The following is a 144179-nucleotide window of genomic DNA, read 5'->3' on the forward strand; positions in this document are numbered from 1 at the left end:
AATGCAAGTTTGTGAATTCTTCTATATATATATAGTAGGTATATAGGTAGTGATAGCCTAGTGGTTAGGACGTCCGTCTTCTAATTGGAGGTCGGGGGTTCGGTCTCGGGCCCGCACCTCTAACTTTCCAGAGTTATTTGCGTTTTAAGTAATTAAATATCACTTGCTTTAACGGTGAAGGAAAATATCGTGAAGAAACAGCATGCCTGAGAGTTCTCCATAATGTTCTCAAAGGTGTGTGAAGTCTACCAATCCGCATGTGGCCAGCGTGATAGACTATGGTCAAAACCCTTCTCACTCTGAGAGGAGACCCGTGCTCTGTAGTGAGCCGGTGATGGGTTGATCATGATGATGATGATGATGATGATGACATAGGTAGTAGTAGGTACCTACATAAAATTATATTTTCCTTGATTTTGTCTGCGGCTATAAGTAGTATTTGTATTGAATATATTTATGTTCATTTATATACACGGAACCCAAGTTATCGTTTAGACTCAAACTTGCAATTCTACGTAAATGCTTGCAGTTTTTGCATAGGGTTCCGTTGTAAAATAATTTATAAAACACTATCTTAGTATTACTTTTAAAAAACTTTAAAATGCAAGTTTGTGAATTCTTCTATATATATAGTAGGTATATAGGTAGTGATAGCCTAGTGGTTAGGACGTCCGCCTTCTAATTGGAGGTCGAGGGTTCGGTCTCGGGCACGCACCTCTAACTTTCCAGAGTTATTTGCGTTTTAAGTAATTAAATATCACTTGCTTTAACGGTGAAGGAAAATATCGTGAAGAAACAGCATGCCTGAGAGTTCTCCATAATGTTCTCAAAGGTGTGTGAAGTCTACCAATCCGCATGTGGCCAGCGTGATAGACTATGGTCAAAACCCTTCTCACTCTGAGAGGAGACCCGTGCTCTGTAGTGAGCCGGTGATGGGTTGATCGTGATGATGATGATGATGATGACATAGGTAGTAGTAGGTACCTACATAAAATTATATTTTCCTTGATTTTGTCTGCGGCTATAAGTAGTATTTGTATTGAATATATTTATGTTCATTTATATACACGGAACCCAAGTTATCGTTTAGACTCAAACTTGCAATTCTACGTAAATGCTTGCAGTTTTTGCTTAGGGTTCCGTTGTAAAATAATTTATAAAACACTATCTTAGTATTACTTTTAAAAAACTTTAAAATGCAAGTTTGTGAATTCTTCTATATATATATAGTAGGTATATAGGTAGTGATAGCCTAGTGGTTTGGACGTCCGCCTTCTAATTGGAGGTTTGGGGTTTGATCCCGAGCACGCACCTCTAACTTTTCGGAGTTATGAGGATTTTAAGTAATTAAATATCACTTGCTTTAACGGTGAAGGAAAATATCGTGAAGAAACCTGCATGCCTGAGAGTTCTCCATAATATTCTCAAAGGTGTGTGAAGTCTACCAATCCGCATGTGGCCAGCGTGATAGACTATGGTCAAAACCCTTCTCACTCTGAGAGGAGACCCGTGCTCTGTAGTGAGCCGGTGATGGGTTGATCATGATGATGATGATGATGACTTAGGTAGTAGTAGGTACCTACATAAAATTATATTTTCCTTGATTATGTCTGCGGCTATAAGTAGTATTTGTATTGAATATATTTATGTTCATTTATATACACGGAACCCAAGTTATCGTTTAGACTCAAACTTACAATTCAACGAAATGCTTGTCTTGCACTTCACAAAGGTACAGGATGTAATCTAATAGCTTTCAGTTATAAAATTACTAATAGGTACCTATATCTGATTATACTAGATGATGCCTACGACTTCGTCCGCGTTGATTAAGTTTTTTCATTCCCGCAGGAACCCTTTAATTTTCCGAAATAAAATGTAGTCTATGTGTTAATCCAGGGTATAATCTATCTTCATTTAAAATTTCATCCAAATCCGTTTAGCTGTTTTTGCGTGATTGAGTAACAAACATCCAAACATCCACACTTTCACATTTATAATATTATAAGTAGGATCTTATTCAATTCGTCTATACCTATACTATGCGGAAATGCATGGGGTTCTAGTTCCGATTCCTATTCGAGTAACTACGGTAACTTACTATTATTATAATCAGCTTGGGTTAAAAACAAACTTTCTGTATTACTATTTGGAGAATAAAAGCGTAATACCAAAATAATAAATAAACTATACAATAAACGTCTATCTATTAATTTACTGTTAATTTAGTATCAAAAGAAGTAATGAGGAACCAACTAAATTACACCCTGTATTGATTACTATTTGCAGAAAACACTTGGTAGACATTAGGTACAAAAATGAAGTAAACATGATGCATCGTATTTCAGTCAGCAATATACCGATTAGCAAGAAATATTTCGCAATTTAACTTGGATATGTTACTTTACCTATATAAAATAGGTGTTTCAATGTTAATGTTTTTCAGAAGAACGCCTTTTCCTTCCCAGAGATGAGCTCGCTACCACGGTAAGTAACAGCCTTTTAAACTCCCTTCGCTGGAAAATGACCTCCTCTCAGATAGCGATAGGGATTTGAGCCTGAATCCACCGCGCTGGCTCAGTGTGGTTGGTGGGTAAACACATGTCAGATAATAATCATCCAAGCATGCGGGTTTCCTCACGATGTTTTCCTCATCGTAAGTTGTGATAAAAGCGTGCATAACATAACACTTTATTTGTTGATGGAGAGCTCGCTTTCTGCCAATGATAATGTATTCACGTATCGTGGATTCGATTAATGGATTCACGAGCGCCGCGTCGCCTAGTGCTCAAACTGCTTGCTGGCGTACGCGAGTCGCTTCGATCGTAACGTGAACATACAAATATTGTTTATGAATATGTTTATTCACTTTCTGAAACAGATCGAAATCGACTCAAGACAAAACCAGATAGCAACCGAACTGAAAATCACTAAATCATGTTTCGAATGAACGAAATGCAAAAGCTATAATTGGGCATTGCTAGATCACTAAAGCATGTTTCGTGAACGAAGTGGAACGAAGTGAAACGAAGTGAAACGAAACATGCTTTAATGATCTAGAATGCCCAATTATACACTACTCTAAGGCGTCGGGCTACTGTGTCTATTGTGGTACTAGCTTACCACATTGCTTGCGACTTCATCCGCGTGGTCTACAACAAATTTCAAACCTCTATTTTACCCCATTAGGGGTTGAATTTTCCAAAATCCTTTCTTAGCGGATGCCTACGTCATAATTTTTGGTTTACAACTACGCGAATTTGTGGCTTATAGGACCAAAGACATTTAATATTTTTCAAATTGTTTTGATGAACATCTAAAAAAACGAATAAAACCGATTTAATGAAATCCTAGTGAAATTAAGTTTTACTTCGAAGTGTACAAAACTTCGAATTGTGTCCGGGAATCGGGATTGAGCATCTAAATTCACTTCAATTGCTCTAAAGTAATTAAGTAGGACCCTTCCGTCCATTTGATAAGTAGCTTTGACAAAGTCTAGGGTTGTTCGTACCTTAAGTGTATTTTGCAACAGGTAGGTACGCGACGCGCGGCGGGTCGACATGGCAATCGGGGAGGGAACGCCCCGCACACCCCCACAGCCCCCGGGTTAACCCGATGCGGGCGAGTGAGGATGACATGCGGGTGTGAGGGGCGTCCTCCTGCCTCATACCCGATTGGCATCAAAACCTGTCGCGGTATACCTACCTACTTAATTTTAAATAACGAACGTAGGTACTTGGGTTTAACAAACGAAAGTAGTCAAAAAACCGGCCAAGTGCGAATCAGACTCGCGCACTGAGGGTTCCGTAGTACAATCGTATTTTATCGACATTTTGCACAATAAATCAAAAACTACTTACTAGATCTTGTTCAAACCAATTTTCGGTTGAAGTTTGCATGGTAATGTACATCACATATTTTTTTAGTTTTATCATTCTGTTATTTTAGAAGTTACAGGGGGGGGGGGGGGGCACATTTTACAACTTTGGAAGTGTCTTTCGCGCAAACTATTCAGTTTAGAAAAAAATTATATAAGAAACCTCAATATAATTTTTTTGAAGACCTATCCATAGATACGAATACATCTACTTACCAAGTTTTAACAGTAGGTACTATAGCTCTAATAGTTTCGGAAAAAAGTGTCTGTGACATACGGACGGACGGACAGACAGATAGACGGACAGATAGACATGACGAATCTATAAGGGTTCCGTTTTTTGCCATTCGGCTACGGAACCCTAAAAAGGACGTTTTAATTTACGTTCATTGTAGAGGTCATCTTTTATAAATTCTCTTTCTAACCTAACCTACAACCCTAAATTGCCTGGGAAATTTCCAAAGGCACGAAGTGTATCCTTGGATATCGAAAGTTAAATTGCGTTTCAACAAATAAATAAAGCTTTGGAATGTTATAATTTACCTAATCGTATTTATTGGAATCGTTGTTGGACTTTTAACTTCTTTGAATTTCAGTTGGCCTTTCATTTTTAAATCCGATCTGAACAAATTATAAGTTTACAATAAGTATTTAACTATCTGATGCCCGCAGCTTCATCCGCGTTTCGTTCTCACTCTTTAATTTTCCAGTATAAAAGTCTATGTCACTTTCCAAGTCTGTATCTAATTAGTAATTATATTAATGAAAAAAAATCACCTAGATCCGTTGCGGCGTGATTGAAGGACAAACCAAAAAACAAACACACTTTTTCATTAAATGGCCAACTAGAGGATGCCCGCGACTTCGTCCGCGTGGATTTAGGTTTTTAAAAATCCCGTGGGAATCCTCCCTCTTTGATTTTCCAGTATAAAAGTAGCCTATGTCCTTCCCCGGGATGCAAGCTATCGCTGTACCAAGTTTCGTCAAAATCGGTTGAACGGATGGGCTGTGAAAGGATAGCAGACAGACAGACAGACGGACAGACAGATAGACACACTTTCGTATTATAATATTAGTATGGATTTATTGGACGGCGTGGCGGACTATGGCCTAAACTCTTTTCATTTTGAGAGGAGACCGGTGCCCAACAATGGGTCGGCTATTTGTTGACGTCGTCAACCGAATAGATATAATGTGGACGTCGTCGGCGGCTATTGGCACTTAGATATAATATGACAATAGTAAATATTAATTATTATAGTGTGGGCAGGTTTATGGAACAACGAGCAGATTACAATTACTACTACTACAGGCTACAATTACTTTTTTATAAAATAAGTAGATGTAAGTGAAGTGCAACGTGTAACATTAATGCTGACGCCATCATTAAGCCGTGTTTACGGGCGCCTTCCATCCGACACAATTGATGACAACAGGGAGTCCTGGGGCTGTCGCGTGGCGGAATTCATAAGCGGCCGCGACTCCAGTCACATTCTACTTTGTTCTAGAACGTAGATTAGCATGAGTGGATGCAGCTGGAGAGTAGAGGTACATTCTACTGAGCTAGGCTCTAGCAGGCTGGGCGCCAATTGAGCTTGGTCACGAGACCCGAGGAGTATACAATATGCGGCAGAATTTAATGTACATCGGCCTTCAGAATGATATTTCGGCTTTGTAGAGCGTTGTCTCTGTCACTCATACTTATATAACGTTTTGGCGGTCTCAACGACTGAGACAATGCTCTACAAATCTGCCATCTCCTTCCAAAGGTACTTTTACTTTCTGCTGCGTACTGTGCCTACAGAGCGGCACGAACATTTGACAGCTCTTGTGTAACTCTATGTGAGAGAGTTAGGAGTGTACTCGATAACATAAAAGAAATTGAGAAAAAAGGATTTTGAACTTCGAACGTTATTCGAAATTTTTGTAGGCACTTGCTACGGATGCTACGAAAGCCTACGCCTAACATTAAGAAGTAAAAAAGTCTTTAGAATTTTGGACTATGATGCAATATTATTTTTGGAGCCAAGCATAGACTACACCATTGAACTTCGGATCTCAACTCCTCAATCTTAAGACTTTTTTTACTACAGGACCGGCTTAATGGAAATGGGCCATCGATTTACAATGTTTAACACTCTTGCTCTTTCACTCACTATAAGAGGAGATTTTGTGTCTAGAAAAGTCCTTGTAAGTTTTCCTTTTTTTGTTACAGAGTTAGCTCTAATAATAATTATAAGAAGATAGATTTTTTTTCGTGGCTACGTCGTAGCTGCTTTAGCTACAACTTTTCGGTACATCCATTAAAAAATATACTTTAGGAGTTTTGTGCACAAAAATCAATAAATTGTGGAAACTTCAAGGAAAACTGGACAAAAAGCAGTGCTCTGGAACCGAATTCTGAGAAAACCTATAATTTACTAAGTAGGTATCTAAGTAGTTATAATAACAGGAATGAAATGTAAAAACACTCAAAGTGCTTTATCTTATACCCAATAAACTGAGATTTATCGCAAGCAGACCGCCAATTAGTCCACATATTATGAGAGATAAAACCCTATTCGCTGACCGCTAGTAAATTAACACTTGCCCTCTGATAACAGCAGGGCGGGCGGCCCGTTAACATCCAGTAGCGAATCACCGCGCACACTTGGTTAACGCTTGAGCTCTTGACTCTTCAGAACTTCGTGGTGACTGAGTTATAGTGAAGTGCGAGTGAAAAGTGCGAACTTTTAAACGGATGTTTTAATAATACGTACACGTATGGTAGGTAAGTAGATACTTTTGGTTTCTGCAATTAAAAGTAAAAAGTTTATTTACTTAATGTTTATTTTTTGAATATAAATGAAAAGATTTTGTATGAATTTTCCTGAAAATACGAATAAGTAGATGATTTTTTTAAATCATTAAACAGTCACACGCTTGAATCATGGTTATTATTTAATAGCTTTTTCCCGAGACTTCGTCCGCGATAAATATATAAATTTATAACCTTTAGCACTGGGGGATATCTCTCAGTGAAATAATTTTTGAAATCGGATAAGTAGTTTCGGAGATTACCTCCTAGTTCCTAAATCAAAACACGAAGTATATTTTCCTCTTTATAATATTAATTTAGACTATAAATTATCCCCTAAGTCAATTTTATAATTAAACTAGCTTATGCTCGCGACTTCGTCCGCGTGGGCCACATAAATTTCAAACCCCCATTTAACCCACTTAGGGATGGAATTTCGAAAAATCCTTTCTTAGTGGGTAGTTTGAAAAGTCAAAGAACACACGCTCCAAATTTCATGTCTCTAAGACCAGCGGTTTAGGCTGTGCCTTGATATATAAGTCAGTCAGTCAGGACTTTGAATTTTATATACTTAGATATTAAGGAATGTTATACTTTTTTTTGGAAAATAAGAAAAGCTTAGTACATTTTTTTGGTGTTTCTTTTAGTTTGTGTTTATAATACAATATGACGGTAAAGTACCAAAGTTGAAATTACAAATATTTATAAAACCGGGCATATTATTTATACGAATAACATGTCGTTATGATATTAAAATGGATAAGTTCCCAGGTCAAGGAAGATTACAGCTCAATACGCAATAAGTTTACGTCAATGTTGGATATTACTTAGTTATTTATTGAGAAATATGCATAAACATAATAATATACCTACCTACTAGCTTATTCCCGCGACTTCGTCCGCGTGGACTACACAAATTTCAACCCCCTATTTTACCCCCTGAGGGGTTGTATTTTCTTAGTGGATGTCTACGTCATAATAGCTATCTGCATGCCAAATTTCATCCCGATCCGTCCAGTAGTTTTAGCTGTGCGTTGATAGATCAGTCAGTACAGTCAGCTTTTCCTTTTATATATGGGTAATCATTAATTTTTTGTATACGTAAATATTAGTTACTTTAACGGTGAAGGAAAACATCGTGAGAAAATCTGCATGCCTGTGAGTTCTAAATAATGTACAAAGGTGTGTGAAGTCTGCCAAACTGCACTTGGATGGTGGCGTAAACTATGACCTTAAACCTTTTCTCATTCTGAGGGGAGACCCGTGCTCTGCCCCCCTAGCATGGGCAGGAGACAAAAATTGTATCCCCCAATTATATCCACTGACGAGGGATAAAATTTACTTGTCCACCTCTCAAAGCACGGCAACAGGGGAGAGGAGAAGTTTATCCCTAATTCGGGGACAATTTTATCCTCGACATTAGACGTGGGTTTAAGTTTATTCTCATAGAACTTAAAAATCAAAACATGTCTCGCGGTACCTGTTGGGTTTAGGTTAAGTTTGGGTTGTGTTTGGGTTATGTTTGGGTTGTGTTTGTGTTGTGTTTGGGTTATGTTTGGAATATGGTTGGGAACCCCAACATAAACCCAACATAGGTCCCAAATACCAATTACCATTAACCCAATAAAGGTAAACGAAAAGATCCAAAAACCGAAAAGTCCCCCGTTTTATTCACTGTGGATAATTATATCCACCCGTGAGCCCATGCTCGGAGAGTGGATAAAGCTGTCGGAGGGGATAAAGATTTTATCCTTTCCCCGGGGAGAAAATTATATCCCCGCCCATGCTAACCCTGCAGGAGTGGGTCGATTACGAGTTGATGATGATGATGATGATGATAATATTTATCGTCCTGTAATTAGTTAGTAGTTACTTACATCGAGTTATAAATACAGATTGTACAAATTTTTAACTCAATCAGATGAACGATGTGCGATTTTTTTTTATTCAGATACAAGTTCGCTCTTGACTGCAATCTCAGCTGGTGGTAAGTGATGATGCAGTCTAAGGTGGGAGCGGGTTAACCTGAAAGGGCAGTTTTTGTTAAACCCATGCCCCTTTGGTTTCTACGCGGCAACGTACCGGAACGCTAAATCACATGGCAGCACGGCTTTGCCGGTAGGGTAGCCGTGGCTAGTTAACAGTGGTAACTAGCCACGGCTGAAGCCTCCCACCAGACCAGACCAGAAATTTAGAAATTATAAAATTCCTTACCCCTGCCAGGAATCGAACCCGGGACCTCCCACTAATAAGACCACTGTGCCAGGGAGGTCGTCAACAGAAGATATAGAATAGACACAATTTTTTATACAAAAAGATAATTCATCATCATCATCATTATCAACCGACTTCCACTGCTAGCCAGAGGGGGCGACAGGCTCAACCTTTATCGGTTTTTCGAACTAAACAGATAATTAAGAACAAAATAACAATTTACGTATAGTATACGACAGGTCGAGATGGCAATCGGGGTATGAGGCGGCGGGACGCCCCGTACACCCGCACGTTACCCGCGCTCGCATGCACCGGGTTAGCGCGGGGGCTGTGCGTGTATGCAGGACTTTCCCTCCCTGATTGCCATCTCGACCTGTTGCGTACAATAAGTATCTACACTAATATTATAAAGAGGAAAACTTTGTTTGTTTGTTTGTTTGTTTGTTTGTTTGTTTGTTTGTTTGTACTGAATAGGCTCAAAAACTACTGGACCGATTTTAAAAATTCTTTCACCATTCGAAAGCTACATTATCCACGAGTAACATAGGCTATATTTTATTTTGGAAAAAAATAGGGTTCCGTAAGATATTTGGGTTTTTCGGACACAAGGTGTAAAAAATCAACCAGAAAAGTTACTTATTTTGCGTACGCTGCCTAAACTATAAAAGATAGAACCATAAAATGTTCTAATTAATTGTAGATCTTATAAATATCTACAAAAAAGTCCGCGACACACTATACCTATCTATGTCGAGTGAGGCACAGCAACCATTTTTTTATTTAAAAATCTTGAATTTTTTTTTGGACTACATTTAAACGCGTTTATTTTACTCATGCTATTAATCCTTATCAAAATAAATGATTTCATCACTAAGAACAGTTTATGGAGATAATATTTGGTCTTTGAATGATTAAAATTGGACGTTTGGTTTTGAAGTTATGGCGAAATTAAAATATTACGATTTCTGCTGCACGGCCCGTTGTATTATCTACACTAATATTATAAAGAGGAAAACTTTGTTTGTTTGTTTGTTTGTTTGTTTGTTTGTACTGAATAGGCTCAAAAACTACTGGACCGATTTTAAAAATTCTTTCACCAGTAGAAAGCTACATTATTCCTGAGTGACATAGGCTATACGGGATCTTTATCTTTATATTATATAAAGAGGTAATGTCGTTAAGTTTGTTTGTAGGGGGTAATCTTTAGAACTACTGAACCGATTTTAAAAATTCTTTCACCAGTAGAAAGCTACATTATTCCTGAGTGACATAGGCTATACGGGATCTTTAAAAACCTAAATCTACGCGGGCGAAGCCGCGGGGATCAGCTAGTTTATTATAATTTGAAAATAGAACTGCCATTCAAAGTTGTTTTAATGGAAGATCAAAAGCAGAATGTACTTACTATCAAAAGGTTTCAACCCTTTTACTTTATTTAGGACAGCAATATGAAGAAACTTTATCATCAGTGATGCTTACCACAATAATATAATCCCTTAAATAGGTATCTAACGCTCAAAAGGAATAATTGCGGTTCCTTCTAAAGTTTATAATTTTTGCGCTTGCAAGCTGTTTGCAGTTTTTAACTAAAATATTGTATGAACTTTTATTTAAACTTCGAAGTGTCTTTTAATTTAAAAATAGCTCTTTAATTTATGGAAAATTTCAAAAGCGGTAAAATAAGAATATCAGGTGGCACGGCAGTGCCCTCGCCAAGACGAGCCAAACTAAAGGACGGGTTTGATTTAGGTACAGGTAACTTTACTTTCATGGAATCATAATTTTAAGTTTAAATAAATTAATTGAAAGCAATTGACCAGTAGGTTAGTACCAGGTAATTATTCTATGAAATCATAATACGCCATACGGCAATATCAAGAACAGCGCAATAATTTTAAGCAATTTTATAAATATTAATAGATACGAATCTGCAAAATGAATAAGTATATTTCATATGAATACAGCCTAATATGTTAGCTCCAAAAATAATAGATATAGTCCGCGACAGATTGAGATGACAATCGGGGAGGAAACGCTCCGCACACCCGGACAGCCTCCGTGCTAACCCCGTGCGGGCGATAATAATATCAGCCCCATTATCTCCTCAACTCTCAATGAGTAAGTTTTTGAGTTTACAAACAGAATCATTTCTTTGTAGTTGTCAACCGGTGGCACTTGGCATACGTCTCTACGCGTGAAACACAAGAGCAAACACAAGGCAACAACACCTCAATAATAGGTATCATATTCGCTGATAAATAGATATAAAGTAAACATTTGCTGAACTTTCAGAATAAGTAGGTACATTAAAGCCTCAAGTGTATTTAAGTTTTTGCGTAAACAAAACTTCTACATTCAAATCAGCGTATGTAGTTATGTATGTAAATGGCAAAAAAAAGCTTATAAAATGAACCGCTATGGGACTTTTTATAAAACATAATATTGAATTTTCTAGCAAAATTTAACTCTAGAGTGTGCTCCATTTGAAGTAACATTTGACACTCGATTTTTACAATCCCATGGAAAGAAAAGGCAATTTCGCTCGGCTTGAGCCGAATCTTGAGACGAAAATCGTTAAAAATTGTGAAAATCGAGAAAGGCTCGAGTCGATTTTCACTATTTTTAACGATCCCATGGAAAGGCAAGGCAATAATTTCAACCTACTAGAAGTCTCTAACCTTAGACAGGCTAGGTTCACTTTGTCTCGAAGACCCGAGAAACATACCTACGAGCACTCCTCTCGTAGTAGTCACGAGTAGCAATAGAAATACTGTGAAAATTCGTAAGATACAGCTCGCTGACAGACAGACAGACAGATGGACGGATAGCGGAGGCTTGGTAATACGGGTACAGAACCTCAAAAATACGTGACTAACGATTCATTCCGTAATGTGCTATCAGTTTTAAGCCTATTTTGGATTTATTTAAAGCGATTTTGTAATACTTTGCTACGATGCTACGTAGAAGTAACTGCCATGTTTCCGCATGCTGAATTTATAATATTATAGAGAAACTAACTTATTCCCCCGACTCTGTCCGCGTGGACTGCACAAATTTCAAACCCCTTTTTTAACGCCTTAAAAATCCTTTCTTAGCAGATGCCTACGTCATAATAGCAATCTGCGTGCCAAGTTTCAGCCTAATCCGTCCAATAGTTCGAGCTGTGCGTTGATAGATCAGTCAGTCAGCTTTTTTTTTCATATATATAGGTAGGTGGATTCAGATTTTTAAAAATCCCGTGGGAACTCTTTGATTTTCCGGAATAAAAAGTACTTAGCCAATGTCCTTCCCCGGGATGCAAGCTGCCTACCTCTGTACCAAATTTTGTTAAAATCACTTGAACGGATGGGCTCTGAAAAGCTAGCAGACAGACAGACAGACACACTTTCGCATTTATTATATTAGTATGGATGGAATAATCTCTATTAATTAAATTTTTAAATAGATTCCTCATTCCAGACAAGCCATTAAACGTTTTAATAAATAACCGTAAAAAGTTATAGCTTTTAGCAACTTCCTGAAAAATATGCCTGTGGTAAACAACATATACCAAGTAACGTGCTATTTGCAACTGTTTTGAGACCCAAATATTATAAATCAGTACCCTTATTATAAATTTATTGTTTATACCCTTATTATAAATTTATTTGTTGGTTTATTGGTTTGTTGGCTTGTCCTTCAATCAAGTCGAAACGGTGCAACGGATTGACGTGACTTTTTGCATGGATACAGATAAAGACCTGGGAGAGTGATATAGGCTACTTTTTATCCCGGAAAATAAAAGAGTTCCCTCGGGATTTTTAAAAACCTAATTCCACGCGGACGAAGTCGCGGGCATCAGCTAGTAAAAGCCATAAAAACGTATTAGGACTGTTTTAGGATGTTCTTTTACGACCTTACCTGTATGTCTTCTGTATTGCACACGTACTTAGCTACATACCAAATTGTTGGAGCAAGTAAGAATGTTTCCTCAGCACGCAACCTTTGATAGGTCTACGATTAATGACAAAACAGAATATAAACGGTCTCGGGAAATATAGGAGTTTCACGGGATTTTTAAAAATCGAAATCTGTATCTATATAAATAAAAATGAATCGCCGAAATGTATGTATAAGTCCGCGACAGGTTGAGATGCCAATCGGAGTATGAGGTGTTAGGATGCCCCGCACGTCAGCCGCGTTTGCCCGCACTGTGTTATCGCGGGGGCTGTGTGGATGTGCGGGGAATTCCCTCGCTGAATGCCATTTCAACCTGTCACGTACTTATAACTTCCGACGACTGCACCAAATTGGATAAAATATACCTATTTTCTTTTTTTGTAGGAGGTTCAAGTATGAAAGATTTTTTTGGAAAATCCACGGAAAAAGACAGTTTCCGCGGGACGCGGACGAAGACTGCTTCTCTTGAAACCTACTATTGTAGACTGAAACTCATAATTTCACGATTTATAAGTACTTAAAGTTTAAATTTTCCCTGTGTGCTGTGAATCTGAATTATATTTATTTCATTAACTAGGTACTTCGCAATAAGTTATCCCTATTTATATACGTACGAATTACGATATACCTACCTAATTGGATTAATTTTAGGGGCGTGTCTAGTACCTATAGCTATAGATTTAAGTTAATTAAAATGTCTTTCACAGCTGCACGTAGGATTAAAGGGTGAGGTCAGGAGTTCAGGACTCAGGCGTATCAGTATAAAATAAAACAGACTACAGAAAAATAATTGATAATATAGCCTTAGGGACTTAGGGAGGTTACTACATTAAACCAATCGACAGAGATCGATAGTAGAACAAGATTCGTCAACGTAGATCCGTAGGAAATCTTATTTTACAATAGGTAGGTACATATTATTTGCAACTGCACAAAGTTGGCCCACTCATTGCAAAACACTTATGCTTATATAATAATAGCCAACAATAACACGAGTACGCAATACTGGAATGTAAGAATAGGTAGGTACCTACGCCTATTCAATCGTGATATCTAAGCCGTTTCGTAAATACCTAAAGAAAATTAGGATTTTAGATAGGATTTCGTTTCGTTTACGATATTTACTCCAAGCAAGCTACAAATTAGTAATTTTTTAATACATTTTTTTCGATATTCATCTTTTAGTTTTATCCTCTTATTACCGATGTCAGTTATTTAGCTGAACATACTGTCATCTGAATGATCGATTCGATATTGATCGATTCCTTCGGATTTTATTACCGACAGATATGGTACGATTACACCTACCGAGTAGTGAAGCGAGACAGTAAAATGTCACTCGGCCGAGACAGTGCTGTGGCTGAGAAATTGCGGCGAAATTGCACTCGTTAAAGTGTTTATACCAACCAAGTACTCGGCCGAGGACACTGACTCGCCACTGTACTCGTTAGGTGTAATCGTACCAATAGATTTTGTTGATTAAAAAGAGCTTGATAACAATAAGTCTGGCGTAGTAATGAGAGCTATAGGCAGTGGGAGGTCTGGGACTCAATTTCCAGCAGGCCCTAATTGAAAATTAATAATTTCTAAATTAAAATAAGGTTAGGCTAAGCTACCACCCTACCGTCAAAGCCATGTGCCACCAAGCGATTTATAAGCGCGTTCCATTACGAATTACGATGCCGCGTAGAAACCGATAGAGTAAATTGGTTTACCTACCAAACTGACATACTATTTTCAGATTAGCCCGTTTCCATCTTAGACTCTTGATCACTTTCCACAACATGACATCTTTCATGACAGCATATCATAAAACTGAATGACGTATCCAATACCCTTACGGGACGTTTCAGCATGGCGTCGAGCTATAAAAAACTGTGACGTCACAATTAATTGATGGTTTTAGCTGCACATGCTGCACATTTAACTGCAAAATTATTATTTTTAGGGTTCCGTACCTCAAAAGGAAAAACGGAACCCTTATAGGATCACTTTGTTGTCTGTCTGTCTGTCGGTCTGTCAAGAAACCTACAGGGTACTTCCCGTTGATCTAGAATCATGAAATTTGGCAGGTAGGTAGGTCTTATAGCAGATATTCGGGGAAAAATCTGAAAACTGTAAATTTGTGGTTACATCACAAAAAAAAAATTAAATTGTGGTCATGAACTAATAATTAGTGTTTTCAATTATCGAAGTAAGATAACTATCAAGTGTACCTATTATATGAAAGGTACCGCGAAAGTCTGTCTGTCTGTCTGCTAGCTTTTCATGGCCCATCCGTTCAACCAATTTTAACGAAATTTAGCACACAGATAGCTTGCACCCTGGCGAAGGATATAGGATATACTTTTTATGCCGGAAAATCGAAGAACTCCCACAGGATTTTTAAAAACCTAAATCCATGTGGACGAAGTCGCGGGCATCATCTAGTATTAGATAGTGAAGCACTGTGTGATGCTGATGTGTCAATATCACTTGATGATAAGCAACCTTCAACCAATAGACGATCAATTATTAGCCCCTCATTATGATCTTTAGGCACCAATATGGCGGTTCAACTCGCGTGACGGTGCCATCTAGAATCCATCATATAATTAAAACTTTAATTACATCACCATCTCAATCCATCGCCAGCCCACTACTGATTACGGCTTTACTCTCAGACGAAGAGCTTAGACCTTGGGTTTCTTCCACGCTGGCCAAGTGCGGTTTGGCAGATTTCACACACCTTTGAGAACATCATGGACAACTCTCAGGTATGTAAGTTTTCTCACGATGTTTTCCTTTGATTTTGATGACAAGTGACATCAATTGCTTGAAAACATAAATGAAGAAAACAAAAGGTTAGAATCAGAAGGTAATGTACAAGATGTTATGGAAATTCAGTAACTGTTACTGAGCAAGAGCATGGTTATTAATTAATGTTAAACGAAATAGAACATAAAATAAACTAAAATGATTTATTACGAGCAAAAAAATATACCCAAATCACCAAAATTTGAGGTCACATGAACTGACAGAAAAATATTGGATGGCTGCTCGCTTTACGCTACGCAGTAACGTACATAGAATATTTTAACAACACATCAGCAATGCACACATAGGTACATTGAATAATTTGGTACACTTCAAAATTGATCACTTGATCAATATGCCTGACAGAATCTGCTGTTGCGATAAGGGTGATCTCTTTCCAAAGAACGATCGTGTAGATCGATAGATCTAGATGGAGGTCTTAGAATGGAATAAATAAATTTTATCAATCTCTCACCAATTACGCCTATAAGGTTCGATATTAGGGAAGCTTTTAAGTTTTTTTTACCTACGTTGTTATATTATTATACCCAAGAGTTTTAAAATGTGTTTTGCAATGTATTTATGAATACCCAGACTTGTAAAAAATTGTCATTTTGCATCTCTCTGTTGCAGTATCTAGAGTGTAGATAAGAATCAGAGTTAGGTACAGGCGGCAGAAAATAATGTAGGTACATCGACCTTTAGAAGGAGATAGCGGATTTGTAGAGCATTGCAATGCAATGGAGCCATGCATTTCTTCCGACCCGAAAAGGACACAACTTTTTCCATCCTAACATTATCCAGCCAAAGTTGGGTCGACCTAGGTGAGTATGGGTAAATTCCGAATTAAAATTTATTTTACTTATTATTCGAACTTTACTCAAAACGTTTGGGCAATACTAAATATACCCGTGTAAACCTAGGTTTACTACATCTTCTAGCATTATCCGTAACATATACATGCATTTATGAAACCGTTACAGGCCACAGCTTTGTAGAGTTCCTTTATGCTATATTTTTCTAATATTCGTACAACGCACACAATCTTAGCTTACAAGGCTACAAGGTTAATGTACAGACAATAATATACGCTTTCACTTATATGAGTCTGTCTTTTATTTTGTGTAGGTACGTACATTTGTACAGATATGTGGCGTAATACAATTTGGAAGGCATACCTTCAGAAATAGCTCGACATTACGGTTCCATGTGGTTTGATAATATTAGGCATATTGCGTTAGGAGATAGCCTTTGTGTCGTTTACTACACATAAAATAACATTAAAGATATAATATGTCTCCATAAAATTGTAAATACCTATTATAATCTAACGATTACAATCTAAATGTATCTATCTCGCGAGATTGTAAAAAAATTGTAAGCCGTAACATGCCTACTGCTTACAATTTCACGACTGTAATGTGACCGTCCATTTTGTAGGTACGTAAGTATGCCCCAGTTTTAGTCTCTTACCTAATTACCTATTCAAATGCATTATATTATACCTATCTAGTTATAGTATCTACTTATTAAAATGAGTAATACACGTTCTACTATTCAAATAGGACCACAAAACTTTCTGTTTAATTTGATTTTAGATTTTAGATTACGATATCCCCAAAATTCATTCCGAAGTTATGATCGAACTCCAGTAGGTATACTTACCTAAAATAAAGCCTCAATAATTATTTTATTTTAGTGGAAAGGTTTACTTACTTTCTTATACGATTAATTTATGTTGTGGGAATTCGTATGCAGAGGCGTCTCTAGCCCTTGTGGCGCCCGTGTGCAAGCAGTACCCTTGCGCCCTCTAGAGTAGGAGCAGGGTCAAAATGGAATACTAACATATATTTTCAAACGGAAATTCGGATGCAAATGGTGCAATTTTAAATGATGACGGCGTCGGCCATAACACGAGCGCAGGGTCTTTGAGAGCGCTGGCATCGACGCATCTTTGGAGGTGTCGCATTAGAGGGCGCTCGGCGCCCCCTTAGACCCGGCGCCCGTGTGCGCCGCACACCCTGCACCATAGGTAAAGACGCCTCTGTTCGTATGAAACCCGTATTCTACTTAATATCTAAAACCGAATTAACAATGTTAAACAAACGAGCAGGCAGGTCACCTGATGTTAAGTGATTACCGCCACCCATGAGCATTTGCAGTACCAGAGGAAACCACTAATGCGTTGCCGCTACCATACTACCATAGCTACCATAATTTACCATCCCATACCCTAACTTTCCTCTCGTATTCCCATACAATTTTGGTACAAAACAGGAACGAGGTCGAGTGTCCATTATACTAATAAAAAAAATCATTTGCTTATTCAACCACTGAATTACGTAAAGTAAACAGATCTATATCATTTTATGATCGAATGACCACGATATCCGGCCGGCCACGTAGCCGGCACACAATATTATTGGCAATTATTATGAGAAGGCAATTTTTATCTTCGGCCCATGCTAGCCGTGCTGAGCTTAGAAGAACGTTAGCAATAGGAGCCCGATACAAACTGGCAGTCTTTGGATTATTTATTAGTCCACGAGTTATTTGTGTTTTAAGCAATTAAATATCACTGGCTTTAACGGTGAAGGAAAGCTGCATGCCTGAGACTTCTCCATAATATTCTCAGAGGTGTGTGAAGTCTGTCAATCCACACTTGGCCAGCGTGGTGGAGTATGGTTTAAACCCTTCTCATTTCGAGAGGAATCTGTGCTCAGTAATTATTGCAAGTTTCTAGGTTATTTTTCCAAATAATAAAAAAATCAATTAAGACATAATATTTTTAGATTATGCGCTTAGTTGTTTTTCAAGTTTCATAGTTATGTGACTATCATCTACATACCTACCTAACATATAAACGATACAAAAGAAGGTCGGTTGATTAGTCGCTAATTAATTTCTCAAAACAACAGATAAGCGGGTCAGAGGGTGCGTAAGCGGACTCTGGAGTGTGACTAAGTGCTATTTATTTTCCTATAGGTATGCGTGTGCATTGACTATTTATGTGCCGTGATTGAAGAGTGTTCGCAACGGGAACACGGAAGATAAACGTCGCTTAGAAAGAAAGAAAGAAACTTGTATAGAAGCAGAATTTTGCAGAAGTCCATGATAGAATTTGTCTCCGAGAGAATCGCGTGGTTTTAAATTATAAATTGCGCGTATTTCCCTTTTTTGTAAAAAAATTTTTTTGGACATCGGCCTTTAGAATCACATTTTGACTTTGTAGAGCGTTGTCTCTGTCACTCATACCTATATATGACGTTATGTCGGTCTCAACGACAGAGACAATGCTCTACAAATCCGCTATCTCCTTCTAAAGGTCGATGTACATTATTTTCTGACACGTACTGTAGGTACTATTAACACTCGTAGCGGTCTACAATCATTACTAAGTATGCAAATATAATTATAATTTTGGAACTGCTTGAAAACTTATTCAACTATCTATTAGTAGGTACCGAGTAGAATAGATACCCTTTGTTTATCTTCGCAATACAGATCCACGTGTTTGTTCAGTACCTAACCCTCCTCCAAAACGAACACAAAAGGCTTATTAATAGTTTAATCCATTGCTGGCTTGCAACCTAAGCCTTGTTTCAGAATCCTTACGATAATTATTATAGAACTAAAATTTAGATTTATTAAAAACCGGTCAAGTAAATAAGTACCACCTGTCGTAAATATCTGCGTACCTCGCTGGAATGTGCTTCCCCTCGCGCTTTCCCGCAGCTCGCTATTTTCGCCTATACAGTATCCAAAGAGTATAATATAAACTCTACGTTCTACCAGTACCGCTGCCGATACTAGTGCCAGTACCTTTGCCAACGCAAGCAAGCCAGGTTCTCAGATATTTCCGCCGGGTTGTACGTATGAGACATTACAATAATCTTGGCAAATTCTTCATAGTTAACAACCATTTCCAAAGCCATAACAAAGCCTCAATAGCTCAACGGGTAATGGAGTAGACTGAAAACTGAAAAGGTGGGCGATTCAAACCCCGCCCGTTGCACTATTGTCGTACCTACTCCTAGCACAAGCTTGACGCTTAGTTGGAGAGGAGAGGGAAATATTATTCATTTAACATGGCTTATATTCATTAAAAAAATTAGCTGACAGGGGGAACACTTGACATAAGAATTTTGAGTGTTCCTTGTTGACTACGGAAACATAAAAATGCAGCATGAATTGATTTTCTCGCAATGAAACGTATCCTAAGTATACCATATCTCGTCTAGGTAGGATGTAGCCAATGAGTAGGGAAAAAAAGATTGTAGCCTCAGGTTGTAGCTGTCGGTTGTGGCCCATTGCTGCACCGGCCTATTACTGGACAGGGGTTTCCTCTCAGAATGAGAAGGGGTTAGGCCATAGTCCGCCACGCTGCCCCAGTGCGAATCGGCAGACTTTACACACCTTTGAGAATATTATGGAGAACTCTCAGGCATGAAGGTTTTCTCAGAACGAAATTTTCCTTCACCGTTAAGTAAGTGTTAATTAATTGCTTATTTACACAACTCTCAAAAGTTAGATTTGTGTGCCCGAGATCGAACCACCGACCTCCTAAATAAGGCCGACGTATCAAGCACTAGGCTATCAACGCTCTGCTATCACGACTATTTTTATTACCTAATAGTTTTGACCATGTAGATAGGTAAGTTGATAAATATAAAACCTTGCAACATTGAAATATTCACGGATCTGTTATCATAGGTTCATAGGTCAGTGTTAAATCATATTTTTCCATCAAATATTATTACTTATTTAAGGTCACCCTGTGCTTAGTACCTAATGCTTGGTGTTTTAAAGTTCGCGCAACTTTGAGCATTTTCTGTGTGTTTATCTCTTCTTTTCTCCGACCTAGCGATTGGAAATTGTTCTAGCATCGATATGTTCTAAGTCGGTACCTACGTTCACTACTACAATTGACTTTTTTACCTTTATAATTTTACTCTGATTTGTTGTTACTTACTGCAAGTCTAGGATTAACAAGGTAAAGTATTTTAAATACAATAGGATATTTAACCCTTTTCTGAAAACTGTCTTAATTTGATCCTAAAGTAATAATAAACTAGGTACCACAAAATTTACAAAAAAAATATTAGACCGATAAGTGTAATAAAAATGCATTCAAATTTTTCATTTAAAATTTCTTCCAGAAATTTTGTTGATTTCCAAAAAAAAAGATCTTGATACTCACCTACTTGATTTTTTCTTGTTCGCGTAATGTAATGTATCAAAATCGAAAGAGATATAATATACCAAGTACATAGATTTATTATTATGATAATATCCACTTGAAGCAAGAGAGGACCGCGGACCCAATTCTTTTTATCCGATATTCCAATCTTATTGACAAAAAATTTAATCGAATTCCAAGAGGGATGCGAATTCATCTTTTTTTACATCCACACAATAATCTACACATCTGGGAGTAGACGCAGCAATCTCATTCAAAAAAATCTCGTCATTTAAGTTAATTTAGTCTTCCTACTAGCCGATGACCGCGACTTTCCGTCTGGATTAAGGTTTTTAAAAATCACGTGGGAAGCCTTTGATTTTCCGGTATAAAAAGTGGCCCTTATCACTTTCCAGATCTTTAACTATACCCATGCAAAAAATCACGTCGGTCCGTTACTCTGTTGCGACTTGATTGAAGGACAAACCAACACACCAATAAAACAATATACATACATACTTTCGCATTCATATATTTAGTTATAGTCTAACGGTCAGATACTGAAAACCGTACTCAACCTTGTTTACTATTATCATAGCATCATCATACGTCATCACTCCTAGCAGTAATTACGATTATACTAAGTCGTAACGACACAACGTTAGCTTTACGCTTAGCTGAAGGGAAAAGGGGAATATCATGTTAACTTAATAACTAATATTCTTTGAAAAGTTGTTATTTTCATGCGTAGGAAAATTGCAACTTACAATTATACTCTCTACATCCATCCTAATATAAGTGCGAAAGTGTGTCTGTCTCTTACGTTTTCAAGGCATAATCACTTAATCGATCTTGCATCCCGGAGACGGACAAAGGTTACTTTTTATCCAGAAAAATTAGATAGAACACACAAAAAATACGATTTCTTCCAGACAACTTTTAACGAAAGATTTTGAATGGAGAATGGAGATCGTTGCGCTGCTCCTGACACTTCCATAACAGTACTGTGTGCATGCATCCATATTTCTATTGTGTATTTTATTTGACCCAATGGTCCTATACTTTGACAGAATGGACGTTGTCTGTAGAATTTCATTTCTAAGAAAGGAGCTGCATTCCTTTTTTATCTTTACATCGAGCTGATATTCAGATACGATAACCCTCTTTCTATAAGTGGCTAGGGTAGTTCAAACTTTTAGTACAACGGTTTTAGACATCTTTGATGTTAAGTAGGTACCTACCATCATTTTTATTAAAATAAACTCTTACAGACAGAAAGAGCGTTTATTTTAAGATAGGTGTATTTATCTACTTACCATTACGCCAATATATTATGTAGTTTTATTCAACAACTGACAGTAAAAAAGTGTACTGTGGTTTCCTTTTTTAATGAATGATTTTTGTTTGTTTGTTTCTTTGACTTTACTTTTTAAACTGACATCCAAAAAGAAGGTGGTTATCAATGCAGCCCGTTTTTAGGGTCCCGTACCTTTGAGTAAAAACGGAACCCTTATAGGATCACTTTGTTGTCTGTCCGTCTGTCCGTCCGTCCGTCCGTCTGTCTCTCTGTCAGTCTGTCTGTCTGAATTATCGTGCAAAATGTCGAAAAAATACGACTGTAGCACGGACCCTTGGGTGCGCGAGCCTGACTCGCATATACCTATTATGGGGTAGGCAACTTTTTGAAAGTATAACCCCTAAGGGGGTGAAATAGGGGTTTTTAATTTGTGTAATCCACGCGGATGAAGTCGCGAGCATAAGCTAGTATTACTATACAGGCTACTTTTTATCCCAGGAAATTAAAAGAGTTCCAATGAAATATTTAAAAATGTAAATCTACGCGGACGAGTTACTAGTCTTCTAAATATATAAAATCAAAAGGTGACTGACTGACTGACTGACTGATCTATCAACGAACAGCTCTTACTACTGGACGGATTGGGCTGAAATTACAGCTACACATAGCTACAGATAAAAATACAGCTAGCTATAAATACAGATAGCTAATATGACATAGGCAACCGCTAAGAAAGGATTTTTGAAAATTCAACCTCTAAGGGGGTGAAATAGGGGTTTGAAATTTGTGTAGGCCAAGTGGACGATGTCGCGAGCATAAGTTAGTGTACAATAAATCTTTCTTCAAACTCGTAGACATAACTAGGTACCTTATGGCGACTCAGTCCATCAGACCACGCTCGTCGGTCTACGCTGTAGAAGGCGTAGGCGTGATGACCGGCCTCCATTGGTAAATATAAAGGTCAAAGCAGATGCGTAGTAAATGATTTTACCTATCAAAACAAACGACAGTCCAATGTCAGCGAACCAACAACGCAAAATCAAGATTGGAGATTGACGAAATGCCTACGTAACAGCACCGCCTATTGTGACGCACCAATCCTTTTATAAAGACTTGGATAATCCGATCGCGAGTTGGTGACTCCAGAAGCGAGACTGTTTCGCCCGCCACGAGCCCAATGGGCGGCATCTGATTTTAGGTTTAAAAAAACCTGCGAAAACTCTTTAATTTTTGGGGTAAAAAGTCGCATATGTTACTCACCAGATTTTTAACTATATCTATGCAAAAAAACCCGTAAATCTGTTGGTCTGTTGCGGCGATTGGAGGACAAATCAACACAATTTTGCATGGGAATGGGTAGTAATGCATAAGTACTTAACCCCAGAGCCAAGAGTCTCCCAATACACTGGGTGGTTTAGTGAGTAAAAACTGAAATTCCCACATAACCCGATTTCCTAACAAAAAGCGACGTGTAAACGCTTTCATTCCCTGCACAGTTGGCGTCACAAGAGCGTGACTCTAAACTTGCGCAGTAGGTAATTTATAAAACTATTTGGTGGTATGTAATCAGCCCTCAACTGTGTAAGAAAAACGTATTCATCGTTATCGTAATTGTCAACAAATTCTGCTTTGATTGGCTGTGAAAAAATGTAAACAGTGAATCAACCAATCAAAGGGCAGAATTTTTTGACGATTACGATAAAGATGAATACATTTTTCTTACACAATCGGGGGGCTGATGTGCCTATAATATATCGTCAAGCGCGTGTAAGAAAAAACTGCACCTATGCGCAGTCATCCGACCCCACTTTCTAAAAGAGCACTTTTTTTCTAAAACCTTGTTACAACACAAGTCATTTCCTTCGCGCGATTCGTCTTTCCAAACCCTTATATGTATACTACCCACGCTATCAGCAGATCAGTCATACATCTTCGACAGTCTGCTGAAATAGCCTACAATGTTATCAGTAGGTACCTAAGCTAAGTAATTTAATGAAGTGACGAATGATTAACTGTTAACAAACCAACTTATCAATATTATCATATTAATTAACTAAGCTAATCATTGTTCATGTTTAATCAAATGCTAATTTCCCAAACAAGATTTGAAAGTTCATTGAAGTGTAAAATACAATAAGGAGTAAGGACTAGACTCTAGAGGGACTGTTATGAATAATAGTTTAATATCATTATTTTAGGCGCGGTACGGCAAAGTTAATTAAAAACTTATCTAAGTCTGTGCTGTGCCTATACCTACCTACATTTTAAGGTCTACCTGGCTCTAGTGTTTCAATTATAAGATGTGCTTAAAAAAGTTCTCTTCTATAGTCTATACATACACACTTTGCAATTGGGTATTTGACTCCAATTTTTTTATTACTTTATTATAAACTAGGATAAAAATAATGACGCATACTGAAAAAACTAATTAAATCGATCAAGTAATAAAAAAGTTAAAAGCATTTAAATATTTCTGATTAGACGGAGATAGCAATATAGAATTATGACGTCATTTTGACAAATGCCATAGTAGCTTCGTGCGGTTTCATACAAATTTTCGTTTTGCGAGTAAGGGATAGAACACCCTCCCACTACAAAATTAAAATGTCTGTAACTTTGTAAATCTTTGTTGGATTTTAATATTTTTTTCAGCGTAATAATATTTATCAAATTCAAAAGTAGGAAAATACCCAAATGCAATAGGTTTTAATAAATGTGTTAATTTCTATTAATAATTTTATTGATTTCTTCTCAATGAATTAACATGGGAGCAATGGGATTATCAAAAATTTATTAAAATCTTGCAATTAAGATTTTTAAATAATGCTCGTATTTAAAAAAAAAATCTTTTCCGTTTCTTATTTCTGGCATAATTCAAACTTGATGAGAGTTGGAACTCAAAGTAAAGTTTCTCAATTAGGTAAATGTTTTGAGTATACGTTCGAAGTTTATAAATTGAACGGAAGATTTTCACCCTTGCAACCCATTCAAGGGTCCTTCTTGATTAACTTTACCTACCTTTAGTTCTTCGATGAAAATTTATTAAACCCTGTCCATCGAGACGAGCTAATAGAGAAGGAAGAAAACGCACACTCTCGCGCGGTGAGGACGTTGTCGCGTCTATTGGTGTTCCTCACTTTTGTACTAGATTTTAGGGTTCCGTACCCGAATAGTGCCAACCTTCCACTGTCCGTGTGTCCGTCCTCGTGAACCGTAACAGGTAGAGAGTTGATCACAGAATGTGTATTTCTATTGGTGCCTGTACTCAACAATAGAAATAATATAAATACACAAGGCGTGCTAGACTTCTTATGAATTCTGTTTATATTATTGACCTAGTTACTTAAAACGCACATAACTCAGAAAAGTCAGAGGATCGAACCCCCGACCTCCGATTAGAAGGCGGACGTCCTAACCACTAGGCTATCACAGATCACAACTTATTAGGTTCCTACTGTGAATATCTCATTTTCTGCCTTTTGTACTTTCTTTTGGTAAATTAAAAAATGTTGGAACTAAAATATACCTACATATTATTCGAGAAAAAGCTTCGAATGTTTTTTGAGACGAATGTTATTGTATTTATTATAAACCTTTCCGCAGGGGTAGTAATCAAGATTCCAAAAAGCACTTAGTAAAACATAATAGCGAATCATGTTATTAGCGATAAAATACTTATTAAATGTCTTCCTAATTATTACATTCTTGTTATTAATTTTTGTTACGGGGCAATTAATTAATCAGGCATTCCGGCATCCGGGCAATGTAAACTTTGAACGCGAATTGAGCTCTCTGTAGAGTGTAGACAGATTTCCCTGCCAGCTCTACAGTTCTTGCAATTCACGAAGGCGAGTAAACTTTACTTGTGGTTACGTCGTATACACGGACATTTCGTAAGTGTGCGTGTATGTTGGGCCAATCAGTCGCGAGCAAGCGCTCGCAAACGCACACATTTACTGTACCTTATACTTACCTATACCGATTCGATTTACACACAAGCATGAGCCACTCGCCTTCGTGAAATGCAAGAACTATTATCTTAAATTACAGTATTTTTTTAAAATACTTATTTAGATAAGAGTAAAATATTTTTATAACCATTTTTAGAGTTAAAACTTGGTCACACGACAAAAAATTAAAATGACTGTCATGGTGCTATGTGAATTTGTTGGTTGCTCCAACCTACCGTTATAGTAGCCGGCAAGAAATATTGTACTTACTTCGACCTTTATTGCCTTTACAATGCGATTTCGGCTTCATCGAACGTTGTTTCTGTCACTCATACCTAGGTGACATTTTGTCGGTCTCAACAACAGAGATAATGCTCTACGAAACCGCTATCTCTTACTAAACGTCGATGTACAATATTTTCTGCCGGGTATAGTAAAACCGATAAACATTGAGGTCTCATTAAGTGCTGGCGACCTCGCACCGGAAGACGCAGCGTTGGAAGACGGACGACATCAGACGAGTCGCAACTCGCAGGGAGTCGCTGGATTCAGGCGGCGCAAGACCGTGGCGTGTGGAAGTCCCTACAAGAGACCTATGTCCAGCAGTGGACGTCTATCAGTTGATGATGATGATTATGACTGGTGTATTACAAAGTCCACAAACTTCGAACGGCCCTCACATTTCCCAGGCTTTATGAATAACGCCATTATAATTGTCTACTTTTCTAGCAACTTTTCAAAAAAATACCCCAAGTCTAATCACATTCGAAAATTCGTAGACAAAACTAACGTTACGATACCTAATTAGTTACCTACGACGTCTTTCTCAGAATTCACTGAAAGTATAATTTACCAAGATACATGAATATAGACTTTACTTAAGTAATCAGTTAAACAGATACAGTCTATCATTTTCTTGGCGGGAACTTCTATACTTCCATGCTTACTTAATATTATATAGAAGCGAAAGTGTGTCTGTCTCTCTGCTCCCTTTTTACGGCACACCAAGAATTTTGTTTGTTGTTTGTTTGTTCAAGAATTTTGAAGAAATTTGGTACAACTGTAGCTTGCATCTCAGGAAAGGACATAGGCAATATTTTATCCCGGAAAATCAAACAGTTCTTAAGTGATTTTTAAAAAACGGAGATGAAGATGGCTACTTTTTATTTTGGAAAATCCCACGAGATTTCCAAAAACCGAAATCTACGGATGAAGTCGCAGGCATACCAGGAAAGGACATAGGGTATATTTTATCCCGAAAAATCTAATAGTTTGCACGGGATTTCAAAAAACGGAGATGAAGATAGACTACTTTTTATTTCGGAAAAATCCCACGGGATTTAAAAAAAACCGAAATCTACGCGGGGACGAAGTCGCGGGCATCATCTAATAATATGATATGACTTATACCCGCGTCTTCGTCCGCGTGGACTACACAAATTTTAAACCCCCCTAGAGTAGATTATGGCCAAAACCCTTCTCAGTCTGAGAGGAGACCCGTGCTCTGTAGTGAGCCGGCGATGGGTTGATCATGATGATGATGATGAGAGTAGATTTTTCAAAAAGTCTTTCTTAGCGGATGTCTACGTCATAATAGCTATCTGCATGCCTTTCAGCCCGATCCGTCCAGAAGTTTGAGCTATACGTTGATAGAACAGTCAGCCAATCAGTCATTCAATCAGTCAGTCAGTCAGTCAGCTTTTCTTTTTATATTTAGACTTTCCGAAGGTCCGAATAGGTCATAAATATTGCTGCCGAGAGGCCCAACCTGAATTGGAAAATCTAGAACTCTATACTGAGTGTTTTCCAGTAATCGAAGAGCGAAGTTCTTACATAATATAGAAGAGGTACCTAATTGGTAACTAGAACAGTCGTTAGGTAGATTTTCTTAGGTAATAGGTACCTAAATGATCGTGGTTTCTAAAATAGTCCCAATGGAGAAGTACCTATAATCGAAACTGTAATAGCTTTACTCAAATTGAAGAGGAATTACCCCTGAGACTAACTAGGAATGTTAAACTATCTTAATGATAACCTACTGGTAGAGTTATCTGCCTGCCTCCCGACCGAAGTTATTCCAAATTGATTCAATACGAATTTGTATTCTATTCAGTACTACTTATTTACTTTTCGTATTATTATTCTTTTGATGTCACCGTAACTTTTTTCAACTTTGATGTTGACCTACTACATTTGTATTTTGTGGTTATATCTACTGTGTGAAGCGTACCTAATAATAGATAAATAATTAATTAGAGACAGAAAAGTCTGGGTCTACTCCTAATATAGTTGAGAAAACTATGACTGTTTTCGTGAATTTCCATTTAAATATATATATTTTTTTTTTTTTGCAATCAACAGCGATATAGGTATACAATATAATTTTACATAATAATAGACTGAAAATAAGGCCAAATAGGATTTCAATTTTTTACAGAATATTTTAATAGGTATTTATACAGTCAAATAAAACAGGTATATAGGTATTTTATACAGTCAAATAAAACAAGATCTATGTCGTACATTTTGTACCACTACCTAACTGTATATTTCATGCAGACTGTGCATGACATGCACTTTATATATCTATATATATAAAAGGAAAAGGTGACTGACTGACTGACTGACTGATCTATCAACGCACAGCTCAAACTACTGGACGGATTTTTGGAAATTTGGCATGCAGACAGCTATTATGACGTAGCCATCCGCTAAGAAAGGATTTTTGAAAATTCAACTCTTGAGGGGGTGAAATAGGCGTTCGAAATTAAGTATGTGTAGTCCACGTGGAAGAAGTCGCGAGCATAAGCTAGTTTTGTAATAATTGTCGATTTCATTATTATACATTTCAAAAATTCTATGTACTAACATAATATAATAGGAGGTTCTCAACTCGGCACATTTTTAGGGTAACGTTGGCACCAAAAACTCTCTAAAAACGCGCCGAATTCCTCCTCCTTTTGGGTAGTTGGTTAAAATATCTAGGAACAGATTCCTAACGTAATTAAGACGACAAGTACGGTTAGTGTCCTAATTAACAAGCAGTGTTTTATCAAAGCAATAAATTGGCTGAAAAACAAGTAGGTAGCATAAAAACAAAATATTATAATTATCTCGTATTCGGAAGGTCGGGGTCTGACCCCTGATATCACATCTCTTGTATGCAGCGTGATTTGTAGGGTTCCGTATCCGAAGACCCGTAACCCTACTAAACTTACTAAACTAAGACTCCGCTGTCCGTTGGTCTGTCCGTCTGTCTGTCAATAGGCTGTATTGTATCTCGTGAACCGTAATAGGTAGAGAGTTGAAATTTTCACAGAATGTGTGACTCCATTGCCGCTGTAACAACAAATAGGTAATAAAAATTTCAAAATGGCTGCCATGAAAATTAAAAAAATTAAAAAGTAGGTATTTCTTGTACGATGGTACGGGAACCCTTCGTGTGCGAGTCCGACTCGCACTTGACCGATTTTTTAAAACCACTTCGGTTTCAATGTTTATCGCATTGTATTGTAGATTGTAACTGTAGTAATATTCAAACTTAGATAAAGTATGCCACCTTTGTGAAGAGATAGTATAGTACGCGACAGGTCGAGATGGCAATCGGGGAGGGAACGCCTCGCTCACCCGCACATCTTCCGCGCTAACCCGGTGCGGGTACCTAATCGGGGCGTCCCCCCTCTCCATACCCCGATTGCCATCTCAACCTGTCACGGACTAATCTGTCAGAAAAAGTGACGCTTCGATGTTATTTCGTTTAGTAGGTACACTAGAACCTACGAATATAATTTGTATTAGGAGAACCAAAAAATTAAAACACTATGTAAATATTGCATTGTTAAATTCACCTTATTCAGAAACATTAAAGTATAAATCGCCTAAATTACAAATAATACCTACCTACTAACGCAATCGTGGTCAGATGAAAACCACAGAACAAAATAATTAATAAGCTAAGCTGATAATATTATTTTCACGTCCGTAAGTTCATCATGATACATCATCATGAACTACCTAGCCTACAGGCTATCTGCATGCCAAAGGAGATGTTTCAAATTGTGCCACAAACCTACTTACATATTGTATGTACCTACGCTTCCTAAAAAAATTGAGAAAAAATTTGGGATTTCGATCATCAGATTATAAGGCAAGGTAAGTTAATTAGACGCAGAAAAGTCTCTGGGGACAGATTTCAATAATCTGACAATTTGAGCATGACATAATCACTTTTAGTTGCATCTAAATCATCAGTCTTCAAAAGACATACCTACTTCAAAGGAGCTACTTGAGGGTTTACTTAACATACTTTCTCAATATCTGACGCGCTCGATAAATATTTTTGTTTCTATTTTCTATATTTTTTTTAATTTATAGACTGGCACTTGACTGCAATTGGACCTGGTGGCAAGTGATGATGCAGTCTAAGATGGAGTTCCCCTTTCTGGCCCTTCGTACGGCCACCCCCATCATACAAACCGGCAGATTAATATTTTTCCGATAACAGAAATACGTGGGGCGCATACAATATCTAAAGAGCTCGAGTATTTCTTTGTGACTACTTTTTTACATTTTTGAAAACCTGTACACGCTCTCCTTACCAGTGAAAGGGGATACATCATAATAATATAACCTTTTTTCTTTTTTTTTTACACCTAATCTTCACAGTCCAATATTTCTTTTATTCCCCACGACTAAAAAAAATACATAATACGGCTCACGAAAGAGGCGGAAGTCTTACTCCTAGCCAGTTTAGCTTCCATTGTTGTTGTTCGATAACATTACTGCAATATAAACAAAACTGACTTATAATTTAAACCAATGTTGGTTTTGAGTTTATTAGGTATGATCGATCGTAACTAGGTAAAACTCCGCTGCAAATAAACAAAAACAAAACATGATTGATGGGACTCGTAGTATCAAGTTTCAAAGATTTGCTGTTTAAGATTGTGAAGTTTCTGATAATAATAAATCTACTCTGATAAACTTAAACTTTATTGGAATTACTAACTTATGTCCGTGACTTGACTAGCCTTATGCCTACGAGGATAATACAAGCAACCCCTAGGGCTTCAAGAAATCTTTTTTATAGATGCCTGGAAAAAATACCTCAAACATAGCCGCATGCCAAATATCTAGATTCTTAATGGACATTGGACACGGATGATTTCTAGACGCTCTTTTAACTTTAGGGTTAAACCCCGTTGGACCCGAAGGGTCCAACTCGCACTAGACCTTTAAGATAGTAGTTCACGCCAAGTTTTTTCTCTTTTATTTAATTAGAAACGGAAGCGTGAGCGTGAATTTGAAGCGTGAGATAAACAATTATATTCCAACTGGAAAATATAAATAATTCATAATATCTACCCTCGTCAAGGCGTATATTGCTCCCGAGTCATAGGTACTTAATACCATTTTATCACGAAACATCCGAACCCAGCCCGATAGGAAACCCTCGGGGAGTTATCATGTGGGAATATCATATCAGAATTTCCAAGACGTTCACTTGATTAATAAAATGAGTGTGACATAATGTTCGACGGATGGACAGGCGGACTGAACTATAAATATTTTATTACGAGTTTATGGAACATTTAAAACAATACAGAATCGGTGTAATGTTTTAGCGGATAAGATGGTAGTAAGTAGGAAGAAAATAAGCCATTTCGGTTTTAGTCTATCTATATTCTAAATATATAAAAGTAAAAGGTGACTGGACTGATTAATTGACTGACTGAACTATCAACGCACAGCTCAAACTACTGGACGGGTCGGGCTGAAATTTGGCATGTAGATAGCTATTAATTATGACGTAGACATCCGCTAAGAAAGGCTTTTAAAATTCAACCCCGGAGGTAAAACATAGGTTTGTTTGTATAGTCCACGTGGATGCATAAGCGATTTACCTACGTACTAAGCTAAGCATGTTTCTTTTTTTATTACCTCGTTCGCTCTGTCTACGCTCTGTTCCTACCAACCTACCTATGTTTTCAAACATACATAGACTACCAAAATCATAACCCTTTCTTTTGGCTTTGCCGTAGTAGGGTAAAAAACATTCGAAATTAAATTCAAAAACATAGGTTTCGTTATTGCTTGGTTGGTCACTCAAAATGGTTAACGCCCACCGAGTTTTTTGTCTTTGTCAGTTATATGGGATTACGTAACAGAAAGAGCTCTGTACTAACTTCTCTCCGTGGATAGAGTATAAGTAGAAGACTGCAGTTATCTTTTAATAAAACGCAAAAGTTATGGTGTTTGTACGTCGACGCTCGACATCGTTAGGTTAGCGTAAACGCTATCTGAAATCAGCGCTGTCAAAACAACTGTCTACTGTCATGACAACACGTTTCGTTGTTGTTTTTTCTTTGTCTGCAACTAATGAGCGCGGTTTGTTTTGTTTTTCAATGATAAACGATTCACGAGTAATATTTGCAGTAATTGGTAGAAACTTAGAAAGGTTAAAGGTGTGAAATGTGTTTTCATACAATGTACAGTACCTACGCGGTAGAAAATAATGTAAATCGACCTTTAGAAAGAAATAGCGGTTTGCAGAGCATTGTCTCTGTCGTTGAGACTGACAAAACGCTGACTAAGCTCTACAAAGCTGAAATTTCATTCTATAAAGGTCGATGTACTTACATTATATTCTGCTGCGTACTGTATTATGATTTCTGAAGTGAAGCTTCTTATTGGACGCTTGGGAAGGGGTGAGACCGTGAGCGAGACAGAGCACAAGAGAGAAATATGTAGATGCAAAGATAGCGCTTGACTCAGACTGTAATCTCTGACACGCTGACAAGTAATGATGCAGCCTAAGATGAAATGCGCTTGCCTACGACACCTCTAAACCATTTCCAAAATCTAAAACCGATCGATAAAATTTCCTTTTTATTTATACCTGTACAGTGTACCTACATGAAAAATAGATTAATATAGCGTAAGTTTTCCAGGGATATTCGCAAATGTTTAAGAGGGCCTTTGATGTGAAATCTCGACAGGCTTCGGGATAGACGAAATGTTGTGAAGAGTACCTATGCCTTGCCCTTTGAAAATACGGTTTGGTACCGAAATCCGACCTGATAATACTTATTACATCCGTTACACAAAAATGTATAAAATATGTTCATGGTCCGATTACTGAAAATAGGAAAACACTTTTCATATGATGATTTTAAGAGACATCTATTTACCTAATACACACTAGATGACTATAATATCACTGACATTATTGCAGCGCAGTACAAAATTGAAAATAACAGTATTTATTTTAATAAAACATAGTGGTAAATGTACCTACCAATTTCTATGGTCTATTTATGAATGGGAGCCAAATGGCAGCTAAGTTTTTACTATCGTCTACTGACAAAACGTGACGCGAGTGGGTATTTTCAAAAGTGCTCTCTGTTTCACGCCGCTTCGCTGCCTTCTCCTTATGAAAGATAGCGAGAGTTGCAAGTTCAGTAGGAGTACCTACATTTTATTCTTGAAATATTGTTTCGTATATTGATCGGCTTTTCGGGCGGGTGGACAGGCAGACAACAAAATGATCCTACTTATAAGGAGTCCGTTTTTTCTTTTAAGGTACGGAACCCTAATAAGAATATAAAATAATATATAATATATATAATATATAATATACCTATATATATATATATATAATAATATTATAAAGAGGTAATGTCGTTAAGTTTGTTTGTAGGGGGTAATCTCTGGAACTACTGAACCGATTTTAAAAATTCTTTCACCAATAGAAAGCTACATTATTCCTGGGTGACATATTATATACACGCGGGTGAAGCCGCGGGGATCTGCTAGTAAGAATATAAAATGAGAGGTGATAAAAACTTTTCCGTCATATTACTGTACTTAGAATTGCAAATTGTTGCCTATTGATACGCATCAGAAAATATCACGACCTTTCCCTTTCACGCTTGTGATAAAAGGGATTTTTATCACGCAGTATTGCTCCAAGGGTTCTTTTATTTATTTATTCGTATCTACTAAAATCCATCATCATCACCATCATTATCAACCGATAGACATCCACTGCTGGACGCAGGTCTCTTGTAGGGACTTCTACACACCACGGTCTTGCGCCGCCTGAATCCAGCGACTCGTTTGATGTCGTCTGTCCACCTAGTGGAGTCTTCCAACGCTGCGCTTTCTGGACTCTGGTGCGAGGTCGTCATTGCAGCACTTTGAGACCCCAACGTCTATCGGTTTTTCGAACTATGTGCCCCGCCCACTGCCACTTCAGCTTCGCAACCCGTTGAGCTATGTCGGTTACTCTAATTAGTAAGAGTAAAAACCGGTCAAGTGCGAATCGGACTCGCACACGAAGGGTTTTTTTTATCGTACAGACAGACAGACAGACAACGAAGTGATCCTACAAGGGTTTCTTTTTTTCTCTGGAGACACGGAACCCTAAAAATGATTCGTAAATCTTAAAAAAAAACATCAGGTAAAGTAAGGTAACGCGATAAAGGTATAGTAAAAAAAAGTTATTTACTCTTGCAAGAACCTATAGTCCGCGACAGGTCGAGATAGCAATCGGGGTATGAGGCGGGAGGACGCCCCATCATACACCCGCACGTCACTCGCGGCTGTGCGGGTGTGCAGGGCGTCCCCACCCCGATTGCCTTCTCGACCTGTCGCGTACTATACCTACCCGTGTCAATCATTGGGTTTTTTCAAGTATTGTTCTTAACAAGTCGGTAAGTAACATCAAAGTAAGCTGTGACCCATGTTACTTTTCCAGTTTCTATCTGTACCATTAGTTTGTTTTTTCTAGTTTGTGAAAACGAAATCCAATGTCGAGTTCTCACTTTATGAAATAGAAATTAATAGTGTCATTATATTTAAGTATTAAAATTTAAAAATATTATTTTAAGTGGAGCACACTAAAATATAAATATGCAGAAATTTAGAGCGGGTTTTAGAAAGTTACAGGCGAAGTTAAGATAAGTGGCTTCGTTCCATTTCACTCTCAAATTAAACAGATCGTAAAACTGCGGCTAAGCTATCGAAAATCTCGAAACTTTAACATTTTTTGGAGTTGTGTTAACTCATACTAGAGTTACTGTCAGTCAGATGCCTGTTGCGAACAGCGGTCCCGAATCGCAGTAAGTTAGTGATGTAACGTATATTCGTATTCGTATTTGCATTTGTGGATATTCGCATATTTTTGCATATTCGCATTTGCATTCGCATTCGTGAAATTACTGCGAATGTTTTGCGATTTTTTTTTTTTGATGTAATAAAATCCATTAATTTCTTATGTTTTTAATGTAATAAAAAAAACCTTAACCTCGTCAGTCTTAACGTTATCAGTCTTCTCTTTATCATTTGGTAACGGGACTGTCACCAAGGTCACCAAGCCATAGACAAATGGCGCCAAATTAAACAAAAACTGAATTTTCACATTCGCATTCACGTTCGCGAATGTTGGCAGTAGATATTCACATTCGCATTCGCATCCGCGAATGTCCAAAATATGACATTCGTTACATCACTAGAGTAAGTCATGACCGGTCTCCAATTTGGTTCTGCAAGATTGAGTCCGATAAGTTTTGATAGATTAGATATCGATAAATGGCGACAGGGAATCACTAGTGTTTTTAGCGACGACCTTTGTGAAGGATACGAGAAAAATTTCAATACAAATGTTTCCATAGTCTTCAATGGAAGTTTTTGTGATTTTGAACTCTCTATTAGGTTAAGGTAACTACCAGGAGTTGGATTTTGGATAGGTAGATAATGTGCCACCACCGAAGCGCAATGGGAATCGCACCATGGAACCAAGTTAAAGAAAAATCATTTAAAATAGAAAGCTTTTATAAAAGAGACTTATTTTTTAGTTTTTGATGTCGCCCGAGCGACATATTACTCTTGTGGCTATTTGAACGCATTTTCGATGAAAACACCCGCGAGAAAGCGCTGTCACAGTGGTTATGCTTGGACTACTACAACACAAAAATACCAATTCAAAAAGTGAAATTACGATTACTTTGAATAAGTTTTACTTAGAAGAGGTTGGTACTTATAAGTTATTGAAGTTGTAAATAATTTCATTCGTTGATACAAGAAAAATCTATATTTCTAAAAAGCTTCATCTATTTGGTAATGGAATGAAATGGAATTATAGAAGCCTAGAAGAACCTATCCATTATATTACTTAATGTAGTCCGCAAAAGATAACAAACCTACTTAGCGAAAAAGGGCCTAAAAAAGTTAAGCTCGTCGGACAAAGGTCCCTGTAGGCTCTATCCTAATATTTAACAAGGAAATATCGTAAAGGTTTTGAGATTATTCTGTACTTTTATCTTTGCCAATGTACCTACCTACCTATACTTAGGTCATTACTATCGAAAGTTGTGTTATGAGCACGGAGTAGAAAACCGCACCGCACCGCACAGCACCCTCGCTAACCCGGTGCGTGCGAGTGCGGGTTACGTGCGGGTGTGAGGGGCGTCCCCTCGCCTCATACCCTGATTTCCATCTCAACCTGTCGCATACTATAGTACTTAGGTAAGTATATCGCGTGGTACCTACACTGTCGTACCTACTCCTAGCACAAGCCTGACGCTTAGTTGGAGAGGAAAGCGGAATATTAGTCATTTAACATGGCTAATATTCTTTAAAAAAAAAACTGTCGAAGTAAATCCCGAATTAGGTACCGTTGTAGAAATGTAGAAAATAGATACTTGTGACTAGCGACTAAAGTGCTCTATTAAGAAGTATAGGTACCTACTTTTTATGCTATTTTTAGTGTTTTCCAGTTCTTACAAAAATCCTTCCTTTGTATGTACTACCTAAGTAGGTAACTTAGTACACAAGTTTTCATAAGGTCACATCATAACGTGACTATATGACTAGCGACAAGTTGGTACACTTGTATCTCACGATGGTATATACGTTGTTGCCACGTGTAGAATATCGCGTGGTGATACACGTGTCGTGTCGAAGTCTATCCCGATTTATATTACCGTTGTAGAAATGTAGAACATGGACACTTGTGTCTAGCGACGTAACTTTAAGGCGAGTCACCGAGGCGGGCAGCGCGGCTTTGAAGTAAACCACTTGGCAACGTTCAAATTCTGTGTTTCAAACGTTAAATTTGAATTTAATAAATTATAGAAGTCCTGTTGAAAACCAAAATTTAGCAGGTTCTCTATAGTACTTAAAGACAAATATTTCCATATGAAAATTATTTGCCAAGTCAGAAATTTTAGTATTAAATAATTTGTTTTAGACTTTTATTTCGGCTTATTTCAAGATTTTATTTGATCGAGTGAAGTACTTCCTATTGTGTATCAAAGTAGCACATTCTTTAGACAATGTCTTTAGGTATATTGTACATTTTTAGCAAGGCCATTATTTAATGGTGTAATACCTAAAACATTTGATCTAGCAAACCAGTTTTTTCCGCTTAGCCTCGGTGACTCGCCTTAAAGGGCACTTCTGATCTATTATAAGAATATCCTTGTCATGTTATTTTTAGTATTTCAATTCTTACAGAAGTTCACCTACTACCACTTAAGTACGTATTATCAAAACATACCTATAAGTAAGTTTCATAACTTTTGGATGAGTTCTGATCATACTCACTTTACTGTTTTTAGCACTAAACAATTCGAAGTCCTGAGTGCATTTTTACAAGCTAACTGTGTGTTATTTAGTAGCTAAATATTATAATAGCTTAATCTTTGTCTTTTTATTAAATAGCTGTGCCTCTTCCGAAACCATGTCAAATTCAGAGTAAAAGTGGCGAGGAAAATAAAAACACATTATCATAGTGGTAGGGGAGCCCAAGCGGGGATTTTGGGATTTACTCGAGCGCGGAAGATCAAGGCAGGGTAAGTTAATTAGATGCAGAAATGTGTGCATTTCAATAATCTGATAATTTGGGCGTGACTTAAGGAAATAGGAGAGTCACAAAGTTTCAAACATCGGCCATGACTTTTAATTTCGTCCAAATCGTCAGTCTTTTAAATAGGATCTACTCGAGGATTCCCTTAACACCTCTTCTCAATATCTGATTGATCTGATTAGCTTCTTGGGCTCCCCTACTATAGTGCTCATTGTATTCTAACTGACAATAACTAGCTTAGGTTTAAAAGTAAAGTTTATTTTACTTGTACGAAAATAAACTTTTTGTTTATCAGTTTTACAGTTACCTACTTTAACTAAGTATATATGTACTTTTAAGTTTCAATCAGCCGAATTGGAATTAAAAAAAACATTTTTGTAATAAAATACTATCCGACCGGATTCGGCCTAACTAGGTAGGTACAACCTTTTCACTTAGGAACAAAAGGGTCTCATCTTCAAAACATTTAATATAAGAATTTCGGCAAATTCCTAAGAAGGCCCATACCAGAAACTATAGGTTAGGGACTTTATAATTCCATTAGCGCTCCCATTATGTAAAGAGGTTTAAAAAAATGTCTCTGAACTTTCGGCAGATTCATTAAAATTTTGAAGAATTATTTAAGAGGTATGATAATAATATTATCTGCATAAAACGTCAGTGTATTAATTGATGTTCATAAAGTTAATTAACTTTGAACAATAATTAGGTTCAAAATGTTGTTTGTCTCACTTATTTATTAAGTGATGGTGAAGGAAATTTATCTATGAATATCGCCTACTTAGTGTATTGTCGCACTTAAATTCGAGATATTTTATACACACACTGGCTTTTGCCCGTGACTAGACTAGATTAGTATACCACGTAATATAGGTAATTTATAGCCTAAGTGTATTATTCGGAGACAATGTGACTACCTATGCTATTTACTCTAACATTTTAAAGAAAAGATTCACAAAAAGAGCTTTCGCTATAAGTATAGCCTTTTAGTCGACCCTCTAATGAAGCGGACGAGGCGCGCCCTGCAATTTTCTTTTTGAATTTGCGGTACCTTACGACATTTTTTTAAATTTCATGAGTTCATCGATCGATCCCTCAGATAAAGGTCTTCAGTTCAAAGATCGAATGTTTGAGTTCAAAGCTCACTGAAATCCATGCAATGGCTTGGATTTCACCACAAACAAAATAATCAGACTGCAACGTACGTAAGCAGAAACAATATAATTGTGAAAGGGGAACGCAGAACTCTGAACTCTTGACCGTTGACAATAGGAACAATCCGCGCCAGGTGCAAGATATAAGACGAGGTCCGGTGTGCTACGAACATGCTACGCACGTGCTACGAAAACTATTTATTACATTTTGTCAAAAATACAAAATTATTTGAAAAATTTGTGGCTTCGTCAACAGAAGTATTTAAAAAGTAGTTTGGTTTTTTAACCAAAAATATTATATAACCGACCAATCGCGAGTCGGACTCACGCGCCGAGGGTTCCGTACTCGGGTATTTTTTTCGTCATTTTGCACGATAAATCAAAAACTATTATGCATAAAAATAAATAAAATTCGTTTTAGAATATACAGATTAAGCCCTTTCATAATTATGATACCCCACTTCGTATAGTTATCCTACTTTGAAAATTGAAAATACTAATTATTTTTCATTAACACATTTTAATTTTTTTTGTACAATGTAACCACAAATCCACGGTTTTCGGCATTTATTCCTTTACTTGTGCTATAAGACCTACCTACCTGCCAAATTTGATGATTCTAGGTTAACGGGAAGTACCCTATAGGCTTTCTTGACAGACACGACAGACAGACAAGCAATGAAGTGATCCTATAAGGGTTCCGTTTTTCCTTTGGAGGTATGGAACCCTAAAACTGAAAAGCTGATTGACTGACTGACTGACTGACTGATCTATCAACGCACAGCTCTTACGGATCGGGCTGAAATTCGGCATGCAGATAGGTATTATGACGTGGACATCCGGTTAGAAAGTATTTTTGAAAGTACATCCTTTAAGGGGGTAAAATAGAGGTTTGAAATTTGTGTAGTCCACGCGGATGAAGTCGCGAACACAAGCTAGTGAAAAATAAGTAGTCTTCTCATAGTCTAAGGTTCACCCCTTTTCGCTATTAATAAGTTTTGTGTCTTATGAGACTCATGAGAATAATGAGGCCCCAAATAAAACCCCTCGAGTCATAAGTAAGTACTTGATCTCAAAGTTAATAGTCTCTTATTTGTCTTTTTGTATTTGTTTTCCATTTTCATGACGCTTCAAGCGATACAAGGACATCACAAAGTTGCTAATTCTTGTAAGGCTCTATAAAATGCAAATATACTGAAAACTAATTAGGAAATGCTCATACGAGCTTTACCGTTCATAGCCTAGGGTTTTTAATAACAGTTATTTCTTTATGATTAATGTATAGATTAGTACCTACGTGACACGTCGAGATGGCAACTGGGGTATCCGCGTTAGCGCGGGGGTTGTGCAGGTGCTCGGGGCGTCCCCACCCCGATTGCCATCTCGACCTGTCGCGTACTATACGTTTATGTGCGTTAACGTACGGTTCTTTCTTCTCTAAAATTGATACTAATCGGTGGTCCATTAGATTTTTTTCTATTTAAAAAATTGAACTTCGGCCTCACTGACCGATGGAGAAAGCTTTTTGTGTGCGTACACCGAGTTTATGTTTACACCATAATCGTAATAAACCTTGTAAGCATCCTTTTGTAAACAAATAAGTAAAAAATAAAAATAAAAAATACGACGTCATCATCACCATCATGATCAACCCGTTGCCGGCTCACTACTGAGGACGGGTCTCCTCTCAGAATGAAATCAGGCCATAGTCTGCCACGCTGGCCCAGTGCGGACTATATCCATCCAAAAAGTCTATCGATCCTTTGCTTCGATGCGAGGTGATTGAAATAAAACCAACAAACCAACATGCGAATACAGTTTAGCAATTATAATAATACTAGCAGATGCCCTTGACTTCGTACGCATGGATTTAGGTTTTTAAAAATCCCGTGGGAACTCTTCGATTTTAAAGGATAAAAAGTGGCCTTTGTCACTCTCCAGGTTTCAAAACAAACCCATCACGTCGATCCGTTGCTCCGTTGCAACGTGATTGAAGGACAAACCAACAAATCTACAAACCAATAAACCAACAAACAAACACACTTTCGCATTTATAATATGGGTGGTGATGGATACCTATTACAGTATCTTGTCATGCATGTTCATAAAAATAAAAGTTTCATTTGCCAGTAAGTATTCATTTAGCACTCCATAACATCAATAGCTCAGACCGATACGTTAAGTGGGTAATTTTACATCGCAGTAGTTGTTTTGATAATAAATCATACTAGTTTCTAGATATAAACCGCTTTTAACGAACATAATATATTAATCATCTTAATTCATCATCATGATCGAGTGATATTTAATTTCTTAAAACGCACATAGCTCCGAAAAGTTAGAGCTGCCCGGGATCGAACCGCCGATCTCCGACTAGAAGGCAGACGCCCTAGCCACTAGGCTATCACAGCTTAGCTGATCATCTTAATTGGTAGAAGCATATAATATTAGGATTTGAATTAACGTCATTAATTTTTGCTCTAAATCATGAATTTTAACCAGAAGTCCCATTGTAACTTTAAAAGCTAACTCGTCAATAGCGTTGACACATCTAAACTAATGAAAAATTGACACTTTTACTTTTCTGTTCTGTACCCGTAGTACAAGATTTTACGTCTCAAGAAACGAAACCAAATTCGAGAGTCGAAATACTTCCGCGTTACAGTAAAATGGACCTAAACAGCCTTGAATTGAAGTCAAATATTCAATGCCACTGATTTTAATTTCGCAATGTTTCCGCTTGGAGCGCTGGCTGTAGAAGTGTAGACAAACTTGAGCTTTAAAACAAGGCAGTTAAGATCCAGTTTACTGTAACGCGGAAGTATTTCGACTCTCGAATTTGGTTTGGTTTGGTGAGACGAAAAATCTTGTACTACGGTTACTGTAGTATTTATTGCTTTCCAACTGCGTCGAACAAAGGAATAAAAAACATCGATGTTAATTTAAACTACAATTAGTATGTATCTACTATATCAGGGATTAGTCGGGATGAATGATAATCGCAAGAGACCTGATGGATTGACGCTGGTTCCCTGGGAACAGGGACGGGTGCTCATGTGGGACACAACTTGCGTTGTCACATTGATCCCGTGTCATATCAGGGAGACAGCATCAAGACCGGGAGCCGCAGCAGAAACAGCTGTAAACGGCAAGCGGCGCAAGTTGCCTCTCTTATCGAGAGTTACATTTTTGTTCCGTTTGCCGTGGAGACCCTGGCCTGGGGCCATGGAGTCTTAGTGCTAAAAAATTTTTACGAGACATTTCACCGCGATTAATAGCTTCATCTGGTGACAGAAGGGCTGGCTCATTTTTTGCGCAACGGATCAGCCTAGCTGTCCAGCGCGGAAATGCAGCCAGTATTCTTGGACCATTCCACGCGGGCATGATTTGTACATAGTAATATTAGATAAGGCTAGCCTTAAGCTTTATTGTAATATTAAAAAAAAAGTGTATCTACTTTATTTTTAACACCAAAAATATAACTTTCTTAATCTTTGTTTCAGACAATACAATCAACCTAAGAAAATGTATACTCAAAATAGATATCAAACAACTTATAAAAGCAAGAGAATAATATTACAGTAAATTATAACAAATAACATAGATCTATAAAACATGGATATAGACGAGAAATTATCCGGGACCGGTGGGGCCTCCCAGAAGAACTGGACCCATTTAAACGCTACAGATGAAATGCCAAAAGATATGCAATTCAACCATGGTCACATGGTGTCCATAGCGGTGTACAGTGTGTTGATCGTGATATCGGCGACGGGGAACTTAACAGTGCTGTCTCAACTAGTGAAAAGAAGAAGAATGGGAAGAGCTAGTAGGTTGGATGTGCTACTCATGCATTTGGCAGTAGCAGATCTTATGGTAAGTTTTTTAATTGATATTTATTAGTCATTTTCTTTATACCTTTTCTTTTTAAATTAAGTAGTTCAATGTATTTATGTAAGTTGTAATATTTAGGCTATCTCTAGTCTGTCGATACTATACTTAGAAACGTCAAAAATACCATATTTTTTTAATAACAACGTTGCCACGAGTAAGTAAGTCATCGATAGATTATACTGATAAGTATCTCTTTTTATCTATCAGAGATTTACTTACTCCCTCTAAACTAAACTAAGCCCCCTCGGTGGGCACCTTCAGCGCATATTGGAAGGCTCCCATACCTCGTACTCGTACGAACACAATACGCACTAAGTACATGGGTCAATCCGAACAAAAATAGTGATCTATGAAGCCAGAAAGCAGTCAACATTTTGGCCGGAATGATCTTCTAGAGTGCGTAGTACAAAAAGGTTATTGGCATAACCATAACAAGTATAATAAATTGTGTAGGTACTCATACATGCTTGTCTCTCACATTGGTACTTGCAAGTATTAGGCGCTAGATTAAGACAACATTAAGATCTATACTTTTTGATTAAACTGCAACAGTGCGCGTGTCCAGGTGACATTCCTGATGATGCCGCTGGAGATAGCGTGGGCGGGCACCGTGCAGTGGCTGGCGGGCGACCTTATGTGCCGCCTGATGATGTTCACGCGTACCTTCGGCCTCTACCTGTCCAGCTTCGTGCTCATATGCATAGCGATCGACAGGTAATTACACTTCTCATGATGTTGGAGATAGCGTGGGCAGGCACTGTGCAGTGGCTGGCGGGCGATCTCATGTGCCGCCTGATGATGTTAACGCGCACCTTCAGCCTCTACCTGTCTACTAGTTGAATGGACGATATCAAACGAATCTCAGGTATAGCCGCCGCATTCAGGCAGCGCAAGACCGTAGAGTATGGAAGTCCTTACAAGAGATCTAGGTCCAGTAGGATGTCTATTAGTTAACGACGGATATATGCCACAAAACCTTACAAAAAATATTTTGTGAAATAATTGACTTGAAAAATTATTCTCCTTTTCAGATATTATGCTATTCTCAAGCCACTGAACGTGATGTGGGAGGCTAGGGTGCGACGAGCCCTCGCGATAGCCTGGATCTGCGCCGGGCTCGCTAGTCTGCCTCAGAGCTTCATATTCCACTTGGAAGAGCACCCAGACGTCAAAGGGTAAGCCTTTGCGTCTCCCTCTATATCATCTTCATCATTGCTGGGGGCCATCTTCTTTTCCAAGTCCATTCCATCAAGTGTTCAAGTACGATATTCTTCGATTTTTTTTCCGATGTTGTTGTTTTGTACTTTTTTATTTGATTTGATAATATTATGTTGGTCTTGATTGCGATCTCACCGGTTTTAGCGCAATTTTTTTACTAAACATAGTTTGATGCATATTGGATCAGCGTCATAAGGACTGTTGTAAATCTATGAAATTCAGTATTTAGGCAGGTGTGGATCCTAAAAAATAACTTATTTTTAAAACACTCAAGAAAAGTTTTCTTTAGTGTTTCTTAACTTCTATAAGTATTTACAAAAATGTTCTAATTTATGATGATCCTAAGGAAATATTGATAGGGAATGGTTGCTTAAGGCTATGTGTGTATATTCTAACGCAGATATGGGCGGGCGCGTTGCCAAGTCTAATAAATCGCCAATATCTTAAGTGATACTCAAATAGAATCAATCCCTATTTCAATACGATTTGAACATGACTCATTCAATCACTTTCTATACCGTGATATGCTAGAGCTGGGCGAGCGCAGGGCGTCCCCCCACCTCATACCCCGATCGCCATCTCGACCTGTCGCGGACTATAGAAGTTTCGAGATATCACCATCGGCCCAGTTAGCGCCCCGAGCACAACACCACTCGGTGAAAGATCTTCCTATTGTTACGGACGACCACACACACACAACTCCCGTACAAGGCTATGAGATGAGAGCCTCAATAGCTCAACGGGTAAAGGAGTGGACTGAAAGCCGAAAGGTCAACGGTTCAAACCCTGCCCGTTGCACTATTGTCGTACCTACTCCTAGCACAAGCTTGACGCTTAGTTGAAGAGGAAAGGGGATTATTAACTATTGTCGTACCTACTCCTAGCAAAAGCTTGACGCTTAGTTGAAGAGGAAAGGGGATTATTAGTCATTTTGACGCTTAGTTGAAGAGGAAAGGGGATTATTAGTCATTTAAACATGGCTAATATTCTTTTTAAAAAAAAAAGTCCCGTACAAGCCTATATAATATTCTGTATACCTACTACATTTTGTCCTTAGGTACTTCCAATGCGTGTCATATGGTTCGCTGCCGACGCGACGGCACGAGCTGGCCTATTTCCTGATGAACATGACCCTGATGTACATTGCGCCCCTCATCTCCACGCTGTACTGCTCCTCTGCCGCGTTACTCGAGATCATTCGGCGGGCGAATACCACTAATGGTATGTACAATCATCGTCAAACGATTGACGTCCACTGCTATATATAGGTCCCTTGTACGACTTCCACATGCTACGGTCTTGTGCCATATAAACCTCCAGTTTGTCAATATATCTATAAAAAGTTTGCTCGAATTCTATGTCATACAAACCAAGCTTTGGACACGTTATATAAAAGAACATTTTTTCGAAGAAAATATCAGACAAATGTTAAAAATTGACGGGAGAAAGATACCATTTGCAGTTTTTTTGATGTTTTGTTGCCATTTAGAATAGAATAGAATAGAATTTATTTTATTCAAGTAGACTTATTACAAGTTCTTATGAATCGTTAACTAGTTTAATTTACCACTGGTTCGGAGTGCCGTTCCTACCGAAAAGAACCAGCAAGAAACTCGGCGGTTGCTCTTTTCAAGTCATCCAGTTACAATATTATTATACCATACTGCAACAACATGTACATGTACAATTGCATGCACATGTACAAGCAATTGCAGCCCCGTGCATTGTTGCTCTTTCTGATGTAATGGACTTTGCTTTTTAAATTGATAGAACCGTAACGTAGCTTTTACCACCTGTTATGCACAGGGACCGAATCACCAGTATTTTTTCGTATAACCTTACCACAGTACCGTTATGGTACTGTGATAAGGTTAAAAGTAACAATAAAAATAACGATACTAACTAACGAAATACATAAAGCTCGTTGCTTTCCCAGATAAGATGCGTCGAAGTGGAGTGGGAATCCTCGGCCGGGCGAGGGCTAGAACGCTCAAGATGACAGTCACCATTGTACTAGTCTTCTTTGCCTGCTGGACTCCTTACTACTTCTATTGTATCTGGTAAGTTGTAGTATATCACAACATTTACGTAGGTAAAGATACATACCCACAAATTTCTCAGTACTTGAAGACCAAAGTCTTCGAACAGCGCGTGTTGCCACTTGCCAGTGATGACATACGGATCCGAGACATGGTCGCTAACTATGGGCCTCATAAGAAAGCTCAGAGTCACTCAGCGGGCGATGGAGAGAGCTATGCTTGGAGTTTCTCTACGTGATCAAATCAGAAATAAGGAGATCCGTAGGAGAACTAGGGTAACCGACATAGTTCAACGGGTTGCGAAGCTGAAGTGGCAATGGGCAGGGCACATAGTTGGTACAACCGATAGACGTTGGAGTCGTGTGGAAGTCCCTACCAGAGACCTATGTGCAGCAGTGGACGTCTATTGGTTGATGATGACATACCAGCAAAGTGCCGCCAAATGCTGTTCAAAATCAAATTTATTTAATGTTCCTACATCTAGCGTCTCTTATAGCTGCGCCTATGACTCTATCACCGTTCGGAATGTAGATTCTACTGAGAAGAGCTGGCAAGGAACTCAGCAGTTGCTCTTTTCAAATCATAAAAGGTTACAATATGTGACATGCCAAGTGCGGAGATTGGCAGACGTCACACATATTTGTGAACAATATGGAGAACTCAGCATGCAGGTTTCCCAACAAGTGATATTTTAATTTAACGCACATAGCTCCAAAAAGCTAGAGGTGTGTACCTACGTACCGTTCGAGTACGATTTCTATGAGCAATATTTTTAACATAATATAGGTATGCGTCAAGTACAAATAAATACTCGACAAAAATACCAGAATATTTTTCATACCGATATTTTAACGATACTTTATAATTTTTAAACTATTAGATCGATACTCATTAAAAATATTTGTAACAGGTTTTGGATAGACAACGATATCGTACACCAACTAGATCCAGCGTTTCAGAAGGCAATGTGGCTGTTTTCGTGTACGAATTCGTGCGCGAACCCCGTCGTCTATGGCGTGTTTAACAGGAACCGCTGGACATGGCGTTCAAACGTAAGCTTTAAGCTGGAAGCATACTTACAATATTTCATCCGACACCACGCTACGTGAAGCATGTTGAGGCCAATCAAATCCTATTTTCAAGGCCAAGTAATAATAATTTAATAGGTGAACTCAGTAAAAAGTATCAGTAAAGTATTCAATGTCACTGTTATTGCTTTAATGTTACCTGTAAGCGGTATAATTTAAAAGTTAACATTATTTTTTATTACAGAATGCTCGGTGTCGAAACGGCTGGAGAAGAGGTTCTCGATTCCCACACGGCGATTCGATGGAGATATCGGCTGCGACATTAGCTCGTGCAAGAAATTCACTTCACGATCGACAAAGCAGAAGAGATTCTGCTTTCATTTATAACGGTTCACAAAAACAAATTTTAAATAATAACAATAATGTACATGGAATAGTCTAACAGTCTACAGACTTTAGTATAACAAATTACGGAACAGTGAAAAAATTTATTTTACCAGTTACAGTAACGGTGTGTTAAAAATACCGAAATATTAACGTTGTAGTGCAGGGTAACAATAACGTTACCGGTTTAAGTTATAATAGTTAACGCGTTATAAAATGATAACATTGCATGTTGGTTATTAGACATTTATAAGCCCCATACGTAGTTAAATAGCCAGAGTTAATTAAGTTCTTCTCTATGAAAATATAGTTTCAATCTATTTTCATAATACTGAATAAAATAAGGCGTATTATTTAATTTGCAATTTCTCAAATTCTCTTTAAAGAATGTTACATTGTTAAATGTTTAAAAGAGAGCTTTAAAGATCTTTATACATATCTATAATGTAGTAAATAATGTAGGTAGGCATTAGATTTTTATTTTTGTATATATAGTCTTTTTTTTATAATTCGTGATACGATACCAAATAACGTAAATGAGGCAAATTAAATGAAATAAAATTAAAATTAGAAATATAACAGATTACAAATTATTTTGATATTTTATAGTTTCAAATTGTTTATATATTGATGTAGATACTCAAATAATAATAATAACTTGTGTTTTAGTCAAAAAATGTTTGTGACATTCCTTAATATTAGTTACTTATTACACATTCCTTATTTTATTTCTCGTATTTTTTAAATGTTTTATTATTGAACACGGTGTACCATAAACTAAGGTAAGATAGGGACTTCTTATGTGAATAACACGATATTTTTACTTCTCTAGAATGTACTTATTAATTAATATGGTCAAGAATTTGAACAGCGAATAATAAATGAATAATTAATGACTGTTAAAAAATAGTTGCAAAATAGTCAATTACTGCAATTACTACAATAATTATATATTTTTATATTTATTTGGTCAATCCATACACAGCGTATAAAACTGTCAGAGACGCGTGTGCTTTGCAAATATGTAACGATTTTTATTTTAGCTAAGTATTTTGTTTTAGTGTAATTTGTTCGTTGGCTGTGAAGTAATAGGAAAGTCGTTAAAAAATTGAGAAATGAATCAAACTTTTATACCAACTTAAGCCTTAAGTAAAAGTTCTAGAGGTAGTTCGAATAATAAAATCTCAGATTTTCATAAATTCTATTTCATTTAAAAACCTTTCCTTTAAATACTCCATTTACCATCAAATTAAACCGTATCCAGGTGAAACCTGTCGCTGATAAAAAAGGAAAATTAAAGAAAAAATGCTACAATTAGTAAGTATTTATTAAAATAACATTTCCAAAAAGAATTGAACATTGGGACGAGCTACAATAAAATTATAAACTACTATAACCGGCTGAAACTCACGCGTATTTTATTAGAATAGTATGCTGAACTACTAGAGTTCTAGGTTATAGTTGTTTATAATTATATCACTCACAACAGTTTATACGCTAAAAAGTGAAATTATAATCGATATAAAATCTATTATATAAGATTTTTACCAAAAATAAAACAGAAAGTGTAATCCTAATTTGAGGAAGTTCGAACAAAAAAATAGAAGAGTAGGTATAATAATTAATTAATTATAATGGATAAGATATCCATACAGAAATAGATATTGGAAAAGTATTAATCGAAAAGTTGTCTTTATAATAAATAATAAGCTTTACACTTACTACTAATTACTTTACATTATAATTAATAATAAACATCATATAATAAAGTCTCGACAATAGAGCTCCATTCTCTTTTTTACTTTAAACATTTATCTTAAAACTAATTTTTGGCCATTTTGAAAAGTTTATTTTACGAAAAATAAAGAATTTATGATGTATCCTATCTCCTTCCCTTCTCCTTTTTAATAAAGTTAAAAATTAATAATATATTCTATACAATTTTTTAAATCGTTCATAACGATTGATAACTTATAAATTTTCAAATGGATACTAAGAAAGTGTTATTAGTATGTAAAGAAAAATAAATATATAGATAAATAATTACTTGGAATGCAATGGCAATATGGCTCAACATTAAAAACTATTTAACACACTTAATTTATGGCACAATAATTTTTTTTTGGGGCCACACCAACCTGACAATTTTTTCTCTAATAGAGTGCGCGTCCGCCGATTTATTTTTATAGATATACAAATCGTTTTGCCCCAACTTACTTAGCTAGTGTTCAGACTGATCATTTAACGTGTTAATTATGTTAATATCATGTTATGTATATTATTTTTACAATGTGAAGATAGTGTGGCCCGCCCCATACATTATAATAACATATTATAGTTTCTAGAATAACAATGAACTACATACAATTCACAGTTGTAGAGGATCGCAAATCGCAATACATTCATACAAAAATAGCTGATTGGTTTCTTTATCAGATTTTATACACGTTTCAAATCAATATAATATTTTTAGAAGGCTCTTAGAATATTACTTTGTAAGATAGTATGACTAATATTGTCTACTAAATACTTACTGATTTATATTTTTAATGTAAGTATATAAATTTATGAGATTTTAACACAATAGTATTTATTTACTCATAAATGCTCCAAAAAACGTATTTTTTTTAATTTGGTGGTCCGATTGTGTGAAGTAGTTTACTTCAAAACCCGTTTCACAACATCTCAAAATATTTATAAATAAAACAAATAAACCATTTTGAGAAATCGTGAAAAAGTTTAAAGTTCGATGTTACAAATTTGGGTCAAAAATATATAAAAGGAAAAGCTGACTGAGTGACTGACTTACTGACTAACTGATCTATCAACGCACAGCTCAAACCACAAGACGGATCGGGCTGAAATTTTGCATGCCAATAGTTATTATGACGTAAGCATCCGTTAGAAAGGATTTTTAAAAATTCAACCTCTAAGGTGCTAAAATAGGGGTTTTTAAATTTGTGTAGTCCAAGCGGACCAAGTCGTGGGAATAAGCTAGTTTTATTATATAAATGGCACATTGCGAACACACTGAAGCTTAACTTTTAACTATTACATCGGTACGTAAATATCGTTAACACTTAATTAATATTTAAACACATACTTATGCACTTGTTAACACGCACTTACACAATTCTTCAATTTATTTCAATATGTATAATCTGATATGGTAACACATATTGAAATTGATATCATACTATTGGTACGCATAAAATATTGTTTAATTACTTTATAAAATTGAACAATTTAAATAACAAGATAACAATTCTGTTAAATGAGTAGTTAACAAATAACGTCATAATCCAAACAATAGGCCCAAGCTATCAATAAAGAAACCTTGAAATTCTGATATAATTGGGTTTCACTTCAAACGTCGCAAGTCACTTCGAACAAAAATATTTCGAACAAAAAATTGCAGCATTATTAGTAATAAAAAAAATTAAAAAGTGACTGTACTTAAACGATTACAAGAATCAGTTTAAACGTACCTTAAACTATTTTTCTTGAAAACTGTGCTTAAGTGTAGTTCTTCACTTTAAATTTGGCAAGCCCTCAGAAACTAAGAAAGATGTAACAAGAACAACGCAATAAATTAATCACAACAAAATTTTCTCTATTTATAGTCCTGACACGGAGTAACGTTATTGAACACAGAACGTAACCGTTACAAACAGCTGGTATAAATACCGTTATAAATTCGTTCAACGCTCTCCCTTCTCTAATTCGGTGAGTTCGTGGGTAGTGGCGATTTCCCGGTCGTTTTGTAGCGCGCGTGACTTCTCTATGTCATCTTGAGAGAGCGACGCTACAATGATGGCGCCCAGAGCGTCACAGACCACGTTGATGGTGGTGCGAAATCGATCACTATAATGAAAAAAATATTTCAAGAAATTGGCTTTGTATGGGTCATACTGAAACGTTAAATTTCTTCGCAAAAGCGAATAATTCGAACATGGCAAGTAGGTAAGGTCTTCGATGAGTGCGTCCTACCTGTGATGACGTATGGAGCGAACGTGGACACTGACAGTTGGCGTCGTCCACAAACTAAAAGTCGCTCAGATGACCTGAAGAAGGTGGTGAGGAGCGCATGGATGAGGAAGGCGAAGGACCGTGTTTGGTGGCGCGCTCTTGGAAAGGCCTATGTACAGCAGTGGACGTAAACAGGCTGATGGATTGGTTTGGATTGGAAGAAGGTAAAGTACGCGACAGATCGAAATGGCAATCGGAGAGTGAACGCCCCGCACACCTGCACAGCCTCCGTGCTAACCCGGTGTGGGTGGGCGAGGATGACGTCGTGTGGGTGTGCAGCCCCCCCCCCCTCCCCATCTTTTAATATAGGTCCTTTCCTAGGTATCCATGCAACAGTCACGTCGATTCGATTGCTCCGTTGCGGCGTGATTGAAGGACAAACAAACACTTTCGTATTTATAAAATGGGTAGTGGTACTCACAGCAACCAGTCGACCGCAAGGATAATGGAGACGTCCTCGGCGGGCAGGTTGACGGTGTCCAGCACCATCACCATGGTGACCAGCCCCGCCTGCGGGATACCCGCCGCGCCTATACTGGCTGCCGTCGCCGTCACACTGTGGACACAGACATTGGTAGGTAGTACCTAGGTACCGGTTCTGATTGCAACTAAATATTTTGCACCTTTTTCTTAACATTGTATTTAAGAAAAGGAGTGACAAACTGAATTTCATTTAGAACTTTAGTTCCCAATCAAGAGCATAGTGTTTAATTTTGTAGCGTAGTAGGCACTAAAATTCATAAATTGCAATATTTGAGAGGATGCATTTTCCGTCCTTTTTTAGCAATATTAAAAAGATTAAGATGAAGATACTCTAAATTCAGTTATAAGAATCAACGCCACTTAGTACTTTGTCATCATCGTCTCAACCTTGTTGATAGGGTCTTCTCTCAGAACGAGAAAGGGCTAGGCTTTAGATCACCACGTTGGTTAAGTGCGGATTGACAGACTTGACGCACCTTGAAAAAATTATGGGGAACTCTCAGGCATGCAGGTTTGCCCACGATATTTTCCTGCACCATTAAAAGTAGTGCTTAAAACGCACAGTAACTAACTCGAAGTAAGTCGGAGATTGAATCCCGGACCCCCCAAATAGAAAGCCAAAGTCTTTACCACTTAATCATCACCATTCTTCCAAAAAAGAAGAAACAGTGAGAAAATTTGAAAGAAAAAGAGCTTACCTCACTGCAACAATTTTTCCAAACGACATATCAACCTTCCTCAACTGAGCAATAAAGATGGCCGCTACGGCTTCATACAGCGCTGTTCCGTCCATGTTGATGGTTGCTCCGATGGGGATCACAAATCTTGTGATACGAGGGTCCAAACCCATGTCGTCGCAGCAACCGATCGTGATTGGCATTGTTGCTGAACTGAAAAAAGGAAATATTAAGAACTTAAAGATTTTTTATTGCGTGATAGACTCAATCTTGACAACAATCATGCTTAAAAAAGCAATGATGGGATCTAGGTTGGAGCGCGCTTGCCTAGAAGATGTCTAGAACTGCACCAATCCTTTTTTCTGGTTCCTGCTAACCCATGATCGAACTATAGTATCCTGCTCCTGCATTGCTCGGGGTTTCTGAAAATCATTATGCTAGAGTCGGAGTTTGTGGAAGGAAACCAGGACGGTAATCTTAAGATTTTTGAATTTTTGTATACCATTGCCTACACATTATTACTAAGCCCCAGTCCAACATTTTCAGACTACGCTACCCAAATTTTATAGTGAACCGCACAAAAAAATCAACATTTATAGCATTTACGTAAAGATTTATACGCGTCTTGCTCAAGCATACTCTCCATTGTTCGACCATTCTCTTAGCTTAGCGCACATAATCTCAGGATGCGTTTTCGCTAAGCGGAGTGAAGCGGAGACGTACCTATTCAATGGACCAATCAGATTGTTTCAGATGACGTGAAATTACGTGACCACTAAGTAATCTGATTGGTTGAAACACACATATCTGCTCAGCTTTTCAGTGAAAATGCATCCTTCATTATGCTCCACGACCGACGAAATATGCTCGGGCATGGTCGCTTAGCTTTCAATTCCATCTGTACTGGCCCAATGTATGGAAAGACCTTTCCATCCACAGGAGGAAGGGGAATTTAAATTAGCCCTTAATATTTAATGAGGATTCTTATTACTGGTATAGGTATTGTACGGGAGCGGTGTGCGGGCTCGACCGTACCAAAGGGAGATCTCCCACCGAGTGGTTGGTTTGCTCGGTAGCGCCAGCTGGGCCAACGGTTGTGTCTAGAAACTTCTATATATAGTCCAGATTGCAGAAAACTCCGTCAGTGCGAGTACTGTCGGCGGTACATTTGTTCGGGACTACGTCATGTAATGTTATCGATTGAACAGCGCCATCTAGTTTTTACTGTGGCAACCGCCACAGTATAATCAAAAGGCAACTTACCTGGACGCAGTACCAAAAGCAGTTGCCATAACCTGTCCCATCTTGGCGATATATCTGCACGGCAACTTCTTAGTGGCCAATACGAAGAGGACGCTCAATGTACCGAAGCCGTGGAGGAATAGCCCCAGTAGAACCGTCATAAAGTACAATCCTAGTCGACCGACCAGCTCCGCAAATGATTCGATCTCCATAATCTTCGCTGTCACTAAGAAGAACACTCCAAGTGGTGATAACCTGGACAAACAACGTTTCTGATTAAAAGCATGAAGTAGGTACTGATTAATGATCGTTTGAATTTGTAAATCTATATCCTAGATCGATAATTCCTACTTCTTCGTCGTTTTAGGTTCCCGTACCTCAAAAGAAAAAAGGAACCCTTATAGGATCACTTCGATGTCCTGTCTGTCTATCATTCTGTCCATCTGTCCGTCTATCTGTCGTATCTGACAAGGAAACCTATAAGGTACTTCCCGTTGACCTAGAATCATGAAATTTGGCAGGTAGGTAGGTGTTATAGCACAAGTAAAGGAATAAATCAGGATACCGTGGATTTGTGGTTACATCACACAAAAAAATGTGATAATGGACAAATAATTAGTATTTTCAATTTTCAAAGTAACATAACTACTTATACCTACCAAGTGAGGTATCATATGAAAGAGCTTTACCTGTACATTCTAAAACAGATACTTATTTATTTTTATAATTAATAGTTTTGATTTATCGTGCAAAATGTCGAAAAAAATACCCGTACGTCACTCGGTGCGCGAGTATAACTCACACTTGGCTGGTTTTTTTGAAACAATTTAACAGAAAAACAAAAGCGAAATAATTTTGACTCATCATCTATCACCAGCATACTACTGATAGCAGGGCAATGATAATAATAATAATTATTGTAAAAATCATGCCCGTGGAATGATGCCAAGTGTTGGTAGGTACCTACTGGTTGCATTTCCGCGGATAGCCAAGCCTATGCGTAAAAATAAGCCAGCCTTTGACTGTCATAAAATGAGACTATTAACCGCGGTGAAACGTTTGTTTTTGAATGGTTCTAAAAAAGTTATCCTACCAAATAACCCATCCAGTTATAATCATCATGGCTTCGGAGAGTGAGTGGAAGAAGTTCTGCAGCGGCCGACTCTGCTCCCCCATTTTGCCGAGGGTGATTCCAAGCACCACACTAAAAGCCACCAGCCCCAACACATTGCTGCCGCTCTGGTAACCGCCTTCGATTTTGTACGTCTCCAGGTGACCTGAAATTAGGATACATGATAATTTTAAGCTAGAGGTTTTTAATTTCTAGAGGTTTTAAGTAAAAAGGACGAAAATACTCGTAGCCTACTAATTTTCGAACGGAAGGTTTTAAGAAGGAAATTATAAGCTTTTGGTAAAACTTATATAATAAAGAACGCTCATGAGATGGACAGCCCAAGTGAGGGCTGCGATGGACATCCCCTTACATGAGTGCACGAAGAAGGCAGCCATCAGAGAAGAGTGGAGAGTGGAGACGCATAGTAAGCGTGCCACAGCACTGTGACGACCACGATCGCTCTGCCAAGAGCGTAACTACAGAGAAGATTGTCATTCATATCTCTAAATCAGAACGTAGATATACCTACAACACAGATATCTCGACCTCAAGAGTACGCATATACAAAGTTTTGCATGAAAACAAAATCGTAAAATGTTGGCGGGGGACAACCCACCACCTCCCATGGCCCCACCAACCTCGCGGTTATATGGGCCGAAACGCGGGAGGGCGCCCGTTCGGTACTTGCTCGGTGGCTCTTTCCAGGGGCGCCTTCTTGACTCCCTACAAATTCTTTCTTTCCTGTCCTTGTCCCTAATTGGTTGGCGGGGGACAGGGGAGGATGCTTTGTTGTGATTGGTGGACTCAAAAGTCACGTAATCAAGACAACGTGCGGAATGAGGGTACCGAGCGGGCGTGGGCCGACTTTTATGCTAAGCAACTGCCTAAGCCTAAGGCTATTAGGCAATATATTAGGTGGTGGTATGTGACCTACAAGCAAATAAGGACGAATATATTAATTTGAGTTTATTTCACAACGCTATCCGGAGTTTTCTCTAAGATAGAACCATAAAGTTACCATAAATTCTTCAACAAGAAGGTAGTCTCTGAGGAGTAATCTGTGCATTCTATAGTGTGAGCTTTAACGGGTCACTGTGGCCTAAAAAGGCACATGTACAACGTTAAACTCTAAACTAGGGAAACACATCGTATACCCTGAGGATGTTACTTCAATTCCAGTCAAAAAGTTCTGCTATATTTGGCAGCCACAGGATTTGACAAGGAAGTGTGAAGTGGCGGCAAACACAATAGATCGGAGACCGCCGCAGTGATACAGGGATTCAAGAACCTGCATAGCCCCAAAGTATAAGAAGATGTGTGACGTTGTAAATTTTGAACTACTAACTAGCGTTTCGCTTTTAATAAAAATCAATTTTGTTCAAAGTATGTTGGTGCCACCTAGCATCAAGGTGCAGAACTACGCGTGGGTCGATGTTCAGAGTTCATTCGAGCCACAATAGATGGCGTTTGCTTCGTTGTCAATTGTCGTAAAAATAAAACAAAATAATTAAATAAAACCATAATATCATTTGTTTATTGTTAAGTCATTAACAAAACGGTTCTTATAATATATCCTTAGGTTCCGCAAATATTCAAAAATGAATTGGCTTCATGATCAAACTAAATGAGAGCGGCCACACTCGGGTTGCGTCTGGCAACACCGATTGGTGAGATTTAGAATTTTTCTGGAGTCAACATGTGAAGACGAATTTTTTCGTTCCAGGAAAATCTCACTCCTTTTCGCCCATGGCTTCGCCTGGGAAAATACAATAGTTATAAATTTAGTCATCCTAACGTATTTCAATGTTTCATCAATTATGGTGAGTGAAAAATCAAGTAATGTGGATTCGACAAAATGGCGGTTTGGTTAGAGAAAATCCTAATTTCATGATTTCCCTTTCAGTTCCAGTTATTTTACCTTCCCAAATAAATGAGGATAATGGGTTGTGGGTGGACTCCTGAAAACCATTGGTGGCCAGGAGTTCAATAGGTGAGTTGTGTTTGATTGGGAAAATTCCACGTGTCGAAATTTTCACACAGCACAAATTATAATCTTGTTTTTCTTTGTTGCAGGGTTTCCGTTTGCGTTTCCGTTTTTAGTTTTCGGTTTTCCGTTTTTTTGCTTTCGTTTTCCGTATTTATTTCTTTTGCACATTCACGTTGGCAACTTAATTTCTATGGATAAGACTTGGTGAAAATCTTTGTAAGGAAACATTTCGGTTGTGAAGAATCAAGTTAAATTGAGTTTTGGATCTTGGCCGATGCCGTCCAGCTACATTGCAGTCTTCGCACCTACAAGTAAGCAAATGTTTGTATCCTGGAACAGTTTAGTGAACCTTCTTAGTGTATGTGTACAGTAAGAACCCTGTCTTTACTACTGAGCTTTTATTTTGAAACAATTTTATGAATTTTACTGTGTCATTGTCTATTCCATGCCAATGGCATCTTAAATTTAAAACATAGATTTTATGTACTATCTACCTAAGGCATTCTAATGTATCTAAATTAAGTCTTGGCATTAAGCTAGAATAACTAAGCATTATTAGCCATCACTATGTATTAAGCGACCCCGGTAAAAGTTACATTAAAAACAATTTTGCCTAACATCTAGCAAATTTCATTTATAACACCTCATATACATTACAAGGGAGTCGACGGCTAGCTTCTATTCTTTACTAGGTAGATAGATCAAGTAAGTAAAATTATTTTTTTTTCCTCTAATCTTTGTAAGGTGGTAGATTATTCCGTATCCGGGTATATTTCTATTCCGCCCAATTTACCACCCTTACAGATGAAAAAGAAGAACATAAAGTTGTTAAGTATCGGACAGTTACATTATAAAATAATAACCAGCATCACCTTTAACAGTTTTGTTGTCTTCCGGATCGTAGGCCAGCCGCGTCCTGTACGAAGCTATCGTAGCTTGCACTATATTCTCCGGGAACACGTTCCTGGAAAAAGTTTATTTAGCTAATCAGGTATAATAAAAACCGGCCAAGTGCGAGTCAGGCTCGCGCTATGAGGGTTTCGTACTACAGTCGTATTTTTTCGACATTTTGCACGATAATTCAAAAACTTTGATGCATAAAAATAAATAAAAATCTGTTTTAGAATGTACAGTTGAAGACCTTTCATATGATACCCCACTTGATATTATAGTCACTCACTTATAAAAGTTGTGACAGACAGACAGACAGACAGACAACAAAGTGATCCTATAAGGGTTCCGTTTTTCCTTTTGAGGTACGGAACTCTAAAAATAAGCAGGTACCTATATATGAGAAAGCTGTGACAGCCTGTGGTTAGGACGTCCGCCTCACGGTAAATTACCGTGTCCGTCTCCTCTAACTTTTCGGAGTTATGTGCGTACTGAAAACATCGCGCGTGAGAAAACCTGCATGCCTGAGAGTTCTACATGATGTTCTCAAAAATGTGGGAAATCTACCAATCCGCACTTGGCCCGCGTGGTGGACTATGGTCAAACCCTTCTCATACTCAGACAGTACTCACCACAGACCACGGGTCTCCGTGGTCTGTAGTGAGCCAGCGATGGGTTGATAATGAATGATCAGCCAATCGGAAATCAACAAAGTAGAACACTGTCAAACTTTGATGCAAGGTCTGTAAATCGCGAAATCTAATTATATAAAAAGAAAAAGTGACTGACTGACTGACTGACTGATCTATTAACGCACAGCTCAAACCACTGGACGAATCGGGCTGAAATTTGGTATGCAGATAGCTATTATAACGCAGGCATCCGCTAAAAAAGGATTTTTGAAAATTTAACCACTAAGGGGGTGAAATAGGGGTTTGAAATTTGTGTAGTCCACGCGGACGAAGTCGCGAGCATAAGCTAGTCTTTTCTAAAACAATACATAAAGATAGTCATATGTATAATGCTATCAATAGCTCAATAGATCTAATAGGCACAAGGAAGGACGAATCTCTTAAACGGATTAGGTAGAAGTGCGACCCCGAGGCCACGGGCTTCCGGTGTTCATTGTAATTTGTACTTACAGTGTAAACCATACGAATTACTTTAACTGACTTTAACAATATACGCTTGACGCTATTTCGTATCGCTAATGATGCTAAAGTTTGATGACTCTAAACACAAAAATGTTTGAGATTGAATATTGTTTCAATAAAATAAAATAAAAATATTTTTTATTCATTTAAACTTTTACAAACTTGTAACTTGTACTTTTGAATCGTCAAATGCATCTACCACTGTCAGCAGAATGCGACGTTTGAAAAGTTAGTTCAATTAATTAAGTAAGTATTTAGGTAATTTGAAAAATGGCAGTCAGTGAAGCCTGCCGACATAACAGAAGTGAAAATTAGTTTTGCAGTTTTTACATCTATCTGCCAGAGTGAACAATATCGGCACTCCAAGCAATATTTTAAACTTTTTGGTGACGCTACCTTGAAGTTTGTACCCATCCCAAAATCGCTCAACGCGCCAAAAGAAGTTTTTACTTCAAAATATATTTTACATTCTAAAATCACATTTTACAATTTACATAATCACATTTTACATAAATTCAGCCTACTGATTCGCTAAGTTACATAAGTTTTTATATAAATTATAGATTTAGATTTGCTTGATGTCACGAATATCGTGCGCTAGGCTATCTGACTGACTTAGGTAAATATTCGTTTGTGTAATCTATGGATACATTCCGCATACAAGTCGACTAAGTGAACAAGATTTTGAACTCTTAGATTTTACAGTTATTTTCAGATGTTAGTAATAATAACCGGGACCGATAGCCGTGCTCGCTGAGGCACGAAGAAAATAAAAAGGCAAAGTTTGGGCCTCAATAATCCAGGCGACTTGGGTCAACGTTGCTTAAGAATCACAATCGATTGATAAGTCACTCGTCACACAAGTCCATCGAATATCGATTGATAGGCCACGTGGTCTCTCCTGAATGTTAAAAGTTAAAACTTCAGTCATAAACAAGCCACTGTACAGTACGCGGCAGAAAGTAATGTACATCGGCCATGAGAATGATATTTTAGTTTTGTAGAGCGTTGTCTCGGTCACTCATACCTATATGACATTTTGTCGGTCTCAACGACAGAGACAATGCTCTACAAATCTGCTATCTCCTTCTAAAGGTCGATGTGTACATCCGCCTTACATCATACGATCATACGGACCGTATGGTACGGAAAACATACGATGTCTTTCTGCCACGTAGGTACTGTATGTACAAATATTTTCAACGGTAACAGTGCCAAAAACAAATTAGCATACAGTAGTCGCGATCAAATGATCTATGTCACCTGACAATCTCTGCGTCGATCCGTCGCGTTGTTTTGCTTTATTGATAACGTGAATAGGGTTTGCGAATACGAGAATTATTTTTTGGCGGCGAGACATTGATCCAACTTTTTTTGGTTTGCGCCATGAGCGGCCTTACTTTGGTGGTATAGAATACAGACTACAGCTAGGAGAGACTCTACGTCCGTTACTTGGTAAGCAGGTTCCCGGTTAATAGCTAATTATTTATTATTCTTCACAGTTAGGCATGACACGGTTAAATAAGGCTATAAGCAGCTCAAAAATTAATTATGATGCTTCTCTCTTGATGTTAAATAAATAAAATATTTTGACTTTGTAAATTTTAGCGGGGGACAGGGGAGAACGCTTTGTTGTGATTGATGGACTCTAAAGTCACGTAATCAAGACAATGTGCGGAATGAGGGTACCGAACGGGCGTGGGTTGACTTTTATGCTAAGCAACTGCTTAAACTTGGCGATCGGGGGTGTGCGGCCATTAGGCGTCTATAGGTGGTGGTCTGTGTATGAAGCATACAGCAGTGGTTAGATATACTGACAATCTAAGCTGTCAGCAAATGCCCTCAGGACATATTCAGGATTAGATAGGGAATTGTTTAGCAGCTGACCCAGACTCTGTGCAACAGGGATCTGGTAATTATCTGGAGGGCTACCGCTATCGTTGACTCTATTAATACCCACATAAGCATTTCAATGACCGACTGTGACAAATGTGTAGTTTAACAGCTACAGAGCGCGATGACCAAAATCACTTCTGATTGTACCTACAACATTTTTTTAAAGAATATAAGCCATGTCAAATGACTAATATTCCCCTTTCCTCTCCAACTAAGCGTCAAGCTCGTGCTAGGAGTAGGTACGACAATAGTGCAACGGGCGGTGTTTGAATCGTCGATCTTTCGGTTTTCAGTCCACTCCTTTACCCGTTGAGCTATTGAGGCTCTTTTTTGACATTATCTGACTATTGACTAAACTGCACAGTTGCAGCAAGAATACCATAATTCGATCAAGGCAAGCTAAAAATAAAACAGGTGTATGCTCAGATTTTTTTATTCATGCTGTCGCAATAAGCGCTTGGAAAGACTGAAAAAATGCAGTAATCCCGAGATTTCGACCTTTTTTTTAAATTTATTTATAGAATAAAGCTTGACCACAATCACACCTGATGGACAGTTCTGATGAGGCCTAAGATGGGACGCGTTTGCCTAGAAGATGCGTATTCACTCTTGCTTTAATGTTGTTTGACCCGGATTGTAATTGGAAGGAAACACAGACCGTGGAAGAGTATTCCAAACCTAGCCATACGTATGAGGAATGATGACGCAAAACGTTTCGTGCGTGTAGATGGAATGTCATTTTAAAATTTCATTACCAAGGTGTGGACATTTGGACAGCCCTAATTTTGCGGTAATATCTAGGGCGCTACATAAATAGGCTGATGAAGACTGACTAGCAGGGAACCGACGCGACGCTCGCGCCGCTTCTCTTCACAATTGACAATTACTTACCTACTACTATTCTACACGTGAGCGAATATTGACACCACTAGGTTAGAACCGTTTTTTTAAATTGAAAATTCGTGACCTTATTCATCAGCCAAGGCTTCATTAACTAGTGACACAGCCGTACTCAGAGTCGCTAATCGTTAATTAAGATTGAGTTAAAACGAGACAGATTTATGTGAGATATATAGCTCTGTCTCGTTGTAACTAAACTTAAGTAACGATTAAGCGACTCTGAGTACGGCTGTTAAAACTCAACAATAATTATATAAATACTACTATAGCTGATGCCAGCTACTTCGTTCACGTGGATTTAGGTTTCCTGGAAATCCTGAAGGAAGTCATTGATTTTCCGCAGTAAAAAGTAGCCTATGTAAATATGTTATTTGCATACCCATGCAAATAATTACTTCAATCAGTTGTTCCGTTGCGATGAAGGATAAACCAACGAGCAAACACACTTTCGCATTTATAATGTGGGTAGTTATAATATAGTAGTGATGCTCATGGAACTAGGAATTAGCTTAGCTTATTAGGTAAGTACTAGCTAATAGAGCATAACGAGATGGCTAGCCTGAGCAAAATGCCAATTATGCAAATTAAAATGCAGTTAACCTGTCAGGTGTACAACAAAAGACCAATCAGGGACTTAAGATAACAAACGGACTTAAGTGCACTGTGAACCAACCGGACACGTCCGTAAATGTCTTGATTCATCAACCTCAATTTACTTATACATTCAGTTGAAATGGATAAATAACCCACTTGGTTAATCCCAAGATCCCAAGCAATGGGTAAACAGAAATAGAAAGATTATGATGCTAAAGAATAAACGTTGACAGAGGAGACTGGAAAATTGTTGAGACCTTAATAAAGGCTGCCAATCCGCACTTGACCAGCGTAATGGACTAGGATTCTTTTTCAAACGATCCATTTTTAGGGTTCCGTACCTCTAAGGAAAAAAAGAACTAAAGAACAGGTCTTATAGCACAAGTAAAGGAATAAATCCGAAAACCATGAATCTGCGGTTACATAACAAAAAAAAATGTATTTTCAATTTTCAAAGTAAGATAACTGTACCAAGTGGTATATGTATCATATGAAAGGGCTTAACCTGCACATTCTTAAACGGATTTTTATTAATTTTTATGCATAATAGTTTTTGATTTATCGTGCAAAATGTCGAAAAAATACCTAAGTATGGAACCCTCGGTGTGCGAGTCTGACTCGCACTTGGCCGGTTTTTGTAAGTAGGTATAATTTACACCACAACCCATCACCAGCTCATTACTGAGCACGGGTCTCCTATCAAAATGCAGAGAAGGGTTTAGCCATAGTTCACCATGCTAGCCAAGTGCGGATTGGCAGATTTTATACACCTTTTGAGAACATTACAAAGAATTCTCAGGCATGCAGGTTTCCTCACGATGTTTTCCTTCACCGTTAAAGCAAGTGATATTTAATTATTATTTTTTAATTAACACACATATAACTCGGAAAAGTTACAGGTGCGTACCCGGGATCGAACCCCCGACCTCCGATTAGAAGGCAGACGTCCTAACCACTAGGCTATCACCACTATATCTTCTATTTACTTACCATAAAACAAAAAATATTCTTATTTTTGGCTAACAGTTTCTATAAATTAATTAATCTTTTTAATGGGAAATTTTCGCGAATTTTCCCGGATGGTGGAATTAGGTCCATTAAGCCAATCGTTCTGCGAGTAGGTAAATACGCAAATTAGGTACGTGTGATAATGGTGTGATATTACATACAGCCAATTGTGACAATTCATTAGCGGGATATAGAACAATGTTATCAATGATTCATCTGGTTACTTGATACCTATTCTTAGGTAGGTATGGATGTTTAAGAGCCCTCGCCCATGGCGACTTTTTGTAGCGATGCTGTCGCGCGTTTATTAAACACACGCCAGCATCACTACTAACGCGTGTTAGTCGGATTAGCAACGCGCTACTGCATCGCGACTGTATCGATGCAAACGCGCGACCGTGTTGGACGACATCGGGGAAAGAACGGAGGGAGGGTGGCGCATGAATGGAGAACAAAGCATCAGTGCAACATTTTTTTCTCGTTTGCATCGAGACAGAAGCGCGACAGTATCGCGTTTGCATCGCGACTGAATCTAAGACCGTGGGCGAGGGCACACAGCTAGCGACCGCTTCGCGACTGTATCGATGCGGAAGCGCGACAGCATCGCTACTGTATCGCTACAAAAAGTCGCCGTGGGCGAGGGCTCTAAGGGTCTAGGGAATTAGACTTTGAATCATCATCATAATATCATCTTTCAGTTTTTACGGAACGATACCAACTAAGTAGTACTCATAGAATTGTAATGTGCTAAAGATAGTAATATATTACTATAGAATAGAATCATCATCATCATGGTCAACCCATCGCCGGCTCACTACAGAGCACGGGTCTCCTCTCAGAGTGAGAAGGGTTTTGGCCATAGTCTACCACGCTGGCCAAGTGCGGATTGGCAGACTTCACATACCTTTGAGAACATTATGGAGAACTCTCAGGCATGCAGGTTTCCTTACGATGTTTTCCTTCACCGTTAAAGCAAGTGATATTTTAATTACTTAAAAACATAACTCCGAAAAGTTAGAGGTGCGTGCCCGGGATCGAACCCCCGACCTCCGATTGGAAAGCGGACGTCCTAACCACAGCTTTTTACTAGGCTACCACAGCTTTTTTATATATAATAGAATAGAATCTAAATAATTATAAAAGGAAAAGGTGACTGACTGACAGCCTCATAGCACAGGAGGCGCCCTTAGGAGGACGTTGCCCCCCGACTTAGAGGGGAAAGGGAAATATACCTATGAGTATGACTCATGATTAATATTTATAGAGCTACTTAATATTGTTATTCACAAATAAAATTGTCACCTTATTAAATCGAGTATGGTATCCGATGTTAGGGTGTCTTTTGAGATCTTCATTTTGGTTGTATTGGTGGCGAAGGAATCGGAGGAGAGGTTTCCGGGCTTGATCGTGGTGACCAGAGCGATTCCCAGCATGACTGCGCAAATCGTCGTCGTCATGTAGTAAATAATGGCACGGAGACCGACCCTGCGGGAAAGAAAGCAATTGATTAATAAAATGTTGATAATTTATGGTGGTTCGACTATATATTTTTCAATCATTTTCGTTTGGGGAAATTTTCATCACAGTGATTTCACATGTAATTTTTCATGGAAAGTGATGTTTCAATTTTCGCACTTACATAACAATTATTGTTTGCTACATTAATTAGGTAATTAGGAATTATGATCCGGTTCAATAGCGTTAGTATATCGCAGGTGGTTTAAACACGTATTCTTATCTATACTAATATTATAAAGAGGTAATGTCGTTAAGTTTGTTTGTAGGGGGTAATCTCTGGAACTACTGAACAGATTTTAAAAATTCTTTTATCAGTACAAAGCTACATTATTCCTGAGTGACATAGGCTATATTATTTTTTTTTAATTAGATCCTTACGAAAATTGTAATATGCTACCCATGCGAAGCCGGGACGCGTCGCTAGTGAGTTTATAAGACATATTTTGATGGCATTAAATAAGAGCATAAACAATAACAAGAAGTACAATAAACTATACTTAAGTAGTTCCAATTTGAAAAACTTAATAAGTACCTAATAACCTTGCGGAAAATCACTTTTTCATTTGCTACGTTCATTTAACTAATGTTTTCATCTTTCTAACAAGAAGTAAAGCCAGTACCTATTCTCGGTCGCACATTCAAGGGCCGGAGTTAGACACTAAAACGCTTGTCGCGAAGCGAAACAGTCCGGGTGGTATACCTACTCGAGATTTTCGTCCGCTATGGGATATAATATAGCATAGCGTAGCCAGAACTTTTTTCTTCTTCCGACAACTTTTCCCAACATTATGAGTTGTAGGTGTTCGTAGCTCTTGTACCCTACCACGTGCTTTGGATATGCGAATATTATGACGTCACACCGTTACCACGTAGACCGGGGGGGTGATTACGTAAAACGTTGCAGTAACGACAGCAACGCGACAGCAGTAGCAATGTGACAGTTGTTCATTTGCTGTCTCTCTTCTTCTTCTTATTTTGCTTTGTGGCTATTGCTGTCTCTCTCTAGCCGCTGTTACGTGTGAAGTTTGACAGCAATGATCGCGAGATTTACGATTTACCTAATCACCCCGCGGGTTGCTCTTAAACCACTTACGTATGGATAGTACTAGTAGTAATATACGTGGGTGCAATAAAATAGAAAAAAAATAAAAACTTACTTGCCAGATAGGCTGAGATCCAGAGACCCAATCGCAGATACGATTGAGGAGACCAAGAGTGGCACTATTAAACACTTTAACATCCTAAGGAACAGCTCTCCAGGGTATTGAAAGTACATGACGTCCCGCCGGGTCCACTCATAGCCGGATGCTCTTAGGGTCCAGCCCAGTAATGTGCCAGACAGGACACCGATGACAGTGAGCAGGGTCAGGAGGTTTTCGCGAAGGAATGAGGTGAAGCGGTTCCCTCGTATTTGAAGCGGCATCTTGGTTAGAGGCCGTCGTTTCTGTAAAGAAAGAGATCATGTAGGTACTTATACTGTTCATGTGTAACATTATCATTTAAATTTGTATTTTTTTGTGACTAAGTATTTAATGTGTCTAATTTTATTAAAACTATGTACACGTTGTTAGGTATATCATAAGTCATAACATATTGCATGCTAATAGGCAGAATTTGGCTGTACCTTTTTGTTTTGTAATATCTGCACTGTTTACCCATATTCGCAATAAAGAAATTTGAATTTGAATTTGAATTTATAATTTTTACGATAGTTTTTTTACCTATACCTACTTCAAAGACATTTTAATATAACATTTACCTCAATAGCTCAAGGGTTAAGGCGCGGACTGAAATCCGAAAGGTCGTCAGTTCAAACCCCATACCCGTTGCACTATTGTCGTACCTACTCCTAGCACAAGCTTTACGCTTAGTTGGAGGGGAAACGGGAATATTACTCATGATAAGCATGGCTAATATTCTTAAAAAAATTCTGCATTATTTTAAAAACTTACCTACGTAGGTATTTTTATATTTTCATATACATTTTAATTCAAAATATGGCAAATTTCGGCACCGACAGCAAGTGAAATGTGACCTAGCGGTATAGATCACTAACGTCCGATGTCGCTTAAAGCAAAATCGGAATAATATCTGTCCCGGCTGTACTCACGTGTCTAGTCGACGTTAGCCCGACTAGTTTCGAACCCATCCGGGATCCTTTTTCAAGGGAGTCAAAACTAGTCGGGCTAACGTCGACAAGACACGTGAGTACAGCCGGGACAGATATTATTTATAATGGAAATCACTCACGGTAGTTTAAACGCCAAAATCGGAATGTGAATTTTGCCAACATTTGCATAATATATTTGTTGGTGAATGAACCTAATTACATGGGCCTCACACACTCATTGGTAGTTTTTAAGCCTACGTTTTGAGCGGAAATTTGTCGGAAACTTCGGTTCTAAGCGTAATACTTAATCATAATTCGATGCTTCATAAGTAATTCGTCCTACCTACTCTCGATAAAATATAAAGTAGATAGGCGGTACTAACAGTACCGTAGTACTTAGTAGTATTCAAAACAAAACATGCACGATCTTTGCCAAGAGCCAACCAAAGAAAGCAGTATGCCAATTGGCGATAGTCATAGAGTGTGGGAGTTTATTTCACAGAATTATGAATAAGTTTATTTACCGATAACTCATTTTACCTACAAATGATGTATAGTGTATCTTACATTTCCTATTCGAGAGATCGGGGCTAGATCCCGGGCCTCTAACTTTTTAGAGAGTTTAGCATAAACATCGTGAATCTGCATGCCTCTCAAAGACGTGACAAATCTTGGGCCAGTGTGGTGGTCCTTCTCGCTCTGAGGCGTAGACCCGTGTTCAGTAGTGGGCTGGCAATGGGTTGATGACGATGAAGTGGTTTTGTTGCTAATGTCAATGGTGTGCGGGCATCCCCCCGCCTCATACCCCGATTGGCATCTCGACGTGACGTACTATAAGTGCTACGACTACGACAACTTTACGCTCGTAGCACCTACGTTTAATACCTACTCAGCTAGCAGACAGTTTCAACATCAACGGTCCGCAAATGTCAAGGCCTTCGTTTCAATATTATGTAGGTATTTCCACTGTAGGTCATGGATATAGAACAAGCTGTAGGCTGTATCGTTTGACTGAGATGGCTCGTAGGGTAACTTGCAGGGTTGCGGGAGGGTAACAGTGGCGTTGAACAGCTTGATTTTTACGGCAACTGCCATCCCGCAACCCGCACCCATACACATCAGTACTTCTTATTATAAATGCGAGTGTGTTTTTTTTTTTCGTTTGTCCTTCAATCACGTCGCCACGGAGTAACGGATTGACGTGATTTTTTGCATGGGTATAATCAAAGACCTGGAGAGTAATATAAGCTACTTTTTATCCCGGAAAACCAAAGAGTTCCAACGGGATTGTTAAAAACCTGAATCCACGCGGACGAAGTCGCGAGCGTCAGCGTCTCTAGTAGTCGGTATATAATTCTCATAAATCCAACATCTAGGCCCTCGCTCCACCTCACGAGTCGTCTCAGTGAAATAGTATAAGTATTAAGTACCTAAAGCTAGTTTTTGTGAAGAATAAAGTCCAAAAGTTGCCAGGTATCCATTACGAATATAGCGGGCTCACACGCGCATGAGTCCCGCGCGGATGTCGCCGCGGAAATCTTTATTTAGTATCGCATGATCTCCCCTCGCTCACACGCAGCGCGATCCGCGTAACGACCATACCTACCTGCCGAGTGCCGAGCCTGGCTGGAAGTGTACACTCGTGCTACTAAACTTTAGCCACTTCAACCGCTAATCGCTTTCATCAACAGAATCGTATGCCCACAACTGTGTGCGATAGCCTATGGAATCGCGTCCTGAGGGGCGTCGTACCTTGAAGGTCCCATTCGAGGCGCCTTTCCTACACTCGTGCTACTAAACTTTAGCCACTTCAACCGCTAATCGTAATCGTATGCACACAATTATATTATGCGATCACCTATGGAATCGCGTCCTGAGGGGCGTCATACCTCGAAGGTTGCTTCGAGGCGCCTTACCTAATCTTCTTCTCGAATAATGAGGATAATTGACCACATACCGACTGACTCCTCAAACTCAAAGTATTTAATCAAAATGGGTACCATTGTACGTAAACTTAAAACTAAAGCTACGAGGGTCCCAAACGCGCTCTGGTCTGAGAAGAAGCTCACAACAAACTCAGCCGAATTATAAATCGTAGCTACCCCAATATGCAAATACCTACTTTAAATAGTGAAAAAGAACGGTGATAGCTAAGTGTTAGATGCCGGCATCCTATTCGGAGTCGGGGATTCGATTCCGGGCAGGCACTTCTTACTTTTAAGAATTATGTGTATTTTAAGCATTTAAATATCACTAAACATCGTGGGAAACCTGCATGCTTCAGATTTCCCCAAAACGTGTACTACGTGACTATAGCCTTGCTATAGCCTAAACCGCTCTTATACATAAAATTCCGTCTTTGTTAATGACTCTACCAACTTGCTTGAAATTAATTGGCTTGTAGATGTGAAGAACTGATAAATTCAAATTTATATAACCTAAGTTACTATGTCAGTAGGGTCAGTAACGGATGGATATCCAATCAGCAATGTCTTGAACTCTTGACGTTAGATGCGTTAGATGAATCGACAATTACATTATGTCCCACTTCAACAATTGGCCATGTTGTTGCGTGAAAAAATTTATCCTCGTCGTATGATCTAAGAGTCCGTTAACAATTATTTTGAGGACATGTTTAATAAAGGTGAATCTCTACATAGTATAAAATAAAGTCGCTTCCCGCCATCTGTATGTATGTATGTATGAACGCGTAGATCTTTTAAACTACGGAACGTATTTTAATGCGGTTTTCAACAATAGATAGAGTGATTCAAGGGGAAGGTTTGTAGCTATAGTTTAATTCTCAAAAAATTAGAGATCCCTAGAGAAATTAAAATTAAATGGACTTCCACGCACATAATATTTTCTTTAGCTCTTTAGCTTAGTTAGTATGTTAGTTAGTATGTAGTTAGCTTTGTACTCACCGAGCTGGAGGCCCTGTTTTCCGAGACACAGTTTCTACTAGTTCGGAAAACAGGTGCACAGTATTGTTTTAGTAAGAATTTTATAATAATTAGTTTTAAGGTACATACGTGTCAATACTAACAAAAATATGATTTTGTATCTGGTGAAATAAATGATTTTAATTTTATTTTTATTATTTATGTGAATTAGGTCGGAAAAAAATCCTCTCATTTGTGAGCTTCCGAGGCAATGACACCTCAATGACATCACATTAGTATCTACATTGCACCCATGCGATGCCTGGGTGGGTCGCTAGTATCTTTATAAGTTGATCATCATGATCATCCTATTCCTAAGGTTGCCTGGTAGAGATCGCTAATAAGCGACAAGGCCTGTCTGTGTTTATACACGGACCAATAAATCACTGAAAGGCTGGCAACGGCCAACGCATTGGCGGTTCCTCTGGTGCTACAATTAATGTTCATGGGCGGCGGTAATCACTTAACGTAAGGTGAGGCGCCTGCTCGTTAGCTCGCTGATTTATTAAAAAAATCAAGGGTTAACTTGTATCGGAAAGAAAAAAGCGGATGTACCACCGCTGTTAGGTATATTATCAAACAGCTCGTAAAAATATCCTACGGACTCTCGAGATAGCATAAAGATAGATGTAAGTGGTCAGAGTCAAGTGGTTAACGACACGAATGGATTTAAGATAGCGCCCTGATCCAGTATTCTATGTCCTAGAATTTTATCAGGGTTATCCATATTTGATACTCCGTGAGAGCCGTGATAGCCTAGTGGTTAAGACTTCCGCATGCTATTCGGGAGGTCAGGGTTCAATCCTGGGTACGCACCTCTAAATTTCAGAGTTTTGTGCAGCGATTATAGGTAGTCCAGAATCTCATGAAATGAAATTCCAGATTTAGCAACACTGTACTCCGCGAACACCCCATGCACTTTACTTTGTGGTGAATATTAATAATTCACCACAATATTCATCACAGTGCAATAATATGTACACAGGATATACTTACAGAGTACAGCGCTGCCAACTCCGGACTCCCACTTCAGTATTTTTCATTAGATTCTGGTCCACCTATACCTATATTCAAATCAGGTATTTAGTGTAGTGATATATAGTACTACTAGCTTATGCCCGCGACTTCGTCCGCGTGGACTACTTTCAAATTTCAAACCCACCACCATTTCACCACCTTAGGGGTTGAATTTTCAAAAATCCTTTCTAAGCGGATGCCTACGTCATAATAACTATCTGCATGCCAAATTTCAGCCCGATCCGTCCAGTAGTTTGAGCTGTGCGTTCATAGATCAGTCAGTCAGTCAGTCAGTCACCTTTTCCTTTTATATATTTAGATAATGTGGAATTTATACAAAAGTTCGCAGTCAGGGCGCACCGCTCATTAGAAGTAATCCCCCTGGGCATATATGGATCAACTACTTAGTATGTAGATAGCTTTATACCCTGAATAAACAAATAGCCAAACGCCAGCTACTTTTATCCCGGAAAATCAAAGAGTTGCCTCGGGATATTTACAACACCCTATATCCACACGGATGAAGCCGCGGGTATTTTAATATTATTGGTAAGACCGTAGTAAATAAAGCTCAAGCTTGTTATCATCTCTTCCCCCGAAAAGTTATATATATATATATCACGCTTTGCAGGAACGTTACTTAAATGCTAACAATGCCTAATGGCCTGCTTCTTTCTTTTTTTCAAATAATTGTTCATTTGAAGAACTATAATTAACTGAAAAGTATAAAGAATAAAGCACAGAAACCAGAGACAAAAGCACCTAGGGCTTCTTTGAAAAGCAACAAAGACTAGGTCTGTAGACTGTAGGTACTGAATTTCAATCTCACAGCTCTGATAGTTTGTTTTGTAAAGTACCTGTGACACACAGACAGACAGATAGACGGACTGGATGAAACCTTATTTTAATAAGGAATTCTAAAAAGGACTATTATTCGTTTTCGAGCAATTGTTGAGCGACACGTCGGTCGTTAGATGTGAGCTTATTCTTTCAAGAACATTTACAATACACCCATATCTCGGTAGAGAGTAGAGACTACTTCGGAAGCTCTTATTGAACTTAGCACTGCTGACGAGTATAATCCCTGATGTAGGCCGATATTTCTTTTTAACGACGAAACGGGACGAGTGGGGATGATCAGCATAATCGTGCACTTACACCTTTGGAGTGACATTGAAACTGTATTCAATGCCGAATGACAAATACATTTTTTGTTCATTTTCTCTTATCCATGTTTTTTTCATTTTCTTTTATCCATAGTATTTTCTACATTTTTTATCATTTTAGGAATCCGTATTCCGTACCGCAAAAGGAAAAACGCAACCCTTATAGTATGTATCACTTTGTTGTCTGTCTGTCAAGAAACCTACAGGGATCGATATAAATGACAAGATATGTCCAAGCGAACAAAATTTTTCACGGTTTTGGAACCAAATAAATCAAAGATCGGTCGCTTCGTGATGACCACGACCGCTCTGCAAATAAGTAGTATTTATTACGACGAAGAAAAATAAATAAGTACTTAAATAATTTTAAATGGGTAATCTATTTTCGAGGATTTTGCAATGTACCTATCTATTTATTTAGTGAGATGAATCGTTGGCATTGCATTACTGTAGGCGTCTAAAGTATGCAGTCTGTGATCTTGATCTTAGCCTATATAACGTGCGGCCAAACTAACCACGGTCAACCAACTTTGTGTTTTGATCTTAATCGATATAATCATCATCATCATCAACCCCTCGCTGGCTCACTACCGAGCACGGTGTCCTCTCATAATGAGAAGGGTTTGGCCATAGTCTTACCATGCTGGCCAAGTGCAGATTGGCAGATTTCATACACCTTTGAGAACACTATGGAGAACTTTCAAGCATGCAGATTTCCTTACGATGTTTTGCAATGTAACATCATCATCATCAACCGATAGACGTCCACTGCTGGACATAGGTCTCTTGTAGGGACTTTCACACGCCACGGTCTTGCGCCTCCTGAATCCAGCGGCGCCCTGCGACTCGTCTGATGTCGTCCGTCTACCTAGTGGGGGTCTTCCAACGCTGCGTCTTCCGGTGCGAGGTCGTCATTCCAGCACCTTGGTACCCAAACATCTATCGGTTTTACGAGCTATGTGCCCTGTCCATTGCCACCTCAGCTTCGCAATCCGTTGAGCTATGTCGGTCACTCTAGTTCTAATACGGATCTCCTCATTTCTGATTTGATCATGTAGAGAAACTCCGAGCATAGCTCTCTTTATTGCCCGCTGAGTGTCTCTGCGCTTTCTTATGAGGCCCATAGTTAGCGACCAGGTACACTACAATCAAAACCTTGATTACATATACTTAGATATAATATTGAAGCACGATTGTTGACCGGCCTTAAAAAAAATTAATTCTATAAGCAACATCGCATAGCCGAAAAGGTAACGAGTATACTGGTACTTAAATATGGCAACAATATCGCCTTGAGAATCCAGTCTCCGGAAGAACTACTTGGTTGCATAAATTGCATTCTGCACGCTTGTTTATAAACTTGACGCCTGTACACGAAGTTTGCTCCTCGTGATCTATTGAACTCAATGACAAGCTAGTGTAGTGACAACGCATCACAAAATATTGCGATTGCAATGAAATGAATTGGCAATGGACAGATCACAGAGCTATACTTGGAGTTTCTACGAGATGTAATCAGAATGATCAGATATGAAGTGATAAGTTTCAATTTCAATTTTATTACTTTGTACATATTGTTATGTACAAAGTAGGATTATGGATACCCAGTTTGGGTGTCGCAATTTGGTCCTCAGACCTTAGTAGGGAGACCCATATTATTATTTCTTTTTATGTGCGTCGTTAAGGAAATCATTTACGGCATAGTAGCCCTTTTCTAATAAAAAGTTTTTTTAATATTTTGTTAAATTTATTTTCATTGTTTACGTTACGGATTTTGTCTAGCGAATTATTATATATCTTTATAGACATTACGATAGGGACTCGAGGTATGCAGTACTAATTTAGATTGCGGGAGGTTTAATTTATTTGTATGTCTTTCGGGAAAACGACGGGATTTGTTTTCTTTTTTTGTGTAAAAGTGTATATTCCTTTTCACAAATTTGCATATTTCGAAGATATATATGGATGGTAGGGTCAGAATTTTTAATTTTTTGAAATGAGGTAGACATGAGTCTAGTTTTTATATTGACCAGTATCCGTATGCACTTTTTCTGTAGTATAAAGAGATCATGGGCATCATGAAGTGATAGAATAGTCGACATATAGCTCAACGAGTTGCGAAGCTGAACTGGCAAAAGGCAGGGCATATAGTTTGAAGCACTGATAGGCGTTGGGGTCTCAAGGTGCTTGAATGGCGACCTTGCAATGGCGATAGCGCAGCATTGGCACACCCCGCACTAGGTGGACAGATGAGATCAAAAGAGTCGCAGGGAGATGCTGGATTCAGGCGGCGCAAGATTGTGGTGTGTGGAAGTCCCTATATACAAGAGACTCTCAGTTGAGGACGTCTATTGGTTGATCGTGTAGATGATGATGTTCACTTATCTTTGTTTCATATAGATGGATCAAGGATCACATACTTTTAACAGAAATAAAATCCAAGCGAATCTTAGAAACAAGTCTGGTAACGGGCCGGACTTTTTTTTAAGCACGCTCGTAGATGCCAAAAGGTGCGTATCGTATACTAAACCCCACGCTATGTAGGTACGCACCGCACGCGTCGCGTACATAGTGCGGCAGTAAGTAATCTACATCGGCCTTTAGAATGACATTTCGGCTTTGTAGAGCGTTGTCAGCACTCCATGTAGGTATGTACCTATGTATGTTTTTAAAATAGGTACAATTGAATGGACTTTGCCTCTCTGGAATTTTTATAATACTTAAATATCTTTGATGTTCATTTATTTTCCTTATACCTATGTGTAGAGAATAGTATAATTATTTATTCATATGAATAAATGATTCGCAATACATTTGATTTATATACTTTATCATCGATTAGGTACTTTATAACAATTGACTATAAATCTATATTCAAGGTTACAATGTTTAGAGATTAGCAAATCGGACCATGTAATTTCGTCATTTTGAAAAAAAATTCTTTCGCTGATATTTTTACGCTCTTTGCGCAGTGGTAAGCGCCGTTGTCTTATTAGTGGGAGCTCGCGGGTTCGAATCTTGGCAGGGGTTTGGAATTTTATTATTTCTAAATTTCCGGTCTGGTCTGGTGGGAGACTTCGGCCGTGGCTAGTTACCACCCTACCGGCAAAACCGTGTCGCCAAGCGATTTAGCGTTCCGGTACGATGCCGCGTAGAAACCAAAGTGGTGTGGGTGTAATAAAAACAGCCATACCCCTTCCAGGTTAGCCCACTTCCATTTTAGACTGCATCATCACTTACCACCAGGTGAGATTGCAGTCAAGGCCTAACCTATATCTGAATAATAATAAAAAAAGCTAACCATGCGAAGCCGGAGCGGGTCACCAGCAAACAAACTTCAAACTTGCAACCATTCAATAAAGAACCACGTGTTCTCTAGTAAGCTTAATAACGATTATAGGCATATATTTGGGAAACGCGCTTTTTATGTTGGAGCTCGGAAAAGTTATACCTACTTACTGTCTTAACAAAAGATGCGCCCACGCGTAGGTAGGTGCATAAACTCGTAGTACATAGATAGATGTATGTGAATGTAAGAAGCTATTAAGAACCAATCAGATTTGTTAGTCTTCGATCGGAATTAAGTCGCTTAAAATTGGAAAACCTCTTCGCGCAACAAGTGGCATTCAACAACTGCGCATTATAACTGAAAATATATATGCAAATGTACATACCGAACTCACCGTTATAAATAAAAAGCGTGTATTTAATACGTATCACTGAATCGTGTGTAAAATTCACTGCATAACTGATACCGGGGATTTATTTTTGGAGTGCGGGACGCGCGCGTCTGTCGGCCGCTGGGATACGACTGAAATTGTTTTGTGATTCGCGAGCCAGTCTGGCTGGTACTCTGGCTCTGGACATCCTCGGATCCTGGAGGCTGGGCGGGGAGATGAGGCGTGCGCGGGGAGAGGCGCGATTGATCGCGACTCGGTATCCGGCGTCCCATGTCCTGAATGAAAGCCCGCGTTGCATACTTACGCTCACGTCCTACGCGTTAGCTAGGGTATTCCTATTTCATACCTATGTTATGGTACCAATCTATATTGGAGTTCGGACAGTGGCCGCGGTGACAGCCCCTAGTTGGGTTGAATCCCGGTCACGCATCTCTAACTTTTCGGAAATATCACTTGCTTTAACATTGAAGGAAAACATCGTGAGGAAACCTGCGCGTGCTTAAAAGTACTCCATAATGTTCTCAAAGGTGTGTTAAATCGGCCAATCCGCACTTGAGCGGCGTGGTAGACTATGACCAAGCCCTTCTCATTCTGAGAGGAGACCCGTGCACAGTAGTGAGCCGTAGAGAGTATGCAATTAAGACTTAGTAGCATAGTTTTATGGATCTTAAAGGTTCTGGTAAGCATTTTATTTCTGTACCTACTTACCTACTACGTAAAATACCAGTACTCATACAAAACTTCTATAGGTAGGTAAGTATATAATAATAATTATAATGGGTTCGACATAATCATCTTTAATATTGTATGTATCTCAGTGATCGTTAAGTACCTATAACATGAAACCAAAGGAAACGAAGATGGAAAGTTCTCACGATCTGAGATAAGTTCGGCGGCTACGCCGTAGAGCTTTGGGAGCTACGCGACAGAAATATTCGTATAACGCGTAAAATTTAACTCCTCACGCGCTATTTTAAGTTTTTGTGCCGAATTTCATGTCAAAAGTACGATTTTGACGAAATTTGGTACAGAAATGGCTTGCATCCCGGGGAAGGACATAGGCTACTTTGTATCCTGGAAAATCAAAGAGTTTTCACAGGATTTTTAAAAATCTTTATCCACGCGGACGAAGTCGCGGGCATCATCTAGTATTAAACATATGTCGCCAAGGTAATGTTCTCCTTTTTAAGATTGCTGGCGAGGATTTGAAATTCATTTCCGTACTTCCATACTTACTAATAATATTATACTTACGAGTTTTATATATGCGATAATGTGTCTCTGTCTGTCTGCTACATTTTCACGGCCCATCCGTTAACCGATTTTGACGTTTAGTACAGAGTTAGCACTTAGCTTGCATCCCGGAAACGGACATGGCTATATTTTGTCCCGGAAAATCAAAGAGTTCCTTAGGTAGGTACAACACGACAAAGAGTATCTTTATGGTCTTTGGAGTCAGGGGCTTACGACCGGATATAGCGTCTCCGGCAAGCGGTTGACTCTAGTGGTTAAAATTTCGGCCTCCTATTCTTGGAGTCCGAGGTTTGATGTCGAGCATGCATCTTTGACTTTTCGAAGACTTTCGGGAGTTAACTATGTGCGTTTTAAACAATTAATATCAATTGCTATAAGTGAAGGAAAACACCGTGAGGAAACCTGTTTATCTGAGAGTTTTCCATAATGTTCTCAAAGGTATGTGAAGTCTGCCAATCTATACTTGGCTACCTTGGTGAACTGGGGCCTATACCCTCTTCATTCTGAAAGAAACCCGTTTTCAGTAGTAGACCGGCAATTGGTTGAGATTATTATATTGTGTGCGTGGAGTCGTCACTCCGCTCACCTCTGGCACTATATAGTTTCAACAGCTACCTACCTACTTCTATGAAGGAATGAACGAAAACTTTTGAATTAGATTAACTAAATTATATTGTTATCCTCTAAGTACAACTAAGTATATTCAACTGGCTTCCCGTAGCTCAGGGAATCCTAGTTCGGGGGCCAGGAATATCGACTATTAATGTTTTTTTTTTGTTTCTCTTTTATATCTACCTACATCTAATAATAAAACTACTTATTTGTTTTAATGTTTAGTTGTCAACTGTAATTTGTTTATGTATTTATAAGTAAGTTATTTACATTAATTGTACCTACCTATTTATATTCGGGCGAAAGACTGGCTTCCCATAGCACAGGGAATCCTAGTTTGGGGCCAGGAACTTTGCATTGCTACTACCAGGGTTATGTACTTATATATACCTTGTAAATTTTTATCAAATAAAGATTATAGATTATAGATTATTATACCCCCGGTGAAACTGGGACACTGGGTGGTATGCCCATGTCGATAGTAAATCAATTCAAATATCTACTAGGGGATGTGTTGACCCCTTTTATTCTTTTCTTGTGGAAATCCTCATGAATACTAGCGCTCCCGGACAGGCAAGGAGGTTATGTCTGACTTTTACTGACTAAAGGTCCACACATCGGTGAGCTTCGCATCAGTGGCTGGGCTACGGGATTCAATCCTTTCGCGCAATGCAGCCAGCCTGAGTTGACCCCTGCCCTCAGACATGATGAAACATCGATAGGGAGTGGACGACCCTGTCTGTAAAAGCGAACACGATTGCTGAATGCTGGCATGTTAAATAACTTAGACAGTAGAGTACCTACTGAAGCCTAGCCCTTTAAATTTTTGTAGTTAGGTTAAAACAATAACGTCATCTGAAGCAATTAAATGAATATTATATAACAGCCTCGCGCCATATACCCACAAATGATCACTAGCCATGGATTAGTGTAATTAACGTGTTTTATGATTCCGACCTTTAACAATTGCCACATCCGACGCCATTCATTAAATTTGCGAATTGCGGATACAGTTTATTTATAAATTGTGCGTAAAACACACAAATTTTCGAGTTAGTTTTGGAGTTTCCTTAAATTGGAAAAAATGTTTCATCAATACACCATAAGAGAGATTATTCTGGCTTATTACCCGACTGCGGCGAAGCCTAAAGGGTTATGTGTTCGTTTTTAATTGTCTTTGAGTGAGTGTCATCAAGTGCGGCGCGAGACGTTGTTCCTAAATCCTGTTATAGAGCAGGATCATATATATGTATTGGCTCTTACGGGCTACGGCCTACTTACCAAGTTATAATAACTAAATAGGTACCTACGTTCAATACCAGACATTACTGTATTTAACTTCTAAATTCACTTTGCTTTTTAATGATGGTCAAAAGACGGTATGTGTCTACAGGTATCTATTGTAAGTACAGTTCTTGCAAATTGCAATTCACGAAGGCTATTCTGTTCCGTGGCTAGGCTAGTGAAATTTACTTGTGGTAACGTCGTTTGTACATGGTCATTGCGTAAGTGTGCATGCATGTCGGACCAATCAGTCGCGAGCAAGCGCTGTCAAACATTTAAGTGTACCTAACGTATACCGATACGACTTAAACACAAGCATGAGTCAGTGGCCTTTGTGAAATCCAAGAACTATAACTAACTAGGTTTTCTTTAACCGACTGTCAAGCGACTGGACCTTAATGTATTAAGTAAAAAACATTCCTAGTTATTTCCATTTTTCATGTCGCTTTTTTGTGCTCATAGTTCCAATCTAAAGCTTTTTTGTGTTATTGTTTCTGAGCTTCTATTCTTTCGATAGTAAAGAGGGCGCTGACCTAACATTTTTATTTTAACTGCGAAGATTTTGTTTCTAAACGAAAATCAACTGTCAAACGTCATTTTAGAATTTTTTAAGACGTTTTTGATTGATTTGTCATCGGTATTGTTCTATTGTAAATTTTGTATTATATGAAATTAATTACAACTATAAAATACGGAAACTTATATGCGACTTAATCAACAATCAAAGTGATAAGTGGACAAAATATTATTCAACAATGACCACAAATCAGCTTTGGGGTGAGTTTGAGACTGAAGACGGCGACGACACTATAATGCAAAATGTAAACTTTAGCCCCATAATCGAACTAGGACTACAAAATATACCTGAAATACCCATTACAGTAAAGTCATCGCCTATTGAATTACCAACACCGAATTTAATAACGCATACAATACAATTACACGCATATGCAAGACAGCTATCGGATATAATAGACCATACCGAAAATGCAATTTTCGAAGGCGTGAGAATAGACGCGTTGAGTATACCAAGTGCACCTCTAGAACCCATTTTAAAAATCGAACATGAAGCAAAACCACCTATAAACTTCTTACCGAAACAATACTGTGATTTTTCTCTTGGAAAAGGACCTATTATACTACCGTTTGCTCCAGAAAGCCACAGACGAGCGTTGAAGCAATGTGCAGCTATTGGCATAGGACATATTGGCTTCGCAACAAGCACTAACACTGCTTTGGACACTGTAGCTGATGCTTTGGACATTTATATGACAAATATGTGTAAACTAATGAGAACAGTTGTAGACAGAGAAGCAAGCGGACTCAAGTCTGGCTTCCCTGATGTCATATCAAAAGTATTTACAGATCTTAACGTTGGCAATCTTCATGAATTTTATCAGAACCGTGTTGTAAGGTATCATGGCATAGTGAAAAATAGATGTGAAGAATTAAGGAACCAGTGTGAAGCATTAGCGATAGGTGATATAGCACCTCAATTGAAACTTGAAGAGGTACCAGAGTTACACTTTCCAGCAGTGCTGGATGGTGCGTTCACACCTTCTTTAGAACCTGGCTTCCAAATGTTGCATAGTTTGGAGCAAGAACAGCTACAAGGTCTGGAACTGTTAGACACTGTTACCACAGATGATATAAAAGTTGATGTAATGGAATTCTCTCAACCAGAAACAATCAAGCTGCCCACATTGTCTCCTACAGCTAAAAAGAAAAGAAAATAAATATTTAAGTCATTAGTTTTGTTGTTTAATTGCTGCAACTATTATTCCCATCTATAGCTTAATATTCTAACCCATCAGATACCTATATATATCTTTCACATCTCTTAAGTTTTCCCAAATTTTTTTAACTCCCAGAAATTCAGTGGCCTGCCTGCAGAATGCAATTTCCAATTTTCCAAGATTGATGCATCAGCATTTAGGCAATAAATATAAAAGACACAAATATTATTACCTATTTATGGTTAAGGTTCATCATCAACAGCTCATACAGGTCTCTCAATGAAAGAGGTTTAGGCCATAGTCTACTACGCTGGTCAAGTATAATTAGCTCACAACTTTTTGAGAACATTATGGAGGATCTCAGGCATGCAAGTTTCCTAACGTTTTTCCTTCACAATTTTTAAGCTAGTGGATATTTGATTATAACACACATGACATTACTCTGAAAAGTTAATAAATACATGCCCAAAATCGAAAATAAGACCTCACATATAGGAGGTCAATGTTTTACCCACTAGACTAGACTATCACAGGTAAATATAGGGATGTGTCCAATAATGCAGTATATTAAAATTACTTAAAAATGACTGCAATTCCAACTTGACAGCATGCAGTTTATATTTATAGGCGACACTTTATTTGGGTTTTTGAGATAAAATCAGGTATTTATTCTGAGGATAAAATAGAGCTATAGATTAAATAAAACAACTCCTTAACATAGCACCAAATAATTTATTTGTACCAAATTGATTTCATAAATATCAGAATTGACAAGACAAAATGATCAAAAAAAACAGCTTATCATTTATATTCATTATTATCATTATATAGCATAATATATATACAAAGATGTCATATCATAATCGCACATATAAAAAGAAGTCAAATTAGCTACTTTAATTACAGGTCCCGGCAAACAACTTGAGCATGCAGCAGCGTAGTGGGCGAAAGTTGGCGAATCCGGGAAGCGAAAGTCGACGTATCAACCAATCGCGTGCACTCGCGCCGACTGATCAACCAATCGCGTGCACCCGCCATTCGCCAGCCAATCACATCAATGCTCAAGTTGTTTGCCGGGTACTATACCTGTGTAATTAAAACACAACCGAATACAAAGATTTACAGAATGAGATTGTATCATATGTGGCAACAAAATACATAATATCTTTTTACCTTGCATATACCTGCTCTATCTACAGGGAAAAGTTAGTAAGTATAGGCCATATAGGGCTTTCTCTCAATGGCGTGCACATAATTCGACTCTAGGGTAGGCATTACTCAGTGAAGTTATCTTTTTACTGAGTGTCATGAAAAATGCGGGCGAAGCTATTTCAACTTGGGTAAGCAGTGCTTTTATGCCTCTATGAACTGCTCGCCACTGCAGTCTCTCTGTTACATAATCCCAGACAAATGACAAAGACGAAAATCTCGGTGGGCGTTAACCATTTTGAGCCACCACAATCACAAACGAAACTATGTTTTCGAATGTTTTTTGAAAACATGTTTGTGATTGGTTGGCGACTTAAAATGGATGTCCACTGAGAATTTCGTCCCTTGTATTATGTAACAGAGAGCCCTATACTAATTTCTTTCCGTGGATAGAGTATAGTGTATTTTAGCTCTTAACCTGCGGCCCAGGTGGGGGCGGGTGCGTCCTGCGGGGCGGCCAGCGTGTAGAACAAACTCTTAATATTTACAAGAAATTGTACCTAAGGAAAACGCGCGGACGTGTCGTAATCGAGAGCGGGGGCCGAGCGGCATGGAATGTATGGCATCGCGCGCGCCCGCTCCCACCTGAATCGCAGGCTTACAGTTAACCTGATTTTTGACACTATTTCCCTTTCAAATCACACTATATTTATCTCTCACTGGTAAAGGTGGTGCTGTTTGCCTGTCACTTGTACAAATCGTCAGTTAGCAAATAATGCCGCACAAGTTTTGCTACTTTTCAGACGAAACAAAGAACATTTTTTTTTATTTTGGTAAATTTTTAATTGGCAGCTTCTAAACTGGAAATAACAGTAAGGGAATGACGACAACTTGTGCGGTGTTGTACAATAGAATTGACTTATTTAAATGCTGTTATGATATTTTAGATAACGACTGTTAATTGTTTGAAATGCTTGAATTTGCCCCCCGGTTGTGTAAGAAAACTCGGTTGTGTAAGAAAACTCGTCAGCATAATCGTCAAAAAATTCTGGACTTTGATTGGTTGATTCGCTGTTTACATTTTTTCACAGCCAATCAAAGGGCAGAATTTGTTGACGATTACGATAACGGTGAATACCTACGTTTTACCTTCACAATTGGGCTGCTGGTAGGTAGAAACGGGAGTAAAAACTGCATCTAATAAGTTTGAATGTCCGAATCGCCGAATTTTGGCGACTCAAGCCGTATTGTTTGCTAACTAACGAAATGTGATTATATTTACCTATTACTTATACAAGTAATCGACTTTATTTACTGAACCTGATTGTATTTATGTAGTTATGGTGAGAGGTAAACAGAATATTATGTTTGTTTAAATTTAATATTACAACTCAAGTGTTAATGTTATTATCGTTGTGTATGTCAGTGACATGTGTGTATTGTGTAACTGTTATATTATTATATTTTTGTACAGAGCCACAATAAATGCAATCAAAAATGTCACATCTAAAAAGCTAATTATTATAAGAAATTATTCATATTAATATTTTTTGAGAGATTACACTCAAGACAAAACAACTTAAATATGAGCCCGTTTTTATTCACACAAAATCAAAAATAATGAAATTATAATTAAAAATTATTTCAAGCATTAAACAAGTGCATACCTACAATCTTGTGGAGTGTAATCTTTCAATGGGAAAAAGGTGGTGATCGAACTTAAATTAATGACTAAATTTAAATCTTATAAGAATGGGAATGAAGATCATTACACCCATAACAAACCAATATAATCTGAAAATTATGGTACTAATCTGCTGGCTGATTTGGTAAGGTTTTATTGCATTCCAGTAGCTACTTGGTTGGTCGCAGCCCGACTCGTTTTGTATGAGATGACAAGACTACACATTAGACCAACTGTAAAAGTTCTGCCTCTGTAATGATGTTGTTGCAATCACCTCATTGGCTGGCTCACTCATTATTAACTAAAATGCAGAATTTCAGCAAAAAATCAGCCAATTGCAACAATTGTAATTTTCACGATGAATCCCTACTTCCATTAAACATATTATGCCTTTGTTTGTATGAGACAGAAGACTACATAAAAAACCTTAACATAATCAAGGCCCTGTTACCTACATCTTTAAAACATTACGAAATAGGAACCACCAAATGGTGTTAGTCACAGCACTTAAAATTAACAATTTCTAAGGTATTATGGCCATGCCCACGAATGGGGCCTATTACACTATCAATTTTATAATGCTACACAGGATATCTCGATCCTATATCGAGGAAATATTGATGGTATTGACAATACATATATTGCAATGTTACTTGAAATCCTGAGATACCAGAATCGCGATACAATATTGATAGTGTAACACCCCCACAATCTGTCCACCTGTGACAGTTTGTATGAGATTAGAAATATCCACCAAACTCTTTTGCATATTTAAACCAGTGAAAAAAACCTACAATACTTAAAGGCATTATTGGTTAGATTAATATTCCAAGCTTTTATACTAATTAAAAAGTCAAATATTTCTGTTACAAGTAGATAGAGAAATATTTTATACTTCCTAAAAAAGGCACAATTGGTTTTGTTACATACTGAATAAGGACCTGCCCAGACGAGAGAATTTTGTTGTCAGAGGACAAAAATCTCCGAAACGTAGTTAAAAAATTAGCCGAGAACTTGCCACAGACTTGATGCATACTGTGTGCATCGTGTATTGGAGAGCTGTAGAAGCAATTAATATACAGAGGTTGTTGTGTACTTACTCACGTGTTTACTTGAAGTTTAAGAAAAAGAGGAGACATTTCCAAAGAGAATAACTAGGTCCAGTTTTCAGTTTTTCAATTTGTGGACTAAAATCCACTGTGCATTCTATTTTTTTTTTTTGCAGACTGCTCTGTACTTTTGTGCGGTCCGGGCTGTCGATGTCCTCAGGGGACTTTTTGTACAGGGTACTTACTCACGTGTCGTGATCGTGTAAGCCATCTATTTTGACAGACAAATCAGTACCCTGTGGACTGTCCCTTGTCTGTGCAGGCTTTAAAAATGTCATTTGAGTTTTGTGTTAGTTTTGTGCCAAATAATAGCAATGCCGGTAATGTTTGTTATGAGGCAAACAAGAAGTAATTAAGTCTATTCTTGTGACTGTACAGGGTAAATCTGTACAGGCTGTCAATCAGTACCTCCTTATGTTTTTGTCGTCTGCCTTTTCTGTGGTTGTCTTCTTACGCCTGAACAGCAAGATGTGAGGTTCTGCAACAATTGAGGAATTTTAACATAATAGTTTGGGACGTTGTGAACAATCTCTAAGCTAAACTAAAATTAATCTATTGTTATCTCTTTCATGACGTCGCTCGCGGAAAAGGATAGCACAGAGCACTAGATTTAGACCTGACAATTTAGTTTAGTTTAGAGATTGTGTACTAGAGAATCAGCCACAGTATGTAACTAAATTTTAGGGTTACCTATCTGAGAAAAAGAAACCCTTTCAGGATCATCCTTTGTTGTCTGCCAGTCTTTCAAGATCCATCATGGGAATCAAACCTATAGGGTACTTTCCCATTGACCTAGAATCATGTAATTTTTGGCAGGTAGCAATGTCTTATAGCACAAGTAAAGGGAAAAATCAGAAGACTGTGAATTTGTGGTTACATCACAAAAAAATAAACCGGCCAAGCGCGAGTCAGACTCACGCACAGAGGGCTCCATACTACAGTCGTATATTATCGACATTTTGCACGATAAATCAAAAACTATTATGCATAAAAATAAATAAAAATCTGTTTTAAAAGCACAGGTGAAGCCCTTTCATATGATACCCCACTTGATATAATTATCTTATTAGAGCCTCAATAGCTCAACGGTTAAGGCGCAGACTGAAATCCAAAAGGTCGGCAGTTCAAACCCCACCCGTTGCACTATTGTCGTACCTACTTCTAGCACAAGCTTTACGCTTCAATCCAATCCAATCCATCAGCCTGTTTGCGTCCAGCTTTACGCTTAGTTGGAGGAAATTTTTTTTTGTGTGATGTATTGTATTTTTTTGTTTTTTATGTGAAACTCAATATTGCGCAGAATATCTCATACCTGGTGTGTGTGTCATGTAGTGTACCCATCCCTGGCTCTGCTGCACACCAATACTCCTCCACTCCTGCTCAGACATGAGGTGATTCTTCGGCACCAGCTTCACCATCTCTTTAGGCAACACCACATGCCTGAAATTATTTCCACAGATAAGAATAACTACTTCTTCCTTACATTTTCCCACCACGCTATGTGGGGTCGGCATAACATGTCTTCTTCTTGCACTCACTTCTGTCATCCATCAACACACAAATTTATCATATAAATATGGATTGTATGCGTTTATTATCATGTGAGCAATATATACAAAAACGACTAGACTGATTGAGACAGATTAATGCATCAAAAGAACAGTCCGACTTTTGGACATCATAACCTAAATTTCACACAAAAGTGAAATTTAGTTTGTTCATAGAAAAGGTAATGGTTAGTTATTATAGGACTATGCATTCAATCTTATCAAATGGACAAAGGTACGTGAAAAAGCAAGGCATATTTCTCGAAATGTTCCAGAAAACAGTAGAACTATTTATAGTCAGTATTTTATTATTTTTTTGTGAATTTAATGGATTTAATTTGATTATTACCTATTATAACTTAAAGTATGAGGGTGAAGCAAAGCCATGCTCGAAGTATCTTTACAAATCAGAAATGAGATCCACAGCCAACACACTTCAAAGGGTGGGCAAGTAATAATCTCAACTGCATACTATTAAAATACTTTTCGTGCTACACTGCTAAATAGCTATATAATATAAAATTACAAACCTATATTCGTGATCCTCGTCATAGTATTTGTCAGAATAGTAAATATCTCTCGACATTTTCGTTTGATAATTATAAAAGTTTTCTTGGCTTGTGTATTTGTATTATGAAATTGATCGAATGGATAGCCTTTTCTTCAAAGAATTCTCAAAAATTCACAAACAAAACACAAAGAATATCTCAAGCAGCTCAATAATTCGTTAACGAATATGTAACGAATTTGAAAATTCAAACTCACGTCAGAAATGTCATGTGAAACCATAGATAATTCTATTTTTTAATGCTTATTTTACTGCTCTGGCCTCTCAGAATAAATACCTGTCTGGCCTTCTTCCTAAGGTAAGGAAGATTTTACTGCTCTTTTGATTTAATGGAAGTGTCTAGCCGACCGACCGACGAACAAGGAATTTATTTTTATTGAGCCAACCGTCGTATGCTAGCCGATCTTTTAACAGTAATGTTGCCATACGTAGTCTATGATGTTGCCGTTTGACAAGAAATTACATTTTAAATTTTCATCATTTTGCGCACAGACTACAGTGTATATAGGGAGATTTTGCGACATATTGTGGTGTGGAATGTTCAACTGGTCGGTGTGTACAATGTAGATCAGTGGATGTGGCAGATGCCGATTGCTGCTCCAGGCGCTCCTTGATTGCAAAGTCTTCTTTAAGACGTAGTTATGACAAAATGTACTGGCGTCACTAAAGATCACTAAAATACGAATTCTACAATAAAGATGTAGTAGGGGACAAGGATTATATTTGTGTATTAATCCCTAGGCAGATTTCCACTTTCCTGCATTGTCCAATAAAATATGCTGACTTAGTTAACGTAAAAAAAACTGTAAGGCTCATAATAGTTTGTTTTATTTATTTTTATGACTATGTTCATGTTTAGTGAGATCAATTTTTCGAAGAAATTTCGAAGAACAATGTTGGCATATAAAAGATTTCTCTTCATTGTGCAAATAGCTCACATGGCGTTTTAAGTTGGAAGCACGCGAAAATCTTATACCACAAATACTACAAATATGTGGCTTTTCTCCGCTATGTGTTGCTTTGTGTTGTTTTAAGTCTCCGCTGGTAATAAAAGCGCGACCACAAGTGCTACAGTCGTAATTTCTTTCTCCAGTGTGCACCCTGAAAATGTAAAAATAACAGAATTATCCTACTAATTGAACAATATGGCCTTGAAACTAATTAATTCTAATTAACAGTTGTTACATACCAACCTGACATGATATTTAAAGTTCCCTATTGTTTGAAAGCTTCGTGGGCACAATACACATTGGTATGGCATTTGACCAGTATGCTTACGTTTGTGAACAATTAATCCTGAAGATTGTGCAAATGTTTTCCCACAAGTGGCACAGCAATATGGTTTTTCACCCTGGTAATATAAAAAATTGAGGTTAGTAAGTGTCTGAATCCAGGGCAGTCAATAAAGATTTTATTATTTTTTTCTTTAGAGATGGTCCTTTCTCTACATTTCTATTTTTATGACTTATTAACTAAGCATCTAAATGATAATGAAAGTTGTTTACATTAATTACCGTATGAATTCGTAAATGTGCATTTAGATTTTCTACTATTGTAAATCTTTTCTTACAATAGGTACATGAATGTTGCTTTTCCTTTAGATGTGTTGCTAAATGAGTTTTGAGCCGAAATCTGAAATACCAGTACAATTATATATTTGTCAAATGATAAGATAAATAATTAGGTACAAGATAAGAAGGTACCTATTTGGTTCTTCTTTTTAAAATATGTATAATTTATTTAAATAGTTTTATTACAAACTACCTACTAAATGTCTCAGTAAAGTATAAAAATTTTGATATATAAGGACAAATGAACTATATACTAATTTCTAGATGAGAGATGAGGCTAACCTGAATTTCCATAATAATTCAGGTTTTATAAAAATAATAACCATGAATAAGAGCTTGAAAATTGAAACAATACCTAGACGACATAACTTTGCCACAAGTAAAACATTGCTGTTTTTGAGAGAGCCGTTTTAACGCGTATACATTGCTACTACACTCCTCTTTTGATGTTTTATCTTTTCCTTGAATGTCATCAGCATCCATCGATCTGCTCAAATCATTATCATCAATTTTAGGGTTTAATTCATCAGCATCATCTTCAAAGATAGAATTATTGTCTTTATCTCTTTTAGTATTAGTTTTGCTCCTCAGATCATTATCAGACTTTTTGCAAAGATTTATGAATTCAATACATTCATCTAATTTTTGGTTACACCTTACACATATTGACGTTGGTAGACCGTCGTCATGATATACCTGGAAAATAATAAATAGGTACCGGATGATTTTAATTAAAAAAAAATACCTGAAGGTACATCGTAGATAAGTACTAACTTGAATATTAGTCAGATTCATAATTTTAGAAGCTAGCATTATTGAATCTGGGCCATCAAATAAATGTATTAATAAGTTGTTACTCTTTAAACATATTCTACATTTCTCGTAAAACATTTTACAAAGTTTACAACAAAAACTAAAATAAATGTATAAAACACAGAGTACATTGAATATAGATATAAAATGATATTTTTTTTATTTTTTTTTACGGCCCTGGCAAGAGAACAATACCACGGACAACAGATTTTTTACAGGCTTTTCGGCTCTGGGTTCCACAATACACCGGAGAGTAAACGGACGACTACAGAGATTCACGCTTTGATTTCTATAGTATCTTTTAATATGCTCGCCCGTCTTCATACATACTGTACCAAATTGGTCCAGACACCTCGAAAAAGTAGGTGTATATCGTAGACAGAGGTTTCCACCTAACCATCACCTAACGATGAATTTAATTTCTAATGTTTCCAATCATTCCAATAAGCTCAAAAAGATTAGAATCCAGAACCGTACAACGAGATTTAAAAAATCCAACTTCCAATCAAAAAGGCTACAACCCAGAGCCGTACAAGAATTTTTAAAAAAGTTGAGTCTAACCACAGACCAGTAATAATCCGGTCAACAAAGTTTTAAAAGTTGATTTTCAAGAAGAGTTTTTCACTTCCTTTGCCAATCTTTATAGTTGGTTGTAACTGTTTATTGTAAATATTGCACAGATTTCAAAATCATCGAAGTGATCACATAAGTACCTACACAATAATAATTAAGTGTTTCATAAAATGTCGACAATTAAATTATATCACTTTCCTGTGAGTTCACCTTCGCGAGGTGCTGTTTTTGCTGCAAGAATTATAGGTGTGCCGGTTGAAGTTATTATTCTAGACTTGATAAAGAAGGAGCAAATGAATGAAAGTTTCATAAAAATTAATCCGCAGCATTGTGTCCCTACACTCGATGATAATGGTTTCGTTATTTGGGAAAGCAGGGCTATAGCTTGTTATTTGGCTGATAAGTATGGAAAGGAGGACGCCCTGTATCCTAAGGATTTGCAACGCCGCGCGGTTGTTAACCAGCGGTTGTACTTTGATAGCTCCTTTTTGTATCCCAGGATAAGAGCTATTTGTGTAAGCTAACCAATTTTTTTTTTAAATTCTGATGTCAAGTTAACTCAGTACAAAATCACCATGTGCTAATGCTGCAGTCTAAGTTGGAACTGGGCTAACTTGGTTGTGTGATTATGCCAGATAAATAACCTTTGTCTCATATTAGTTTGTATGCAGCATTGCAATCAGAATTATTTGTTCAAAATTTGATACAGATTTGAATCAAATCTATATCAAAGTCCTAATTGACCGAGTGAAGAGAAGAACCTGAGTCTACTTGAGTGAAATTGCACTTGTCTGTCCGCCCGTCCGCCTGTCACAGCCTTCTAACTTTTGGGTTACTGAACATAGTTACTTAGATTTAAACATAATAAGTAAACTGATGGCCTTTAGCTGAATATTGCATAAAAAACTATAAAAGCTTTATTTCAGGGGGACTCCCATATAAAATAGGGGGTTAAGATTGAATTCAATGCTATATGTCAAAAATGGCTACATATTATATCCTGCACTACAACAAATACTAAAATTAGATAAATACTATGAAGAAATGAAATCATTTTATTTTTAATGGGCATCAGTATTTTAACATATTTCACAATAAATAATAGTGAAGCAAACTTCTTGCGTTATTGCTCTGAGCACTTTAAAAGGCGAAGGGCCGCGAGGTCTAAGGCTGATATCTATAGAGCGCACTATGAATTTGTTCAGACTTAAGATTGAGTTAAAATGAGACAGATTTATGTGAGAGATATAGCTCTGTCTCATTTTAACTCTGTCTTAAGTCTAAGCTAAGTCAGAGTGTGCTCTATAGATCTCACCCTTAGTTTGTGGCGAACCACTAGTTTTATAGGGTGTTCATTTATTCAGCTGTTACAATATTAAAATGTGTTTATTTCATTTCAGTATCCAATTATATTCGAGGGAGCCACAGAGATTAAAGATAAACTAAAGGAAGACCTAAATAATACTCTGGGCTTCCTCAACCAGTTCCTAGAGGGTACCAAGTGGGTTGCCGGAGACCATGTGACAGTAGCTGACACTTCTATACTGGCATCATTGACTTCAATTCTCGTAAGATGTTTCTTTTTACTATTTTATACATTACTCCATACTCCATACCAATATGATATACTAGTTGATGCCTGCGACTTTGTACGCGTGGATTTAGGGTTTTAAGGAGCCTGTGGGAACTCTTTGATTTTCCGGGATTTTATGTCACTCTTCGGTCCTTAACTATACCCACGTAAAAAATCATGTCGATCTGCTGCTCTGTTGCGGCGTGATTGAATGACAAACCAATAAACAAACACACTTTCGCTATATAATAAGGGTAGTGCTTGTCACTGCACATGAAAAATCCACTATGTAATCTGCAAATTTTTAGAATTTTCATTTTTGATGTCATTTTGTTCAGTTTTAAAAGGTGTGTATGTATGCAGAAACCCATTTAAGTGTGCTATATTTTTTTATCTATGTGATTTAGATGTAAAAGTAAAGCAAATTTTTTCTTAACTATATGTTAGCCTTTCTAACATGCAGCCATGCGAGTATTCTTGCTGGCACGCTATTTAGCGTCTTAGCTCGTGTCGATGACCGTGCGCGCGCAGAATTTACTACACAATAAAGTACATAGTTTTAAATGTAATTTTCAAACTTTGTGACTTTTCACAGGCTACTTTGAGTAAGCTAGTGTTACTTAAAAATGCTTTTCACTTGATTTTGACACACTAGTTGTGGAATGGTCCATCAATCTAGTCCTAGCTATATTTTTATAAAACATTTTACATTTTGTCTTTAAATAACTTTTTAAGAAACCTGATGGTATCTTTGCAGGAAGTTGGTTGGGACATTTCACAATTTCCCAATATTCAAAGATGGCTGAAAGATTCTGCTTCATTACGTGGTTATGAAGAAAATTTGGATGGCGCTAAAGCTTTCGCTGCATTATTCAAGAAAAATTATAAACAGTCTTTATAAACATACTTTATAAACATATTGTATATTAAATACAGGGTGCTTATTCTCATATCTATAAATATTGTTATATTATTAAGAATAATAATAAAGTCTTTCTTACTTACAAAACTTTAAAACCATTTGTTGTTCATTCCTAACCTTTCTCGTAATTACAGTCTCAAATTTGTACCCATATTGAGACATAATATGAACAACTTCTAGTGGAATGTTTTCGTTTATAAGCAGAAGATAGAAGGTGCCACTCGTAGTAAGAATCTTTGGTATCATGTGGAGTAATCTGTCAGTAACTTCTCTACCTTTGACACCTCCAGCCCAACTTGCAGCAATGCCCCATCCGCCACATTCATTTGTTTCCGTTACAACATATGGGGGGTTAAAAATAATAACATCAAACTTTTTATCAACAAAGCAAGTGGCCAAATCCATGTTAACAGCACCCAATAATACTTTGTTTCTAATTGCAGTACTCTGTGACATAATACATGCTCTGAAATTGATATCAGTGCTGAAACAAAAACTATTGGGAAATGCTATCCCAAATGCTGTTATAACAACACCACTACCTGATCCCACTTCTAAGCAAATTGTGGGATTTTTCGACTTCAAATATTCGAGATCTTTTTCCAAAGCATCAATTAAAAGAAAGCTGTCTTCTGCTGGCTCATACACATAATCAAAGTCTGCTTTGTCAATATGGTTTTGATGTGGAGTCTCCATCCTGAGTATCAGTTAATACTTCCGTGGTCTGGTGCTATACTGCTTGTACTTTGTTCAGGTTCTTGGGGTGTTGCATCGGGTACTGTTTGGACAGTTTTTTCTTTTTGAATCATACGCCTTATATCATTCAGTCTATCCTGAAATTGAAGTAGCACTTATGAAACATGAAAATCAATTGCAGTCTATTTCACACAGTACACCTACAGTTTTCTTTCTATTATATATCATATTCATGAATTAATATTACGAGCCACATCAATGGTCACCAATTTAAATTATATTTAAAAAAAATTGGATGGATGGATCAATCCATGGATTGATGTGACTTTTTGCATAGATACATAGTTAAAGACCTGCACGCCTAACATGCGCCCCACGAGAAAATTTTGTCTACGCATTTACTCGTCTTATCTCTAACCTAAATGAACACGAAAAAGTGCATAGACAAAATTTTCTCGTGGGGCGCATGTTAGGCTCTCAGGACAGTGACATGACTGTTTTTTGTTCTGGAAAATTTAGTTCCCATGACCCATGGGATTTTTAACAACCTAAATCCACATGGATTAAGTTGCAGGTAGTCATCCCTAGTTTGTCTGACTGACATTTTAACATGCAGCTCAAACTGCTGTATGTAGAAACTTGAAGTTATGCATGTAGGATGTAGCTTATCTCTATAATGGGGCCGATTCTTTAGTACACAATCTCTAAACTAAACTAAATTAACAGGTCTAAATCTAGTGCTTTCCTTTTCCGCAAGCAACATTATGAAAGGGATAGCAATAGATTTAGACGTGATATTTTAGTTTAGTTTAGAGATTGTGTACAAAGGAATTAGCCACAATGTAGGCCTTCACTAAGAAAGGATTCATCAAAGTTCTAACACTATCTTAACCGAGGTTTAGACTAGCAAGAACTTCTTGCAAGTTATTCCGCGAGTACTTGCAGAACTGTTTACACTATGAGCAATATTGTACATGTACATACATTTGTGACTTGCGGCATGCAGAAGTGAGCTTGACGTGATTGTTTACACGGCAGAAATAGCTTGCGAAAGTCAACTTCTGCAAGTTTTGTGGTTAATCTAAACCTCGCTTTACACCACACTGACAAAGTTGTTTGTAAAAGATAGTTCATTTCATACATACCTGTGAAGCTTGTAATACATTAAGTACCACAGTGACTTTATGTTTGCAGGCAATCAGTTTCTTAACATAAGGATCTAGATCAGGGTGAGTGTTCAATGCTTCCCGCACTTTCTGCAGCTCTGCATTCAACAAGTCAATCTGTTGCTTCAACTCCAGTTGTGATATCCTGAAAGAGTTAAAAAATTAATAAAATTTAAAAAATCTGATAAATCAAAGAATATTTATTTATGATTTAAAATTATCATCATACTGAATATTCTAAATAATATCTGCCACCCTCACAACGGGCTCTACGGGCAGCGGCACGCGCGTCCCGCAGTCAAAACCGCGGCACGTGCGCGAACGGACTCCCTTGAAAAAGGACCCCGGATGGGTTGAAAACTAGTTGGGCTAATGTCGACTAAACACAGCCGGGACAGATATTATTTAGAATGGAAATCACTCACGGTAGTTTAAACGCTAAAATACTGAATATTATAAATGCGCAAGTGTGTTTGTTTGTAGGTTTGTCCTTCAGTGACATCGCAACGGAGCATTGGATTGTCGTGATTTTTTGCATGGGTATAGTTTAAGGACTTGGAGAGTGACATAAGCTACTATTTATCCAAGAAAATCAGAGTTCCTGCGGGATTTCTAAAAACCTACATATATCCACGCGGATGGGTAATGGATTTTTATACAAAATGTCCCAAGTTCAAGTCATACACTTTCCACGTTACCGCGGAGAACCTCCTTCCTTCCTTCCATCAATAAGTTATTAGAAAAAGCTTACCTTGTAGCTCTAACTCTTTCGTCAAGTTGGTCTACAGTAGGCTTCAGAAGGCCCAACAAGCCCTCTGCTAGAGTATCCCTTGTTGGATTATCACACAAATTACCGGTATTCTCATCGGCGGATGTTGTTGTGCTTTCTGTGTCGTCCATGTCTTTTTAAAAACCAATAATAAATTAACCATTTACTGAAGAAACATCCGATTTTTTAATTTATTACAGAAAATCGGAATCACAGACCAATAACATATAATGATTTGTCTGTCTGTGATGATCACAGACATAAACTCAAATACATATTATGTAGGCGCGCTAGACACGTACATCAGAAATAGGAAGGAGAATGACCGATAATTATTATTATTAATCCTCAGCCGACATCAGAACGTATCAGAACGTAGTAATTAACCACTAGGTACTTTAATCAATGATCTTTACAATTAGTTCTCAGCACTTTAAACAACCTATTGGATGAGTCGGGATTTACTTTCTTAAAATGAACCAGGCCGCATATGTGAACTAACGATATTCTTGTGTTATCAAATTACATGGACTATCCTCAATTATTATCATGGAAACTCTCACGTATAGCACAGGGAAACTATCAACGCAAGGTAACGAGGTAAACCTAACCTAACCCTACCTAGGTCGCCTCCAACCACCCCTCACAGCGACCCCTCACCTCACTCTAACCTAATCTCAACAACATCATCATCATCATCATCATCATCATAGCATCATCGCATCATGTGATTAGGGCACAATTGCTGTTGCAACCTCTGAATCAAATCACTAGCCATTTCTTTATCTGATAATCTAAAGACAATCTACCACTGGTTCGGAATGCTACAGCCTACCGCGAGAAGAGCCAGCAAGAAACTCACGTGGCGACTAGCTCAATCATCAATCTCAACTTCATGAACACTCTTAAATTAATCATTGCATTGACACTCACTATCTAAACCAGCAGGCCGATTGCCGTAAACTGACATGTGACATCGCAATAGAAATATCCTTAAGAATCGTGATCGTTACAGTTGATAAATTTGCTATCGCGGACGACTAATGCACTATATCGCATTTGGTCATTATCGACATTTTGATGACGTATTGGTAGCACGGACCTATTTATAACCCGACTAAATCGAATATCTATGGTAATCACTTGGTAATCTAGCAATTTACATGGACATAACAGTCTCCTAAATTTGGCTACGTTACTTATTACAAATAAGTAGTTCGTCTGTGGTAACTATTTAGAACCCCAGACCACAAAGTACAATTTTTTGTCGTTTTTCCTTAGTTTACGCGTTTGTTTTTTGTGATTAATTCTGCAACTTTGCTTGCTCCTCGGACTCCGGAGACTTAGTTTTTCTCACTGAACTTATACGCAAATGCCTGGGCACTGATTTGCCTAAGTATTGGGACCCTTATTGACGGACTGTGGCTGCTTGGAAGTTAGAACTCGTAAGTTAACAAACGTTATCATTCAATACAAGTAAAGGCTCTCATGCGGGTTTCCTCACGATCTTCCTTTTCCTTCACAGCTAAGCAAGTGATATTTAGTTGTTACAATGGTATTAAACTCCGAAAAGTTAGAGGAGTTTTAACAGCGTTTCATAAAGTACCTATTATACAAATTGAGTCCATTGCTACTGGTGGTTATGACTTCATAGTAAGTACCTCCACACTACAAGTGCTTTCTCGAGTATGTTTCCTTATGTATCTAGAGCTGCCTAAAACGTTGCTCTTCATATGAAAGTTTGGATGTTTCTGACTCCTTCGCACCACAAATATTTAAAGAAACAATTTGGATTAGCTAAATTAGTAACAAAGATACCATATACACTGATTCTAAAGTCTTCGCAGACAACGTCATACCTAAACAGAAGCTGGTAGTGCCTAGTGGTATAGATTAAGCAACACAGTCAGTGGTCACTTACTCAGTTATCATAATTTTTTTTCAGGCAATGGTGATACAGTGCTGCATTCATTTCTTCATCCTGACAAAGATATGGATTGGGATATGTTGTGAACTCGAGCTCTTGGACCCCGTGCAGAGACAAATAAAATAATGAACGGTGCCAGATTAGATTTATAAGAAGCAGATGGTGATATAATTAAAATGTCTGAATCTAATCTACTTTAACAAAAGAATACATAAAAAATCATCAAACTGTTGTTTTATTATAAGAAGCAGATGGTGATATAATTAAAATGTCTGAATCTAATCTACTTTAATAAAAGAATACATAAAAAATCATCAAACTGTTGTTTTATTTGCCTAAATAATTTAAATTCCAAAGTAATTTCTAAAGCTAAATCAATTAAATCAGAAAATGATTTGACTTTTGGACATTACTTTGGGGAATAATTTTAGAAGTTCCCCGAAGAGCCTAGTGGTTAGGATGTCCACCTCTGAATAATTGAAGGTTGGGGGTTCAATTCTAGGTACGCATCGCTTAAGAGTTATGTGCGTTTTAAACAATTAATTATACTTAACTTGATTTAGCGGTGAAGGAAACATCATGAGGAAATCTGCATGCCTGAGAGTTCTCCATATTGTTCTCAAAGGAGTCAAAGGTATACTATTATGTTCAGCTTGTCGCTGGCTCACTATAGAGTACGGTTCTCTTGAGTGTGAGAAGAGTTTTGGCCATAGTCTACCATGCTGGCCAAATGCGGATTGGTAGACTTCACTTCACACACCTTTGATAACATTTTGGACAACTCTCAGGCATGCAGGTTTCCACACAATGTTTTCCATCACCGTTAAAGCAATGATATTTAATTATTTAGTTAAAATGCACATAACTGTTCTCCAAGAAGTTATAGGTGCGTGTAAAAAGTACTCTGTGATTCTCGTTTCTCAGTGTTAGTATACCTCTATATTTAATGTACTCTGTGCATCAAACCTACTAATGAAAGAGTCATCACATATTCTTTTAAAAGTACTTATGAGACTTACATTAATCTAAAAATACTTTTATACTATTATACTAGCTTCTAAAATTAATAATTGATTTCTTATCTAGCAGAAGAATTACTATAGCCTTTTTTAATCCCTTTCATAACTTTATTTTAATTAATATGAGTAGTAAAACGATTTGCGGATAGCTTATGTCACTGATAAAAACACCTCTCGAGTTGTTTCAATGAAAACCTCATTTGACGTAACATTTGTCGAGGTTCTTATATGACATCAAACTTCAAAACGCGTCCGCAATAGCATTTTTCATACAATAAATTTTATCGATAGTGTAAATGAACTGTCAAAACATTTTTTTGTCCACATCTATCCTTTGTGGACTGTCTCACCGAACCGTGATAGGAAAACCATATTTTGACATTGATGCTGTCATTAAATGATAGATGCAGTCGATTCGCAATCGGCCTGCAGATCATATTATTGACTCCTCTTTACTAACTCGCAATATCACAATAGCTCTACCTTATCCACTCTATGCGCGTCTACATACCGAATGCCATAGCATCGTGCGCTACGGCGCCTCGAACACTATTCATCCAGGTATGCAATCACCACACTATACCTACGCGAATCCCACTCAAGGGATCGCCAGCTCGTGCCCGGTTTCCTCGAAACCACCAGAATGCAAGCTATTCGATCTAATGGGAAACTCATTGTCTGATTACCCTACCTCTTGTGTAGGGTAGTGTCTACCCTACACAAGTGTCATCAATGATTCTTAACCAAACGGGTTATACGTTTCTAAAGCGGGTACTATCAAAGTTAACTGCAAATTACTATCACACTAAACTATCACTTTAAACTAATTATTATCTCAACTGCCGGTATATCTCCAATTACACTCTAAATTACTAGCGTTTGCAGAAATAACCTTAACGGATGTCACTATAATAATCTATCCACTGAGCCAACCGTTAACTCACGAATTACTCTAATATTCACCAATATAATTAATATTCCATATTCGTCTAACAACTACGCGAACATTATTAATAGTGCTTTGCAGACAAAGTCACCGGATAGCATTAAAGGTTAGAATTACTTTAAGGTTACGATTTAACACAAACATTCTACATTATCACAATCACAGAATTAAATATCACGATCATTATTATTCACGCTAAAAGCTACCTATCTCGAATTACCGAAGCTAATCTGAATTCTAATAAAAAGGCTAGAGTGAATTCTGAATCAGACAACCTACGCGTGTCTGTCAAAATCCAACTCTGCCGGCTAATCCAAGATGGCTTCTTTTCACAGAGTAAAGCTTCCTTCATGCAACGTTTCTTTTCACGGAATGTATGACAGTAAAACCTATTATAACATTGACACGCCTACACATATTTGACTTTGACAATTGACACAAACAACAGCAACAATATTTTCATGTTGGGAGTGTTGGTACGGTTGGGAATAAGATGCATTCGGAATTAGAAGACAAATTAATATATTTCTGGGCACGGGAGTTTTCACTGGTTTTCACATTGGACAGTAAAAATAACAACCCTCATTAGATTTTTTTATATAATATATTGTTAATGATGTTCTTAACATGTTTGAAAAATATCCATTTCAAAAAATAAACTTAAATCTTAATAATAAACTTAAACCTTAATAACTAGGTAAAACATTTTTTAAATAAAAATTAAATAAACAAGAAATTTCCTCAAAAAGAGCTCGAGCCCCTTGGCCCCATTGCCCTGTCTCCACGTCAAAAGCACAAAATATGAAGCTCTTATTGAGGTTGTCATATTTGCGCCTTTTCGGCAAGCAAGCGACTTGCCATCCTCCAAGGAATGAATATCATAACTCATACCATCAAGTCAGCCTCTTGCCATGACTATGCGCCAAGCCAATAGGTTCTAGAGGTTCTAGCACATCTGCCATGAGAGCGGTGCCAAGGAATCCCCGGATGATGTCATTGAGGCCACTATGGCGCTTCTCGAACAAGACAGCCCATGGTGACCGAAGGCGTCAACGTCAATCACCGTAGTGGCAACGGTGAGGCTAGTTTATTGTGGCGCTAGGCCGGCTAAGCCTGATCACCACAGAAAGAGTGGTATACCAAGGTAGCCGGACTCTATTGCAGAGAAAGCAAGATGATGAGAACAGTATTTTTGGGAACTCGCTTGAACTAATAAAGCGTCAAAAGTTTTTTTGCATAAATTATAAAGTCGTCCCACTATCTAGAAAGAAAAGCCGGCCGTTAACTGGGACTATGTAATAAGTATAGACCAGTCATATCTTGCCTTTGCTAAGCACGACATCTCAATTTTTACAAAATGTTTTTATTTCTACATAACACAATATACATCATACGTACGTGAATTTTTAAACAAAATAATATTAATTTACTTGGCTATTTATTCTAGCTCTAAGTCTAGTTCTTTGTCTTAGTAATATTGAGCAACTATGTGAAGTAATGTATCAGTTCTGAAAATATGGGCTAGGTAGCTATATCTGATATTGATAAGCACTATTTATATATTAATTAGTACTTAACAAAATACCATTATAAAGTGTTGAAAAATATGTACTCGTATATTATGAGTAATGGATATGTGTTTCACTTCAAATTGTACTAAAATAATATAATATATTTAAAGATTGTGGTCAATTGACAATTTTTAATAATTACAATATCATTAACAAATACCACCAACTAATATTGGAAAATATTATTATTTCATATTAATTTCGTGTAAATTTTTACTATTTAGCAGTTGTGTATTGCCATCAGTGTGTGTTTTAGGAATCTGTAATTTATTATCTAAAAAGGATACTTCTAATATTATACTAAATACCGTGCAGTTCATAGTCGATTAGTGCTGCTGGTAGGTTTTACTACGAAAATTATGTTGTCTTTATTTCTAAAAAAGTGGAAAATTTCCCAGACTAATACAGGTCTGTGTTTTTTGTAACGAGTAGGTACTTTGTCAATTTAGCTTTACAAATTTTATAAGAACCATTTGCAAAATGTGTCACAAAGAGTCCATAAGCATACGCATTTGTTCTTTAACATGATTTTCCATGTTGGCAAAATCTCGTAAGACTTCTTCAATCATTTCCACAAATATTGTAGGCCACAGAAGTTCAAGTGTGCGCAGTCGTATAGCCGCTCCACATGCTAAATCAATCGCATGCGATAGTTGACCTCGGCCGCGAACTCTCCAACTCATGTCCTCCTGTCGAACATATTTATATTATTAAAATCAATATTTTATTTTTAATACTAAGTTACTAGTTACTAGTTAAGATTACTAAGTTTTGAAGCTCCATGAAAAAAATATACCTGCGAAACATGTCCTTTCTTATATTGCAGCGCTTCTTTAGCTATAACATCTCGAAGTGCTGGATCTGCAGCTCTTAACCACGCTTTAGCACTAGAGCCACTGTTTCCAGTTTTGCCTAATCTTGTTAATAAGGGTTGTAACGGAGCGTCAGGTAGTGCACGTAAAACCATATCACTTAAGCCACTATATGTTTTATTAGCTAGCTTCATTTCTTCATCTGTAATCTGATCAAGAGGTGAGTTAATAATAAAAGTTAGATATTCAAAGCAACGTAAAAGTTACTTTTTATCATTTAAGTACTGAAAAAAGTGTTACTTACCAGTACATCGTTAATTTCTTTTAGACCCCAGTGGGCAAGTCTATATACCGTATATTCTCGCCAAATTTTGGCACAAATAGGATTTCCTTCAGGCATTATATTTAAACCAGTTACTCCTCGTAATTCAGCCAAGGCATGCAATTGGCCCAAATGTTGTAACCCAGTTGCGCGAACAGATATATGTGTCACGTTAGGAAACCTAAAAATTTATGAATATATTTTTAGGTATATTTTTACAATCTGGATCATTTCAACTAAATTTTGTAACTTACTTGGCTTTAAGTTCCGGTAGTGCCTGAGCGACAGCATGAAAATGTACATAATGAAAGGCTGCACGAGTCACCGATCGTGCTCTTTCCCAATCCCAATCACGAGCTAGACGCCGCACTGCCCCGGCACCCCAAGCGCTAACGAGACCATCACAAACCTCTACAAGATAATCAACGCCTTGTTCCCTGTCTTTACATTGAGGTAGTGGTTTGGGAACAGGCTCTGACGATTTTAGACTTGCTAAATTTTTAGTAGACTTTGCTCGAGCAGTTGAAGCACGGTGAGCTGATGATGCTCTCTCGTTTCTTCTCGTTATAGTTGCACTGCGAATATTTCTTGTATTTGTTCTGCTATTTAAAGAACCTTGTCTTTTTAAAAATTTACTATTATTGTCACTTCCTGATGTCGAAGATGTGGCAACAGATCCAACATTTGTATTGCATGAAATATTACTAGTATTTTCACAGTTGTCAGATATCCTAGCACCTGCTTTCACCCGCCGACTTTCTGGGTCGCAAACAGATTTAGATCGCATTGAACTAAAGTTTTCACGTCGTCTTACAGTAGGCACCCTTCGAAGTTGTCTTTTTATATTAGTATCATCATCACTATCACTAGACGAAGAAGGCATGGAACTTATTGATGAATCACCTATTGGTTCAACACTAGAAATACTTTCCCATCTTTTTAATACGGGTTCTGTACTGTCATTCAATTTAACATTTTCCAGTGACGATATAATTGGCAGTAAAATTGGTGGTAATCTAAGATCACTACTTGTAGAAGTAGAATTAGATACGTCCGTATCTTGAGAAGCGCTTCTTTCAGAAAAGTTAACACGTCTGTCAGAAGGTTTCCGGGCAGTTGAGCTTCTCTGCAATTTTTGCGTTACAGGCTTCGGAGTAGAAATGTTAGAAAAAACTTGCGTACTAGTATCAACGTTGTTTATTTTGTAATCTGATTTGTTATTATCACCTTTCTGTGTAGACGCTATTAAATCAGGAATAACATTTGTCTCTACTGTTTGAGTTTCATCACATTGCATGCCAGCAGCAGACTCTATTTCTAACTCTTCGATATCATCTTGCTTAACTGAGCTTGTGGCAGTCGTTATAAAGCATTTGTTTTCTGATCTGGAAATGGAATGGGGGTGTGAGTTTAGATTTCCATTTTAAGGAATATAAACTTCTAGAAAAACAATAAAGCTCCAACAACAAACAAACGAGATGTTGTTACAAGAACAATCTCTAAGCATAGATTCTCAATCATACTAATGAAGTTTTCAGTTCAAGTTCAAAGTTACAATGAGCCTCGAATATAATAAATGTCTGGAGGAAGATCTACCTATTGTTACGGTTGAGTGCACATCATCTGCTCTCATACAAACCTGAGTAGTTCCCAGTTAGTTCGAGCATTATTAATTATCTGATCACGTCGGGCAGCTTGTTGAGCGGAGCCACTTAATGCGCAGTATGCAGCATGAGCAGCTTCTTTGTTATTACGCCAAGCCATAGCAGCACGACGAACCTACAACGGTGCAATTGAATCATTGTATCATTGATGAATATGTAAATAAAAATAAAATGATTATTTTATTGTAACTTTAGAGAAATCAATAATTATTTTGTACTAAAATCAGTTATTACCTGATTACTGACGTGCATGTTTGTTAATGTAATAAGATTTGGCAGATATGATACTAAGAAAGGAGTGCAATCGCCACCCAAAGCTACCGGATTACCATCCAAAGAAACTTCGATAAGTGATGTAGCTTCAGCTAATGTTGAAACATCCTCAATACTGTATAAATAATAAAGAGTAATATTAGAAATATTTTTTAGGTGAATAAATTAAGAGCAGTGATTCTGTTACCTTTGTAAATCATTATTTCCGAGGTATAGCTTTTGCAACTTCATTGTGTTCTGAAAGCCGAGTAATTTTCTTAAGCGATTTCGCTTAAGATTTAATTCACGCAAAGAGGTTAATCCCTGTAGATCCATCGGTCCTATGCATTTTATTTGATTTCCTGCTAAGTTGAGAACTTTGAGCTCGGTCTGATTGGACAAGCATCCAACTTTTGTTATCCTATTGCCATGTAAATCTAGTACCTCAAGTTTCAGTAAATTCGATAAACCCTCTATTCTTTTAATTCTAAAAATAAATAATTTATTTCAACAAATTAACTAACTTATCTTAAGAAATCTCTTGAATGAAAGTAAAGGAGCTGGGAAACAAAACAGTGTACTGAATAAGAATGAAATAAAATTTTAGAGCATGAGTAAACCGAATCAAAGCTATTAAAATTTAAAAAAAAAAAATACTGTAATTATATGTTTTGATTGAAATCACAAACTTTAGTCTCAGTTTTAGGTCATTTTTGCTTAGAAATAAGTTCAAATTTGTATTCGGTGATCGAAATTACGAACTTTGGACTCAATTTCAGCACGGTTTTAGACCGTTTTGCTTGAAAATGAATGTCTGGATTTAAAAAAAGTTTCACCATTTTGATGGACAGCTCCTCATTTTATTTGAAAAACATTTAAGTTATAACATTACCTGTTTTTACCCAATAGGAGAACTCTCAAGCTAAACAATTTCTCAAGTGACGTAATTTTATCAATCTGGTTATCATACACGTCTAGGAAAACAAGCTTACTTAAATCCAGAGGAGAAAGTCCTGATAAAGTGTTAATCAAATTGTGTTGTAATGATAAGAGACGTAGACCTGGCTCGCCAACTATATGTGGTATCGATGAAAGACCGCGTCTGTAAATTATATTCTAGAATTAATCAAGTATATTAATTATATGTCTTAAAGTATTAAATGTCTTTGGGCACTATTGATATTACACGTGAACATTCAAAAAACTGTTGAAGGCGTCATAACAAAAGGTAATTGTGCATAATTGACCCGCTTTGCGGACATGAACCAAAATAGTTTTAAATCAAAGATTACATTGTAACCTTTCTATATACCTATATAAATGTTTGATTCAAAATCGATGGGGCGAAACAAAGTTATTAAACATTCAAAAGAGTTGTAGTTCGAAAGAGTAGTAGTTTCCTTTCATGGTACAAAAATTATTTTAATTTTTTCGTGATTCCTACGACCCACCACAACGCGACCTATGTCAGTGTAGATCGGTGCCGTATTTGAAAACATACCTAAAGCTAAACCTTCAAGCTACCGAAAGTAGGAAGTTTCAACGAGCGTGCCTGACGTGCGGGGCGGCACCCACATATACAGGGTTACAGGAAAATAGGACACGATACCGTTAAGGGGTTATAGTACAGGACATTAGCTATCAAACGACCCCTAAAGTGCTTATGCGAAAGTGTATCGTTTTCGAGTTATTCATTTTTTTTATTTTTTTATTGGTAAAAGGGTGTTTGCCACTTTAAAAATTAATAAAAAAAGGAACAATGTATTGTATAAGGCAACCGGTTATTGGTATTGGATTGTATTTAGGTAGGTATAATAATAGGGCTAAGTTTTTGCTAGCGTTTCAATTACACCCTGTATATATATTAATTTGGGCCGTATGTCGATTGTATGAATGTGATTATAATATACCTGTCCAAACTTATCCTGTCGGGCAAACGGTCTTTTTCTTGCGGGGTTCGAGATAACTGTACTTTACCCTCGCCCACAGCTTGCAAATTAACGGAATCATCTTTGATATCTTCTTTACATATGTAATTATTTCTGGGAAATTTTAATAATTTTGTAAGTTAACTAACCTTAATAGGTAATTATTTAAGAATAGTGGTTTGACTGACCCTATGGATTAGAAAGATATGTGAAATCACTTATTGATAGAGGAGTGATATTTCATTAATTTTAATAGATTGTTACGGTCGATATACACATAAAAAATATTAAATTATATTTTACCCTGTGAGTGTGGTGTTAGAGCGTTGCAATGTAGACCGAGAATCAGCCAGAGCAGGCCGTATATGCAAGAATACACGTCCATCGCCTCCTGCTCCTGTGTCAACTCGTGGGCCACTGACATCTAAAGACTGTGCTGATCTTCCTCTAGCCCGAAAAGCTATTTTTCTTACCTTATAAATAAAAACGTGTTAACCTAATTATAATCACTCTAACGATTTAATGAAATTTAAAAATACTCTTACATTTCCACGATTGTATGTAATAGGCATTAGAAATGGAAACTATAAAACCTTATTACTGAATTGGCCCCATTTCATATGACTTTTGTTCTATTATAATAATAAATTCGTATAAAAGGCAGTTTTAGTCCATTTTATCATAAACTTCACATAAAACTGTAACCAAACTGTAGCTAAGCAACCGCCAAACGTATGGAAATTAATTTTAATTTGAACGCAATTATAACACGCACTTTATTCTTTGTCGACGTTATTTTCTAAAGGTTGAATCAAGTAAGTTTCAAGATTTGGTTATTTGTCTGTAACTGTCAAAAATTACAACGGCAACAGGCCTTAAAGGACTGCTATCCAGGGCCGTCAAATAAATTAAAATAAAAAAAATAAAAAAGCAACGGCAACAAAACAATAACAATAACGCTTCATGATTTTATGATTTTTCATTTCTTTTCTTTTCTGATAGATGTCCAAAAGAAATAAAACATTATTATTAGTAGTGTGCCATTAAATATTTATAAAGAAGCAACGGAAAGAAGAGAGTCCAATTATTGATGAGTAAACTGCTTCGAAAGGTATTTTCATTTCGAGCATTTCGTAAACACTCGTCAGCCGCCACACCGCTCGGCTTGAAAATGGTGCGATTCTTTCCTAATCCATATGAAGATTATAAACATGGAGCGAGCCTGGCACTGGACAAGAGTGGGATAATCTCGCAAATAAACGAGCACACTACGAATATAGCTAAACGCCTTCAACCGCACCGCAAAAATGTTGATGGCGGGCTTTACGTCGGCGTTACCGGCGTTTCGTACATGTTCTATTATTTGGCGAAAAACCCGTTGTTGTCGGAGAATAAAACCCAGTACATAGAGAAGGCAGTCGAATACCTTTCTCCAGCGTTAGAGACATCGGCGGGCGACCGGACTTCATTTCTCCTCGGTGACGCCGGCACACATGCTTTGGCGACGGTTTTGAAGCGTGAATTGGGAGATGAGATATTTGCTGACCACCTGAAATCTTATAAATCTCTATACAGTCAGTATTTAAATCCTAAATTCCTGAAATGCGGTGGCGACGAACTCTTCGTGGGTCGTGCTGGTTATTTAGCTGGAGCATTGTGGCTAGCTCGTGAGATACAAACTCAAATCTTCACAAATGAAGAGCTTTATAAAATATGTGATGTTATGATTGCATCCGGGCGAGAATATTCTAGAAAACGCGGCAGCCCCTGCCCTTTAATGTATCATTATTATAACACAGAATATATAGGTGCTGCACACGGCATTAGCTTCATATTGCAGATGCTTCTATCTGTACCTGGTTACTTGGAACATAATAAGTCAGCTGCCCATGATATTAAGGCTACAGTTGACTTTATAGCTTCTTTACAGTCTGAAGAAGGTAACTGGCCTTGCTGTATGGAGGAGATAGGTTTACCAGAACATAAGCTCGTACACTGGTGCCATGGGGCGCCTGGCACAGTATACTTAATGGCTAAAGCATACTTAGTATTTAAAGACCAAAAGTTTCGAAATGCTTGTATCAAAGCTGGAGAAGTTGTTTGGAATAAAGGGTTACTTAGAAAGGGCCCTGGAATTTGTCATGGCGTAGCGGGCAATGGATATGTATTCCTCCTTCTCTTCAGACTAACTGGAGATGAGAAATATGTACACCGAGCTAACTTGTTTGCTGCATTTATGACCACAGATGAGTTTTTGAGGGATGCAAGGCTTCCTGATAATCCAGAGAGTCTGTATGAGGGCACGGCTGGTACTGTGTGCTATTTAGCTGATCTGTTGGTACCAGATAAAGCAGCGTTTCCCTTTCAAAATGTATTCTCTTAATTTAAAAATATTTAACATACTCTTCGAAATGTAATTTCATACAATATGATAACTTACCTATTTATTATTTAATTAACTACAATTTTGTAATTTATTTTGTGTCCTCAAAAATAGACTCATGTTAACTCTACAAATGTGATTTTATTTAAATTTGTCTGTAGAAATCTGTAGAAAATTAGAAGGACAAATACATATTTTAGAACTTTTATAACACCTAGTCTAAAGTTTTAGTTTTAGTTAGTTTAACGCGTTATCGACGAACATCTTAGAAAAACTAATACGCCCCCGCACACCCGCACAGCCCCGCGCTAATCCCGTGCCTGCGCGAGTGACGTGTGGGTGTGCCCCCGCCTCATACCCCGATTGCCATTTCAACCTGTTATAAAACTTTAAAAAAAAATCGAGCCAGACTCGCACAGGAAGAGTTCCGTACCTACCATCGTACTACTAGAAATAATACTCTTTTTTTTTTTGAAATTTTTAGTATTTGCTTTTATAGCGGCAATAGCGGCAGTATAAACACATTCAGTGAAAATTTATATTACCTATCATGGTCCACGAGATACAGCCCGCTGACAGACAGACAGACGGACGCACGGACAGCGGAGTCTTAGTACAATATCTTAGTAAATACCGTTGACACCCTTCGGGTACGGAACCCTAAAAACAAGTTCATCAAATGGCCAATCATCATATCATTACACATTTAAATCATCATTCTGCTGACAGTAATATCTCGTCTGCAATTTTGTTGTCAATAGAAACTTGATAAATTAAGTACCTACCTAGTTACCTAGATTCAAGTTGGTTTCTAGATCTTTTATTTCATTTCTAATTTACTTTTGAGACAATGTAAAAATGAATTTAATCTCAATAATGTTTCTCTTCAATATGTGGCCCGTATGTGCAATTTCTATAATATTAGACATTTTAAAATTCAAAAACATAGAAAGTGTCGTTATTTTGAATTCCTACAGTAGCTACAACATAGTTGCTATTCAGAAAATCTTAAACGACAACAATATTAAAGTGTCGAGTTTTACATCGGACACGAGGCCTATACAAACTGGATATTCTAAAATTGGGTTCATTTTGGACGCATCCTGCGAATTCTGGAACGTGACTTTTGGAATGATCGACGAAACACATTTCCGAAGCTCTTACACTTGGTTGATTAAAACTGATCATCTTGAATCTACTGCAAACATTTTGTCGAAGTTTCCATTTGAGATTAACTCTGATGTTATTCTTATAACAAAAAGCGGAGAACCTAATTCATTTTATTTGCACGAAGCCTATAACAAAGGGTTTTACACTAAAGGTTCTTTTCTGGTAACCAAGGCTGGGATCTGGGACTCAAAACTGTATTTAGATCAGAAGAAAAGGACCAATTTAACGGGGGTAGTTTTGAAATGCGTTGTAGTTGTGGTCGATCCTATAATGAATCAAACTTTTGAACATTATTTGGAACATACGAGACCGGAGGAGTCTATAGTGGATTCTTTGCATAAACTGAAGTTCTTTACATTAATAAAATATCTGGGGAATATATTCAATTTCAGGTACCTAACGAAGGCTTTCTAAACCCTTTGCGTCATATTCCTCAGTGCTGATTTCTTTTTATTTATTTATTTGTACCAAAAACATATACCTACAATAAAGTGAAAAAGAAAGTAAAAGTTGACAGGGAAGCACTTATCTCTGTAAGATTCAGTCATTTATTATATCAGATGATAAGTGATAATAACCGGGATATATCGTGTCAAAAACCACATCTCCATGGCTGCCATCATCATGAGGCATCCAGACTTATACAATGGATTGATTGTTATTTATATCTGGCGGGAATGGACTATGAGTCATATTTAATTGTTAACTATTTGAATCAACATATTTTGTGTCATGTTTAACATCTAGCTGATTTAATTGTTACGTTAATGATTTGTGACGTCACAGGAAGTATCATTTAGTTCAATCACTTTGCAATTTGTAAAATACTGGAAGTTAAATAATACCAACCTTTAAAATATGTCAGTTTTGCTGTCCTGTCAAATTAGTATAAAAAGCGTAGGTTTAATAAAAATGGCGGTCAATTGTGAGAATTAAGTCGAAGGCGCAAGCTATGCTTAAAAATACAGTGAAGTGAAATTGGAAACTGACTATTATTGAAGACCATCCCTATACTTCTGCAACATTTCAGAAGTGGGATACTAAGAAGAGAAGAGAGCAGAACATTGAAGAATGTCAAAGATTTTTTTTTTTTCTCTTCTGAAAACACCACGCCTCTGCTTAGAAAATTACGCCGCGGGCCTATATCGACGCAAACTCATCTTCAAGATGCGACCAGAGGACTTTTCTGTGTATTATAACATCAGAGGACTTGAAGTTGAAATATCTACGTGCAAAATTGCGGTCTACAATACCAATACCAGACGCCCTACTTACTTTATTGAGAGTACCTACTTATCGTCATCGGAAAATTGTGGAAGAATCTACTACTTCAGCGCGGGCTTCAAGATGTAGAAAAGGGGATTAAAGTTCAACTACGTCTTTGCCACGCGTGAACAAGAAGCGCTGCTGTAATCTACTGACGATGACGGATCAATCACGAGCCACGGGGTTGCTGATGTCAACAAATCCGGCATCGGGTGATCGGGGCGCAACGAGCCACGCCGCGCCGTGCGGGACGCAAGGGCACCGACTCCTGTGTCGCCATAGCAACAAGTCGAGCATACCTACACTCGGTGAGTCGTATTACATCTAACCAACAAATTTTCTAAGCATAATATGCAAATTACTCTCATAATATTACATTAGTGCAGATAGAATCTTTGCCTACCTACATTGATCCCGGAAGTTAATTTTTGTAAAATGAGTTAAAAATACCATAAGTATCTAAAGATTTCATCATGAGGAGAGGCTTTAGGTGCACTCACATAATATAATCACTTTATGTAATAATTTGTGTAAAATAATGTGCATGTGTGTGTAATTACAAAAAAATAGGTGTATACTTTTTGTGATCTCTCCGATGTAGGTCTGATTATCATTATCACTAGGCAGCCGATAAAATTAAATAACCTTTGTACACGTTACTAAGTACTCCAGTCACCGCAAATCCTGAGGAATAAATCGAATCACAAAATCTGACCACCGCATAGGTCCATGAGTCCCATGACTACCGCCTCATAGGGTGGCTCTGTGTGCTGATTAATACAATATTTAATGTTCTTATTCGTAACTAAAATAACTTATGCTATTCCATCTCTGGAGAGTTTATCTGCATTGAAGTATGTATGCTACTTTATAAACGTAGGTGATGTAGTAAGTAGATTCTGTTCCGGTTTCAAAACTAAAGGCTCATACATATAAATATTAATCTTGGTTTCCAAGTTGTTGGTCTGATTTGTTCGGATCGGCCGCAATCAGTTCACCACGAGACTTTAAATACGAGGACATTTGAATTATTTAATCCTTACCCAACTTTAGTGACTGTGTGACCTATTCATGCTTACCTACTGGTAAATTATAACTACCTGACTATTCATAAGCACTTTTAAAAAGTTTACATGAATAAAAAAAAACATTCTATTCTATTCTATTCTAATGACTTTCCAATATAATGTCTGTGTGACTTATCCAAGTTAAAAACTGTGTGAGAAACCCAATAAAACTAAGAAAACTACAATACGTCTAGCCAACTAATCTTAATGTAACAAAATTTATAAAATTAATTAAACACCTTGAAGACCAGAAAATAGAGCCAGATTAATGTTGGAAATTTAATTTTTGCTAGGAACTGTGTGTAGGTACTGAATTCTTTTTAGATAAGTAGTCATAGATACACTATTTCAAAGTCAAAACATTTATTCAAATTGGGTAACATTGTACACTTTTTGATCGTTAATTGTTGAATTTGTAAAACAATAATGTAATGGTGATCATTAATTACTTAAACTTGAAACTAAAGCTATGAGGGTTCTAAACGCGCCCAGACCTGAGAATAGCCGACAAAAACTCAGCAACTATTTTTTTTAATTTATATTTTGTTTATTTGACTAACCAACAACAATGACGACTCGAATTTATTGTTCCTACGTTAAAAATCAATCTTACGAAAAATTTTAAGAAAAATTCTCGACATAAATTACAAACGTAAACTTAAAAAAAAAAGAGCAATCTATATAGTGTGTAATAATTACCTACGGATCACTACTACCGGTTTCACTAACAGCAATACCACGATGTTACAAGTTGAGCTGCACATTTTTCTTACCTACCCACTATCTCAAATATTATGTAGGTTACCAGGTTTTGTGGCATTGAATTTAACAAAAATAATGCCCTGTACAGTGTACATTCTATAACTTTAATAAAAAATAAATAAGTTAAAACAAAATTCATACACAATAAAACTAGGTATTTATATAAAAGAGACTATCGTAACTAAAAGATAGATAGCGTACAGGTTAACCATTGGCTAGTACAGATGAAATTCAGTAGGTAATAGGATTATGCTTACAAGTTAATAAGTAATAGTAAGATAGGTTTACGAATTGCAGGAAGACAATAATGTTACAATGACAGCAGTGGGTCAGTTGCGGATAAACTGTATCAAATATTATTACAATCTCAATTATTGTGATAGGCCGATTTTTAGGTATTCTTGTTGCAACAATGCATGATAGCTGATGAGTGATGGTGAGCATTAACCAATTATAGGTGATTACGATCGTGAACTATTATTTTTCGAGCACGGTCGTCATGACTTCGAAGCATAAAATTACTAAACTGACAACGAAATATGTAGTTGAAAAAAAGACTGATGTGCAAAATAAAGCGGGCAGGGCTTAGTTCAAGACACAATTTAAATGTCATCAATAGATTAAATAAAATTCATTATAATAAAAATACACAGATGACAAAATATACATCTTCGACATCATCATCATCATCATCAATCGATAGACGTGGGGGTGTCCTGGGGTGCTGGAGTGGCGACCTTGCACCGGAGGGAGCCGCACTGGCAACGTTGAAATATACATATTATGAGCTAAATAATATCGATGTACCTACTTAAAACTAACAGTTATTAATTTTGAATCGAAAGGTAATATATCGCTAAATCAGCAGATGCTAATTATCATCAAACATGTAATGTCTGAGTGACTTCCCTAACGGGACGACTGTGTGACTTCCTTAACGATAAATCAGAGTGACTTCCCTATCTGAAAGACTGCGCGACTTTCTTAACGGAACGTCTGTGTGACATCCGTAACGAAACATCTGAGTGACATTCCTAACGGATAATCTGTATGACTTCCATAACGAAACATCTGAGTGACATCCCTATCTAAATGTCTGAGTGACTTCCCTAATGGAACATCTGTGTGAATTCCATAAAAAACATCTGAGTGACTTCTCAATATCTGTGTGACTTCCGTAACGAAACTTCTGAGTGACTTCCCTATCGAAATGTCTGAGTGACTTTCGAAAGTGACTTCCCCTAAAAATGTCATCGTCAAGAGTGAAATTAGATAAAAAACAATAGTAGGTAGAACTTATAGTTAAACGAAGCTCAACTCTACTTTAATTTAATTATACTACAGTCATTACATTAAGTATTACAGTAAATCTAGTAAGTATGATTAAAATACAGAAATCACGATTAAATTGAAATATTGGTCCATAAGTCCAAAATCCTAATTAATTAGTAATAAACTTTTATTATGAATAACTCATTAATTAAATAATAGTGTTATATAAAATTAGAAACTCCTTAAGTTTGATTTTATTATTTAATATGCAACTGAGACATGCCAGTAACATTACTCCTGTAATTTTATAAATTCAAAAAATCCCGATAAGTGACGAATGACATTCTTGCATTGTCAGAATTACTCCCCTACATGCTTTAGTCTGTATCAGTCCTGTTTCTTGTATCAATAATATTATGATTCTTGTTTGTAAGATGATTCTTATACTTTCTATCCTGACTGTTTTATTCTGTACCCGTGTTCTGTTCCTTATTCCTCATGGAAACTCATCATTGGACTAAAAATACATTTGAAGTATGATGTCTGTCACATCCCTAGAGCATATCTGTGAGATCTTCCTAAAGAAGGGACTGTAGTAAATCGTAAAGAAGACTGTTTGACCGACGCAAATGGTCTTGGTGACCTGCGCATCGAGTCTGTGTGACCTACCCAACGGGGCTGTGTGACCTGCGCAAATAGTCTGTGTGATATGTGCAACGTGTGACATACATATGTGTCGCCTACCCAAATGGTGTGTGTGCCTCTGTGTGTACGTGTGTGTGTGTGTGTGAATCACTCCAACATAGTCTCCGTGTGATCTCTATTCTCTCCAACACAATGACTTGGATATGGAATCTATTTGACCTTCCCATGATAAATTGTTCGAGATGAATTAAAAGTACCTACAGTAAACTCTGCTAAAACAAGACCATAAGAATATAAAATTCAATAATCGTCCCCTGCAGATTTAAAAGGGATAGAAATGAAATCTCGTCTAAGTATGCATACTGTTTTTCTTAAGTTTATAGGTGTCATGCCCATGTAAAGTTCTTCCTAATGCAGAACTCTAGGAACGTCGAACGTCAGTTACTTACCGAGTTATTAACTTGATAATAATATAATAACGACCTTGAAAAATAACTCGTGATATGCTACAATGTCAAACCTAGCTTTTCTTGTGCAGTAGATATCTAAACCAATTTTAACTTCTTAAGTGGGCTCAGTTCAGTGCTTTCTTCATACAAACGTAGGAGGGTAATTACTACATTATTTGATATGATATGCTCAAAACTAAGTATTACATCGGTTTGTCTTGCCATTATCTAGGTTTATTGATATATTAAACATTAAAAAAATATTGATTTGAAAGTTACGAGCCTCAAAAGATTCCTATTTTAACACTAAATTTATGACAACTTTGGGCGTAAATAAATAATTGGGGTATGAAAATTCTAAAGCAAATTAACACTAGACATAGTTTATTTATTCATTAGTTGAAATATTCTATTTTGCGAACATACATTTAGTATTTTTGTTTTCTCAAAATACTTTTCCTATACCCTTGATTTCAGTAAAAATCATCGTGCTTCTCACCTTTCTCATACAATGTCAAGTGAAAAGCATACAGGTTAGGTCGAGCGTACTGCGCCACCTTAATAAAATGGTCTCATGAGTCATGACGTCAGCTGTTATAAACTTATCTGGATAGACAAGTACCTACCTACAATTTTGGATTGCAGATACAACGAAATCGTTTACATTTCATCAATTTCAAACACCCACCTACTGGTAATCAAATGTTACCATTATGTATTACCTAAATAATATAGCAAAACATTTAAAGTAATGATTAAAAGAGGAACATTAATAACAATTTTGATTAGAAGTAGTTGATAACTTAATAAATCAACTGAATATTTTATATGGTATATGCTATTAATATGTAGGTACATATTTGTAATAAAATTAAGTATCAATCAAGTGAATACTGTTCGGTATTTCTCTTTTGTCAGGTGACTGATGGTGCGAAAGCGGGGATGTTATCTGAGTGCCGTGAGACACGGCCTTTCCAGGATGGCCGAATGTCAAAAACCACATCTCCATGGCTGCCATCATCATGAGGCATCCAGACTTATACAATGGATTGATTGTTATTTATATCTGGCGGGAATGGACTATGAGTCATATTTAATTGTTAACTATTTGAATCAACATATTTTGTGTCATGTTTAACATCTAGCTGATTTAATTGTTACGTTAATGATTTGTGACGTCACAGGAAGTATCATTTAGTTCAATCACTTTGCAATTTGTAAAATACTGGAAGTTAAATAATACCAACCTTTAAAATATGTCAGTTTTGCTGTCCTGTCAAATTAGTATAAAAAGCGTAGGTTTAATAAAAATGGCGGTCAATTGTGAGAATTAAGTCGAAGGCGCAAGCTATGCTTAAAAATACAGTGAAGTGAAATTGGAAACTGACTATTATTGAAGACCATCCCTATACTTCTGCAACAATCGTTAAATTGGGTATCCATATTTTACTAACCGACTTGAATCAACGTTGCAATCGATTGATATGCGTTGTCACAACTAGGCTGCTCTTCCCTCCACGTAACCTTTCTAAGTAGGTACCTACCTACTAGGATGCTTAAAGATGCGTGGAGATTGATTTTTCTGAAACCCAATTGACAAAGTTTTGCTCACTTCAACGGACTTACGGTGAACTAATTATGTAAGCTTTGGAAATGAAAAGATTATTTTGGTTTGCCTACCTACCTACTTATTTCACACACTTTCCTCGCTCGAAATTAAAAGTTCCTTATTGCTAGAAAAGTTACATATTCTTTATCTGAGTTTCTACGAAATAATTATATTATAGAGTGTACTCAACACTTTTCTAGCTATGAATTCCGAAGGACAAACTCTTGGGGCTACTTGCGTAATGGCAGCTTCGACGGTATGGTGGGCTCACTTCAGCGTCGGGAGGCGGATATTGGTGGTACCCCTATATTCTACAGGTCGGACAGGGCCCAGTTCATAGATTACATCACTCCTACGTGGCAATCTAGGTATGGTTACTTGCAGACACCAAAATTATTAACGATTCTTGCCATAAAATTAAACCACCAACCAACCAATATAAAGGCGAAAGTTTGTATGTGTGTGTGTCTGTGTTACTATTTCACGCAAAAACTACTGGATATATGGAAAACTACTGGAAGTTCCTATGGGTTTTATAAAAACCTCAATCCACGCGGACGAAGTCGCGGGCATCATCTAGTGATTATATTATAAAACCAAAATTTTAAAAAGTACCTACCTACATTTTTACCTCGATAAGTAAAGACTTGAAATGATCACTTATTTTATCGTTTGCCTTTTCGAAACTCAAAATATTTTCTCACAAGCATTTTGTTGGTTTGTTCAAATCTTTTAACTTCGCTTAAAAAACGCTTTAACTAAAAAAAAATGTGATTTTTCGCTTGGGTATAGTTAAAGACCCAGAGAATGACATAGGCTACTTTGTATGTATGTACCGGAAAATCAAAGAGTTCTCACGGGATTATATTATAGTCTCACATTTACTTAGTACACGTTTAAAACAAAGCATCAGAAGTGAGATGCACAACTTTATTACAACACTTTTCAATTACAGGCCATGTTTCATCCTACGCCACCCCAAGTATCCTGGTGGATTCTCCACAATATACACCCGTCCACTCACAGACATAGTGTGGTACTGCATCATTGCTATATTGAGTGCGATTGGAGTCACGCTGGGTGTCATGCTGAAGCTTCAGGTTTTGAGAGAACCTGGGGATGATCAGGATTCCTCGAGCTCTATGGCTTTTATATTCATATTCAGTGCAGTGAGCCAGCAAGGTAGGTACTTAACTAGTTAATTATTTTCGGTCCTTCATTTCGGTCGGATTTTTCATGTTCGATTCTAATTACTCAGTGCCTCAATAGGTCAATGGTTGCAGGAGTGGACTGAAATCCTAAATATTGGCGGTTCAAACCCCACCCGTTGCACTATTGTAGTATCGACTAAGCACCTAAGACCTAGCACAAACTTAACGCTTTGTTGGAGGGGAAAGGGGACTATTAGTCATGATTAACATGGTTATATTGTTTAAAAAAATAAATTTTTACTGCATAATAAGAGTACCTACCTACTTTAATTCAATTCGGTAGGTAAGTAGGGTACCGTACAGTCGCTTACCATTGAATTGAAGCGCCTACTTACGACTATCTATTTAAAAAAAATACCCTCAAATTGCAGGTTCAACGCTTAATAGGGGATCTTTATCAATGAAGATCATTATATTCATGACCTTTATCTTCTCCCTAACTCTGTATCAATACTACAATGCGACAGTCGTGTCCACTTTACTAAGAGAACCTCCGAAGAGTATCAGAAACCTTAAAGATCTGCTGAATAGCAATCTGAAGGCTGGAGTAGAGGATGTGCTGTATAATAAAGATTATTTCAAGGTTTGCTCTTTACTTTTTTTGTAATCATATAAATTTGTACCTATTTTCTGTTGATTATTATTTTGCAAATGTTTTGCAAGGAGTAGGAGGTCCCGGGTTCGATTCCTGGCTTGGTGTGGTGGAAGGTTTCGGCCGTGGCTAGTTACCACCCTACCAGCAAATCCGACCGCTAAGCGATTCCGGTACGATGCCGTGTAGAAACCGATCAGGGATAAGATAAGAATGGTTTAATGAAACTGCCATACTCCTTTCATCTTAGACTGCATCAGCACTTACTATCAGGTGAGATCGCAGTCAGGGGCTAACTTAGATAATTAGTAAAAAAAGTGACAAAATGGGACTACCAGATTTGATCTTATGCAGGGAACTAGGCTACTAGTAAACCTGTGGAATCTCATTTTAGATTTTGATGCCAAGGAATCTTCAAGGAATGGCCTTAGGTTTATGATAAAGGGACCCTTTATCGACTAGAGCCATAATCAGGCTCACGATGCCAAAGTGATTTATTCAAGGAGAGGGTAGATTAAAAAATAACTAAAGTTAACGCTTTTGCAAGAGACCTCATAAGTAAATAAATTCAGTCAGTTAGTAATATAAACTTAAAAAAAATTTCGCAACCCTCTTATGCTACGCTTTCAAGCTTCAATGTCAAAAACACTATTCAAGTATTCTCAAATGCACCACTAGCGATTTTTGATTATAACAGTGTATTTATTATGTATAGTACACGACAGGTCGAGTTGGCAATCAGGGTATGAGGCGGGGGGACGCCCCGCATACCCGCACCGGGTTAGCGCGGAAGCTGTGCGGGTGTGTGGGCCGTCTCTACCCGATAGCGATCTGCGATCTCAACCTGTCGCGCACTACAGGTATGTTTGTAAGTAAATGTCATAAAAAAATTTTGTTTCTAGCGCACGACAGACCCAGTGGCATTAAAACTGTACCACCGGAAGATAGTAACAAGAAGCCATTACAACTTCCTCACTCCGGAACAAGGCATGGCGCTGGTCAAACGCGGCGGTTTTGCGTTCCACGTAGACAGTGTCACGGGATACAGGATCATGAAGAGCAGTTTCAGCGAGCGGGAGATATGCGATGCTCATGAGATCCAGTTGTATCCTCCGCAGACCATGGCAGCGGCTTTGACGAAGCATTCACCTTATAGAGAACATGTGGCTATTGGGTTAGGAACTTTCACTTCTACTAAGAATCTTCATTCTTTTGTTTGATATGAGCGAGCAAACATAGGTGGGTTACCTGATGTTTCTAGTGATTCTGGTGCCAATGAACATCTTAAGCACCAGAGCTGCTTCTTGGAAAGCTTTCTGGTTTCCTCTCAAAGCTATTTAAAGGTAGATTTTCGAGTCAAGCACCTGTGGCACCAGTGGCGCAACGCCAGTGACGCTGCGACAGAATAATTAATGTAGGTACTTACTATGAAAATGTAGGCAACGTCATTCGAGTGCAGCGATTCTGACGCCATCGGGCGCTCTGTCGCAGCGTCAATGACGTCACAAACATGTTTCTCTTAAACTATAAACAAATTCAAATGGTAATTGAATCGATCGAAATGATTTAAGTAGGTATGTAAGGTACGGTACGGTACGACAGATTTGGCGCTGACATTTTTATATTAAGAGTTGGTATGTCAATCTTACGACTGGGTTTTTGCGTATTATAAATCTAAGTATTTATTGGAAAAAACTTCTACATTTTTGTTCCAGAATCCGCAAGATATACGAAGCCGGGTTGATGCATAGACTCAAATCTATATGGGACGAGCCGAAGCCACCATGCGTCCACACTCCCGACACTAGCATCTTCAACGTCACACTGAGAGAGTTTTCTAGCGCCCTCATTTTACTGGCTTTTGGTATTGCACTCGCTGTGATTATTCTGTTGGCCGAAATCGCCATATATGAATATAATAAACGCCTATCGAGTTTCTAGTTCCGACACTAAAGGCGGAACCAAATTTATTTATAACTAATACATATCTGTCGTCTATTCCTCTCTTATTTACTGTTGTATTTATATATATATATATATATATATACATACGTATATTATGTATATTTACTTTATTTAATTAGTACACCCCTTCCGCTTTCTTTAATTTTTATAATATCCTCTACCCTAAGGTTGCCTGGAAGAGATCGCTATTTTAGCGATAAGGCCGAATATTGTACATGCTATCTTTGTTATAATATGTCTATTGTTTTGGTTTTGGTGTACAATAAAGCATATTTTACTTTACATAATATCTGGTTAATACATAGTAGGTACACAGTACACTATATGAAATAAATAAATTTAATTTTCACTAAACTGAGCAAATTGACGAGACGTAAGTCGCAAATATGTAACCTATTTTATAGTAAGAAATCTCTGAAATAAAAGATAAAAAATATTTATGTCTATTTATTTTGAGTAGTTAGGTACACAACGGTTTTTTTCAACATACATTCATTATTTCGTGAAAAATTACAAAGTTCCAAACTCAAGAGGCCTTCTCATACAATTTCTTTTATTAATTATTATGCTTTTGCTCTAAATGGTTATAAACGGGAAATCTTGCTAGAAACTATTTCCTCATAATATTTCGTCGTTGCGGCTTGAAACAGCAACTTGGTAGCTTTAAAATTGAAAAATCTACCGTTTTAAAACACCTTTAAAACGGCTTTCTACTTTAATAGTTCCGCTAAAATGGACATAATATAGTACGTTGGAACTCTGGAAGAGGTGTGCCCTTGGGTGTGCCTTACAAAATGACAGTTATTTTTTGTGCCGATTCGAAGCGCCCCACTGAGCGTACCGTGAATTAAATTGAAACTTTGTGTCAAGGTTTTCGTGTTGACACTATGTTGATAGATCATCACTAACATTTAGTTCAGAGTACGCTCACTGATGCTATTAGCGCCAAAATGACGAAAATCAAGTTGCTTTAAAAACAGATCGGCAATCGCAGGTCCAGCGTACTTAAATTAGTGAAGGTCAGTGATAATATTATGTTTGAATAAAAAGACTGTGACATAGGTATAGTACGCGACAGGTTGAAATGTCAATCGGGGTATAAGGCGGGGGACGTCTCGCACGTCACCCGCACCATCCCGTAGCGCGGGGGCTGTGCGGGTGTGCGGGGCATCCCCACCCTGATTGTTATCTCGACTTGTCGCATATTATATAGTTACAGACCTTTTATGGAGTACAGACGAAACGATGTCGTTTTATTACGGAACCATAAAACGTTTTTACTATGGAAAGGTTACGTTTGAAATGTATATGAGAAAGAGGGTAGTTGATATTTTCTTTTTAATTTAAGGTATTTTTAGGCTTCACAATTAACTATGCATTGTTATTGTACATCATTTATTAAAATCGTTTTACTCCAATTCACATACAGTACCATTTATACAAATATAATTCAAGAATTATTTAATATAGCCGCAATTAAACACGTAAAAAGTTTCTTGAGGTATACAATTCAACCAGGAATTGTTTACAAAGAATATAAACCCAGCGGTTGTCTCGAATAGAGGCTACACAAAAACAAACGGAAAATTGCTAAGTTTATCTTTTACAGTGAAGTTATAATTATGTTTTTGACATTTAGCGATCCTCGGGCAACAATCGCGACCTCAGGCAAACGCTTGACCACAATCAAACCTGTTGGAAAGTGATGATGTGGCTTAAGAAGGGACGCGTTTACGTAGAAGATGCCTATTCACTTTCGTTAACGTATAACCTGTAAATGTTATTTTAGCTACAAATTGCTGTAAATTATGCTGATAACTATTATCGAGCCATATTTTGGCGCCTACACGATTTTATCGAACAAACTGCGCATAATGGCTTACATTGTTAAGAATTTTAACCGGATAGTTATTCGTTTACGACTTTGTGTAGATTCTATCGAAACAATATTATGTATTAAATAACGCAGCGATTGGAATCCTAAGTACCTTAAACCGAAGGAGCTATGTAGTTTCACGGCGACATTAAAATTATAGCTCTATTTCCTATAACATAAGGTAGAAATTGTATAATATTTTTATAGTTCTTTTACCAACACTTCAGGGAAATTTTGTAAATAATTTTAAATACATATCAAAAATTGCGGACCAGTAGGATTCGAACCTACGTCGAGGCGTCGGGCGCGAACCCAGAATACGTAGGTTCGAATCCTGCCGGTCCGCAATTTTGATATGTATTTAAAATATTTTAGAAATTGTATTGCTTCAATAAAAACTGACTACGATTTGGGAAGATCATCGCAAAATCTCAATCGCAAATTTTGTAATACAGGGATAGATTTCTATTGAATAATGAATGAATAAATATTTTCTTATAAACATAAAATTATATTGCATTTATTTACAAATTAAAATAACAGGACACACTGGTATGTATAATTATTATGATAATGATTTCGAGCCTTGATTATGTGGTAAATACCAAAAACTTCTTGTAGAATATTTGTGTTTTATTTTCAAGGAAACCTTTTTTGGCCAGTTATTTCCAGGCGAATTTATCGTCCAATTTATATTTATCGTAAGATCACAATATTACGTGTCACATTCGTGTAAAAAAGATTTCATTACTTGTATTTTAGCCAACATTAATGGAAATTAGTTTTATTTTACGTAAGAGGGTATTTTTGAAAATTTAGATTCGCGGGTAGTTGTGGCTTTTTCTGTATCGTGAAAGGAATACGTATACGTTGTTCTTTGTTGATTTTAAGTAATGTGATGTTATATTTCGGTTTTTGTTTGTGTATTGTGTCGCTCTATAATATTTATTTTCATTTATTTAAGCGAGTGTTATTGAAAAGATTCGAGCGTAGTTGCGATTATTTGTATTGGAAAACGATTACTGCTGCCCACTGCCTGACTGCCCAAAAAAGGATTTTCAATGTTTCCAGGGTTCATGTACTACTTGTGCGCGATAAGTTGAGACTCGCCTGGCATGCAACCCTCCGCCCGCTTCCCCTGTAACTTCCCCTCAAGCTCCCATATTGTACTGTAGACAACGCCATTTTTTTAACATCTTAGTCTCGTACTTGCTTACGTCACGCAACGACGACGCGCTCCGATTTTTGTCTACAGTACAACCACGCGTCTGTGGTGTCACCGCCCCCCAGGTCTCAACTTATTGCGCACGGGTAGTATGTATGTGAGTTTCTTTACTTTATCAAGTAATTATAGGTATATGACTCCACCATAACTTCTAAATTACGGGATAGATTTGTTTAGCATTGGAACTCTTACATCATCCGGAGTTGATATAAATTAAAAAAAATCAATATGGCGGCTGTATCGCGCCATTTTCAGATGTGAATAATTTTACTTTTTAGTTCAGTTTTGACAGGGCAGTCGTGTTTTTTTGGTTTTTATGAGGGTATTATTGAAAAGATAGATTCGAAGGTAGTTGTGATTTTCTGTGTTATGAAACGATTGTTCTTTAGAAATATTAAGTAATGTGATGTCTGTTATAATTTTGGTTGTGTCGCCCTATAATATTTATTTAAGAGGGTATTTTTGAAAATATGATAGGTACTGGAGGGTAGTTGTGGTTTTGTCTGTATGAAGCGAATACGATCGGCGGTATGTTACTTAGTTCATTTTTGAGTGCTTTTTAATTTTTATGAGGGTATTATTGAAAAGATAGATTCGAGGGTAGTTGTGATTTTCTGTGTTGTGAAACGATTACTTTGTTCTTTTTAATATTAAGTAATGTGATCTCTGTTATAATTTTGGTTGTGTCGCCCTATAATATTTATTTAAGAGGGTATTTTTTAAAACATAAGACTGGAGGGTAGTTGTGGTTTTGCCTGTGTGAAACCAATACGCTCGACGGTGTGTGGGCACGGTACAGTGGTGACTCGCTCACCGCTCCTCCAGCATCACAGTCTCTTGCGGGTACAGCTTGAGAGCTTTAAGTGTGCTGCTGGGAGGTTCCATTGTGAGCTGGAACAACACGAAAATTCATAATAATTTATCCATACTATCACTACCCATATTACTAATGCGAAAGTGTATTCGTTTGTCCTTCAATCACATCGCAAAGATCGACGTGATTTTTGCATGGGTATAGACTATAGTTAAAGACCTTGCGAGTGACATAGCTACTTTTATCCCGGAAAATCAAAGAGTTCCCACGGGATTCTTAAAACTTAAATTCACGCAGGCGAAGACGCGGGCATCAGCTTTGATTCAAAGCGAAATTAATGAAGGTAAAATAACTGTAATAGTGATACTCACGTCTCTTCTAGGCCAGCTAGCTATGACCTTGTAGTTTTCTTGGGGGTAACCTTTCGACGCGAGGTAATCTAATAACGCCTGAAACAAAATATTCGTATAAATATAAGGAAGTGTCTAGACGGGACACAAGCGTCATCCATACTTAATATCCTAGAGAAAAATATAATTAGAGCCTCTATAGCTCAACGGTTAAAGGAACGGACTGTAATCCGAAAGGTCGCCAGTTCAAACCCCACCCGTTGCACTATTGTAGTACCTACTCTTAGCACAAGCTTTACGCTTAGTTGGAGGGGAAAGGGCAATATTAGTCATCATGATAAACTTGGCTATTATTCTGTATAAAAAAATGCAAATGCGATATTGTGTCTGTTTGTCTGCTAGCTTTTCACGGCCCAACAGTTTAACCAATTTTGATGACAATCGATACAATACCCAGACGTTTTAATCACTAGTGTGAACCGCGGGAGAGCTCTTCGGTACTTATTCTTGGTGTGTTGGGGTAATTACAGCCAGGGACAACCCTCCACTTCCCATGGCCCCACCAACCTCTCGGTTATATGGTCAGTTCGGTAGTTGCTCTGGGCATTTTTCCGGGGCGATTTCTTGACTCCCTACAAATTATCTTATCTCTTTTCCCCCCTTAGGGGCTAGACGTAACTAGCACAGCTATATTCCTCGCTGCTCCTCCGTGGTTCCGAGCTGGCTGGTGTACGCTCTGAGCTGCTTCGCCTCCTGTGCCAATGGTGTGGTGGTGGTACTTACGGCCAGCGTGTCTTGCGCGTAGAACCTCCGCTCGAGGCACTCGTGGTGCGGCGGCGGCAGACGCACGCGTACGCGCGCCACCTCCGCCGCACCCTCCGCCGGCTCGGCCGGCACGCGCGCCGCCGCGCCCGCGCGCATCGCCTGCGAACATACGAAATACTAGTTTGTGATACTGATGCCTTAAGGCCTAGGGAGGCGCGGAGCGTCTTTGAGGATTCCGGACCTAAAGCCAACGGGACTCTATTACTAAGCCTCCGCCCGACGTCTGTCAGCGGACTGTATCTCGTGAACCATGATGGGTAGAAAGTTGCAAATTTTCATAAAAATATGTGTTTCGCCGCTATAACAACAAATAATAAAAATTGCAAAATGGCCGCCATGAAAATTTAAAAAATTAAAAACTAATTTTTAGTACGATGGTACGGAACCCTGAATGTGCGAGTCCGGCGCTCGCATTTGGTCGATTTTTTTTTCATTATTAGAATTGGGAAAGAGCTTAATCACGACGGAAGTTTTGATTTGAAAAATGGCGTGATTATCTCAATCCGCACCCTGGAAAGACCTCTAAAATGACACCCATAACGATGTCTTTCAATTATTAGAAAGGCGGCGGCTTTTTGCGACCTTTGTAAAGCCGCGCCCTAAGCTAGGCTCCTGAAATAAGTTTGGGAAACTTACCTCGTTCTTGGCCGCTTCCATAAGTCTTTCGGATTCTGCTCTCTCCAGTTCTTGATTTCTTTCTAGTTCTTGCTGCTTTTTTACTTCTTCTTTTGCTCTGTGTACGGGGAAAAATTTAAATTTACTTCAAATGACAGAATTTGCCGCCATGGCTCCAAATAGCTAGAACCCAGAGCCGTGAACACATGCTTCGCGGCTCTGGGTACTAGCTCTACTCTCGAACTCTACTTTAATAGAAAAAATATTTTGATGCATTATTTTGCTAACAAAACAGTGCTACATTTTTTTTTCATAAAAATGTACGTGAATAAATTGTCAATCTATAATATAAAAATGAATCACTAAATGTGTTGCTCATCGCAAATCTCGAGAACAGCTGAACCGATTTCGCTAATTCTTTTTCTATGATATTCCTTGAAGTACGAGGATGGTTCTTACGGAGAGAAAAATTTAAAAAATTTGAATCAACTGTTAGGCGGAACGAAGTTCGCCAGGGTAGCTAGTATGTTATATATATTTCGAATTCATAATAAAGATTTTAAGATATGAGCGTGGACAAAGACATATTTCGTAGGATTTGACCTCACCTGTCAGCCTCAAGGCTGCGTTGGTAGGCCTCGTCCTGCTCGCGCTTGACGCGTTGTCTTGCGTCTCGCTCGCGCTCCATCTTTGCGTCCTCCTCTTTTTGTGCCGCGAACCGCTCTAAAGCCTCCACCAGCCCGCCTACTAGCTCAGATACTCCTACGTTACCTAAATGTATAACACAAAGCTATGATAGCCTAGTGGTTAGGACGTCCGCCTTCTAATCGGAGGTCGGGGGTTCGATCCCGGGCACACACCTTCAACTTTTCGGAGTTATGTGCGTTTAAAGTATAGTAAATATTACTTGCTTTAACGGTGAAGGAAAACATCGTAAGGAAACCTGCATGCCAGAGAGTTCTCCATAATGTTTTCAAAGGTGTGTGAAGTCTACCAATCCGCACATGGCCAGCGAGGTAGACTATGGCCAAAACCCTTCTCACTCAGAGGAGACCCGTTCTCCGTAGTGAGCCGGCGATGGGTTGATCATCATGATGATGATAGCACAAAAATCTGTTTAAAAACTAACTTGGCAAATATTCGTTTAAAACTTCGATAAAGTAAGTGTAAGTAAGTGTAAATACTATCCAACACACCTAGTTTCTCCTTTCACCAAAGGTTGCCTGGTAGAGATTGCTGTGAGCAATAAGGCCGCCTTTGCATACAATTATTTTTTTAGTTTTAGTTTCTTTGTTGTGTTATATAATATTTTTTGTGTGCAATAACGTATTTCTATCTATCTATCTATCTAAAGTATTACACTGGATGAGCTGACTTTTTTCGGGAAAAAGTAGCCAATGCCCGTCCCTGGGATGGAAGCTACCTCTGTACCGTGTATTTAAGTTTGTTTTTAAAACTTCGTGGCAAATCTTTGATATTCAAGTCAAGTCAAGTCAAAAAAAAAATTTAATATACGTAATAAATTACTCTTTTTGATGGTCAGATGTTGGATTTGTAAGATATAGTGGTGAAAATTATTACGTAAATTTAAAAGGGGGCGTCCATAAATTACGTGAGATGCTTAAGGGGGGGAGGGGACAGGAAATTCAAAAAACACCTCACGTAATTTATGGACGCCCCCAAACTAAAGGTACGACGTTTCCAAACGCGCCCAGGTCTGAGAAGAGCCCATCTATCGAGAACTATCGGTTTTTCGAACTATGTGCCTTGCCCATTGCCACTTTAGCTTCGCCACCCACTGAGCTAAGTCGGTTACTCTGGTTCTCCTATGGATCTCCTCATTTCTGATTTGATCACGTAGAGTAACTCCAAGCATGGCTTTCTCTTTATAATATTGGCGTAGAAATGGTACTGACCGTTAATAACCGAGTATATCTCAGTGTTGGAGCGTACACGCATTATGATGATCAAAGCGGGCAATCTCTCCACGGGGATGCTGCGGATTGTCATACTAGCCACCGGACCCAGCGCGCTTGCTATTGACGTTAACAACCTGAAAGTTACCGTCAAAGTTATTTAACAACCACTATCATAAAATTATACATAGTATAAAACGTTAATTCTCATTCAAAGTGTTGCACAGAAATAAAGGCATTTCAAAGAAGTTTCGATACCTGTAACGTGTCGCTACTAGATGGTATTAGTATGAATAAAAAAAATATGTAAATGTAAGCTCCTGTTGCGCAACTGGGCTTAAGAAGGATAGGCTGTGGCCACAACACTGCGGTGCGACATCGCATCGCTAAAAACGATGCCGCATCGCGAAAAATTTTATCGCTTGCGGCATCGTACGAGAAAACTCTGACCATTTCTTCTATTGAGACATTTTATTTTATTTTATTTGTTTTTTGCAATCAACAGCGATATATACAATATAATTTTACATAATAACAGACTGAAAATAAGGCCAAATAGGATTACAATTTTTTACGGATTACTTAAATAGATATTAAATATAAATTTATAACAGTACGTTTGATAATTAAACAAGCTTTACAATAATATAATAATATGAAAATATAAAAGTCAATTAACTAGTAAAAATACCTAGTAGGTGATTCACAACATATGTATGTGTGTGTGTATGTGTGAGTGTATGTGTCTGTGTGTGTGTGGGTGTGTGTTTGTGTGTGGGAGAGAGAGTATGCGTGAGTGCGTGCTTGTGGGTTTTGATATTATGCAGATTTATGTACTATTATAGATACTAGTATAATTATTATCAGTTACATATTATTATTTTTCCGATGCAGTTTAATTATTTCCTTTTTTAATTGCATTTTGGACAGGTGAAAAAGGTCGAAGTCTGAGTAAATTTTATTATAGGTTTGCGCCAGGCGTAAAATTATGGAATTTTGGGCGTAGGTTGTATTTGATTTCGGTACACACAATAGCTGAGGTACATGGACCGCACTACACGTATCCTACTTCTCCTTGCGTTAAGACGCATCAAGAAAAACACACACAGTACAGAATGGCACACAGAGAGGTGTGGACACCGATTGAAAACCGTCGTCGTATAGCAAGTTTGTACGGTGCGGCACCGCATCAGAAATGTGCACAGTGACGACCCGACGTCGCATAGCAGTGTTGTGGTCTTAGCTTATTATTTATTATTTACTAAATATAAATAAAAGTCATCATCATCATCATTATCAACCAATAGACGTCCACTGCTGGACATAGGTCTCTTGTAGGGACTTCCACACGCCACGGTCTTGCGCCGCCTGGATCCAGCGGCTCCCTGCGACTCGTCTGATGTCGTCGTAAATAAAAGTACTCACAAGTTATTATTGTGCGGGTCCGTCAGATCCCACCCGTACAGTACGAAGTTAGCTGATAGTGTCTGTAGGACGGTCTCGCATCCCAACAGTTGAGCACAGAACACATTTGACAACACTGATTGCTCGTGATGCAAATATACACCTAGTAATTTTCTCTGAAACAAACATAATATATCAATATTTCGTCCGCGTGGACTTCACAAAATTCAAACTCCTATTTCACCCCCTTAGGGGTTGAATTTTCAAAAATCCTTTCTTAGCGGATGCCTACGTCATAATAGCTATCTGCATGCCAAATTTCAGCCCGATCCGTCCAGTAGTTTAAGCTGTGCGTAGATAGATCAGTCAGTCAGTCAGTCAGTCACCTTTTCATTTTATATATTTTGATACAAAAGTGTGTTTGTTTCTTGGTTTGTCCTTCAATCACGCTGCGACGGAGCAACGGATCGACGTGATTTTTTACATGGGTATAGATAAAGACCTGGAGAGTGACATAGGCTACTTTTTATTCTGGTAAATTAAAGAGTTCCCATAGGATTTTCACTCAATCACGTCAATTAGTTGCTTCGTTGCGACGTGATGGAAGGACAAACCAACAAACAAACACACTTTCGCATTTATAATATGGTTTATTTTTAAAAATAGTGAATCAATTTCGGTACTATTTAAAACTTACATCTCTAGCAGGTTTTAAACAGGATTCCTTAATGGCGTCTTGTAGGGTTCCCTCGAAGAAATTAGGGGTATTGGGACCGTATCTCGCGCGGAACCTTTGAGCAAACTCTATGCAGCCTAGCGCTTCGTCATCCACGTGTTCTGACACTAGATAAAATATTGAATGAATGAATGAATATAAAATTATTGCACACCACAAATTAATACAGAACACATACGAAGCAAAACAAAATATAGGCATGTACAATAATTTGGCAGCCGGTACCTATCGCTTCCTAGCGATCCTTCAAAAAAAACGGGCCCAATTGAGAACCACCTCCTTTTGGAAGTCGCTTAAAAAAGTCTGCCCCTGGGCCAAATGTGCCCATCAAGCTGGCAGCATTGCCACGCTGAATGACGATGGACAATCTTTGGACCAGGTAAGCCCCAAGAGCGCGGATCTGCGATCCTCTTTCCCTTAGTACGGTATAATAACATTGTAAATTGAAAAATTAAAAAGAGCAACCGCCGAGTTTCTTGCTGGTTCGTCTCGGTAGGAACGGCATTCCGAACCAGTGGTAAATTAAAACTACCTGACTATTCATAAGCACTTTTAAAAAGTTTACATGAATAAAAAAACATTCTATTCTATTCTATTCCTTAGGCGCCGGTCTCCCGCGACATCTATAGAGATGGCTTGGCCCGAGAATGTTAGTGCATGTCGCATCACACAGCAGACATTCGTCATTTTGCCATGGGACGAGCGCCAAGCCGTTGGATGCTTGCCGTCTATGCGGCTCAGCCTTGGCGGCTCGAGAACACAGGGCACATTGGCTGAGATGAGTGCCCTGCTATACTTATTACAAATTTAATATACTATGTTATATTAAATAGAATAGACTTACTGAGTGGCTGTAACCGTTCCGATGGCGCATCCACGAACATGTCGTCTTCTGTTGGGAAGCTGTCTCCGTCTTCCACTTCTTCCACCGAACTGTTTTCACTGTCCGAACTTTCTACTATTATCTGAAAAGACAGCTTTCGATGAGAAATACGGCTTCTACTAATCTACTTCATCATCATCATCATCATCATCTCAAGTTGAAGCTGATGATGAAGTAGAAGCTATATTTCTTCATAGGTTGAGATTTTCAACCTATCAACGGCTCACTACTGAGTATGGGTTTCTTTCTCGACAGTAAAATTCTGGACATTACAGATATATTTTTATTATAATATACCAAGGTTTTGATAGATAATTTATAGGTAGAAAAAATCTAAATTGTATCGTCAAATAACTATTTACAATAAATAACCTTCCTGATAGCTACAAAAATAGTACTTTCAATAAATTCAAAAGGAAAACTCATGAGCTGCTTGTAAATAAATGCTATTATAATATTTTGTCAGACCTGTTTTATGATAAAACTTACTGTTTAGCTGGAAAATGCAAAAATCGAATTTTTGTGAACTTTGACCTTGAATAACTTTTTTGCAAAGGATCGATGGGGACTTTTCACAACACACTTATAATGGTGTTCCCAACATTCGTACCAAATTTTTAGCGATGCTATGCAAATTATTGTACCCTTACCTCTACCTTTTGAGCTAACTTGACCGGGATATTATAATATTCTTACCCTTTTATACTCCTTCTGTTTGCTAGGCGCGCGTTTGACAGTCAGTTCGTGCTGCGGCAAGTCTAGCCCTACCATGGCGAGCATTGTGTCATCCAGCCCCATTACTGTAGGCCACCCTGTCCATACCTGAACAAAGAAACATATACATAACTAGCTTATGCTCGCGACTTCGTCCGCGTGGACTACACAAATTTCAAACCCCTATTTCACCCTCTTAGGGGTTGAATTTTCAAAAATCCTTTCTTAGCAGATGCCTACGTCATAAATCATAATAGCATGCCAAATTTCAGCCACGGAAAGAAGTTAGTATAACACTCTCTCTGTTACGTAATCGCAGCCGACATCAGTGTCAAACAAATACAGTATTTACACAAATTTGCGTAGCAAATACTAGGATTTCATGAATTGAAGGAGGTTGAAATACTCTTTGATCTCACCTGATGTCGAACAGGAATGTCTGTGAGTGAATACAGGTCGTTCTTGACTTCCTGTACTGTTTTGGTGCCGGGGTACTTTAGCGAGTACTCCCTCTCGTCGTGTTTGACTCTCAGCATGTATGTGGTAGTTAGCCTTTCTGCTACCCTGGTAACAAACAATTGGCATCATCGTCTCAACTCAATGTCGACCTACTACTGAGAACGTGTTTCCTCTCCGAATGAGAGGGGTTTAAGGCTTTCATAGTCCACCACCCAAGCTAAGTGTGGATTGACAAAACCACAAGAGAAATATTCCAACTTGACCCAAGTCGGTAACTGGATGGGTTAAAATTGGGCGTTTTTGTTCCCTCTGTACCTCGGACAGCACATCCGTGATTATTACAATCTCAATTGTTGTGATTGGCTGAATTTGTGCTATTCGTGTTGCAACAATGCATTGTAGCCAATAGTGGGCGAGCGTCAACCAATCAGAGGCGATTGCGATCGTGACATTGTAGCTGACATTCTACAGCGATCGCGCAGCTGGTTATTATGAGTCATATCTGAAAATAACTGTCAAACCTAAAAGTCGAAATCTTGTTCTCAGTTAAGTTGTATGTAGAAGGTTTTGGGGACCTTTTGCATGATTGTCCAGAGAAAACTCTTACCATTATGGCAATGGAATCGGAATGCAATGGAAAGGAGTCATAACCCTCAATAAGGAGAAATATGATGGAGATAGAAAGAAAAAGGGACGGTAGAATATGAATTGAGCCTTACTCATCATCCGCCATGAGTCTGTCCGCAGCCTTGAGCCGTAGAACCGCATTGCGGGGCAGCCCCAGGCTGGCTAGAGCGGCCGTGGCCGTGGCGCGCGAACCACCTAGACCTGATATCTGTTGTCTGCACACTGGCACGCCGCATACCATCTCTAACCTCTTTTTAAGATCACCTGCAAAATAAGTAACAGCACATTCCGCCTTAAGAGGACAAGTTTGGCCAGCATAATATAGTATAATAATTATACTTCATCTTGAAGGGATGTCACATCCCAACATTGTGAACATTTATGAACCTTCAATCTGTTTATAGTCCAGGGACTGATTGCAGATAGAATATAGACAAAGCTGGAAAAACTGGCAAGGAAAAACTGGTACTTACTGACAGTTGCTGAACCGGACATTTTAATCTCATGTATTTTATTATTACAGTGAACTTGTAGCTCTACTAGGTCAATGGAATTACTTCTAGGCGACGAGGTTGACGCTTGATTACTGTCTTCCCGATCTGCAATAAATTTATACATAGTTCTATGTATAAGTTATATAGACAGGTTGAGATGGCTTTCAGGGTATGAGGCGGGGGGGGAGGGATGCCCGGCACACCCGCACGCCTCCTGACCCGGAGTTCCAACTGGATTTTTAAAACCTAAATCCACGCAGACGAAGTCGCGGGCATCATCTAGTATATTATAATTATAGATATATATAATATCAATAAATGTGAGGACGCATTATACTAATTTACGCTACGTATAAAGAATAATTGTGTCAACGCCGCGTGACTCATGTACAATATTATTATTTTGACCACTTATTACTATTTTTATGGATATTTAAATTTAATAAACTACATAAACATGTTAATTAATTATTGAATTCTGACAAACCTGATTTTTTTTATGGTAAGAAATTAGTACATATTTTGAACAACACTGCCATTTTGATGGGCGTTTAAAATAATTGTTGCAAACTGCACTTGATGATTTTTACAACTAATTAATTGTTTCAATACATTGACAAAATTCCATGTGTCATGTTGGTAAAACTTGTTAAGGACATGTCATTAAATATTGTTTGATGTAACACAGAATATCTACAATATGTCGAATATTAGGGTACTATGTGCTTTAAGGCTACGTGTGTCAAATGTACTAACATCTGATGCCTTTCTGAACCATCTGAACACTTTGTTAGAAGTTCCCTAACTGTTGTGAGCTGTGATATCGGTGGCTGACAATACGTTAGGTGGCATATGTTTAAAGTCATGTCTTACCAGGTGGGTGTGTTTTTGGTGTTATCACAGATATATCATCATCTATCATCTCCACATCATGGGTGTCATTGGACTGAGGCACGGAGCTGCTGCCATCCTGTGGCATTACTCTATTGATTGCAGACTGGAACAAATTACAAGTATGTATCAATTTGTTTCTGACAATGATATACAGCCTTCCAGATGTATACTTTGTCTACATAATAAAAGGCAACTTCTGCCTAAGATTTCAGCTTTTTATCTCCAAGGGTTTAGCCTAGGCCCAGTGCCCAGGCCAGGGTGTGTCAGTCAGTGAGTTAGGACTATTATTATTTCTGATCCCGCAGTAGGCTTTAGGTTTTGTTTTAGGAAGATATACAAATAGTATTCTAAAACTAATATGCATTTGAAATTCTATACAAAAAATGGTTTTACTTTAAAATCTCTTTATAACAAAAAAAATCAAAATATTCTATTCCTAGACATTCATTATAATGAGTACACTGATGTAATGTTGCAAACACTTTTATATTTTTTGTGATTCTCTAACTTCCTTTGTTCTACTTGAGTCTCAAGATCTCTACAACTTTTTAATTAAATAGGTACTTATCACAATACTCACAAGTAAATCCCAATTTGTTTCTTCTAAGTGGTATATGGCTTCAGCAACATCTTCAATATTTGTGATTCCCTGAAAAACACAAATCATTCAAGTAACCATTTTAATTTTATCATGTTAAATTTTTGTTGTTCTAATAAGACAAAGGGTTTGTGGTGTTTCCCCACTAACATTACACCAACATAATAAAGTAATGCGCTAAAAATTCTAACAGTTACCTTGGAAATAGCAATTTTTATATTCGATTTCAAACACAAAGAACGAATGTGGAAACTTCAAGAAAATACACATAATATTATAGAATACACATTTTCCAAACTATGTGAACGACAGAATGTTTAAATAGTCTTATCTAATAGTTATAAAAACCATAATAAATCGTGTTAGACGTAGTACAAAGAGATAATACTAAATACCCAGTCACTGTTTTTGTTCCCCACATAACCTGCACATTTCATAAAATAATTAACGTTCACACGAATGTATATGGTTTTTGTAAACAGCATCACTATTTACCTGAAAATTTGCAAGAATTTCTTCTCGATTCTCAGCCATTCTGATTTATTTAACTCAAAAATTACTCAAAAAAATACAACTCTTCAATAATTCTTCCTATGACATTTAAACATTTGACCATAGACAATGAGAGGTGAGAAGAAACAGTGTTGCCCGTAACTATAATATGCCAAAATGATACCATAGACTCTGTTAAGATAACTTTACACAACTAAACATGTTTCAAGCAAGCCAGCTGTTTTATTATTTAAAGTGTCATGCATGACTCATGAAATAGATTTGTCTGTTTGTAAATGTAATCCCTACCCCTACTTGATTCTTAATCTGAGATTTTAAAAGACCAATGAGGTTCAAAATCGAACATACTCATACCATTAGGTACTCATACCAAGATGATGTAGATGATAACATACCTACTTATCATCATCATGATCAACCCATAGCTGGCTCACTACAGAGCACGGGTCTCCTCTCAGTATGAGAAGGGTTTGGTCCACCACGCTGGTCAAGATTTCACACACCTTTGACAACATTATGGAGAACTTTCAGGCATGCATGTTTCCGCACGATGTTTTCCTTCACCGTTAAAGCGAGTGATATTTATAATTCAACGCACATAATTCCGAACAGTTGAGGTGCGTGGCCGGAATCAAACCCCCGACCTCCCGAGAAGCGGATGTCGTAACCACAATCACGGCTATCACGGCTTTCTTTTATCTACTTATACTAGAAATAAAATACTCGTATATTTATTTTATTTATTTATGCTCGTGACTTCGTCCGCGTGGACCACACAAATTTCAAACCCCTATTTCACCCCCAGGGGTTGAATTTTTAAAAATCCTTTCTTAGCGGATGCCTAGTGCCTACGTCATAATAGCTATCTGCATGCCAAATTTCAGCCCGATCCGTCCAGTAGTTTGAGCTGTGCGTTGATAGATCAGTCAGCCAGCCAGTCAGTCAGTCAGTCAGTCAGTCCGTCAGTCAGTCAGTCAGTCAGTCACCTTTTCCTTTTATGTATTAAGATTAATCAATAACTCCCTTAATTTTTATACTTAATATTATACTTAGTTAGGTTTCGTTACCAATTTAGTTCGCACTTACGCACCATACCATATTATTTTCTCAATCAGTCGAGTATGCGCGTAAGCACTTCGCGCACGCGCACTCGCTACGAAAAGCTCCGAACTTTGAATTTCGAATATCACAGTGCGCGAAAATAGTGATTGAAAAAGTTCCATTAAAAAAAGATATCGATAATTTTTAGTGTTAGTATTTAGCTTTAAGGTAATATTTTTTTAATAAGTAGGTATAATATTGTTATTAATTTAGGAAAATAATAACAGTGCAGTAAATTCTACTAACTATTTTATTTTAGTTTATTTATTAGGAATACACACAATACATTAATTTAACACAAACTACGACACTTATAGACAAACACAGGCTGATAAATGTATCTATAAAATGTGTACACAGCATTTGCAAAATATCTAGACAAATAAAAAGAACTTAACTAACTACTTAACTAAACAATTAATAATTAAGTTACTTAGGAGATGAACCCACCGTAAAATGATAAGAGCTTTTTTTAGACTAGACTAAGAAAAGCTGTTAAAAAAACATTTTTTATGTAGATCACATCCTCTGCTCTAAAGCTATTTACAATTAATTTACTAATTATTTAGTAAGTAGTAATAAGTAGATACATATTCTTTTACTCTCATTTTAATTAAATTAAAAAATAGTAGGTATACCTACCTATTTTGAAGCTCATTACGGTAGATTCTTCATTCATTAGAGACTTTAGAGTATTTATTACTGAATCACACCGAAACGACTACAGATTTGGAGAAGTTCACCTATTTTAAGATACTAAACTGAATCTCTGTCGAGATTACTAAATAACTGATCGAGTGGTTGTCAGAATCTAACATAAGGTAGGTAGGTAGGGTTCCTCAGCCGTGATACCTGCCTGGTTGTGCTAAAAACTATAGCGATCATTATAATATTTTCTTCACTATCAATCCATCAGCAGCCCACTACTGAGCACGGGTCTCCTCTCTGAGCTTGGCCATAGTCCACTAAGCTGGCCAAGTGCAGTGTGCACTAGTAGACTTCACACGTTTTTGAGATTGCACAGTGGAGAGCTATGTCTTATAAACAGGAGATCTCGAGTTCGATTCCTGGCAGGGGTAATTCGGGAATTTATATTTTCTAAATTATCTCTGGTCTGGTCAGGTCTGGAAGCGAGGTTTCGGCCGCAGCTAGTTACCATCTTACGGGCAAAGCCGTGACGCCAAGCGATTTAGAGTTCCGGTACGATGCCGTGTAATTTAAGAGGCCGTATGCTGTAGCGCTCTAACGAGTTTCAGCTCGAGTTTTAAATGTGTGCGTGTACCTCACAATGGCACCGTAATCTGCACTCACACATAGACATGGCATACTTATCTTAGGTCGGACAGGCCTATATTGATACTTTGCGTAGTCGATTCCAAAAATTCTAAGCTCTTATAGAACACAATTTTGGATCTTTAATATGATTTTATTTTATTTTTTTGTTAGATTTAATTATTTTGTATTAAGATGTGTAATAACTTACACAGTTACTTACACATAGGTAAACACCTATAAGAATGCATATTATAAATGCGAAAGTGTTTTTGTTAGTTGGTTTATTAGTTTGCTGGTTTGTCCTTCAATCACAAAACAACAGATTGGCGTAATTTTTTGCATGGATATACCTAATTAAAGTGACAGTGATCTGGAGAGTAACATAAGTTTTATCTCGGAAAACCAAAAAGTTTGGATGGGATAATTAAAAACGTAAATCCACGCGGATGACGTCGCGGGCATCAAACTGCGATGAACAATGGAAGGAACCCGATTACTAACTAATGTTTATGACATTGGTCAATAGAGTAATCTGGTTATCTCGGGTATACCATTGTTATTTTCATAAAGAAGTACTCTCAGGCACGTAATATTACCGTGTCTTAGGTGTGCAGGCAATTGTCTATTGTACAGGTGCTAAGCTTTAGGTAAATAAAATTTGCACGTGCTGAATTCTTGCAGGGACATTTATTGTTTGTATTTGCTTCTAACCGACTTTTCAACCGATCGACAATGGCCCGATTACTACCTAAAATATTATATTACAAAAGACTTGATGATTAGGTAGGTACCTACTATTATAAGTAAACTAATATTTGGTCGTATTCAAACTGTGATGTTTTTGTTACATATTCTTTTTTCTTGTTAGTACAAGAAAAAAGAATATAAGTGTTGACGGCCTAGACTTTCACGCTTTCTTTTAGCCAATTTTGATGAGTACCTACAGAGATGGAAAATTAGTTGAAGAATGCTATTCTATGATATATAATATAATATATTCTATGATCGATAGTTTTTGAGAACTGTTGGGGTCCGCTGGTAATTAGGGTTCCGTACCCGAAGGGTGCCAATGGGATCTGGTTACTAAGACTCCGCTGTCCTTCCGTCTCACCATCCATCCGTCCGTCCGTCTGTCTATCAGCGGGCTGTATCTCAAGAACCGTAGTAGGTAGAGAGTTAAATTTGCACAGGATGTGTATTTTATTGCCGCTATAACAACAAATCCATACTAATATTATAAATGCAAAAGTGTGTCTGTCTGTCTGTCTGCTAGCTTTTCACGGCTCAAACGTTCAACCGATTTTGACGAAATTTAGTAGAGATAGCTAACATCCCGGGGAAGGACAAATCCTACTTTTTATCCCGGAAAATTGAAGAGTTCCCACAGGATTTTAAAAACCTAAATCCACGCGGACGAAGTCGCGGGCATCATCTAGTACGTAATAAGAATTTAAAATGCCCGCCTTGAAAGAAAAGTGTCATTTCTTATAGGATGGTATAGAATTCTTTGTGTCAGTCCAACTCGCACTTGACCCAAGTGCGCAAGGTCTTGCACATTTTTAGTATTGGGCCCATGTCTCTGACTGATAGTTCTTGAGAGCCATTTAGGTAATCATGAACTCAAAAGTGTGAGAAACAATACTACATAATTCAATAGATATAACGTAAATAGTAGGTGAGTAGGTCCATTCCAACCGCACTGTCGATAGTGAAAATGTTTAGTGCAAAATAAAATCTCGCGCGTAGTGATATGGCCTAAACTAGCTTGCACGCACTCGACCAGAAATGTGCCTAAGTATTATAAGGTAAGTAGAATCGTACGAGCTGCCGATAAAAGGTTTACAGCAAAATAAGCTTCCGCGCGTAGTGACACAGGTATTACTATTGGTTCGAGGTCTCTTTTGTTTTCTACACTTTAAAGCCTTTTTTAGGGTTCCGTACCTCGAAAGGAATAACGAAACCCTTATAAGACCACTTTGTTGTCTGTCTGTCTATCTGTCTATCTGTCTGTCGGTCTGTCAAGAAACCTACAGGGTACTTCCCGTTGACCTAGAATCAAGACATTTGGCAGGTAGGTAGGTCTTATAGCAGACATTCGGGGAAAAACCTGAAAACCGTGATTTTTATGGTTACATCACACAAAAAAATTAAATTGTGGTCATGATTAATAATTAGTAATTTCAATTTTCGTAGTAAGATATCTAAAGGAGTATCATATAAAAAGACTTCACCTGTGCATTCTAAAATAGATTTTTATTTATCTTTATGCATCAAAGCTTTTGAATTATCGTGCAAAATGTCGAAAAAATATCACTGTAGTATGGAACTCTCGGTGCGTGAGTCTGACTGGCACTTGTCCGGTTTTTGATTCTAATTTTCCTTTAGTTGTAAATCGATTGTTATGCTATGACATTTCGCTTCGGGAAAACAACTATTAAAATTTCAGCGTGTATATTTTAATAGTTTTAAATATATTTGAGCATAATTTTCGATATAAATTATATTTTTACTATATAACTAGCTGATGCCCGCGACTTTGTCCACGTGGAATTAAGTGTTTTTAAAATCCCGTGGGAAATCTTTGATTTTCCAGGATAAAAATTAGCCTACGTCACTCTCCAGGTCTTTATCTGTACCCAAGCAAAAACTCACGTCAATCCATTGCACTGTTGCGATGTGATTGAAGGACAAACCAATAAACCAACAAACAAACACACTTTCGCATTACTGATAGGTACAGTGTCCCTGAGAGGTATCGATCGAGCTTTTCGGAAATCTAAAAATGGGGAATCTCAATTTTTAGGTTCTTTTTATTCGGACGTTATTGTATTTCGACACTCGATTTCTAGCAATGTTGGTATGAATGAATGATAATCTCATACTAAGCACACTGAATACGGATTCCTTATTTATCAAGTAAGCACTGCTAACAACTACAATATAAGTCGGGTAAAAATAGAAACAGCATGAATTAATTGAATAACAAATAAAAACCGTATTATATGGATACCAAGTACCAACGTCATATAAACAAAACAGTAAACTTTATGGTTTTGTTAGCAGTAGGTACCTGGATGATATCGCGAACAATAGAATAAGTAAAGTAGTTGCATTGTTGTTTAGTTTTGAATAGAGTAAGCTGCGTAGGCCCTTCTGGTCACTACAGCGTCATCGGGGAGGCTAGGAAAGGGGGAGGAGCAAGTTTGATACTACAGTTAAAATCTAGATTAAGTTAGTTATAAACTGCTTATCATTAAAGGAACCAGATTACTGGCAAAGGATTACTACACTGATCCTCACAACAATATGGTAATCTTGGTTCGGAAACATCATTGTGGTTTTGATATACACTCTCAGGTATATCATTGTTTTGATGCAGTTTGCAAATACAATAAAATATGTCATAAATTAAACTGGTACGCACCTCATTTATAGTACCTTTCCGTATATTAAACATAAATTTTACACTTATAATGTACCTTAATTTTATACCTATATAATGTACTTTATAATTAACTAGCTGATGCCCGCGACTTCGTCCGCGTGGATTCAGGTTTTAAAAAATCCCGGAGGAACTTTTCCGCGATAAAAAGTAGCCTATGTTACTTTCCAGGTCTTTAACTATACCCATGCAAAAATCACATCAATCCGTTGCTCCGTTGCGACGTGATTGAATGACAAACCAACAAAACAACAAACAAACACACTTTCGCATTTCTAATGAGGATAGTGGATAAAAAGTAGCCTATGTCACTCTCCCTCTTTAACCATACCCAAAAATATCAATCCGTTGCTTCGATGCGACATGATTGAAGGACAAACCAACAAACAAACAAACACACTTTCGCATTTATAATAACGGTAGTGATATATTTTTTATTCTATCTATATATTTTTGTTAAGTGCTTATTTTTATGATATTATTATTTATCTCTATATCAATAAAGGTCTGCGTGGAATTTTCTATATGCTTTAAAAAATAATCAAAACTAATTTTTAATTTAATTCAAAACTTCACTTGAAAAAATATGCACTGAATTGAAAACCTCTTTTTGATATAATTAAATTAAATAGAACTTCTAGTATGATATTTTAATATAGTCATACCAAAAAAAAACAAAATAATATATACCAATTGTATCAAAAACTTATCATCTGTTCAGTATTGATCGGATCTATGTTCATCAAACTGAGTCGGTCGCGCTATGTATTGTTAACAACAGTAATTTACACAAGCTTTGCATGTGTGCGTGAGACTGCGCCCGACAACAACACGTCCTCCCTCGAAGAGCGCTGAGCTCGCTATGCCAGTCGTACTGTCTGCTGCACCATTTTATATGTAAATTTTAAGATACTTTGATAATTTTTTTCGGTCATATAAATAGTTTCTAGAATTTTATTTTTTTACAATTTACGCTAAGTGAATACTGAACTTTCGTGCTATATTTTTTATTATTAGTTAAATTGCGACAAATTTAAAGATATCCGGGTTATTCTAACGCTTACATTTTCATAAATCGTGCGTACGGTTTTGATTTTTTATCTACTAATTTTGTATACAACGTATAACAACTAAATCCAGGATTATAATTTTGAGAGTGTGTTCATAATATTGGTATTTTTTTAAAGTCGCTTTCTACAATTTTTTGGTATTAAATATGTGGCCGAAGTTCCACTCAAAAGCGCGAAATCAGTAAAACGTCTTCTGCAATAATTAAGATTTGAATTATAATTTTTAATAAAATTAATGTTTTGTTACCTGTAGTCTATTAAGAAGGGATTGATCTATGATATTTTACCTTTTTTTTTATTAGAATCGTTATATCTGAAGCTTCAATAGTTCCCAAAAAATCGAAAATCGGGCTTGTGGCCTCTTAACCGATCAGGGTAAATTTAAGTTAATGGAACTGACATCGTTACGTTTTCCAAGCCAGTCTGCTTCTATTTTCTTAGACTTTATCATCACTTACCATTAGGTGAGATCGCTGTCAAGGGCTAATTTGTATCAGCATTTTAAAAAGGTAATTCGTACGTAATAATATCGATTTATTAGGTACTAGAGGATGCCCGTGACTTCATCCGCGTGGATTTAGGTTTTTAAAAATCCCGTGGGAACTCTTTGTTTTTCCGGGATAAAAAGTAGCCCTCGGGATGCAAGCTATCTCTGTACCAAATTTCGTCAAAATCGGTTGAACGGTTGAGCCGTGAAAAGCTAGCAGACAGACAGACAGACAGACACACTTTCGCATTTATAATATTAAGTATGGATTACTTAGTATTACATAGTATTAGTATTAGTATGGATGTCTAACAATTTCCTTTTTCGCAGGAAATATGGCTTCGCAAGCCATATGCGGCGTGTTAGTGCTGCTCATTGTGGCGTCCGCTTCAAATTCGCTCACATTGAACGAAGGTTAGTGACATTGCAATCAAGTCTGTATTCCTTAAGAAATAAGGTTTTAAGGATCAATTTGTTCTCACATGTCCTTTTTTTATTACTATAACTCTCTATTTCTTGTCATAAAAAGAAAATGTCGTCTTTACGGTTTTCTGAAAGAGTTAATTTATACCTATCTAATAAAAGTAAGTGCTTATCCTTTTTTAAGTATGTGGTTTTTATTTACCTGGGGTCGTACGTACCTAACTAGCAAAATATATTATAGGTAGATAAGTAGTAAAACTAACAAATGAAACAAGCTAACTGGCTGGGCAGCCCAGTTAGCTTGTTGTAAAATTCATTGCAGTATGTAAAATTCGCTTTTCGTGAAACGTAGCAAACTAGTGTTTGCTACATTCATTTATCTAGAATTTTAAAACAATAAAGTGGGGTTAAATGCAATAATTTTCGAACTATGAGAGATTTTGCTTCGTGATTTCTCACAAGCTACGATTAGTTAGGTGTTACATAATGAAACGCTTTTCAATTTTCATGAGATTTTTCACATGCTACATACTTACCTGTGAAATAGTCCATCTCTAATAAACTTTTACCAAAACTCACACTTGATACTAATATTCTAGACATTTGCGCGCGGACAACTTACACTTTGCCGCTTCTGTTGTAACCATCCAGATTAAAAAGTTCCACTTCCAACAATAAAAACATTTTGTTGATAAAAAAATTTCATCGACAGAATAATAAGAAACCCTAAAAACCATTCAATCGATTTTAGATTTTATAGAGCAAACCCTAACTCTTAATTTCTCTAGAGTCTTTGCTTTGACATTCCCGGACTTCCGCTTCGTCCGATAATCATCCATTTGTATTTTCGTGTTCGTTTTCTATTTCGCGCTCCACTTTCCAGAGTGTCCAGAGTGCCGACTCACTAATGATGCCGCAAATAGTCTCGTGAACTGTGGTCTCGATCTATGACTTGTTAGCCCGTCGCGTTGCCGCCATTTTTAAATGAGCATGTTCCATATTCAAATCTTAATTCTTCCGCCATTGGCTGTTTTTAATATTCGAGAGTTTCGAACTTCATACGATATCTATATTTTATTATTCCGATTCAGCCCCTAGCAAAAGAACTTTCTTTGATTCAGGATTCAAATAACTTTTTAACTAAGTTTTTATTTTTCGTTAACTAAGTAGATTCGACGTCCAGGGTGGATATGCTGAGTAATGTTTCCGAGTATACACAGTACACTGTACACCCTAGCCAAAAAAGCTACCTCACTTAATTACATAGAAGTTCAGATTTTTTAACAAAAAGCCTGAACCAAAAATTATGTTATACAAGCTTACGCTCGTGACTTCGTCCGCGTGGACTACTTATACAATTTCAAACCCCTATTTCACCCTCTTAGGGTTTGAATTTTCAAAAATCCATTCTTATGTCTACGTTATAATAGCTATCTGCATGCCAAATTTCCGCTCGATCCATCCAGTAGTTTGAGCTCTACGTTGACAGATCAGTCAGTCAGTCAGTCAGTCAGTTAGTTACCTTTTCCTTTTATAT

The 144179-nt window shown here is 37.5% G+C and overlaps 14 protein-coding genes across 19 annotated transcripts in view; 7 read left to right on the plus strand and 7 right to left on the minus strand.

The window, feature by feature from the left end:
• Window positions 1-6480: 6480 nt before the first annotated feature.
• On the plus strand, window positions 6481-48834 carry AkhR (Adipokinetic hormone receptor). The gene is made up of 8 exons (XM_034979465.2): window positions 6481-6643; window positions 42576-42948; window positions 43532-43680; window positions 43998-44141; window positions 45242-45405; window positions 46121-46244; window positions 47134-47275; window positions 47496-48834. The coding sequence occupies exons 2-8, from the start codon at window positions 42688-42690 to the stop codon at window positions 47691-47693; spliced, it is 1182 nt and encodes a 393-aa protein (XP_034835356.1). The 5' UTR covers window positions 6481-6643; window positions 42576-42687; the 3' UTR covers window positions 47694-48834.
• A 110-nt stretch (window positions 48835-48944) lies between these two features.
• On the minus strand, window positions 48945-76221 carry Eaat1 (Excitatory amino acid transporter 1). The gene is made up of 9 exons (XM_034979451.2): window positions 76047-76221; window positions 66286-66572; window positions 64913-65095; window positions 58040-58131; window positions 55160-55343; window positions 54088-54321; window positions 52846-53037; window positions 52086-52220; window positions 48945-51499 (listed from the first exon to the last, which is right to left on the minus strand). The coding sequence occupies exons 2-9, from the start codon at window positions 66549-66551 to the stop codon at window positions 51337-51339; spliced, it is 1449 nt and encodes a 482-aa protein (XP_034835342.1). The 5' UTR covers window positions 66552-66572; window positions 76047-76221; the 3' UTR covers window positions 48945-51336.
• Window positions 76222-79781: 3560 nt separating this feature from the next.
• On the plus strand, window positions 79782-80944 carry LOC117991836 (STAGA complex 65 subunit gamma-like). The gene has a single exon (XM_034979471.2). The coding sequence runs from the start codon at window positions 79949-79951 to the stop codon at window positions 80927-80929; it is 981 nt and encodes a 326-aa protein (XP_034835362.1). The 5' UTR covers window positions 79782-79948; the 3' UTR covers window positions 80930-80944.
• Window positions 80945-81641: 697 nt separating this feature from the next.
• On the minus strand, window positions 81642-87167 carry Cks30A (Cyclin-dependent kinase subunit 30A). The gene is made up of 3 exons (XM_034979486.2): window positions 86949-87167; window positions 86184-86311; window positions 81642-85349 (listed from the first exon to the last, which is right to left on the minus strand). The coding sequence occupies exons 1-3, from the start codon at window positions 87002-87004 to the stop codon at window positions 85273-85275; spliced, it is 261 nt and encodes an 86-aa protein (XP_034835377.1). The 5' UTR covers window positions 87005-87167; the 3' UTR covers window positions 81642-85272.
• Window positions 87168-87781: 614 nt separating this feature from the next.
• Window positions 87782-89483, minus strand: LOC117991835 (gastrula zinc finger protein XlCGF28.1-like). 2 transcript variants are annotated; one of them, XM_034979469.2, is made up of 5 exons: window positions 89332-89483; window positions 88913-89253; window positions 88501-88618; window positions 88180-88337; window positions 87782-88087 (listed from the first exon to the last, which is right to left on the minus strand). In XM_034979469.2, the coding sequence occupies exons 1-5, from the start codon at window positions 89446-89448 to the stop codon at window positions 87814-87816; spliced, it is 1008 nt and encodes a 335-aa protein (XP_034835360.1). In that variant the 5' UTR covers window positions 89449-89483; the 3' UTR covers window positions 87782-87813. The 2 variants fall into 2 exon arrangements, with proteins under 2 accessions (XP_034835360.1, XP_034835361.1); XM_034979470.2 differs by having other exon boundaries at window positions 87902-88087; window positions 88176-88337.
• A 584-nt stretch (window positions 89484-90067) lies between these two features.
• LOC117991839 (inactive glutathione S-transferase D3-like) lies at window positions 90068-92533 on the plus strand. The gene is made up of 3 exons (XM_034979475.2): window positions 90068-90458; window positions 91344-91511; window positions 92274-92533. Exons 1-3 carry the CDS (start codon window positions 90114-90116, stop codon window positions 92415-92417), a joined length of 657 nt encoding a protein of 218 aa, XP_034835366.1. The 5' UTR covers window positions 90068-90113; the 3' UTR covers window positions 92418-92533.
• Window positions 92406-93134, minus strand: HemK2 (HemK methyltransferase 2). Its single transcript, XM_034979478.2, has one exon. It carries the CDS (start codon window positions 93132-93134, stop codon window positions 92514-92516), a length of 621 nt encoding a protein of 206 aa, XP_034835369.1. The 3' UTR covers window positions 92406-92513.
• On the minus strand, window positions 93133-95304 carry Snapin (SNAP associated protein). Its single transcript, XM_034979484.2, has 3 exons — window positions 95052-95304; window positions 94280-94445; window positions 93133-93271 (listed from the first exon to the last, which is right to left on the minus strand). Exons 1-3 carry the CDS (start codon window positions 95198-95200, stop codon window positions 93143-93145), a joined length of 444 nt encoding a protein of 147 aa, XP_034835375.1. The 5' UTR covers window positions 95201-95304; the 3' UTR covers window positions 93133-93142.
• A 5135-nt stretch (window positions 95305-100439) lies between these two features.
• On the plus strand, window positions 100440-120083 carry LOC117992013 (ionotropic receptor 75a-like). Of its 2 annotated transcripts, XM_069505232.1 has the most exons (6): window positions 100440-100586; window positions 116334-116501; window positions 117089-117315; window positions 117716-117927; window positions 118839-119110; window positions 119652-120083. In XM_069505232.1, exons 2-6 carry the CDS (start codon window positions 116392-116394, stop codon window positions 119875-119877), a joined length of 1047 nt encoding a protein of 348 aa, XP_069361333.1. In that variant the 5' UTR covers window positions 100440-100586; window positions 116334-116391; the 3' UTR covers window positions 119878-120083. The 2 variants fall into 2 exon arrangements, with proteins under 2 accessions (XP_069361333.1, XP_034835553.2); XM_034979662.2 differs by lacking the exon at window positions 100440-100586 and having other exon boundaries at window positions 115953-116501.
• Window positions 100517-106256, minus strand: LOC117991821 (leucine-rich repeat-containing protein 49). Its single transcript, XM_034979440.2, has 11 exons — window positions 106056-106256; window positions 105814-105983; window positions 105493-105624; window positions 104475-104684; window positions 103791-104069; window positions 103565-103718; window positions 103306-103445; window positions 101921-103051; window positions 101649-101847; window positions 101329-101553; window positions 100517-101221 (listed from the first exon to the last, which is right to left on the minus strand). Exons 1-11 carry the CDS (start codon window positions 106080-106082, stop codon window positions 101018-101020), a joined length of 2871 nt encoding a protein of 956 aa, XP_034835331.1. The 5' UTR covers window positions 106083-106256; the 3' UTR covers window positions 100517-101017.
• LOC117991831 (lanC-like protein 3) lies at window positions 106406-108026 on the plus strand. Its single transcript, XM_034979462.2, has one exon. The coding sequence runs from the start codon at window positions 106601-106603 to the stop codon at window positions 107891-107893; it is 1293 nt and encodes a 430-aa protein (XP_034835353.1). The 5' UTR covers window positions 106406-106600; the 3' UTR covers window positions 107894-108026.
• LOC138403711 (uncharacterized) lies at window positions 108351-109648 on the plus strand. The gene has a single exon (XM_069505233.1). The coding sequence runs from the start codon at window positions 108752-108754 to the stop codon at window positions 109475-109477; it is 726 nt and encodes a 241-aa protein (XP_069361334.1). The 5' UTR covers window positions 108351-108751; the 3' UTR covers window positions 109478-109648.
• Window positions 120084-121279: 1196 nt separating the features above from the next.
• On the minus strand, window positions 121280-134958 carry casp (Fas associated factor casp). The gene is made up of 16 exons (XM_034979447.2): window positions 134827-134958; window positions 134314-134382; window positions 133713-133836; window positions 132819-132944; window positions 132438-132609; window positions 131679-131823; window positions 131242-131367; window positions 130507-130627; window positions 129624-129769; window positions 128948-129102; window positions 127523-127659; window positions 126215-126377; window positions 125628-125724; window positions 124950-125090; window positions 124188-124265; window positions 121280-123893 (listed from the first exon to the last, which is right to left on the minus strand). The coding sequence occupies exons 1-16, from the start codon at window positions 134863-134865 to the stop codon at window positions 123813-123815; spliced, it is 1920 nt and encodes a 639-aa protein (XP_034835338.1). The 5' UTR covers window positions 134866-134958; the 3' UTR covers window positions 121280-123812.
• A 990-nt stretch (window positions 134959-135948) lies between these two features.
• Tsp (Thrombospondin) overlaps window positions 135949-144179 on the plus strand; it is a 31069-nt gene continuing 22838 nt past the window's right edge. For all 4 annotated transcript variants that reach the window (XM_069505495.1, XM_069505496.1, XM_069505497.1 and 1 more), the window contains exons 1-2: window positions 135949-136113; window positions 142550-142633. In XM_069505495.1, the coding sequence (XP_069361596.1) occupies window positions 142555-142633 (79 nt within the window). In that variant the 5' untranslated portion in view covers window positions 135949-136113; window positions 142550-142554. The remainder of the gene's footprint in view (window positions 136114-142549; window positions 142634-144179) is intronic.

The sequence above is a fragment of the Maniola hyperantus genome, chromosome 20 (assembly GCF_902806685.2).
Source record: "Maniola hyperantus chromosome 20, iAphHyp1.2, whole genome shotgun sequence".
Classification (NCBI taxonomy): Eukaryota; Metazoa; Arthropoda; class Insecta; order Lepidoptera; family Nymphalidae; genus Maniola; species Maniola hyperantus.

Bases quoted from the DNA above. Each gene is read 5' to 3' on its own strand.
- Cks30A (XM_034979486.2), bottom strand. From the start codon at position 87,004: ATGTCGAGAGATATTTACTATTCTGACAAATACTATGACGAGGATCAC. The intron at 86,312-86,948 runs GTTTGTAATTTT...AAATAATTTCAG, and splicing joins GACGAGGATCACGAATATAG to GCATGTGGTGTTGCCTAAAG. The intron at 85,350-86,183 runs GTATGAGATATT...CAATTGTTGCAG, and splicing joins CTACATGACACACACACCAG to AACCTCACATCTTGCTGTTC.
- LOC117991836 (XM_034979471.2), top strand. From the start codon at position 79,949: ATGACCACAAATCAGCTTTGGGGTGAGTTTGAGACTGAAGACGGCGAC.
- AkhR (XM_034979465.2), top strand. From the start codon at position 42,688: ATGGATATAGACGAGAAATTATCCGGGACCGGTGGGGCCTCCCAGAAG. The intron at 42,949-43,531 runs GTAAGTTTTTTA...GCGCGTGTCCAG, and splicing joins TGGCAGTAGCAGATCTTATG to GTGACATTCCTGATGATGCC. The intron at 44,142-45,241 runs GTAAGCCTTTGC...TTTTGTCCTTAG, and splicing joins GAGCACCCAGACGTCAAAGG to GTACTTCCAATGCGTGTCAT.
- HemK2 (XM_034979478.2), bottom strand. From the start codon at position 93,134: ATGGAGACTCCACATCAAAACCATATTGACAAAGCAGACTTTGATTAT.
- LOC117991839 (XM_034979475.2), top strand. From the start codon at position 90,114: ATGTCGACAATTAAATTATATCACTTTCCTGTGAGTTCACCTTCGCGA. The intron at 90,459-91,343 runs GTAAGCTAACCA...ATTTCATTTCAG, and splicing joins CCAGGATAAGAGCTATTTGT to TATCCAATTATATTCGAGGG. The intron at 91,512-92,273 runs GTAAGATGTTTC...GTATCTTTGCAG, and splicing joins CATCATTGACTTCAATTCTC to GAAGTTGGTTGGGACATTTC.
- LOC117992013 (XM_069505232.1), top strand. From the start codon at position 116,392: ATGGTGGGCTCACTTCAGCGTCGGGAGGCGGATATTGGTGGTACCCCT. The intron at 117,316-117,715 runs GTAGGTACTTAA...CTCAAATTGCAG, and splicing joins CAGTGCAGTGAGCCAGCAAG to GTTCAACGCTTAATAGGGGA. The intron at 119,111-119,651 runs GTTAGGAACTTT...TTTTTGTTCCAG, and splicing joins AGAGAACATGTGGCTATTGG to AATCCGCAAGATATACGAAG.
- casp (XM_034979447.2), bottom strand. From the start codon at position 134,865: ATGGCTGAGAATCGAGAAGAAATTCTTGCAAATTTTCAG. The intron at 132,945-133,712 runs GTAAGACATGAC...AATTTATTGCAG, and splicing joins ACCAAAAACACACCCACCTG to ATCGGGAAGACAGTAATCAA. The intron at 132,610-132,818 runs GTAAGTACCAGT...CTTATTTTGCAG, and splicing joins GTCCGGTTCAGCAACTGTCA to GTGATCTTAAAAAGAGGTTA.
- Snapin (XM_034979484.2), bottom strand. From the start codon at position 95,200: ATGGACGACACAGAAAGCACAACAACATCCGCCGATGAGAATACCGGT. The intron at 94,446-95,051 runs GTAAGCTTTTTC...TAACTCTTTCAG, and splicing joins GAAAGAGTTAGAGCTACAAG to GATATCACAACTGGAGTTGA. The intron at 93,272-94,279 runs GTATGTATGAAA...CTTCAATTTCAG, and splicing joins ATGTATTACAAGCTTCACAG to GATAGACTGAATGATATAAG.
- LOC117991831 (XM_034979462.2), top strand. From the start codon at position 106,601: ATGAGTAAACTGCTTCGAAAGGTATTTTCATTTCGAGCATTTCGTAAA.
- Eaat1 (XM_034979451.2), bottom strand. From the start codon at position 66,551: ATGCCGCTTCAAATACGAGGGAACCGCTTCACCTCATTCCTTCGCGAA. The intron at 52,221-52,845 runs GTAAGCTCTTTT...CTGTGTCCACAG, and splicing joins GGAAAAATTGTTGCAGTGAG to TGTGACGGCGACGGCAGCCA. The intron at 51,500-52,085 runs GTGAGTACCACT...TTTTCATTATAG, and splicing joins CTTGCGGTCGACTGGTTGCT to TGATCGATTTCGCACCACCA.
- LOC138403711 (XM_069505233.1), top strand. From the start codon at position 108,752: ATGAATTTAATCTCAATAATGTTTCTCTTCAATATGTGGCCCGTATGT.
- LOC117991835 (XM_034979469.2), bottom strand. From the start codon at position 89,448: ATGTTTTACGAGAAATGTAGAATATGTTTAAAGAGTAACAACTTATTA. The intron at 88,619-88,912 runs GTATTGTTTCAA...CTGGTATTTCAG, and splicing joins GGCAAAGTTATGTCGTCTAG to ATTTCGGCTCAAAACTCATT. The intron at 88,088-88,179 runs GTTGGTATGTAA...TTACATTTTCAG, and splicing joins AACTTTAAATATCATGTCAG to GGTGCACACTGGAGAAAGAA.
- LOC117991821 (XM_034979440.2), bottom strand. From the start codon at position 106,082: ATGCCTATTACATACAATCGTGGAAAT. The intron at 103,446-103,564 runs GTAATAACTGAT...GCACCGTTGTAG, and splicing joins ACATGCACGTCAGTAATCAG to GTTCGTCGTGCTGCTATGGC. The intron at 101,848-101,920 runs GTAAGTTACAAA...ATAAATTTTTAG, and splicing joins CTACCGGAACTTAAAGCCAA to GTTTCCTAACGTGACACATA.